This window comes from Budorcas taxicolor, chromosome 22 (assembly GCF_023091745.1).
Source record: "Budorcas taxicolor isolate Tak-1 chromosome 22, Takin1.1, whole genome shotgun sequence".
In the NCBI taxonomy this organism is placed as follows: domain Eukaryota; kingdom Metazoa; phylum Chordata; class Mammalia; order Artiodactyla; family Bovidae; genus Budorcas; species Budorcas taxicolor.
Genome location: NC_068931.1, coordinates 35,313,102 through 35,457,280, shown reverse-complemented (window position 1 = coordinate 35,457,280; position 144,179 = coordinate 35,313,102). Strand labels below are relative to the sequence as shown.

The 144,179-nt window shown below is 41.5% G+C and overlaps 1 protein-coding gene, 1 non-coding gene and 1 pseudogene across 2 annotated transcripts; 1 reads left to right on the top strand and 2 right to left on the bottom strand.

The window, feature by feature from the left end:
* The first annotated feature begins 31,519 nt into the window (after positions 1-31,519).
* Positions 31,520-139,707, top strand: GREB1L (GREB1 like retinoic acid receptor coactivator). Its single transcript, XM_052660403.1, has 32 exons — positions 31,520-31,676; positions 31,887-32,084; positions 43,851-44,027; positions 51,045-51,221; positions 53,287-53,409; positions 72,071-72,199; positions 75,870-75,986; positions 76,580-76,699; positions 77,710-77,847; positions 79,495-79,680; positions 84,007-84,333; positions 85,472-85,600; positions 86,148-86,282; positions 88,921-89,118; positions 103,906-104,086; positions 105,802-105,994; positions 109,716-109,849; positions 114,140-114,479; positions 118,910-119,025; positions 120,068-120,312; positions 123,025-123,596; positions 123,851-123,953; positions 126,452-126,607; positions 127,100-127,239; positions 129,515-129,676; positions 129,793-130,000; positions 133,895-134,060; positions 135,245-135,472; positions 136,378-136,519; positions 137,533-137,733; positions 138,031-138,169; positions 139,342-139,707. The coding sequence occupies exons 1-32, from the start codon at positions 31,520-31,522 to the stop codon at positions 139,503-139,505; spliced, it is 5,901 nt and encodes a 1,966-aa protein (XP_052516363.1). The 3' UTR covers positions 139,506-139,707.
* On the bottom strand, positions 60,282-60,454 carry LOC128067584 (uncharacterized; annotated as a pseudogene).
* On the bottom strand, positions 66,217-66,319 carry LOC128067595 (U6 spliceosomal RNA). The gene has a single exon (XR_008201408.1). It is a non-coding gene; the product is annotated as a U6 spliceosomal RNA (small nuclear RNA).
* Positions 139,708-144,179: the final 4,472 nt, after the last annotated feature.

Below are 144,179 nucleotides of genomic sequence, written 5' to 3'. Positions count from 1 at the left end.
CATTCTCTGGGGTATTCAAGATTCATATTCCTCATTCCATCCCTAGACCCATGACTCGTAAATCTCTGAGGGAGAGGATAAGGAATGCACACAGTAAATGTGTTCTTCGGGTGATTCTGTTGTAGTCCTTAAACTAGACTTTGTGAAAAACCCTGATCTAAGGAGTTCTAAGCTTAAAGGGCGTCTTGGTAGCCACATTGGTATCATCAGGAAAAACCAGTAGTCACTCCAACCAGGCTTTCTGTTTTGTGACATTCAGCTTGAATCTAGCCCTTGCTGCAGCAGTTGCTGAAACAAATGGCAACATCCATTTCTTCTTCCTCACTGTGACTCCTGATTTCTCACTCAGCACTTTCTCCCGCCACCACCATCACCATCTGACCAGCCTCTCTGCCCAGGTCAGCAGGACTGATTCATTTTACCTCACTTGGCTGTTGGTTGCCTTCATCCATCTCTGCGATCGCTTTTCTCCACTTTGTCTTCCTAGGATTCTTCTTGGTCTCTTTACATTATATCAGGAATAAAGAGCACTGTGCCTTCCAACTAGGCCATTGGTCTATATCCCTCAGGTCCATTAGGGAGTTCCATTTATATTACCTCTCAATGCAGATTTTCTCAGGGTAGGTAATAGAAAGAAAAGTTATAAGGGAGAGAGAAGATCATATTCTTGGATGGAAATTTGTCTTTCTGGGTTGTTTTAAATTTAGCTTATTAGAAAATTTGATGTTTAAAAAAATACTAAGTAGAGTCAAATGTAAATGGCGTAGAATCCATCACACCTAATGTAAACAGTGTAGTGTGAAGGACGCCCATTTTCTTTTAGTCTGACTTCTGAAGTAAACTAGGAATAGCTTTTTAAGTTGTTTTAAAATCTAAAGCAATTCCTTATGGATGTCATTCTAACTTCACAATTCTCTAAATAGGGATTTTCACAATTTGTGTAAGTAAACTCACGTTTAACCAGTTAAAATTTGTTAGTTCTCTCTTGAATTTTAATTAACAATTTTGTTAACATTTTGGGCCATTTCACATATTCTCTTCTGTTGCTGTAGAGAGCATAGTGTAACTTAGCTTGAAGAGCACAGCATATAGGGTTTAAAGAATGCAGGTTTGAATCTCAGCACTGCGGATTTTCTCAAACAAATTGCTCAATCTTTTGGAATCTGTACTCTTTTTAAAATTTTTTCTTTAAAAGAATTTTTAAAATTCATTTTAATTTTGGCTGCACTGGCCAAAAATATTCTTCCTTGCTGCAAGCTGGCTTTCTCTAGTTGCGGAGAGTAGGGGCTACTCTCTAGTTGTGATGCACGGGCTTCTTGTTGCGGTGGCTTCTCTTGCTGTAGAGCGTGGACTTTGAGGCACTCAGGCTTCAGGAGTTGTGCCCTGTGGGCTCTAGAGTGTGGGCTCAGGATTGTGAAGCCCGGGCTTAGTTGCCCCACAGCATGTGGAATCTTCCTGGACCAGGGATTGAATCTGTGTCCCTGGCATTGGCAGGTAGATTCTTAACCACTGGATCATCAGAGAAGTTCTGGAGTCTGTATTCTCATGCAATGAATACAACATGTGTCTTAACATGCTACTCTGAGAATTAAATGAAATAAAGTGTATCCAAGTTCCCTGTACAGTTCTGAGGTGTTGTTTAGAAATTTTGGGTTAATTTAGTTGTTGGTTACATCTAATGACAAGTAGGATACCTCTGTCAGCTTGAGACTGAGGCAAGATTTTATAGGTCTATTTCATGAGTTTTCTTTGGCCAACCTAAAATAATCGTGTTCTTATAAAGATCTGGAACCTAGGACATTATAATGGGTCTTACTTTTGTTTTCATTGCCTTTTTATCAATCAAAGATACTTTATTGATAGGGCAGCATATCCCTCTGGAATTACCCTAAGTGGCCTGGCTCTGTTTGATTGTGATTTTTAAATTTCCTTTGCTTGCTTCTAAGATTTCTCCCAAACTCCTTAACCCATCACAAGGGCTGACATAAAGGAATGGAATGTGGCCTCCATCAGCACAGCACCTCATGTAGCAGCACAGTAGGAAAAAATACAGTAGCTCTGGAGTCAGAGATCATGCATTTGAGTACTTGGCTCTTTACGAGTGTGGCGATCATACAAGGATTAACTGAGATAATATACATGCATGAAAGAACTCTGAAGCATTATTCTTCCTGTGGTTACAGATTTATATATGAAGTGTATTAACGTTTGTTGTATGCCTAATAAATACCAAGTACTTCACAGTTATTATTTTCTCTCTTTTAACCCTGTAAAGTAGAAGATACTTTTCCCATTTTGCAGATAACTAGCCTCAGGCCACACAGATGTAGAGTAGAAGAGCATGATTTGAGTCAGATTTCTCCCTCATTGCACTGCTTATCTTTATTTCTTTAGAAGCAACATGGATCAGGCCACTCTTGGTCCTGCCTCTTGACTGTCAAGGAGAGAAGAAAGGAGTAGATGAGAAAATGAAGGAGCCTCTCCAGCAAATAAGGAGCTGTCCAGGAAAATACACTGTCACTGACGTGACCGGGCTTCTTTCTGTCACTGTCTATGCGACAAAACTGAGAAGGCCAGAGAGGCCACAGCAATGATGAGGGTTTCTTCAGTTGAGAGCTTGTAGTTAGGGGTCACCATCCACAAACAACTTGGAACGTGGCTCTGCCACAAGTCCCTCTCAATATATACATCTTTTCTCTCTGAAACGAGAGTGATTGGCTGATTATTTACTTGTATACATATTATAAGAATTTTAAACCTTTTTATAATTTTATTATATGATGATATAGTGTTTAAACCTAGAAGAATGGGGAAGTCAAAAAGCTTTTTGGAATTCAGACTCATTGACTTTTCCAGTGTTTTTTCACTTGAACACAAACGAAGTCAAAAGTTTTCACCTGACCTAAAAGCCTCAGGTCAGTGGTCCCCAGCCTCCAGAATGTAATGCCTGATGATCTGAGGTGGAGCTGATGTAATAATGATAGAAATAAAGTACACAATGAATGTATATGCTTGAATCATCCCCAAACCATCCCCCTGTCCTGTCCATGGAAAAATTGTCTCCCACAAAACTGATCCCTGGTGCCAAAAAGGTTGGGGACCGCTGCCTCAGGTAACATCAGCCCATTAGCTGTAAAGTATTTCCTTCTGTTTTTGTGTAGCCTTGCTCATGACCCTATTAGGGCCTGATGAAACGATGGGCGCACCTTTTTAAGGGAAAGTATGAGCCGGACTGTTTTTGTTCTTGGTGAGGGGTTTTATTAGATTTTAAACCAGTGATGAGAAATTAATTTTTGAAAAGTAAAATTTAGGGGGAAAGGTTATCATAATTACATCTCAATTTTTATCTTAGGATTTTAGGACTTTTTAAATGATCAGAACCACATTTGCCCATCTGCTCATCTGCTAGTGAGAAAGGGAGTCTTTAAATACATTTGTACAGTTTCAGACTTACTGATTGTCTGAACACCTGAAGATGTTGAGTGGAAGGCCATTTTATCTACTCTTACACATATGAGACCATGTCTTTTCACAGGACTTAAAATAAGTGATTGTTTCTATTTTACATCAGTATTATTAGTCTTGACAAAATGGATTCTTTAGTGAGCAAAATGGCAAACAATATTGGAGGTTATTAAATTTATTTAACATAATTTCTTAGTTGTCCCTCTCCCCAATAAAAAACAAATAGCAACAAATCTCAGCCTTCCCCACATGGAAATAAATCTGCCTTCAACATTTTCAAATTTAAATATCTAAATTGTATCTGAGTTTAAACTTTGCAACAAAAGTGAAACAAGCATGTAAAGTGATAGAAAATGTTCAGAAAGCTACACCAGGGCCTAACTTTTCTCTTCTTTTTTGGCCATTCATACCCCAAAAGTGTTGCTTATTTTCTTTGTAAATGAGGTAACAGTGTGGAAGAAAAGTCACTTTACAGTTGGAGAGATTTGAGCTTTTCTGGTTGGTACTTAGAGTAGCACCTTTAAATAGAGTGGTAAAACCGAAATGATGTGTACAACAAATTTTAATGTCATGATAGGCCTTTAAAATGTCAGGAAGACTCAAAGGGAAAAGGCCCGTGTGTCTGGTTCATGAATTTTGGTCATGAACCATTTTTTTGAACCCTGTTCTTCTAGGCCTCAGTGCCTGAAACACAATTTAGGTGGAATTATTTTTTTTAATAATTGCACTTAAGTACCTGGTGATCTAATGAAGACAGTTTCTTAATGTGTCAAAATGAGTTATTTGTAGCTCGCTTGAATCTTTTGTTGCCTTAAACTAATCTGCTTTAGGGCTCTTAAACCCAGGCATTTTACACTGCAGGCTCTAGCAATGGCATTCGTTTGGAATGCTGCCTTTTGTTTACTCGCCTTCCCAGACCCTTACGGCTCCCTTTGGTCATCTGGTGTCTTCACTAATGTGATTGGTACTCCTAGGCTCTGCAGGTAGCCCTGAGCCTTTATATGTGGGATTTACAATGGGACTCACAACCCTGGCTGCTAATGAAGGGAGGTACGGGGATTTTATTTTTTTGTTTTTTTGTTTTTTTCAATCTGTCTTCTGAAAGAGTGAAGGAAAATTGTATTCTGGGTTTGCTAATTCTCCTTGTTTTCCATTTACTTGAATTTTTACAATTGATCTACTAACTGTGGTGCAAAATTACAAATATTTTTGTTTAGGAGTAAGAATGTTTCATCTGGCAGCCCTTCATGTTAATCACTGGAATTGTTTATTCTCGAACCTGCAAAGAACAAAGTGGAGCCTCTGTTTAAACTCAGCCAACTGGCATTTCACCTTCATCTGTTTTTGTCTTTCAGGAATTTTGACCAATTCTTTTTTTTTTTTAGTATATGACAGGGAGCCTTGCATTTTAGTACCAGCCTTGCCATTTACTACTTCTGCAATCTTGAGTCGCTTACACCCTTTCATTTCTCATCTGAAAATTTTAAAAAAATGAAAGTGTTAACCAAAGCACACATGAGATCCAATATGATGTCTCATATTCTTCTAGCTTTTTTCTCTTTTTTACTACTGAAGTGCCCTTTCATTTGGTTTTTGGGTAAACCTACATTGAAAAATGTTTTTACCAGCGATCAAAGCAATAATCAAATATAAAGCATCAGTGTCTTTGAGCTTCCCAGGTGGTGCTAGTGGTAAAGAACCTTCCTGCCAATACAGGAGATGTAAGAGATGCAGGTTGGATCCCTGGGTCTGGAAGATCCCCTGGAGGAGGGCATGGCAATGCAGTCCAGTATTCTTGCCTGGAGAATCCCATGGACAGAAGAGCCTGGCAGGCTACAGTCCAAAGGGTTGCAGAGAGTCAGACGTGACTGAAGTGACTTAGCATGCCCACATGCATCAGGGTCTTAATTTTAAAAGTAATGTGCTTTGTAGATTATAACCCAGTTTTATAGGGAGAGGGTTTCATTCGCCCATTTTCCAGTACTGAAACATGGAGCCCATTTAAAAAATTCTATTATTCTTATTCTTATTTTGGCTGTGCTGAGTCTTTGTTGCTGTGCACGGACTTGGTCTAGTTGCTGCAACCAGAGGCTGCTTCTCACTGCTGTGTGTGGGTTTCTCATTGCTGTGGCTTCTCTTGTTGTAAAGCACAGGCTCCAGTAGTTGCAGCATATGAACTCTGTTGTGGCATTTGGGATTCCCCTGGACCTTGAATCAAACCCCTGTCCTCTGCATTAACCACTGGACCACCATAGAAGCCCTGGAGGTCATGTGTTAATTGCTATTTATAAGGCGGTGGTTCTCAGGTGTGGTTTAAAGGTCTTCCAGGGGGTTATGGGATCTCTGGAGTTTAGAATGAGAAGGGACACCAGCTATCATCAGGTCCAATCACTTGAGTTTCACTCAAGGATTCAGGAAACAGAGAAATGCTTGGTGACTCATCCATGGTCACAGAACCTAAAGAGTGGCCCTCAGGGCCCACCCAAACTCCAAACACAACCTGGCACATACTAGGGTGGAGGTGTCCTAATCACCTCTTGATGAAAAACAGAATAAAAGGTTGAGAGGAGACTGTTTATTCCAAGTCTGGAATCTTAAAAATCACTGCTTGATAGTATTCGATAGTTGGTTAGTTTCTACACTGAGTTTTACAGGTTAAAGTCAATCCAATCTCACAAATATTTAATAAGAACATACTGTGCATGAGGACGCATGATGGTGGGGTCACACACCTAAAGCTGGACATCCTGGAGTGTGAAGTCAAGTGGGCCTTAGGAAACATTATTAGAAACAAAGCTAGTGGAGGTGATGGGATTCCAGCTGAGCTATTTAAAAATCCTAAGGGTGATGCTGTTAAAGTGCTGCACTCAATATGCCAGCGAATTTGGAAAACTCAGCAGTGGCCACAGGATTGGAAAAGATCAGTTTCATTCCGGTCTCAAAGAAGGGCAATGCCCAAGAATGTTCAAACTGCTGTACAATTTTGTTCATTTCACATACTAGCAAGGTTATGCTCAAAAGCCTTTAAGCTAGGCTACAGCAGTATGTGTACCAAGAACTTCCAGATGTACAAGCTGGGTTTAGAAAGGGCAGAATTACCAAAGATCAATTTGCCAACATTCATTGGATCATGGAGAAAGCAAGGGAATATCAGAAAAACATCTGCTTCATTGACTATGCAAAAAGCTTTGACTGTGTGGATCACAAACTGTAGAAAATTCTTAAAGAGATGGGAACACCAGACCACCTTCCCTGTCTCCTGAGAAACCCTGTATACAGGTCAAGAAGCAGCAGTTAGAACCAGACATGGAACAACGGACTGGTTCAAAATTGGAAAAGGAGTACGGCAAGGCTGTATATTATCACACTGTTTATTTAACTTCTACATGTGAAATGCTGGGCTGGATGAAGCACAACCTGGAATCAAGATGGCTGGGAGAAATATATCAACAACCTCAGATATGCAGATGATAATACTCTAATGGCAGAAAGCAAAGAGGAACTAAAGAGTCTCTAATTGAGGGTGAAAGAGGAGAGTGAAAAAATTGACTTGAAACTCAACATTCAAAAAACATTCAAAAAACTAGGATCATGGCATCTGGTCCCATCACTTCATGGCAAATAGAAAGGGAAAAAGTATAAGTAGTGGCAGATTTTATTTTCTTGGATTCTAAAGTCACTGTGGATGGTGACTGCAGCCATGAAATTAAAAGATGCTTGCTCCTTGGAAGCAAAGCTATGACAAACCTAGACAACATATTAAAAAGCAGAGACATCACTTTGCCTACAAAGGTTCATCTACTCAAAGCTATGGTTTTTCCATTAGTCATGTAAGAGTTGGACCAGAAGGCTGAGCGCTGAAGAATTGGTGCTTTAGAATTGTGATACTGGTGAAGATGCTTAAGAGTCTCTTGGACAGCAAGGAGAGCAAACCAGTCAATCCTAAAAGAAATCAATTCTGAATATTCATTGGAAGGACTGATGCTGAAGCTGAAGTGCTAATCAGGTGGCCACCTGATTGAAAGAGCCAAGTCATTGGAAAAGACCCTGATGCTGAGAAACACTGAATGCAAAAGGAGAATGGGGCAGCAGAGGATGAGATGGCTAGACAGTATCGCCAACTTGGAGAAGACTTGGACAGCAAGGACATCAAGCCAGTCGATCGTAAAGGAAATCAATCCTAATATTCATTGGAATGACTGATGCTGAAGCTCTGATACTTTGGCCATCTCATGTGAAGAGCTGACTCATTAGAAAAGACCCTGATGCTGGGAAAGATTGAAGGCAGGAGAAGGGGTTGACAGAAGATGAGATGGTTGGATGACATAACTGACTCAATGGACATGAGTTTGAGCAGGCTCCAGGAAATGGTGAGAGACAGGGAAGCCTGATGTGCTGCAGTCCATGGGGTTGCAAAGAGTTAGACAGGACTTAGTGACTGAACAACAGCAACTGTGAAACAGTTCCTGCCCTTACAGACAGCCTAACCAGAAGATAAAACAAGTATACAAAGTATACAGATATTGCCGTGCGAGTTGCTGGGAATAAAAATGATTTTTTAAAAAGATTTTCAGAGTCTCAACAGACTTTTTGAAGATTTCAGAGTCTGAAGGGGAGATGGATTTAAATAATAGGTCAAGTGCCCAGGTCAATTCAGGCAACTCACATTGGGAGAGAAGAAAGGAACCAGAAAAATAATGAAATATTAGCAAGTTTTCCTACTATTGAGTTAGTGATTTATACAGAAAACCCTCCCACCACTCAGACTGATATCACTATAAATTCATTATCCCTAACCATAAGTACAACTTAGTGAGATCTTTGACTGTCCTTGACTGAGTTGGTCTCCTTCTTCTTAAGTAATTATTTCAAAATACTCCTTTCTTTTCAAGTCTGTACCCACAACCCTTTTCTCAACAGGCTGCTCTTCTCACTCTTGGGAGTCCCCGAAAAGTCTCAGTAATTGCCTTGACTTTAGCTGACCTCTAAGAACAATTGATGCCAAGAGCTTTATCTCCAACCTGCTTCCCCCTAAACTTCAGAAGCATCTTATCAAATTACTGCTTGATATCTCCATTTGGATATTTCATAGCCATCTCAAAATCAGTATATCTAAGACTTGAAAGCATCATCTTCCATCTTCCATTCAAAACCTCATCTTCTTCCAAAGTGCCCTTAATCAGAGAAGACACCACCATCCTCCCCAATTTGCATTTTTAAAAAACTGCTTTGGGCCAGAACATTCCCAAATGCTGAAGGAATGTCTAGTTAAGAGGTTGCAATAATCCAAACCATTGTACTGCCTGTCATACTATTTCATACATTTCATGCCATTGTATGAGAGATAACCTAGCCAAGCAAAAACATGACACTGAAGTAAGATGAATCTATGTCTGATTCCTGATGTGACCAGTTTTCAACTAGCCATGTGAGCTTGAGCAAATTATTAGACTTTCTAAGACTGGGTTGTGTGTGCATATGTGTACTTAGTCGCACAGTCGTGTCTGACCCTTTGTGACCCCATGGACTGTAGCCCATCAGGCTCCTCTGTCCATGGGATTTCCCAGGCAAGAATTACTGGAGTGGGTAGCCATTTCTTTCTTCAGGGGATCTTCCCGACCCAGGGATCGAACCCACATCTCCTCTGTCTCTTGCATGGGCAGGCAGATTCTGTACCACTGAAGCAGCAGGGAAGCCCCCTTGTCTTCTGTATATGCTATGCTGTTTCATGCTTTTGAGGGATGCTTGCTTATTTTTTCAACACTCTCCTTTCCTATGTCAGTTTGGATTACATTGACAGGAAAACTAAATAGCAAGTTAGTAGTTTATTTCTTTCCTGCGTAAAAAGAGTTCAGAAGTCATTGTCTAAGGCTGATAAAGCAGCACTGCTGTTAGCAAGGACACCGGCTCCTGCCTTGTGGTTCTGCCATGTATGGGCTGCTTCCATCCTTTTCCTGTCTCCACTCTTTACACCTTCTAGTACCTGAGTCCACTGGCCATCTCCTCTCTTCTGTACCATCCATCACCTCATCCTTTTCAGGATGAGGGAAGAGTCTCATCCTGCAAGCATCTCCTTCTAGTTACTGTTTTCTTCCCCAGTGGTTCAGTGGTAAAGTATCTGCCTGCAATGCAGGAGACCTGGGTTTGATCTCTGGGTCAGGAAGGTCCCCTGGAGAAGGGAATGGCAACCCACTCCAGTATTCTTGGGCTTCCCTGGTGGCTCAGATGATAAAAAAAAAAATCTGCCTGCAATGCAGGAAACCTGGGTTTGATCCCTAGGTTGGGAAGATCCCCTGGAGGGAGGCATGGCAACCCACTTTAGTATTCTTGCCTGGAGAATCCCCATGAACAGAGGAGCCTGGCAGGCAGCAGTTCGCTATGGATGGAATATTAGATTGCGCTCAGGAGTGGAGGTATTAATGTTTTACTTTATCATGTACACTGTTGTTGTTCGGTCTCTAAGTCGTGTCTGACTTTTTGCAATCCCATGAACTGCAGCATACCAGGCTTCCCTGCCCTTCACTATCTTTAGTTTACCTCTTTTAGTTCCTTTATGTATATAGTAGACTTTAACTCTTTTCATTAGCTGGAAAAGTTTTTCTTTTTGTTTTAGCTGTTAAATATTAATATATGGAAGTTGTATATGTTTATTAGTCAAATTTGTCAGTCTTATCCTTTGTGATTTCCAGGCTTAGAAAGCTAAATTCTCACTATGACACCATAATAAATCTTGGTACACGATAAATATCAGTGTAAAAAATATTTAATTCTGTTTCTACAGTTTTTATATGGTCTGATGTGGGTGGGCATAGAAATCTATTTAGGTATAGATATTTAAATTTAATGTTTTGTCTCTCTGGCATTTATTTTTAGTGTCTAAGTTGTTAGATGTTACTTTTTGTATTGTTGATCCTTACTTCAGTAATTAAATGAACAATTAATTACTTTGAGTAATTAAATGAACAATTGCTCCTTCCCTTTATTGTTTTCAGTTCAGTTTAGATCAGTCTCTCAGTCATGTCTGACTCTTTGCGATCCCATGGACTGCAGCACGCCAGGCCTCCCTGTCTACAACCAACTCCCGGAGTTCACTCAAACTCATGTCCATTGAGTCAGTGATGCCATCCAGCCATCCCACCCTGTCATCCCCTTCTTCTCCTGCTTTCATTCTTTCCCAGCATCCGGGTCTTTTCAAATGAGTCAGCTCTTCACATCAGGTGGCCAAAGTATTGGAGTTTCAGCTTCAGCATCAGTCCTTCCAATGAACATCCAGGACTGATTTCCTTTAGGATAGACTGGTTGGAACTCTTTGCAGTCCAAGGGACTCTCAAGAGTTTTCTCCAGCACCATAGTTCAAAAGCATCAGTTCTTTGGCGCTCAACTTTCTTTATAGTCCAACTCTCACATCCATACATGACTACTGGAAAAACCATAGCTTTGACTAGATGGACCCTTGTTGACAAAGTAATGTCTCTGCTTTTTAATATGCTGTCTAGGTTGATCATAGCTTTTTTTCCAAGGAGTAAGTGTCTTTTAATTTCATTGCTACAGTCACCATCTGCAGTGATTTTGGAGCCCCAAAAATAAAGTCTGACACTGTTTCCACTGTTTCCCCATCTATTTGCCATGAAGTGATGACACCAGATGCCATGATCTTAGTTTTCTGAATGTTGAGCTTTAAGCCAACTTTTTCATTCTCTTTCACTTTCATCAAGAGGCTTTTCAGTTCTTCTTCACTTTCCGCCATAAGGGTGGTGTCATCTCCATATCTGAGGTTATTGATATTTCTCCCGGCAATCTTGATTCCAGCTTGTGCTTCATCCACCTTGGCATTTCACATGATGTACTTCGCATATAAGTTAAATGAGCAGGGTGACAATATACAGCCTTGATGTACTCCTTTCCCAATTTGGAACCAGTGTGTTGTTCCATGTCCAGTTCTAACTGTTGCTTCTTGACCTGCATACAGATTTCTCAAGAGGGAGGTCATGTGGTCTAGTATTCCCATCTCTTTCAGAATTTTCCACAGTTTGTTGTACAGTCAAAGGCTTTGGCATAGTCAATAAATCAGAAGTAGACGTTTTTCTGGAACTCTCTCGGTTTTTCAATGATCCAGTGGGTGTTGTCAATTTGATCTCTGGTTCCTCTGCCTTTTCTAAATCCACCTTTAACATCTGGAAGTTCACAGTTCATGTACTGTTGAAGCCTGGTTTGGAGAATTTTGAGCATCAATTTGCTAGCATGTGAAATGAGTGCAATTGTGTGGTAGTTTGAGCATTCTTTGGCATTGCCTTTCTTTGGGATTGGAATGAAAACTGACCTTTCCCAGTCCTGTGGCCACTGCTGCATTTTCCAAATTTGCTGGCATATTGAGTGAAGCACTTTCAGGGCATCATCTTTCAGGATTTGAAATAGCTCACCGGGAATTCCGTCATCTACTAGCTTGTTTGTAGTGAAGTGTTCCTAAGGCCCACTTCACTTCGCACTTCAGGATATCTGGCTCTAGGTGAGTGATCACACCATCGTGATTATCTGGGTTGTGAACATCTTTTTTGTATGGTTCTTCTGTGTATTCTTGTTAACTCTTCTTAATATCTTCTGCTTCTGTTAGGTCCATACCATTTCTGTCCATATTTATTGTGCCCATCTTTGCATGAAATGTTCCCTTGGTATCTCTAATTTTCTTGAGGAGATCTCTAGTCTTTCCCATTCTGTTGTTTTCCCCTATTTCTTTGCACTGATCACTGAGGAAGGCTTTCTTATCTCTCCTTGCTATTCTTTGGAACTCTGTATTCAAATGGGTATGTCTTTCCTTTTCTCCTTTGCCTTTTGATTTTCTTCTTTTCTCAGTTATTTGTAAGGCCTCCTCAGACAAGCATTTTGCCTGCATTTCTTTTTCTTGGGGATGGTCTTGATCCCTGCCTCCTCTACAATGTCACGAACCTCTGTCCATAGTTCTTTACTCTATCAGATCTAATCCCTTGAATCTATTTCTCACTTCCACTGTATAATCATAAGGGATTTGATTTAGGTCATACCTGAATGGTCTAGTGGTTTTCCCTACTTTCTTCAATTTAAGTCTGAATTTTGCAATAAGGAGTTCATGATCTGAGCCACAGTAAGCTCCTGGTCTTGTTTTTGCTGACTTTATAGAGCTTTTCTATCTTTGGCTGCAAAGAATATAATCAGTGTGATTTTGGTATTGACCATCTGGTGATGTCCATGTGTAAATATATAAAACAATTCATTGTTTTAGAATGCCTCAATTATCATACAATAATGCTTACAGATATTAAAAATTTTTGGACTGTCACCAATGAGCCTCTCATTCTTGTGCCAGTCCTATATTTTAAATTATTAAATTATTCAGGCAGAATTTCTGAGTGCCAGAGGGCACCACAATAGGTGCTGTGATTTTAATAACAGGCAAAACCCAAAAAATATTGCCCGTACTTTCAATGTAGTTTAAAATTTAGGAAGAAAGACAAGCATTAAAACAATTGATCATACAGATTACATAGCTCAAAAGTGAATTAAATGTTGAGAAGGAGATGAAAAAAGTTCTTTGAGAGGTTTCAGCAAAGGGCTAAGGGAATTAGGGAAGCAGTGCTTCAGAGAGGATCTAGAAGGATGAGGGAATTTCACTGGGCAGAAGTGAAAGGATGAGTGGTTTCACAGCAGAGGAACAGAAGTGTCTAAGTTGGTCAGTGTTTCTGGAGCCCAGCGTTTAGGAAGAGAACATTGCAAAATAAGACTGGAGAGGTAGGCAGGGATATTTACAATATTGATTTTTATCCTCAACAGTATAAAACTTCCACGGTCTTTAGCAAAGAGTTGGTGATTGTATTTCACTTGATGCAGAGTAGTGATTGAAGAGTGCCAGAGAGGAGGCAAGGAGAGCAGCTATGGACGTTGATCCTGTCTATTGGCAGAAGGCCTCAGCTCCTACCCATGAGGGCCTCTCTACAGAGCGGCTTGGGTGTCTGTACAACACAGTGGTTGCCCTCTCTTAGAGCAAGGGATCCAAGAGGTCAGGGAAGAAACTGCAGTATCTTTTTTTTTTGTAAACTCCATGTGAAACATGGTAGAGGGAATCAACAATTCCAGAATTCAAATGATTACTTGATTTGGAGTATTTCCCAGTTTTTTTTTTTTAATTTTTATTGGCGTATAATTGATTTACAATGTTGTATTAGTTTCAGGTGTACAGTGAAGTGAATCAGTTACGTATATATGTATATCCACTCTTTTTTTTTTAGTATTCTTTTCCCATATAAGCCATTACAGAGTATTTAATAGAATTCCCTGTGCTATACTGTAGAGTCTTATTAGTTTTCTATTTTATATATAAGAAACTGCAATATCTTTTATGACCTTGGAAATCACACATTGTCACTTGTTCCGTATTTTACTGGTCATGTAAGTCAGCCCTGATTCGACGTGGGAGTGGATTACACAGGAGGTGGGAACTATGGGGCCTGTTGGAGGATGGCTGCCACATACTAGAATCTGCAGAACTACCACATTTCATTGCTGGGTGGAGTATTATGGGAGTGCAAAGAGAACTGAGGAGCTGCATAGGGAAGGAGGAAAACCAGAGAGCTGTGAAATGAAACCCAGCAAAAGGAAAGGACATGTTAGACAAGAACCAAAAAAAAAAATGTTCACTGGATTTAGTGATAATGAACAAAAGCTCTTTCTTCATTTAACATTTATTTTGACTCACCTCCCCTGTAACATTTTTCAAAAAGATGTTTTCCCCATCTTTTCTCTGATAATCTTCCTTATGAATTTATGAATGTTTTCACAATGTTCCACCCAAATTTTACTGTACTTTTGATTGGAATTGTGTTATTCTGTTTGAGAAACAAGTATTTTTACCATTAGCTTTCTCTGTAAGAAACGCAGCATATTTCTCTGTGTGTAAATTTTCACTTATATCATCCAGCTCACCTTTGGCAATTGAAAAAATGATGTTGTTACAGATCTGTCATTAAGATGAGTCCTGTGCGTTCTTCATGTTGTTCCGGTTGTGAATGTTGTTCCCTTCGCCCACTGTAACCGTAGTGTCTTCAATCTGGAAATGGATTACCTTTACCTCTCATTTTATGGATAAGGAAAGAGGCCCAGAAAAGACATGCGACTTGGCTATGGCGGAAGGGTTGGGAACCACAGATCTTAAACATCCAAATTGTATTGTCCTGGGTTACTAGGAAATCAAGTTGCTTACTTAGCTGGTCATACCTTGTTAAAATTACTACTCCCTGAACTATCAGTTTCATTGTATCCGATTTCAAAGTAGCAGCAACCATTTCATAGCACACCTCCAATTTTTAGCATCATTGTTTTGAAATATAGTGTCATTACTTGAGGAACTTCAGCTCATCTCCATTCAATTCTCCCAAGACCTGATTCCTACCAGACAGGAACTATTTCTTCTTTGAGGTCTAAATAGACCTAACAACCTATTGCACTGAATAAATATTTAATGAAGATTGAATATTTCCTCTGTGGTGGATCAATTACTCTTGCTGACTCTCTGAGGAAAGCTTTTTTTTTTTTTAATGTCATGTGGTAGGTTAAGAAATTTGTTTTTCTGAGTATTGTTATTAGTGACAAAGTTTGTTTCAGTGATATAAAAAGCCATGTCCCTTTGGTTTTTTCAGTTATCTGTTCTTCTTGATTTATATGTGCAGGATCTCATACACAAATCTGAGATTCAGTGACCTGGTAGCGTGCAATAAGGTCATCTGCTGTAAGAGTTGGTTTATTTTTTGCTTTTAGAACTTGTGGTATTTGGAGCTCTAAAAATGAAAACTATTTGCTAATGAGGTATAAGGATAGTTAGATATTTTTATTGATAAATAGCTCCAAAAACGTGAATAACTTTTCTTTGAATCAACAAAACTTTGTATTTCTTGTATTTTTAACTTTCAGGGCCATATAATTAATTTTATTCTTTTAAACTTCTCTTAACTGATACTAGGTTTAAATGAAATACATTTATATTTGCCTGTAGAGTCTCTAAATTTATAAAATTAATGAATAACGTGAAAGTTTTCATATTATAAAATCAGGATCATTATAGTGGATTCATTTGGGGCAAGTTGTTAATGTGGCATTCAGACGGAATTTATCAGAATCAATTAGAAGAACAAAGCCCTGTCACTGAAATGAAAATAGAAAGCAATGAGTAGGTAGGGAAAAGAGTGTATATATTTTTCATCTTCTCTGTGTATTAGCAAGCATATGAACATAATTTTGAAATAGGAAATTCACGCCCAGTGACAAAATGTTCTCCATGTTTAAGGAGTGTTTAAGGAGTAACTTCACTGTTTCCCATCTGATAACTTCTGGTACCTTTATTTCAACTTAAATAACTGTTGACATTGTTTGGTATTTATTTTACTAGAGGAAAATTGTATGTGTGTGATGTCAGTTATAGTACAAATTTGATAACAAGTGTAGAATAAATCAGTTGAGTCATAGTGGTCTGCTATCTGTTCTTAAGGTCTTTCTGACCCAGGAGTCTGTGACCTGTGAAATCTCCACATTTTTGGATTTGCTAAGATATTTTACAATGCAAGGATTTAAATTTACATGAACATCACTACAGGAAGTTGGCTGATGTAGCCCAAGATGTTATGGATATCAAGGTATAAATTGGGAGAAGTTTAAGAAGTTCTGACAACAATCAACATGTGTGAGAAGAAAAAGGCTTAAGTTGAAGTTTCTTTCTTCTTCAACTTATTACAGCAAAGAGAACCTGAAATTTAACCTGGTAATTTCAATGCTCTGATTATTACAACAGCATTCCGTTTTGTGAAAGCATTGCCAAGAAAACCCAGGGTTACACACTGTTCTTGCGTCTGATTGGAAAGGGCATATGAGTTGTTTATAATGTACTGAAGATCCAAAGCTGCACAAATGAAGGTTGAGACTTAGGGGGGAGGGTTGAGTCAGGGAAGGGAAGCCTCCTAGACATTACAGCTCTGTCCAGAGGCCAAATGGGAGATAAATCACTGCTGGCCACCTCTCTTATTATTGAAATGGTTCAGCCCTGGGGTTTAACTGAAGGCCTTACAGGGTTTTGAAGTGCAAATGGGATGGTGAAGGGTAAACCCTTTTAGGGTTTCATTTTGATGGATTTTTTTCCTGTGTGGATTTCTGGCACTGACTGTGATCTGGAAGAGGCCCTGAAAAAAGGAAAAGTTTTGTTTTGTTTTTGATCAATCAGGCAATAAGAACTTTCCACGGGGGTGTACTTTTCTTGCGTGCAGTATTGATCCTATTATGTCTTAAAGTAGGTCTTTTAATTGGGTCTTCTTTTTTTACTTTCTGCCATGGAACTGTCATTTCAAGGTCACGTCTCTCTCTTGATATTAATGCCAAAATTTGAGAGTGTTGAATGAGGTGACGTTTTTGGATCAGGGTTCTAGGGGGACAACTTAGGGTCAGTGTGTGTTAAACAAAGCTGTCTAGTTAAAGATCATCCATATTAGAACAAGTCCTTTCATATTGATAAGCAGTCTATAATTACCTAATCTTTTTCCCATTGATCTACCTAATTGTATGTGTTCATTTAATTATTTTATATACATATGTTTTTCCAGTATTAAAACAAGGATCAGAAAATTCTGACATTGTGAAATATTTGTGTTGTTTGTACAGATACACTGAAGTGTTTGAGAAAATAAGAGAGACATAAGATAATGTTAAAGAAAAAGATATGTTGACTTATCAACTTAAAAAGTTTTCTTTTACCCCACAAATACTCTACATGCAAGAGATAAAATAAAATATCTTTTACATTTTATTTTTTCTAGTGAAGTAGGGATGAGTCATTAGTTTCTCCAAAGAGAAAGAAGTGTAACTTAAAAGATTTTTGTGCAAATTTTTTTAAAAAATTAAAATATTTGTATTAAAGAAATGACATTATAAATGCTGACATTTCTTCTTAGAAATAAGGCTGACAGACTTTTCTCGAGCATTTGGCTCTTTATTTTAGATTTAACAAAGGTATTTGTATCATTTACCCTGCTTGAAAATGATAATGCATTTAGCTGCAGCAGAGTTCTGTGTTGCTTGATATCTTTTATAAAAAGGGGTTGTTAATCTTCATAATTGACATTGATCACAATGTTCTTAATTGCTCTCCAAGTCAGTTTTTGTTTTTCTGTTCTAAAATTTCCCTTCATTGTATTTATTTAATATTAGAAATTTAAAATTAAATTTAAATGTTAGAATTTAAATTTGCCTTTTGCTGCATGAAGATTTTAAATGCTTTTAAAAATGAAAAGCAGCCTGCTCGCCCTCCCCAAACCTAGATGGTATCAAGCAGAGTCCCCTGCATCTACAGCATCCATATCATTAGTTCGTTGCTGGGAGATGTTAATATGACCTTTTCTTTGTTGAAAAAGAGAGCTGTAGTCTTTCCCAGAATCCTCTTGTTAATAGTCTCTTTAACCCAAGTTGGAGGTTGTCTGATGAATGAATGGTGAGCTTTCTTTTATGAGCTACACATATTGTTGACATTGTGTCACACTGCTTTTTAATTTCTAATGTGTTTTTAATTTGCAAAGTATGTGTATCTTTTCACAGCAGTAGCACTGAGCCAGCATTTTGGAATCTAGACATTGCTTTATGCAGATGAAGTGGGTCAGGCTTAAGGATGCTGTATCATAAGGCTTAGATGTACTGAAACACACTTGTGAATGAATTTCACTTTGAATATTGTTGAATGAAAGAAGATACTGGGAAAGGCTTTTCCCCTACAAGAACTTCTCTTGCCTCTTGGCAAGTGAATTGCCCCAATATAAAAGCGTTGAGGGGGGGAAAAGTGAGCTGCAGAGTGAAAAGGCAATCCACAAATAATCACTCTTTTCTGCCTTTGATTGTGTCAGATTTTTTTGTGTGTGTGGCAATTGTTTTCTTTCTTGCTTAGAAGAGGTTTATGGTCCAGTGTCTGTCAAGTCAGACCCTGTCTTAAGGTTGCAGTTGTATTTCTCTCTGGAGTTCCTAGAGGTGATGTTATCTTTTGTTCACTCAGCAGTGTGGTCATTCCTGGGAGCATCTGTCACTTTAGGCATTACAAGATGGATGGGTCTCCAGTGAACTGCTGGATGAGGCAAATGGTGAAAATAAGAAAAGACAAGGGGTTTCAGGGTCTGCAGAGAGGACAGACAACAAGGAAATACTGCTAGAAATCAAGAGTAAGCTGAGCAATAGAGGAAGAGAGAGCAAAGATGGATCGTGTGTCCTTTTATAAACATCTTGGAAATCAGAGTCTCGGGGTGGCTGCTGTGATCTGAAGGGGACATCTTCGACATGGTAAACAGTCCTGTGCTTTGGATTTTCAAAATGTGTTTGGATATATATATTTTTAAGTGTGGGGAAAATGTTGGGAAATTACAGTGATATAGAATGTTTTATGTAAGGACTTTGCTGTTTGGATGTGGTAGTAATTTACAAATTCTTTTATTGGTAAAATTTTCTTTGTATGTATTTTTTGTTATGCTCTCCTTCCTCTTTTTTTTTTCTTTCTTGTAAGCATTTGAGCATCTGCAGATAATAAAATGTTTGAAAAGTTTCAGCTATATAACTAACATCCTAACTGTTTCTTGAAGCTTCTTTGACATTTTTGCAGGGGAATTCTGAAAATTCTGTGCTCATGCCTTAGGGAGGCTGAAGCAGATAGTAAGTTATTTTAAGTAAACTTCCACTTTTATCAGCTCTTTGAGGAGAAAAATATAATTGTTATCACTCCGTGAGAGCAAGATGGAGATTTTGTATTATATTTGAAATTCGTTTTGTTGGTGAAAGTCAAAATTTGTGAATGCCGGCTGATCAAGAGTACCTTCTGTGGTAGAGAAGGGACAGGAAGGAGGTTGGCAAAGAGTAAGAAAAGGGAAGGAGGGGAAAGTATGTGGTTGAAAAAAAATGATTTTGTCAAACTTTTTGGCATTCGTCTATGAAAAAACCATAGGTTGAAAGGCAAAGAAATTAAGATGATTAGAAGTTTTAAGCTATACAAATGGTGGAGTATCTTCCTTCTCTATGGGTGTAAATAATAGATGAAAGAGGAAGAGTGACAACAAAGGATCAGGTCGTTTAAGAGAATGTGTGCAGCCTGAATAGGGGTCTGTGGCCCGGGGCCAAAGGTCTTAGCTTTGAGTGTAATTAGAAGAAAATACAAAAATGTCATTACTAGCAGGTGAAGTGTGCAGCACGTGGCCAAAAATTAGCAATTTTAGACTCTGAAGCCACTGGAATTGGATTACTGACCTTTTTTTTTTTTAATCATTAAGGTCCTTGTAGAGTCATATAGTTTCATTGGCAGTAATGCAGTTTGACCTTGCTGACCATATGGGGTAATCTTAGGTTTGGGTGGAGGGAGCAAGACTCTTGACTCACAAAAAGATGTCTACTTGTGGGTGGGTGGACGGGTGGGTGTGAAATGCATGAGATTGAACATCCAGGTCTTGCATTTTTAACTGTGCTTTTGCCTGAAGACATTCTTCTGACTGTAAGGGAGGTAAGATATTTTTATTTCAAAATCTAAAATGGTTCTTTTCTCTCTTTCAAGTTGTCCTAAAAGGAAAATAAAATGAAAGCTTTTTTTAAAGAAAATATACATTGATATTACTTTACATATTTTAGTGCCATAAATATGCATTGAAACCAGTATATTCTTTAAAAAAATCCTCTTTTATTTTCTCTTTAGACATAATAACAAAATAGAAACACTTCTAAGTTATGTATAAAAATCAGTGAATATTAGTTCTTATTTCATTTTCTGGTTCTGACTATATTTTCTTGTATATTTACTATAATCTACTTAGCAGAAGAATATGTTCACTATAATTTTCAACCAGTTATATGTAATTATAATTATTTAGTTTAATTTCTTCTAGGAATACACTAATCAAAAGGATAGGAAACAGTAGTTGCCTTTATTCTTTCAGGCTTTGTTTGTTGGAAATTATTAAACTGTTCATTTCAAAAAGTTGAAAAATAATTTTAATCAACATTGGTTATGTCTTAAATTTTTGATACTTCTTTAAGAAGATAAATTTTGGTGTAGCACCAGAAATTATAAAACTCAAACTCCTTTGAGTAAGGAAATTATCTTTCACCAATTTCTCTCCTAAAAATAAAAATAATCTGTGGGCTTTAAGCATTATGGTAACACCTGTCCAAAATGCAGACTTAACAGATTTATTCCAATTACATTTAGTAGGGGGAAATCTTAAAAAGGAATTATTTCCAGGTATGTAATGAGTGATCATTTGAGGAAAGAGGAATATTGTATTTGCCCTTTATAATATATATGGAATTGTATAAGACTGATAAATTTTCTAGTTGCAATATTTGTAGAATTGTAAATATTTAAGTTACTGTATTGTGGAATATAATGCATTTGGAAATTAGTTCATGTCTTTATGTATATATTATTTTTTGTTTTTGCAGGTACAAAAAAGCTTTATTCAAGTAAAATCTAGGCAACAGGCTCCCTGAAGTGTTGACAGCCCAACTAAATCATGAACATGGTTCAAAAATGTTAATAAATAAACCAAGGTATTGTACAATTATAATATGTCCCCTCATCCAAATCTTTCATGGTCAAATTTGGGAGGGGAACATTTTAGAATCTAAATAAAGCTCTGTCTTTGGCACTTAAACTGATGAAGCAGATATTTCTATGAGCTCCTCTCCTTCTATTTTCTCTCCTCTTTGCTTTCCTTTCCCCTCCCCCATCCTCGCCACCAAAAAAAAAACTCAAAAAAACCCAAAACAAAACACTTTCTCAGCTTTAAGGTTTTTCTTTTTTCTTACAACAGCCTCTGTGTTATATTTCCTGCATACCTAAATTAAGACAACAAGAATTCAGCTCTTGGTTCTTTGTTGATTGTGGTTTTATCTTTCAACTTGTCTAACAAGAGAGACATCAGATTATTGGCCTCCGCAGAGAAGACCAAACAGCCTCTAGTGACTGCATGTATTTACATTTTTTAATCATATACCCTGAGATGTATGTTTTAAAAGTTTTATGAAAGTTTTCCGTTGTTTCTAGTTTTGGCAGCCTTTGAATGCAAGGAAGGGGAGAAAGGTGATCCTGTCCTTTTCCCCTTCTATGTCAAAGAAAATAAAAAATCCTCTTAGAATTAAGAATTAATTTAGGGACACTGCTTAGGTAACTCTTGACTGTCAGGGCATAACCAAGACCGGCTCCCTCCTTTTGGAAGTTACAATGTACTTAAATAGCCTGACATTTCCAAGAGAGGCCAAAGATCTTTTCCTCTTTTATGACCCGTTGTATCCTTTAGAGGCCAAAAAGAACAAGAGGGGTCATTGCCACTTCAGCTCGGTTCCTGTAGTTCCTGCGTGGTGACCACGCAGATCCTGAAACCTAGTATTGGCCTAACATTTGGGCCTGGGACATCTGGAAAGTGGCCCGCGAGGGAGCGGAGGAGATCGCGAGAGGGAGACACGGTTGGGTTTTGTTACACCAGGTGCTAGGAGGAAGCCTCATTCGCCTTTTTGATATGGGAGGCAAATTCTGTGGGCCCTGGAGTTAGGCTTCAACAATTGAAGAGGTCAAAGGACAGCTGAGTGGGGTCAGTGAGACACCATGGGGTGTATTTTGTTACTGAGTAAAAGGAGCAGGCTCCTAAAACCTTCAAGGATTCTCTTGAAAATCTTGTGTTGTGAAAAGGTTTTATGAGTCTCATGGCAAAAACTCCTGATTTATCTAAGGAATGCTTGCTTTTGCCTAATGGAAGGATAATCCTTACCAAATGTTGGCAACGACTATGAGTCAATATAGGTCTGAAAGAACAGTTAGGGTTTGAAGTGTACTTTGCTTTCCAAAATGTTTATCATTTTAATGTTTGTCTCTCAGTGAAGAATTTTACACTGTTGAAATATCACCTTTTCCTTGGAGCAGAAAGTAGCAGGAGTTGGGGGTGGGGAGAGGTGGGTAAGCAATTAGTTTACATTAATTTTAAAATCATTCTAACAAGCTTTTGACTGACCCCAAAGCAGAATAGTATAAACCTTTAAAAACACCAAAAGTTATCTCTGGAAAGTTCTTTGAGTTTATTTAACATAAAAGGAATAAACGGCTCATGAAGTGTCATTTATTTTTGGATTACAGAATTTTTTTTTTTTGAATTTAGTTGTATTTCATAGAAATGGGTATCAGCCAATGAATAACCTTAAGCGTGGGGTTTCTCCCTGACTGTGCTTCTGGTACATTTTGTGGTAATAAGGAGAAAACCACATTTTGTGGTAGTAAGAGTCAAGAGGGGAGAAGAAGAAAAGCGAATAGAAATACAGAATTTTCTCTTTGGAGGGAAATGGAGAAAGAGAAGGCGGGAGTGGAGTGGTGGGGTGGAAATCTGCATGTGGGAAGAACTTTCTTTGCCGTGGCCTCAAGATACCACTTACATGATTGTGGAGACTTTCCGCAGGTGTTGCCACCTGGCAGACAGGTAGTAAAAGAGGAATTTGGCAATATTTTGATGTCCCAGTTTATATACTCTATACATGTACATAGACATAGAGTGTGTGTATTGCCATCTGTATTGTAAAGGGGAAAAGATAAAGTGATGAATAGTACAGAATAGGCTTTGTTAAGCATTTTCTTGCTCATTGATAACTTTACAATCAGTTTGAATTACTTGTGTGTGTGATTTTTTAATGCTTTAAAATAAGTTTTCATTTTAAAGCCACACGCACATAAACGTAAGGCTTAATGAGGCAGCGTGCTCTGTGTCTATTTTCCCAAGGTTAAAGTGCCTTTCAACAACTAATTTAGAAACCTAAGTGTAGTGACTGATAATTGCCTAGAGAAAACCCACAGCTGTTTTAAGTAGCTGAAATTGTGGCAAAACTGACAAATAGAATTAACAATGTTAATAAGATAAGAAGATGGAAAGATAGGGCAAATGACAGTGGAAAGATGAAGGAAGCAAGAGTAATGCGTCTATACAGGAACTGAATGTTGTTCACAGTGGCTTTGCATAGCCAGTGCTTTTTCCTTTATGCTAAGCCCTTCTTTTATTAGTCTCTAAATCACCAGTAGAATGAGTGTTTACAAGTTAAACAATTCAGATACGTGTGTGTTCAGTCCCTCATTCACATCTGATTTTGAAAGAAGACATTGCAGTAGCGGCTAAGAAAATCAATCAGATTTTGCTTTACTAAGGCACAGTTTTATTCGTGGTGCTTTTTAAAAGTGCATTTTAAATGTATTTCTATCATTACATGAATGAGAATTTCTTTACCCCTCTTTGTACCCTTATGATTCTTATCAGTCAACTACATACATTACAAAGGAGACCAAAGCCCTGTTTTTGGATTTAGTGACCCAGTATTACCAAAACAAAACAAAAAACCTACAGAAGTCTTTAAGGTGTTCTTACTAATTATATTTATCTGGTTAACATTCTTTGCCTGCTTTCCAAACAGAATGGGGGCAGGTAAATAAAGAAAAATAAGGTGAATGTTATATGGAAATTATTGAATCATCTGTGTTCTTCCCACTCTACTGGTTAAAGCATCCTATGACCTTTGGAAAATTATTGTAATATCTTGAAATTCAACTCTGCACTTGGGAAATTGGTTTTTGCCTCTGGTGCTTTATGCAGATTTTAATGACTATTATGATAAATCCCCAGAAGTTTGTCCTCAGAAACCACAGAGACTCAGAACTCTCTGAATGTGGCAGCCTTGATGGATGTGCTAAGCCACACTTTGGAAGCATTTCTGGTTATTTAATGTTTTCTGTTCTGGATTATTGACTCTTCTGCCTGTTGAAAAATTGGTCTCTGGCGACATGGTAGAGGTCACACGTTGCCTGTTATTGTTTCGTTTCTTTGATCTGACACAGCAATTGCCTCTGGTAATTATACTAGTTCCAGAGGGTCTTGATGAGATGTGTTTATTTTACAGAAGAATTTCTGGTATTCCGAGGAAGAAAGTAAAAATTTCCAGTAGTAACATGTAACTCCATGTCAGAAAGGAAAAGATAGCATTATCCCTTATCTTTTAATTATGACAGCTTTTATATAATCATTATGAAATTAGTTCACATAGAACAATAAGCATTTCTATGGCAATTCACGACATATTACATATCCCTAAGTATATTGGTTAAAAACAGTTAATCTTAGAATAAAGTAACTAGGGCTAGGTTTTTATTTCAGTACTTAAAATAATTTTGGCTTCAGAAACTGCCCAAGGAGAGTCACCCAGGTTTAAGTGTACAGAACTATTAAAGGAGGCTCAAAATTTTGTCTTTTAATTTGTTTGCATTTTCTAAAGATTTTCAGCAAGGAGAATGACTAAAAATGAAATAGAACACTTTTGTTTTGAATGCATCATAAATTTTGTACCTTTTTTGGAATGTGCTTGACAAGACATAATATCTCTTCAAACCTGTTTACTGTATAATTGAGTAAGACACAAAAAAGCTCAATGTATTCTTTTTTGTTTAAATTCAACTCTGGTTGTAAATACAATGTTTTGCCCCAAGTAGTTGCAGTATAATGGGAAAGTCAGATACTAGAGCAACAAATATCAATTTAAAAGAATACATAAAATGAGAAAAGAGCATAAAATAACTGTAACTATATGCTTGTTTTTTAGTTTTGAATTATAGACTCTTTGAGAACTTGCAAGAACCATGTTTGATTTCTTAGTCCAATAATCACATATTATCTCTCTCATCAGTGAATATGTTTAACAGAGCAAGGGTGTGTTAACAGGCGTTAAACAGTAATGCCTTAAACAAAAATATTTTATATGGAGCCAAAGAATCTGATAGCTGTAAGAGGCAATAATGATGTGTATATATGATTGTAAAGTTTAATAAGTGAATTGTATATATCACCAAATACCGGTTTTTGCAACTTTTACATTGGTGGTCATTTGTTACTAGAACACTGCCTCCAAAATATACAAGGAGATACATCTCAACTTTTCTTAGTATACTCAACGTAGCACCAAGCTTACAAAAAGAAGAAAACACTACACAGTACTTCTAAAATTTTCTGCACATTTATTTTGTGCCAGGCACTATTCTAAAAACATAAAATCTTATGTATTCTCACAGAAGTCTATGATACTGATTGTATTGCCCCATTTTACAGATGAGAGATTAAGTAACTTGCCCAGTATCATACAGGGTAGTGGGTGCAGGATTTGAATTAAGACCATGTTACTCCAGACCCTGTGTGCTAAACTACTTCAATAGTAGGATTTTTATAAATGCTATCTGGCTGTGTGGATGATTGTTAAACTTTGGAAAGTAGGTGACAACATCTATAGAGAACAAGATAAGTACCAACTCATAAGTTATTCGAAGCTATTTAGTACTATGCCTGGCACACAGTCAATGAATTGTGCCTAAAAAAAAAATTCGAATCAAAAACAAGTACACACAAACAGAATGTATCGTTTTCACTCACATTTTTTTCTACTTCAGATAGGTTGGTTTAGCAGGGGAAAAAAACAGGCTTTTGAGTAAACATTTGAATTCTAGTTCCATCACTTACAAACTAGATAACCTTGGCTCCTTTCAGAAACTGGATTGCTGCTCTACTTGTCCCTCTTTCTGAATCTGCTTGTTTCCATGTGGTTTCATTTAACTTAGTCCTTCATCCCATAAATGGAAGTTAGACTTTGACTACATTCCTTACCCGCTTTGGCAGGAATAAGTCCTAGGTGGTTTCTGTATGCTTCATGCTGTTTCCCATGGGGAGGCCCACAGTGTCTCATTGCCTCACTTTTGATGCTAAAAAAAGTGATATTAAACTTGATCATTGGTTCAGAAGGCTGTACTAGTGTTTTTATGTAAGGGACTCAGGCATCCGTGGATACTGGTCTCCACCAGAGTCCTAGAACCAAACCCCTAAAGACACTGAGGGCAATTCTGTTATTCTTTGTGAAGTACTTTACTCTCTGTTCATATCTATCTTTCATCTCACATTTACAGTAAGGTTTGGGTTTTTTCATTGAGAGGAGAAGTGGTGTTTTTATTTTGCTTCAATTTTTTAAATTGTTGCTTGTCTTTGTGACTGTTTGTCTGGTATCCAACATTAAAACTCACATTTCAGCCTTGTTTCGCAGCCCCGGAATATATAGATGCACTATTGTTAAAAAAAAATATATAGATGCACTATTGTTAAAAAAAAAAAATCCACCTGCCAGTGCAGGAGCCATAAGAGACTCAGGTGCGATCCTTGGGTTGGGAAGATTCCCTGAAGAAGGAAATGACACACAACTCCAGTATTGTTGCCAGAAGGATTCCATGGGCAGAGGAGGCTGGTGGGCTATGGTCTGTAAGGTTGCAAAGAGTCGGACATGAATGAGCATCTGAGCAGATGGGTAGACAAGGAAAAATCAGCAAACAAAGCTCTTTTTCCTTGATTTTTATGTATTTATTTTGGCTTGGCTTCACAATTTTGGAGGCATTTACATAATATGCATTTTTCCCAATTGGGTCATTATTGTAGGTGTTTTAACTACAGAATGGCATACGTGATTAGATAACCTAAGACGTCTGCTGCCATAGACAAACTGGTTAGATTCCACTCCTGTCTTGGCCTTTTCCTCATAGTATCACCTTGGGCAAGTTCCTGAACTTCTCTAGACCTTGGTTCTCCTAAAAATGGAGGCAGTAATTGTATTTTCCTGGCGGTTGCTAAGTTCCCCTATGTTACTGTTATTATCGTGGTTTGACAAAGAATGTTTTCTTTCAGATTTCTTGACAATGACAATGATGACAATTACTGCTACTACCATCACCACCAAGACCACCACTATGACCATTCCCTGTGATACTAATAATGACGTGCATGCATGCTTAGTTACTTCAGTCGTGTCCAACTCTTTGCCACCCCATGGACTGTAACCCGCCAGTCTCCTCTGTCCATGGGATTTCCCAGACAAGAATACTGGCCTGGTTGCCATTTCCTTCTCCAGGGGATCTTCCCAACCCAGGGATTGAACCTGTGTCTCCTAATTGGCAGGCAGATTCTTTACCCCTTTTGGACATGGGAAGCCCCTGTCCTTCTGTAGAGAAGGGGTAAAGGAAGAGTAGAAAGACACCAAACTACACTGTCCTGATGGTTTGCGCTTGATCCCACTTGCATTTTCAGCAATTAATTATGGTGCTGAAAGAGCTCATATAGGGTACCATATCCTTTTTAGAGATTACCCCAAGAGTGCCAGTTCGCATCTCAGAGGTCTGTGGTGCTATGCCAAGACAATTAATATAGTTTTCCCTGTGTAATTTCACAACAATAAAAGGAAACATGGGAAAGCAATATAGTGCAGTCTCACAGCCAGTGACAGCCAGAGACATAAAATATGTGCCTTTGTACGGAAGTCACAGTCTGTTCTTCTTGTATTTCATTTAACAACTGATTCTAAAAAGTATTTCTCCATTTTCTGACCTGAAGTTAGATTTATTTACACTGACTTTCAGTGGGAAGTTGGGCTTCCCTGATGTCTCAGTAAAGAATCTGCCTGCAGTGTGGGAGACCCATGTTGGATCCCTGGGTTGGGACGATCCCCTGGAGAAGGGAATGGCTACCCACTCTAGTATTCTTGCCTGGGGAATTCTATGAACAGAGGAGCCTGGTGGGCTACAGTCCATGGGGTCGCAGAGTCAGACATAACTGAAATGACAACAATTTCTTCACTTTCAGTGGGATGTTATGCCTGGGGGCTCTTTTGAGATTCAGAGGAAGAGATTTAGTAGTCTAGGTGGATAAGGCCAGTGATTTCAGTGACCCCAAATATTATGTACAGCATATGATATTAAGAATGCAAATTTGCTCAGTCGTGTCTGAGTCTTTACAACCCCATGAACTCTAGCCCATCAGGCTCCTCTGTCCATGGGATTTTCCAGACAAGAATACTGGAGTGGGTTGCCATTTTTTTCTCCAAGATATTAAGAATACATTGCATTAAAAATTCTTCTTTTGACCTCTGTCCTTCTTTGGGTAGAACTGAACTGTCAATGAAGAACTTGACACTCAGCACCAAAGAAGTTTGGGGTCAGTTTTGTCATTCTTCACCTTATAAATTATCATTTTTAAAACTGCCTGGTTATGTTTTCATCTGGAATAGTCAGCCCCTTCTTTTTGCTCTCCCAAGGCTGTTCCATGAGAACTTACTGTTGTCTTCATCTGAGCATTTTCCAGGGTTATGCTCCTATATTCTGTGTATCTTCTATGATGGTGAAACTGGATCACCCCTGTTTATATTGATTTAATAGTTTAACCAGCACAATATTTATTTGCCATATCTATCATATTACTCCTTAAACTATGTATAAATTGAAGGGATTAAGATTATGTTATCTTCCATGTATAGTTGAGTACTTCTTTATTCAACTAAAAAGGTCCCTTGGAGAATGTAGGTTTTCAGTGATGAAAGGAAGGTAACTTGTTGAGCCAGTAACAGATTAAGAAGAGGCAAGATTTTCAGGCATTTGGTGCTCTGGAGAAAGGCTAAAGGTCCACCTTTGAAGTTATTCTATTGTTTTCCGCGGTAAGAAATCCCATGAGTAACCATGCTAGTTCCTCATATTTTTCTCCCTTCAGGGAGGAAGAAAGGTCAGATGGCCATTGGATTTTGACTTAGACGCATATATTAGTGACATGGTATATTTCTCTACCAACCTCCGCTCTGTTTTGATTATGTGTGGTTCTGGTGAAAAAATAAATTGCTGTAGAAAAATTGAATGTTTATACTTGTTCCAGTAGGGTTTTACAAATTTGAACAAAACCTTGGTTTTTGATTACCTGATTCATATATTTTAGTACTTTCTGTTTGAATCCTATCTTCAAATTGTTGCAGAAGATAGAAAACATGAAATTAAAATTAAAATTTCATGTTTTAATTCTAAAATCTGTAAACTTAATTCTTTAAGAATATCATAATACTACTCCTGAAACCTTAAAAAAACCCTTGGTATTTCAGGAAAATTTCACTTGAGAGGCTTTGTTGATTTTCTTCAACTTACAACTTTGAGTATTATATGTATACTTTGGCACATGTACTTATCATAAGAAAAGCCTAGTAATTTATTTTTTCCAGTTTTACTGAGATATAGTTGATATATAACATTGCATTAGTTTTAGGTATACAGTATAATTATTTGATATATATGTGTGTGCTTAATTGCTCAGTCATGTCCAACTCTTTGCTATCCCATGAACTCTAGCCCCACCAAGCTCCTCTGTCCATGGGATTTCCCAGGCAAGAATACTGGAGTGCATTGCGCTTTCCTCCTCTAGTGAAGCTTCCCAACCCAGGGATCAAATGCACATATCTTGCGTCTCCTGCACTTGCGGATGGATTCTTTACCACAAGCATCACCTGGGAAGCCTTCAGAATCAGTTCAGTTCAGTTCAGTTCAGTTGCTCAGTCATGTCCGACTCTTTGTGACCCCATGAATCGCAGCACGCCAGGCCTCCCTGTCCATCACCAACTCCCGGAGTTCACTCAGACTCGCGTCCATCGAGTCAGTGATGCCATCCAGCCATCTCATCCTCTGTCATCCCCTTCTCCTCCTGTCCCCAATCCCTCCCAGCATCTGAGTCTTTTCCAATGAGTCAACTCTTCGCTTGAGGTGGCCAAAGTACTGGCGTTTCAGCTTCAGCATCATTCCCTCCAAAGAAATCCCAGGGCTGATCTCCTTCAGAATGGACTGGTTGGATCTCCTTGCAGTCCAAGGGACTCTCAAGAGTCTTCTCCAACACCACAGTTCAAAAGCATCAATTCTTCAACGGTCAGCTTTCTTCACAGTCCAACTCTCACATTCATACATGACCACTGGAATACTGAGGATTAAATAAAATAATTTTTAGGAAGTACCTGGTATATTCTCTAGCCCAACATTTTGCAGACTTTTCATCTCATTACCTCTTTACACTCTTAAAAACAATTGAATTTTGTTTACGTGTATTATATTTATTAGAAATTAAAACTAAGAAAATTTCAAAATACTTAATAATTTTAAAAGTTAACAATAAACCCATTATACATGGAAAATAAATGTATTTCCCCCAAAAAAAGTTAGTAGAAAGAGTAGTCTGTCATCTTCTGCCTTCAATCTGTTGTGGTGTCACTCATGAAATAGCCTCTAGAAAGTTCCACTGTAAATGTTTGAGAGAATGAGAATGAAAAAGGCACATAATATCCTAATAATAGTTTAAAAAGACTTTTGACATCATGGAACCCAGAAAAGGTCTTGGGGTCCTTGACCAATCATTAGCATTAGCACCCAATAAATTTAGTTATTATTAAGATATATGGAAATTTTTGTAACTATTGATGAGAAGTAAAGGCGATTGCATCAAAACTTCTTATTCCATGCTTTTCTGAGGTCCCAAATAAGACTGTGATTCAAACTAAGCAAAAGAAACAGCATTGTTTTTCAAATAAATACTAATAATACATGAATGAGTTCTTTGAATTTTAAAAGGCTCAAATCTTGCTTTTAGGAATTCACCAATTAAATATATTATCACAAAGCTTTCATTTTTTTTTTTTTCTTTTTCAGAGAAGAATCCTCCTAGGGTAATAAAATCTTAGTAGAGAGAGAAGTAATTTGATATTTCCTCTGAAACCACTGATAGTGTTCCTCTGGGTTATGGCAGTCTACCACTCACCAGTTTAAGGAGAAGGTGTGGCCCCCTTGTCACTGTGCTGGGCTTCATGATTGACAGGTCAATCTTGATTTACTAGTTGGAGAAACTTCGCTTAAAGCACTTATTGTGGTTTGATCCTTAGACACATGATCCCTTAAAGGGACTTTTTGAAAGCCCCTTTGGACTCTGAAGACAAGAAGCAAAAGTGATAGAATAGATAAATTGATAAGTTATCTCAAGAAATGTGTAGTTCATATAGTTTCTATTGTAACAGGATATGTGGGTATAGTTTATATCAGCTCTATGTGTACTTTGCATACATATAACCCTCTACTAATGTCAACTTTCTCCTTTTTCTTTTTCTTTCGGGGGGGGTGGTATAGACCATGGGGAATTCATATGCTGGGCAACTGAAATCTGCTCGATTTGAAGAAGCTCTCCACAACTCCATTGAAGCCTCTCTGAGATGTAGTAGTGTGGTACCACGACCAATTTTTTCCCAGCTGTACCTGGATCCTGACCAGCATCCTTTCTCCTCTGCAGGTAAGTTTCTCAATCCCACACATTTCTACATGCCTTTTAAAAGAAGTGGGAATTCTAGATCTGGGGATCTCTGAAATATGTGGGTTAAATGTTAGCCAATGCCTGTCTTCCTGTCCTCAGATATCTTTTCAGAACTATGAATTTTTCTTTTGGCTATCTCCCCATATGCATCTTTTTATTAAATTAGCTATGATTTATTTGCTTTCCCAGAGGTAAAACCCAAGGTGGAGGATCTGGATAAAGACTTGGTACGCCGATACACCCAAAATGGAAGCCTGGATTTTTCTAACAACCTCACAGTAAATGAAATGGAAGATGATGAAGATGATGAAGATATGTCAGATTCAAATAGCCCACCAATTCCCTATTCACAGAAACCTGCCCCTGAAGGGTCTTGCACTACAGATGGTGGGTTTCCTTTTTTATTTTTCAGTTCCTCTAATATTGTCTGGCTAGTTTCTAATCATTAATTGGCTGCTTAAGGCTGGAAACCAGTAATTATAGAAAGGAATGAGGAGTAATCATGCTTTCACTCACATTGTTGCCTGTGACTTCAGGAGTGAGTGAAGTCGCACAGTCGTGTCCGACTCTTTGTGATCCCATGGACTGTAGCCCACCAAGCTTCTCTGTCCATGGGATTCTCCAGGCAAGAATACTGGAGTGGGTTGCTGTTTCCTGTGACTTCATAGCAGGTGTCTATTAAGAAAGATAAGCACTATCACCCCATCTTACAGATCAAGAGAACGAGAGACAGAGCCATTGAATGACTTCTCTGACATGGTATGTGGCAAAGACAAGCCTAGACCCAGCTCAGGACTTTTTCAGTGCCTCACGAACTTCCTGCAAGAATGCTGCTCGAAAGTGATGTCTCTACTTCTTTCTGTTCCACTCTTAAAACAACAACAGAGATATCATGTGTTTTAATATATACCTTTTCCATGTATTCTGAACATTCATCCAGTATATTGTTATCAATAGAAGATTAAAATGAACATGTTTTTATCATCCCATTTTATTTATCTTGTCAGCCTCCTCTTCTACAAAGGCTTTTAACCACACTTTAAAAAAAGAAAATCCTACTTAAACATTTTCAGTATTTCATGTTTTTGATCACATAACAAATTATACTCTCTTCCCTCCATTAATGGTATATGGTCCTGCTTCCTGGCTATTCCAGCCTGATTTCTAATTAGTTCATAATCTGGTCATGGTAAAGAATCCACCTGCCAATGCAGGAGACGCAAGAGACGTGGGTTTGACCCCTGGGTGGGGAAGACCCCCTTGAGAAGGAAATGGCAACCAGTCAATATTCTTGACTGGAAAATTCCCTGGACAGAGTACCTGGTGGGCTACAGTCCATGGGGCTGTAGAGTTCGGACATGGCTGAGCACACACTCTTGATAGTTTATAGTTGGTCCACAGCTCTTTCAGTGTGGTTCATTCTAAGGCAGTTCTAAGAGTCCTCTCACTCAAAGGCAGAACAGCCCTGACATTTTCCTAATGAAATTGACAGTGGAATAGGGCAATATAGTACCTGGGTTTGTGTCAGCAGACCAGCTTCCCTTCATGGGAAATCTTCTATTTACCTAAGACTCACAGGAAGGTAAAGCTATTTTTAGAGGCAATTTAGATAAGCAGATACTTAACACCTGATGGGCTTCTGGGGTTTGCCATTCAGATGTAAATTTTGGCTGCTAATTTCTTATGTAAATTATTGGTAGGTTTCTACCCCACTGGGAAGCAGTTGATTGTCTAAAGGGGTAAAGGGCCACCAAATTTTAAGCCTCCAAATACGGCTTTGATTACTTGAGTTTGTGTTTACAGCTGTTTCAGTAAACTTTCCCCTCCCCCACTTAGATTACTCTGTAACCTTCAAGTTGGAGGTAATTGGAGAATGCAAATCCTGGTTCTGTGAAGTGAAAACCTTGGCTGTTTTCTTAAGGAAAATGCAGATGAGGTTTGCAAAGAAGTGCTCTGTACTAGGACTCCTTTAAAATTAAAATCATTTGCTGCAAGAGTCTTGGTTTTAAGGCAGCATGTCAGTATTACTTTTAGAAAATGAAATTATTTAGGGGCAGGTGTGTCCAAGAAATTGTTTTGTTTGTGCCCCATTCCGAATCTTTCTTTCCTTGTGTACAGTAATCAGGCTTACACCATCCTTAAAGTATTTCCCCCCAGATCATCTAGTGGCTTCTAAAAGAAAAATCCTATCTTTTTTTCAAGATTAGTCCAGATGAAATTTAAAATTACCCTAGAGGGGAGTATTAAGGTTTCTCCATTTTATTTGACGTTTTAATTGAGATTTAATGAGGACGAGATGGTTGGATGGCATCACCGACTCAGTGGATATGAATTTGAGCAAACTCTGGGAGATGGCAAAGGACAGGGAAGCCTGGGGTGCTGCAGTTCATGGGGTCACAAAGAGTTGAACACGACTGAGTGACTGAACAGTAATATTTATTATATTAATATTCTGACATATTTCAAATAGTGAAGAAATAGAGCTATCTGCTATTCCAGATATTTAGATCCTATAAGTCTTAAATAGAATCAGATTTCGTAGATTCTTTAGCTACTTCTGTACAGATGCACAGAGCTTATTTTCAATCTCTTTTTAAAAAAGCTAAATTAAATATTTCCCTTTGCATAGTATATATTTTTCTTAATTGGGGGTCCCTGATGATATATTTTGTATATAATTAGCTGATCTGAGTCCCAAGAATGAAGATTTGTAGGAAACAGTCCAGACTCTTGTGAGCGTCTTCTCAAAGTAACTATGAAGTAAACTGAGGAACTTTTCTTTGATTTTGAAATCTTTTCTGGCTTTGGATTGATTTCTTTCTTCCTGACTCTCTCCCTGGACTCACCCTTGCCTTCATTTCCTCACCTATTTCCTTTTAATTAAATTGCCTATAGTCTTGTGTTGGTGATTAACTGAAAGGCAAAAAGACAAAGTAGGACATTTAAAAAATGAACTTAAAAAAAATTTAGTTCATTTACAATGTTGTGTTACTTTCTGTTGTATAGCAAAGTGATTCAGTTATACATATAAACACATTCTTTTTTGTATTCTTTTCCATTATGATGTATCATAGGATATTGAATATAGTTTCCTGTGCTATACAGTAGGATGTTGTTTATCCATTCTCTACATGCTAGTTTGCACCTGCTAACTCCAACTCCCAACGTTACTCCTCTGCTCCTTGGCAACCACAGATCTGTTCCTTATTAGACTTAATTTTTTTTAAGGACAGTTTTAGATTTACAGGAAAATTGAGAAAACAGTACAGTTTCTGTATGTCCCCATAGTTTGCCCTATTGTGAACATGTTACATTATTAGTAATTTTAGTGCTGACTGAAGTCCATAGTTTATTTGGATTCTTTAGTTTCTACCTGTTGTCCTCTTTTTATTCCAGAACCCATCTGAAAGTGTTCGCTCAGTCATGTCTGACTCTTTGCAACCCTCTGGACCGTAGCTTGCAAGGCTCCTCTGTCCATGGGACTCTTCAGGCAAAAAGACTAGGGAGCCATTTCTTTCTCCAGGGGCTCTTCCCAACCCAGGGATCGAACGCTGGTCTCCTGTATTACAGCTGCTAAGTCACTTCAGTCGTGTCTGACTCTGTGCGACCCCATAGACAGCAGCCCACCAGGCTCCCCCGTCCCTGGGATTCTCTAGGCAAGAACACTGGAGTGGGTTGCCATTTCCTTCTCCAGTGCATGAAAGTGAAAAGGGAAAGTGAAGTTGCTCAGTCGTGTCCGACTCCCAGCGACCCCATGGACTGCAGCCCACCAGGCTTCTCCGTCCATGGGATTTTCCAGGCAAGAGTACTGGAGTGGGTTGCCATTGCCTTCTCCTGTATTACATGCAGGCTCTTTATTGTTTGACCCGCCAGGGAATATCCAGAACTGGTCTTCAGTTTAGTTCAGTTGCTCAGTTGTGTCCCACTCTTTTCGACCCCTTGGACTGCAGCACACCAGGCCTCCCTGTCCATCACCAACTCCTGGAATTTACTCAAACTCATGTCCATCGAGTCAGTGATGCCATTCAACCATCTTATCCTCTGTTGTCTCCTTTTCCTCCCTCTTGCCGTCAGTCTTTCCCAGCATCAGGGTCTTTTCACATAAGTCAGTTCTTCACATCAGGTGGCCAAAGTATTGGAGTTTCAGCTTCAGCATCAGTCCTTCTAATGAACATTCAGGACTGATTTCCTGTAGGATGGACTGGTTGGATCTCTTTGCAGTCCAAGGGACTCTCAAGAATCTTCTCCAACACCACAGTTCTAAACCATCAATTCTTTGGCACTCAGCTTTCTTTATGGCCAACTCTCACATCCATACATGACTACTGGAAAAACCATAGCTTTGACTAAACGGACCTTTGTTGGCAAAGTAACGTCTCTGCTTTTTAATTTGCTGTCTAGATTGATCAATAGAACCGGTCTGAGGTACTATTAATACATTAGATGTAGCTGTTGTGTCTCCTTAGGCTCCTCTTGGCTGTGACAGTTCCTCAGACTTCCTTTGTTTTTGATGATCCTGATAGTTTCAGAGATTATAGATCAGGTGTATTCTAGACCTTCTGTTGGAATTTGATGTTTTTCTCCTGATGAGACTGGGGTTATATATGGGTTTAGTGAAGAACGATCACAGAGATAAAGTGTCATTTTCATCTTACTGTATCAAGGGTACATACTTTCAGATGATTTATGTGTGGTGATGTTGACCTTAATCACCTGGCTGAGATAGTGTTATCTCCATTCCCCATGAGTATCCCATCCCTGCTGCACTCCCCCTTCATACTGTCAAAGAAAGTCCCTACACTCAGCCTACGCTTTTTAAGGAATGGGGAGTGAGGCTGCACATCCTTGAGGGCAGAGTAGCTACATAAATTATCTGGAATTCTACTGCGTGGAAGTTTGTCTCTTTTCCCTTGTTTATTAATTTACACAGTCATTTGTTTATATTCATTCATGAATATTTATTTTATTTGGGGGTTATAATCCAATACTATTTTATTATCTTGTTTAACTTTTTCCAGTTTTAGCCCTTGGTAGCAATTTCAGTTGGTTCTTGTGCCCCTTTTATATGCTGCCATCATGATGAGTTTTTTTTTTTAACACAAAAGAGGAAAATTTCTCTTCTCACTGTAACAAGCAGTTTTTTAAAATTTTTATTCATTATTTTAAAGTTTTGGCTGTGCTGAGTCCTTGTTGCTTCATGTGGACTTTATTGTGGTGTGCAGGGCTACTCTCTAGTTGTGGTGCATGGGGTTCTCATTGCTGTGACTTCTCACTGCTGTGACTTCTCTTGTTGTGGATCACGGACTCTAGGGGGCGAGGGCTCAGCGATTGTGGCTCACAGGCTTAGTTGCCCCTTGGCATGTGGGATCTTCCCTGACTAGGGATCAAACTGGTGTCCCCTGCAATGCAAAGTAGATTCTTAACCACTGGACCACCAAGGAAACCCACAGGCACTTTTTGAGAAAAAAAAAAGAAAAAACTAAAGGAAGAGGTTTGCTTCCTCCTATGAGAAAAATTTTTCTCCTAGAATCCAGTCATTGTTTAATGATTATAAGTTTTCACCTCTAGGTGTCCTCATATCATAAATGGGAAAACCTTTAAAGGCTAAAGTGCTGAGAGCTGTTAGTGCTTCTTACTTTGAGTGGACTGTGTAGTTTTCCTTATATCACAGACATCACGTTGAAATCATCTTTCTTCCTGAGCAAATCCTGCTTTCTTCAGATATTTTCCACACAAACTGTGTCTTCTCTACTCTATTCCTGTTTGCTGCTGCTGCTGCTAAGTCGCTTCAGTCGTGTCTGACTCTGTGCAACTCCATAGACAGCAGCCCATCAGGCTCCACCATCCCTGGGATTCTCCAGGCAAGAACGCTAGAGTGGGTTGCCATTTCCTTCTCCAATGCATGAAAGTGAAAAGTGGAAGTGAAGTTGCTCAGTCGTGTCCGACTCTTAGCGACCCCATGGACTGCAGCCTACCAGGCTCCTCCGCCCATGGGATTTTCCAGGCAATAGTACTAGAGTGGGGTGCCATTGCCTTCTCCGCTATTCCTGTTTAGCCCCAAACTAAAATTATACTTTCCTCCCTTAATCTCCCTTTGGCTGCAATGTATTGCTTTGAGAAAGCTCATTAGAAAGGGGCACCTTTGTGACTTGCAAAACTTTTGAGGATTCACTGCGGCTTCCCTGGTGGCTCAGACAGTAAAGAATCTGCCTGCAATGCGGGAGACCCCTGGATTGATCCCTGAGTGGGGAAGATTCCCTGGAAAGGGGAATGGCTACCCACTCCAGTATTCTTACCTGGAGAATTCCCATGGAGAGAAGAGGCTAGTGGGCTACAGTCCATGGTGTCCCAAAGAGTTGGACACGACTGAGCTACACATTCACTTTCAGTAGGTGTGAGATAGGTGGCTGCTGACAGAGCCCATGGCTGGCAGGGACTGCTCTGACAAGTGCCCCCAAGGATTCAGCCTAGAAAGCTAGGTGATGAGACTCAGCAAAGATAGGCAATGGAGAAGCCATAGGAGAGTGTCCTACGTCAGACCAGGGACGCTCTTGTGGTCAGAGTAACCTTTAGTCTGTGGTCACAGTGACATTAACTCTCTAACCTGGAGTCAAGAGACCTGGGTCCCAACTTCTTGGGTTGCTGGGAATTTGACCTTGGATTGTTTTCTTAACCTTTATGGGTCCCAGTTTCCTTGTCTACAAACTAGAGATAGGGATAGATTAGTGTTACCCAATCTTTGACTCACAAATCTCCTATAATAGTACATAATTTTTGGACCCCTTAGGAATTTAAAAACTAATTCTGTCACTGCATGGCATGTGATAAAGAATCAATTTTAAGTAGAATATACTCATTTTAGATCAATATACTAATTACTCTTTGATATTATTCACACATGAGAAAAAATTGTCTACATTTTATCCTTTAGTTGCTGTTTAGGGCTTTCCTGATGGGTCAGCAGGTAAAGAATCCACCTGCAGTGCATAAGACACAGGAGATGTGTGTTTGATTCCTGGGTTGGAAAGATCTCCCTGGAGGAGGAAATGGCATCGTGCTCCACTATCCTTGCCTGGAAAATTCTATGAACAGAGGAGCCTGGTGGGCTATAGTCCATGGGTTTATAAATAGTTGGATGTGACTGAGCATGTAGCAATTACTGTTTAATTTACTTTAAACTGGTTGTGTAAGGAAAAGCATATTTTGTAGACAAATTCAAGAATAAAATGTTAACCCTTTTTCCCCCAGGTAGGAGGAGTGGCAGAGGATGGGAGCCAAGTGTATTTATATGTTTCCCAGCATCAAAAAAAGGCCAGATCCACTTGTATTCCCCAAACTTTGGAACTTTTACATTTTAGGGTAAAAGTGAAATTCGCTCAGTCATGTCCAACTCTTTGGGACCGCATAGACTGTAGCCTGCCAGGCTCATCTGTCCATGGGATTCTCCAGGCCAGAATACTGGAGTGGGTAGCCATTCCCTTCTTCAGGGGATCTTCCCAACTCAGGGATTGAACCCAGGTCTCCCTCATTGTGGGCAGATTCTTTACCATCTGAGCCACCAGGGAAGCCCAAGCATAGTGGAGTGGGCTGTCTATCCCTTCTCCAGAGGATCTTCCTGACCCAGGAATCGAACCAGGGTCTCCTGCATTGCAGGCGGATTCTTTACCAGTTAAGCCAGCAGGGTGTTCTAATTTATTCTTATAATTTTTGCTCCACGTGAGGAAAGAGTTTCAGACTGCTCTTTGCAGAATTTGTCTGCAAATAATATGCTGCTGAAAGAAGTAGGCTTTTCCTTCTTACACAAAAAGCCAAACTGGATTGTTGTCGTTGTTTAGTTACCAAGTGTCTGACTCTTTGCAACCCCAGGGACTGTAGCCTGCCGGGCTCCTCTGTCCATGGGATTTCCCAGGCAAGAGTACTGAAGTGGGTTGCCATTTCCTTCTCCAGGGGATCTTCTCGACCGAGGGATTGAACCCGTATCTCCTGCATTGGCAGAGGGATTCTTTACCACTGAGCTACTGGGGAAGCCCCGAATTGTATTATAATCACTAAAATTTTACCTTAACATTGCTTTTTTTTGGTGCCCTAGAAGTGTATTTTATGTAATTTGATAAGCGAGGATGAGGTTGACTCTAACTTTCATATCTAGCAAAGAGTAACTTAGGCACATTTGTAAAATGACTGTGTCCATCAAACACAATCTATGTTCCCTAAGCTTCCCATTATTAACCACTAGCTTATTATGGGTATATATTAAGCAACATATCAATACACGTGACTGATAATAAAAATCAATCTTAAAATGTGGGATAATCAAAACCACACATTGATATGGGCTTCAATCAAGTGAGTACTGAGTTCGCTCATCTGTTTTCCACTATCCCTACATGTATAGTATAGAATATCCTTAGAACATTTTACTTTAAAGGTAGACTATTAGAATAATTATTAGGTTTTAGAAATTGGTAATGTTATCTATTTTAGTTTCATGTATAGTTCTGCAGTATCATGGAGAATCTTTATGAATCCCTAGGACTTTGATAACTCCCCTTTGGAAAATCCTGTATCAGATGACCTTGAGATTCCAGATAGCTCTGATGTTCTAAAAGTTGTCTTCTTGTTCAGTCGCTAAGTCATGTCCGACTCTGACTGCAGCACTCCAGGCTTCCCTGTCCTCCACTATCTCCTGGAATTTGCTCAAATTCATGTTCATTGAGTCAGTGATGCTATCTAATCATCTCGTCCTCTGACACCCCCTTCTCCTTTTGCCTTCAATCTTTCCCAGCATCAGGGTCTTTTCCAATGAGTTGGCTCTTTGCATCAGGTGGACAAAGTATTGGAGCTTTAGGTTCAGCATCAGTTTTTCCAATGAATATTCGGGATTGATTTCCTTTAGGATTGGCTGGTTTGATCTCCTTGCTGTCCAAGTGACTCTCAAAAGTCTTTTCCAGCACCACAATTTGAAAGTATTGATTCTTTGGCATTCAGCCTTCTTTATAATCCAATTCTTACATCCATACATGACTATTGGAAAACCATAGCTTTGAGTATACAGACCTTTGTCAGCAAAGTGATGTCTCTGCTTTTTAATAATATGCAGATTGGTACTGACTTATGTATTTTTTCTAATATGGAGTGACTGTAAGTTCAGAGAGTTTGTAGTACTACTCCTTAGTGACAGAGAAATCTCCTCAAGCAGAAATCTCCTGTTTCCATCAATCAGTAATCGTAAACCTCTCATCACAGAATTATCTACATCCTTTGCAAAGGTGTTTATGTTTTGCCCTTTGGAGAAAGTTGTAATAATGGTGCTACCTACTAGGGATAGATTTCCTGTCTATATATGAATTAAAAATTCCTTTGATTAAGAAATTTACTGCTCCTTTTAGGAGTTTTTTTTTTGGCTGCATAGCATGTGGGATCCTAGTTCCCCCACCAGGGACTGAACCAGTGCCTTCAGCAACAGTGTTCTAATTTAACCTGACCTCCAGGGAGTCTCTATTTTAGCCTCCTAGGGTTAGGATTTTAGAATTTGGTAAAGACATTTGTGTTAACCCCTCATGGTTTTGGCTCTGGAGTATAACTATTCTTAGTGCCTTTTTTTTTTTTTTTTCCCAAGTTGACTAATACATTTTATGCCTGTTTTTACATAGCAAACTTTCCATGTCTCACATCACTGGACATTATGGGACTCATTATGTAAGCTTGGACAAACACTCTCACCTCTCTGAGCCTCAGTTTCTCCATGTATGAAAGGGATACAGTCATACCTAGCTAGAATTATTGTAAATAAGAAAGTCTCTGAAGTGCTTAACACTCCACCTGGCTTATGTTAAGTGCTCCATAAATTTTAACTGCCTTTCATATCATATCATCAACTCCCAACTTTCAAACCTGAGAGTTTTGTCCCTTAATGGAGGTGGAGACAGCTGATTCTTTAAAGGGTTCAATGCATCTATAGGCAAAAAAAAAAAAAAAAAAAAGTTTGTAATCTGAATAAATAATATGACCCCATATATAAATGATTATTCAAATAAATACAAATGATATTGTGAATAATAAAATACAAATTCATTCAAATTGTTAAAGAAGTCGCAATAACATTTGATAATATTTTTCTCAAATTGTGAACACTGGAAGTTACATTTGAGTTTTTAGTTTTAAAAGAGGATCTACAAGCTTGGAATAGTTGAACCCCACTGTCTTTATCATTCTAGCCTTTGATTTCCTGGCTTTTTTCTAATTTTATCCTGTCTGCTTTTGCGGTTTAATGATCCAAACCATACAGTAGATTCCTATGCAGCATAGCTTCATACCATATTTGGTTGTTTTTTTTTTTTAATTTATTTCTCAAATACTCACCGATGGCATTCTATTTTTGTTGGCATTTGGTTAACATCATAATATGCATTGATTCTGGGAGAGCCTGGCATGGTTCTGGCCCACTGTGCTTTGGGCGATGATGGCGCTCTCCCCAGGGTTGTGTCTGGGAATTAGCCATCCGTCCTCTGTTGTCCAGTTTTCTGTCAGGTGCCCAACTATGGCTAGAAAGGTGGGATGTTCCAGTGGCCCAGCTTGGATTAGGTGCCAGCACCAGCTAAGGCTGGAATATCACAGCTGTCCAGGGGAATCCCGTAACTAGAGCGTTGGGAGGATCATTTCCCAGAAGACATGGAGATTGGTGCTTTGTAGCAGAGCATAGCTGTCCTCTGTTATATTGTCTTGTAATTGCCAGTTCCTTATACATCCTTGCAGTTGACTACAAGTGAGTTATTAGAGGATGACACATTCTGTTCAGCTCTATCCCCAGGCCAAAGACAGCACTTGATGAAAATCATTTTATTTTGATTTTATTTCTTTATTTTTGTCTGTGCTGGGTCTTTGTTGCTGTGTGCAGGCTTTCTCTAGGTGCGGCGAGAGGGGGCTGGCTCTTCCTTATATTGGGCAGGCTTCTTATTGCAATGGCATCTCTCGTCGTGGAGAGCAGAATTTAGATGTGTGGGCTTCAGTAGTTGTAGCTCATGGCCTCAGTAGTTGTGATGCGTGGGCTTAGTTGTCCTGTGGCATGTGGAATCTTGCCAGACCAGGGATTGAAACCACATCCCCTGCATTGGCAGGCAGATTCCTAACCACTGGACCACCAGGGAAATCTGCAAATCATTTTTAGTAAATGATGAACTAATGAATTAAGGTAATAATTCATGGTTACAAAGCAGTTATGTAAGGTTTTGCTGTTTCTTATGATGTCTCATCTAGTGAAAATAACCTAAACAGTTTGGAGTTCTGGTTCTGATCCATTCATTTATGATTCACTAAACTCTGAGCTTCAGTCTCTTCCTCTGTGAAACAGAAAACATTTGTTCTATGATCAATCTGACTTAGAGAAGTGAATTTGCATTGAAACTAAGAATACTGTATTATAGTCACATAAAATTATATATGTTTGTCAGTTTCTTATATATTTATCATTTCCTAATCTGTGGATCAGAAAATATAAAGTCATCAGTGTTGGCTAAAACAGTTGGAAATATCTCCTTTTAGTAAGTTTTTGGGCTTCCCTGATGGCTCAGTGAGTAAAGAATCTGCCTGCAATGTAGGAGACATGGGTTAGATCCCTGGATTGGAAAGATCCCCTGGAGGAGGGAATGGCAACCCACTCCAGTAATCTTTCCTGGGAACCCCATGAACAGAGGAACCTGGTGGGCTACAGACCATGGGGTTGAAAAGATTTGGACCCTGAAGCAACTGAGCATGAGCATCTTTTTAGCTCTGCTCAGAAGAGCACATGTGGGAGATGTGTGTTTGAGACTTCCCTGGTGGCTCAGACAGTAAAGCGGCTTCCTACAATGCGGGAGACCGGGGTTCAATCCCTGGGTTCAATCCTGGGGAAGGAAATGGCAACCCATTCCAGTATCCTTGCCTGGAAAATTCCATGGATGCAGGAGCCTGGTAGGCTAGTCCATAGGGTCGCAAAGAGTCGAACACGACTGAGAGACTTCATTTTCTTTCACTTTGCATATGAACTTTAAATTTAGTCCTTCATAGTGATTCCCACAGGCAAATCTACTCTCCAGATGGGTGATGCGGAGTTATAACCTCTCTAAACATTCCACTGTGTCCTTTTTCTTTTTCTTTTTTTTTATTGGCTTCTAGGTTTTTGTCAAGCAGGAAAAGATTTGCGTTTGGTATCTCTGTGTATGGAACAGATTGACATCCCAGCAGGATTCCTCCTGGTGGGGGCCAAGTCTCCCAACCTTCCTGAACACATCCTAGTGTGTGCTGTAGACAAGCGATTCCTGCCAGATGATCATGGGAAAAATGCACTTTTAGGTGAGTATTTCATACCTGCAAAGTTCCTTCTGAGACAAAGGAATTAAATAAAATACAAGTTTATTTTAAATTATCACAGAATTTTAAAAAATCACAGAATTAGCTGCGGATTATATAGTTTAGTTTAAGTAAGAAACATTTTTTCATTTAGTTGTTGTTGAGTCACTCAGTCGTGTCCAACTCTTTGCAACCTCATGGACTACAGTGTGCCAAGTTTCCCTGTCCTTGACCATCTCCTGGAGTTTGCTCAAACTCATGTCCATTAAATCAGTGATGCCATCCAACCATCTCATCCTCTTCTCCTTCCTTCAATCTTTCCCAGCATCAGGGTCTTTTCTAATAAGTTGGCTCTTTGCATCAGATGGCCAAAGTATGAGAGCTTCAGCTTGAGCATCAGTCTTTCCAATGAATATTCAGGGTAGATTTCCATTCGGATCAACTGGTTTGATCTACTTGCAGTCCAAGGGACTCTCAAGAGTGTTCTCCAGCACCACAGTTCAAAAGCATCAATTCTTTGGTGATCAGCCTTCTTTATGGTCCAAATTTCACATCTGTACATGACTACTGGAAAAACCACAGCTTTGACTGTATGGACCTTTGTTGGCAAAGTAATGTCTCTACTTTTTAATATGCTGTCGTTTAGTAACTTCTCACAAGTTAACTTTCACTTTTTTATTAACTCTCAAAATATTCATCTTAACGAAGAGATTTTTTAAAACCAGGCATTAAAGAATGCCATGCAATTTATCAAAAATAATTATTTTGTGAAATAAAATAGGATTTACTCTCTCTAGAGTCATTGATCTGGACCTGATATAAAATCAACTCTCAATTATTCAACTGTGGATTATCCACTTTGTAAGTTATTGATACCTATTCTGTACCATCCATTATTTCTAATTATACTTTATTGATGTGGTTCTCATTTAAATTTAGCATTAATTCAACCAAGATGTATAGGAATATATCTATGATACAAGATGTGTAACTTTTTTTTTTGATGTGTAACTTTTATCTCAGAGTTTTTCTTACTTTCTAGTATTACTTTAAATCTGGCTCTTTTTTCACAATATAGCTTCTCTACATCATGGAAAATAACAAAAGTGGATTTACTTTTTAATTATTATTTTTAAAAATTGAAAGTATAGTATAGAAAAATTGAAGTATAGTTCATTTTCAATATTATATTAGTTTCAAATGAATGGCATGAAGTATCATTGATTCAAGTGATTCAGTATTTTTACAGATTGTACTCCATTAAAAATTATTACAGGATAATGGGTATAATTCCCTGTGCTGAAATATATATCCATGTTGCTTACCTATTTTATATTAGCAGTTTGTATCTGTTAATCCCTTATACCTATCACGCCCGCTCCTTCCCTTTATCCACTGATAAGCGCTAGTTTTCTATACCTGTGAGTCTTTTTGTTTTGCTGTATCATTCATTTGTATTATTTTTGGATTCACAGATAAGTGACATCATACAGTTTTTTTCTTCTATCTGACCTATTTCACTAAGCATAATACCCTCTAAGGTCATCGATGTTTTTATAGATGGCAGAATTTCATTCTTTTTTATGACTGAGTAATCTTCCATTGTGTGTGCATGTGTCTGTGTGTATACATGTGTGTATGTATACATATATATTAAGGCCACTACGTACAAACCTTCAAGTTGCAGGCTTTCAAAGATGTGAATGTATATGTGCATGTCCAGTCATGTAAGGTGTGAGTGAAATGGCAGCTTGCCCTCCATCTCCTATTGCTGACAGCCCTTCAGCTCTGCCATCTCCCACCCCTTCTCCCTCCTCTAGTCAGTAACTCTTCTTGCCTGTTCACTGATGCCAGCCCCTGTATGCCAGCAATACATACAGTATTATATATAATACAGTGCAATAGTACAGTATCAATACAGTACTATTGCACTTTTTCAAGATACTGTACTGTAGGACTGAAAATGTTTAATTTTTTGTGTTTGTCTTTCATGTATTATTTGTGTGAAAAGTATTATAAACCTATTACAGTATAGTACCATATAGCCAACTGTGTTAGTTGGGTACCTAGGTTAACTCTGTTGGGCTTTTGAATAAGTTGGACTTATGAATACACTCTTGGAATGGAACTCGTTTGTATGTTATATATATATCACATATATATATATCTCCTCAGGATATATATATGATGTATTATGTATACATATATATATACATACCACATATTCTTTATCCATTTGTCTGTTGATGGATGCTTATGTTGCTTCCATATCTTGGCTATTGTAAACAACATTGCTATGAACTTCGAGGTGCGTGTATCTTTCAATTTAGTGTTTTCATTCTTTGGCTTTATACCCAGCACTGAAGTCACTGAATTATATAGCAGTTCTGGTTTAAGTTTTTAAAGGAACCTCTGTTACTCTTTTCCATAATGACTGCGCCAGTTTACTTTTCTACCAAAAGTGTACAAGGGTTTTCTTCTCTTCACATGCTTTCCAGCATTTGTTGTTTGTAGACTTTCTGATGATAGCCATTCTAACAGGTGCGAAATGATATCATTGTTGTCTTGATTTGCATTTCTCTAATAACCATCAGTGTTGAGCATCTCTTCCTGTGCCTATTAGCCATCTGTATGTGTTCTTTGCAAAAACATTTATTCATGTTTTCTGCCCACTTTTTGATTGAGTGGTTTGTTTTTTCAATACTGAGTTGTAGAGCTGTTTGTGTATTTTGTATACTAACCCGTTTGTGGTGATATCATTTGCAAATATTTTCTCCCATTCCATAGGCTGTCTTTTCATTTTGTGTATGGTTTCCTTTGCTGTGCGAAGTCTAGGAGTACACAGATCAGTATCTTGAGTCAGAAAATGATCCTGCACATGCTTTGTAAAGTTTCCTTAAACTACAGTTCAAAGCCTGCTCTTGATTCATAGAAAAAGAAGTGATAATTTTCATTTTCATGGGCTTTAATTTTTTTAAATATCCATTTTTTTCTTTTAGTGAAATTGAGCAGATGGTTTAATATAGACACCTAATGGTAAAGTTTGTTCAGTTCAGTTCAGTCGCTCAGTCGTGTCCGACTCTTTGCGACCCTATGAACCGCAGCACGCCGGCCTCCCTGTCCATCACCAACTCCTGGAGTTCACCCAAACTCATGTCCATCGAGTCAGTGATGCCATCCAACCATCTCATCCTCTGTCGTCCCCTGCTCCTCCTGCCCTCAATCTTTCTCAGCATCAGGGTCTTTTCAAATGAGTCAGCTCTTCGCATCAGGTGGCCAAAGTATTGGAGTTTCAGCTTCAACATCAGTCTTTCCAGTGAACACCCAGGACTGATCTTTAGGATGGACTGGTTGGATCTCCTGTAAAGTTTGTACATTGGACTAAATTAGCAAAGAAGATCCAAGTATTCTTTTGTTCATTTATTCATTCAACAGTGTTTTTTCCAAAAAATTACATCAGGCTATGATATGTGAGCACAAGAATGATAAGACACGGTCTTTTCCATCACGGAGCTAAGAACCTAGTTGGTTCTGGAAGAACAACTTTTTGTTGTTGGAAACCTTTTTAGCACTTTAAAAGCATCAAAGTTTTATCAAATGGGACAGTGCATATGTGGTTCTGATTACAAACATAGAAAAATCTCTTATAATGCCTTTTTACTCAGTGCCTTTTCTTCATGACTAGAGGGATCCTCTCAGAATGTCATGGAAAAGACACAGAAAAGACCATCAGAATAATAGATTTTATAATCCTTTGTAATCAGGAATATGAAACCAAAGGCTTTGGAATTAAAATTGGGTTTAAATCCCAGATTTGCTACTTAGCAGTTTAAGAACTTGAGCAAGCTACTTATTTTCTTGAATACTCAGATTCCCCATTTATTGATATGTAAAGAAACCGATATTGCCTACCCTGCAGGGTTATAATGATCAAAGGGGTGATGTTTATAAGGTACCCAATAGCACAGTGCCTGGCACGTACTTGCTCTTTAAATGGTAATTATTCTGCCATTCTATCATATTTATTAAATAACCTTATAGACATGGGACTTTGTTTAATAATTTTTTATTAACCGCTACTCCAAGTGAAAGTGTAGTGACACAAAATGGTAAAAGTTCTCGTAGACAGGCACTGTGAGATTTTGATATGTTCATTACTCTATTGTGGAAAAGTTAATATTCCTCTAACATTTCTTACTTAAGATGAATGATTTTAGTATACATTACAATATAGTGGGCGGAATTCCCTGGCAGTCCAGTGGTTAGGGCTCTACACACTCACTGCTGAGGGCCCACGTTCAATCCCTGGTCAGAGAATTAGTACCCACAAGCCATGTGGCACAGCAAAAAAAAATATATATATATATATATATAAATTTTAAAAGATTTAGTGGGAAATTTTTTAAAACTTAAAATATTCTATAATCCTAGTAGACTCCAATATCAATTTGTCTAAATTTTTATATAGAGTATGTAGGTTCCAAAGACTATGGGGAAATTGATTTTAAAATAAATTGATCCACTTGGCGGTGCATATGCCCCACATCTGCCATGCAATTGAAAGATCTGATTGCTAGAAAAACTAGAAAGGTAATTTGGCTGAAAGAGACATTATTTTTTTGTGATAGTAACAGCATGCACTTTGAGCAGATAAAATCTGTCTTGAATCAAAGTTAATACGGAAACCATACAGAGTTTTAAAAATGGACTATCGCATTCTTACTCGTTTATATTGCTAATTCTCATCATTAGTAGGAAGTTTCTCTTCTTTGAAGATTATCCAGATCCATTGCTTTTCTTCCTCCTTACACTCTTTTGGTTTTCACCTCAGGAAACAGGTAGAGGAAAAGAGGTAAACTCTAATCCCAATAATTTTTTAATTCCAATTCTGGCACTAATCTTTTATGAACTGCTTGGCTTGGACCTTTGAGATAAGCCTCATTTTTGACACCGTTTTTATTTCAGCTGAAGATTCTTATATTTATTGTGTTTTGAGTGTGTTGCGTCTGCCTCATAGGTCAGCCAATTTTCCATCAAGGCATAATGATCACATCAGAAAGCAGGGTCCATGGAGGCCGTGGTTTTGTCTTCCTTGTTCAGTGCTAAAACCTGGTACCCAAAATAGTGCCAGCACATAGCAGCGTACAGATATTTGTTGGATGGATGGATGGACAGGTAGATGCATGGATTAGTGGATGGATACGTGGCTACGTGGATGGATGAATGGTTAGATGGATGGTTGACTTTAGGAATTTGGTGAATGAGGCAACCATTGACATCTTTATTCTTTCGGTCTACAACTGCAAGGTATTAGACAAATAGCTAAATGCCCTCGAATGCAATCCATCTCTGAATAAGTTTTAAATAATTTACGAAATTATGTTAATATTTATATCTCTATAAGTGATGGTAATAAACTAATTATGTAGAATTACTAATATTATGTAACTGACTGGAGGTTGTGACTATCTTTCATTCACCGCTGGTTTTCCAGTGTTTAGCACAATGCCTGGCATACAGGTAGGTGCTCAAATAATCATTGAATAAATAATAATAAGTTGGACTGCCCATTTCTAAGTATTCTGAATTGATTGTCAGCATTCTGAGATTGGGACATTATAAGACAGTCTGTCTTGAATCCCGTGGTCCTTCTCTTCTCTTCTCATATCAGTCAGTTCAGTCACTCAGTTGTGTCCGACTCTTTGTGACCCCATGGACTGCAGCACACCAGGCTTCCTTGTCCATCAGCAACTCCCGGAGTTTATTCAAACTTATGTCCATTAAGTCAGTGATGCCATCCAACTGTCTCATCCTCTGTTATCCCCTGCTCCCACCTTCAACCTTTCCCAGCATCAGGATCTTTTCAAATGAGTCAGTTCTTCGCATCAGGTAGTCAAAGTATTGGAGTTTCAGTTTCAATATCAGTCCTTCCAATGAACACCCAGAACTGATCTCCTTTAGGATGGACTGGTTGGATCTCCTTGAATAGAGAGGAAATGGGAATTTCAGGCAACTTGTGCCAAAAAGTACAACTGGATCTCATAGAAACTAGAACGTGAACAATGCCCTGAGTTTATACATCTCTGTTCATACTCTCCTATCTGGAGACCAGCTCCTCTTCATGATTCCAGTTTGCTCTCTCCCACACCCTAGCTGGCATAGCCCTGACTTGGGTTCAAATTTTTACATATCCAGGGTCTGGTATCATCTGACCGATTCTTTTTGTATTTATTTCAAAATTCCAGGAGAGAGACTGACTGTCCAAGATGGGGTCAGATAATGGTCCACAGTCTAATCAGCTGTGGCTGTGGAGTCAAGTCCACATGGTGGGTAGGATGGAGAACCAGGGCCAGTAGGTTAAGAAGGAAATATGGGGCTTCCCTGGTGTCTCAGTGGTAAAGAATCCACCTGCTAGTGCAGGAGACACGGGTTCCATCCCTGAGCTGGGAAGATCCCACATGCTGTGGAGCGGCTAAGCCTGTGTGCTATCCTATCGAGCCTGTGCTCCAGAGCCCAGGAGCCGCAACTACTGAAGCCTGTGCGCCCAGAGCCCTTGCTCCATGACAAGAGAGACCACTGCAGTGAGGAGCCTGTGCACCACAGCTAGAGAGTAGCCCCTGCTCGCCGCAAGTGGAGAAAACCCTGTGCAGCAACAGAGACCCAGCGCAGCCAAAAACCAATACAATTTTAAAAAAAGAAGGGAATTTGTAAGGAGGAAATAATAGGTATCTCTAGGTCCAATATTTTCATATTTTTGTGTCAGCTATATAAATTCTATCCTATGATATTATCCATTATATTCCCTTTATCATTATCCCTTTAGAGCATTTTAAAGTTATTTCATCTTTCACTGTTATAATTGCTAAATTTTTTGCACCTATTTTTTTTTCCTTTGAATTATTTCCTTGAAGGTAGGAAGTTAACAGGCCCAAGAGTGAGTATTTCTATCCTTTTTGAATATAAAATTTAAGTATTATAACAACATGCAAGGCCACCAGTAACTGTTTTTCGTCATTTCAGGGTTTTCTGGAAACTGTATCGGCTGTGGAGAAAGAGGATTTCGGTATTTCACGGAATTTTCCAACCACATAAACTTGAAGCTCACCACCCAGCCAAAGAAGCAGAAGCACTTAAAGTACTACCTAGTCAGAAGCTCCCAGGGTGTACTGTCGAAGGGACCTCTTATCTGCTGGAAAGGTAGCGTCAGCTTCCGGGGGTGGGAAGAGAATGTGAGTGTTAGGATATTGACAAGTGACCTGTGACCCACACGGGGTTCAGAATCCAGGTGTGGAATAGATAAATACCTCCAGTTCAGAAGACTATGCCAAAATATAAAACCCCTGACAGGTTATGTGACTTGCTTCAGTTTTTTGTTTTTTGGTTTTTTTTTTTTTGGCCGCTTCACGTAGCCTGTGGGATCTTAGTTCCCTAATCAGGGAAGTAACCCGCTCTCTCTGCAGTGGAGGCAGACCTTTACTGAACCGCCAGGGAAGTCCCTTGACTTGCTGCTTTTCATTTTTAATAGAAACTATTTAAATTTCTCATTGTATTTATCTCTTGGGGGGTGGAATACATCTCTCTCGGGGGGAAGGAATGGACTCTTCCTAGCTCTTCTGGCATTTAGTGTGCGTGCCTGCTCAGTCGCTCCAGTCGTGTCCGACTCATTGCAACCCCATGGACTGCAGCACGGCAGGCTTTCCTGTCCTCCACTATCTCCCAGAGTTTGCTCAAATTTATGTCTGTTGAGTCGGTGATGCTATTTAACCATCTCATCTTCTGGCGCCCCATTTTCCTTTTGCCTTCAATCTTTCCCAGCATCAGGGTCTTTTCCAGTGAGTCAGCTCTTTGCATCAGGTGGCCAAAGTATTGAAGCTTCAGCTTCAGCATCAGTCCTTCCAATGAATATTCAGGGATGATTTCTTTTATAATGGATGGGCTTAATCTCCTTACTGTCCAAGGGACTCTCAAGAGTCTTCTCCAACACCACAGTTCAACAGCATCAGTTCTTTGGCGCTCAGCTTTCTTTATAGTCCAACTCTCACATCCATACAGGACTAAAACCATAACTTTGACTATACAGACCTTTGTCGGCAAAGTGACAACACTTTGTGTTGATACAGAGTGATGACTATTTTATGGTTGCATAGAGTATCTTTAAGTTCTTATTTAGTGCTCAGTGACAATTCATCTTTCTGGTAAAGAATTACCTTTTTAAAATAGTTTGTGACACAATGATCCTGGGTGACTTCTGGAACCTCACACTTAGAGCCATTGCTATTTTGGAATTGTATTTATGTATATAATGTCAAATACATATTTGTTTACAATATACCTAACATGGAGATATCCTTTTCGGCCAAAATATAGTAGCTCTTCAAGGAAGGTCACAGCATAGAAGATTGCAGAAAACTGCACCTACTTTTTGCATGTCTCCAATAAACTTGGAAGCTCTCTAAAGGACCCACTATAATTAACTTTGTCATTTACAACCATTTATATTCCTTTTTCACCTGCTACCTTTAAATACTAAATGGTGCAACATACAGTATAAATTGTTTGGAAGTTATAGCCACACAGGTAGTCACAATATTTGCTATCTACCTGAATCAGTGCAAAGTATTACTAAAATACTACACCAAAGCCCAATTAATATTGGCTCACTTAAAATGAAGTTTAGTGTTGCCCAATCGGTAATTACTTTGAATAATATCTACCAGTTTCCTTTAATAAGAACTGAGAATAGTAAGAATTTGAAAATTTCTCATTTTTCTCCTGTGCTTACAAATTTTTCTTTGCTTCTGTTTCTGAACATAAATTAAGGTTGAAGGGAGTCTAGGAGGCTCCAAATCTAGGTTACTATTCTGCACTGAAATCAGTCCCAGACAAGAGATTAACTGGTGCTTAAAAGCTTACCAAGTTTTTATAAATTATTGATAATTTAACCTCAGTCTTACCCATAAAACTAGCATGACTATATTGGTTATGAGTAATTTTTCTCCTGGGAACTAGTCTGTGCCTAACAAAAGTCAAACTGTTCTAGGGAACAAAATCATCTCTTTCGTTTCCAAACATGGCCCTAGAAAGACAAATTATGTTCACCAGCTTGGACGTTCTGTTGGAGTCAGGACTGGGGAAGGGGGATCTCTTAAAGAAAGTGGCTGCCCCTTGAGGAGCAGGAGTTTATTTCAGAGATTTTGTGGATTGTGGCTCCATCACTTGTTTTAACAGAATATTGTTCTCTATGGTTCTTATTCCTTCCTAGAATGTAGAAGCCGACAATCCTCTACCACGTGCCACTCCATTAAACCAAACTCTTCAGTGTCATCAACTGCAACCCCAGAAAATGGCACAACAAATGGATACAAATCAGGATTCATTCAGACAGGTAACGGGTTATTTTCTTTCGCAGTTTCAAGCAGCAGATGTATATTTATTGAGGCATTTTAAACTTACAGTTGGCTGATTTGAACAGAGGTTTTTTTTAAAAATAGAGGCATTACTTGAGTTACTATTCAAATTAGAACTCAGCATTGAGATGGGTCAGTCTGTAGGTGACCAGGACCCCAAATCCCAAAGAGCACCGCCAATGCCAGGCAAGGCAAGGAGACAGGAACTGACAGTTGGTAGAGAATTTAGCTCAAGCTTAGGACCTGTGTCTAGAGGAGTCTGACAGGAGGTAGTGAGTAGAAATACAGCCATGAGAGAAGTTTGCGTCATAGCTATGAGGTGGCATTTATTGAGGACCTTCTCATGAAGACTGGGGTGCTAGGGTAGGGCTCTAACTAGGCTTGCTGAACATTATATTGAGTATTACAAACCAACCTGGATACAAACTAAAATCCCAAAGCGGGACTGGAGATCACAGTGGAAGAATCTAGGATCTAGTTTCAGGTAATACAAGATTGCAGCTTGGTTACAAATAACCAGATAAAATCTTAGGACCTGAAGCCACGTTACAGTATCAGAGCAGGGTCAACAGAATGGCTGATCTGATAACTGAGCAGATAAGCCACTAGTCTAAAACTTCTGAGAATTCCTCTAGTGTGAAGGCCTGCACTCAGGTCAGGATAATACTCCAGGGGGACTTAATGTTTCTAGGTGGCTGAAGGGCTGGAGGGCTGTAACTGAAGAGATCCCTGAAGACAGTATTTGAGAAAAATTTTCAGAACCAGCCTAGGTTGTATCTTAGGCAAGAAGAGAAGTATTTCAAAAGTATGAGTGAATTTTTTTTCAGTTCACTTGTATTTTGAAAAGTATTTTACCCACAAACCTCATAGCATATGTGTTCTGCCAGAGTTCACTCAACCACAACGAACTGGAAAAAAGGCTGTCTTTCTTCATTGGACTACTTGGCATTTCTCTTCCAAATGTATATGAAATTTTGATGAGCTGGTAAATGGTTTCCACTTATTTTCAAGGTGGAAGTGATTATTAGAATATATTAGTAACAGTTGCAGTGATAATGAAGATGACTTTATTTGGGGACATTTTTTGCTATGTATCTGGACTCAGCAAAAACCATTTCATCCTGGATTTTAAGTCTAGCCTTTAAACTGTCCAAGAGATTTATATAAAGGCTGTCATTTAAGAGAGAAGAGAATATTCTAAATTCTCATTTATTCTAAATGAGAGAACATCATGTCATTAGGTATTCAAGTAAGAAAAAAGTTGGCATTTGGCTCTTGGCACGGAAATATTAGCTTTTGTTACAGTGATGTCTCCTACAATTTTAGTAATTTGATTCTGCAGTATATTTTCTGCCATTAGAGCTTGGGTCTAAGGAAATGCAATTTTAAAACTACAGCATTAGTAGTGAATACTTACTTCATTCCAACAGAAACTTACCATGTGTTCATTATATTCCCAGACCCTTGTCAGATGCTATAAGGCAGGGTTCCAGTACTTGATTGTTGGTTCCAATGATTTAAAAATCACTCAAATAAGGGATAAAAGCAATAAAACATGTTACCTTTCATAAGGGAGAGGTGGATTTGTATAAATAACTAGTCATACCTGAAAATAATGAAAAGATACTGAAATGTTAATAATAAATAGTGAAATTTTAATTATGCAGAAATATATTTTGAAAATGAAAATTTCTCCAAATAGAGGAATTCAAGATTCAGGCTTTATTTAGCAAAGGCTCCTTCAGTTTTCACAATTGACTTACAGTGAACACAAGTGACCAAGTGCCATGTCAATATTCTTGTGTATCCCTTGTTGAGGTGAGAATGGTAATTTGACCATGAAATTAGCTATTAATTTTAGGTACAATCCAGAGAATTTAATAGAAGATGGTGCCTTTAAGAGTAAAACTTTGTGTCTAAAACTTTCTTCTTGACAAATAATATTTATGGAGTTTTCAACAATAATTTTTTTCAGTGTATTTTGAAAGTAATAGACTGTAAGAATTTTATACCAGCCTATATTTTCATTTCAAACATTAAGCATATGCAGCATCTCCTTAGCTGATAGAGATTTACCCTGCTGTAGGAGATTGCCTTCTTAATCTGCAGTCAATGACTGCCTGTAATCAGCATTTCTTAGCCAGAAATGTAAGCATACATTTTAGCAAAATATTTGCTAAAGCACACAAATAAGGAAAATATTTGAAGATGGGATTAATTTACTATTTACACAGCTTTGTCTTTCATTCTAACTGCCAAGCTCTGGACATTCTGTTCTGGCTGGCTTGCTGCTTTATCTTTTGGATATTTTCTTTCAACATATTTGTGTCATTGATAATTCAAATTTTAGCCAACAATCCTGGTAAAATATTTTATGGTTTTGACCGAAGGTGGCTACATAGTTACTACCTATATTGTACACACTTACTGTGCACACACACACATGTATGTGTTTTGTGCTTAATAAGGACAGGAATTCAAGAATAAGATCCTGGAAGCTGTGTGGTACAGCCAGAAATAAAGAGGGAGAGGAAAAAAGAACAGATAAAAAAAATCTTTGCCTAACACAAAATTTTCCATATTTTTTCCTAAAAGTTTTATTGTTTTATCTCTTGCATTAGTCATTTTGAGTTAATTTTTGTGTGTCATGTGAGTTGAGCATCTAAGTTCACCTGTTCACATGTGGATATCCAATTGCTGCAGCATCACCAGTTAAACAGATTGTCTTTTTGTCAGTGAATTTCACTTATCAATAATCAATTGATTATAAATAAAAGGATTTATTTCTGGGCAAATTGATAAAATGGACCTCCTCAAAATTCAAAGCTTTTACACTTCAAAAGACAGTATTAAGGAAATAAAAAGATAAGTGATAAACTAGAAAAAGATACTTGCAAAACACATATTTAATAAAGGATTTGTATCCAGAATTTATGAAGAACTCTTACAACTCAGTAACAAGATTATAGTCCAATCAAAACATGGGGAAAAGATTTGGAACAGACATTTCTTCAGAGAACATATATAAATAGCTAATAATCACATGGAAAGATGCTCAGCATCATTAGTCATAAGGGAAATACAAATCAAAACTGTAATGAGATAGTAATATTAATATTACCCCCATCTACCCAGGAGAAATAAGGACATGTTCTTGCAAAAACTTGCACACAGATGTTCATATAGCAGCATTGTTCATTCAGTCGAAAACTGGAGACAAGCTAAATGTCAATCAACTCATGAACAAATAGACAACATTGTGTATCCATAAAATAGAATATCATTCAGCAATAATAAAGAGCAAGCTACTGATACCTGCTATTGTATGTCATGAATGAACTTCAAAAACACTGTGCTAAGTGAAAGAAACTAGTCAAAAGAGACCATGTATTATATGGTTTCATTTATATGAAATGTTCAGAAAAGGCAAATTGCTAGAGATAGGAAATAGATTAGTGGATGCCTGGGGCAAGGAGGGAATGAGAATTAACTGAAAGTGGGCATGAGGTTTCCTGTTGGGGGATGGAAATGTTCTAAAACTGGTTTATGGTGATGGTGGCACCACTTGGTCAAGTTACTAGAAATCACTGAACTATCCACTTGAATTGAGTAAGCTTTATGATAGTTAAGATATCCCTCAGTAAAGCTGGGGAGGGGAGATTAAAAAGCTGCTCTAAAGACAAAGGTGAAATCATTTGGAGTGGCAACATTTCTCCCTTGGTTGAATCCAGTCTAATTTACTGAGTGTTTTCTAAAGAATGAGCAGTGTTTCTGACCAAACAGTAAACTGTACAGGGCTTGGAGCCCGAGTCCTGGTGTTCAAATACTGTCCCCAATGTTTATTGGTTTAGGCTTGGGAGATGCCACTCAGTTGTTGTGTCTGGATTTTCTCATTTGTAAAACTGAAAATAACAATACCTATTTTGCAACTAAGGATTAACTCAGCCTTACTATTGTACTTGTGAGCCAAAACCACAATAACCACGATGGTGTGATCACTCAACTAGAGCCAGACATCCTGGAATGTGAAGTCAAGTGGGCCTTGGGAAGCATCACTACAAACAAAGCTAGTAGAGGTGACGGAATTCCAGGTGAGCTATTTCAAATCCTAAAAGATGATGCTGTGAAAGTGCTGCACTCAATGTCAGCAAATCTGGAAAACTCAGCAGTGGCCACAGGACTGGAAAAGGTCAGTTTTCCTTCCAATCCCAAAGAAAGGCAATGCCAAAGAATGTTCAAACTACTGCACAATTGGACTCATCTCACACACTAGCAAAGTAATGCCCAAAATTCTCCAAGCCAGGCTTCCACAGTACATGAACCATGAATTTCCAGATGTTCAAGCTGGATTTAGAAAAAGCAGAGGAATCAGAGATCAAATTGCCAACATCTGCTGGATCCTTGAAAAAAACAAGAGAATTCCAGAAAAACATCTACTTTCGCTTTATTGACTATGCTAAAGCTTTTGACTGTGTGGATCACAACAAACTGTGGAAGATTCTGAAAGAGATGGGAATACCAGACCACCTGACCTGCCTCCTGAAAAATCTGTATGCAGGTCAGGAAGCAACAGTTAGAACTGGACATGAAACTACAGACTGGTTTCAAATCGGGAAAGGAGTACGTCAAGGCTGTATATTGTCACCCTGCTTATTTAACTTATATGAGAAGTACATCATGTGAAATACCAGGCTGGATGAAGCACAAGCTGGAATCAAGATTGCCAGGAGAAATATAATAACCTCAGATATGCAGATGACACCACCCTTATGGCAGAAAGCGAAGAACTAGAGTCTCTTGAAGAAAGGAAAGTGGAAAAGTTGGCTTAAAACTCAACATTCAGAAAACTAAGATCATGGCATCTGGTGTCATCACTTCATGGCAAATAGATGGGGAAACAATGGAAACAGTGAGAGGTTTTATTTTGGGGCTCCCAAATCACTGCAGATGGTGACTGCAGCCATGAAATTAAAAGACGCTTGCTCCTTGTAGGAAAAGCTATGAGCAACCTAGACAGCATATTAAAAAGCAGAGACATTATTTTGCCAACAAAGGTCCATCTAGTCAAAGCTATAGGGCTTCCCTGGTGGCTCAGATGGTAAAGCATTTGCCTGCAATGCGGGAGACCCGGGTTTGATCCCTGGGTCGGGAAGATCCCCTGGAGAAGGAAATGGCAACCCACTCCAGTATTCTTGCCTGGAAAATCCCATGGATGAAGCCTGGTAGGCTACAGTCCATGGAGTCGCAAAGAATCGGACATGACTAAGCGACTTCACTTCACTTCACTTCTGTCAAAGCTGTGGTTTTTCCAATAGTCATGTATGGATGTGAGAGTTGGACTATAAAGAAAGCTGAGTGCTGAAGAATTGATGCTTTTGAACTGTGGTGTTGGAGAAGACTTTTGAGAGTCCCTTGGACTGCAAGGAGTTCCAACCAGTCAATCCTACAGGAAATCAGTCCTGAATATTCATTGGAAGGACTGATGGTGAAGCTGAAACCCCAATACTTTGGCCACCTGTTGCAAAGAACTGACTCATTGGAAAAGACCCTGATACTAGGAAAGATTGAAGGTGGGAGGAGAAGGGGATGACAGAGGATGAGATGGCTGGATGGCATCATTGATGTGATGGACATGAGTTTGAGTAGACTCTGGGAGTTGGTGATGGACAGGGAAGCCTGGCGTGTCACAGTCCATGGGGTCACAGAGTTGGAACTACTGAGGGACTAAACTGAACTGAACTGTGTGCCATTCTCCCAATTGTGATTTATTAACCATCTATATTCTTTTTAAAATAATCTTTATTTCTGTATTTTTGGCTTATGCTGGGTCTTTGTTACTGCAAGAGGGCTTTCTCTGGTTGTGGTGAGTGGGGGCTGCTCTCTAGCTGTGGCGTGTGGCCTTCTCATCGCAATGGCTTCTCTTGTTGCGGAGCACAGGAGTAGTGGTGCATGGGCTTGGTTGCTCTGCGGCATGTGGAGTCTTCCTGGACCAGAGATGGAACCCATGTCCTCTGCATTGGAAGGTGGATCTTAACCACTGGACCACCAGAGAAGCCCTCATCTGTATTTTTTTATATGCTAGAAACTGTAGGCTCATTTTATTTATCCCTCTACACCCTAGTACCTGGCAGATGCCTGGAAATAAATATTTTTAAATTCCATTTTTATTTAAATTAGCATTTGTGGGATTGTTAATTTGCTCATGCATACTCTTTTTCCAACTGAAGATGGTATGCTCTTCTACCATGAGAAGGAAAAATTAGCTTGTAAGCTGGGATAGAGATGGGCCACCTAAGCTCTGCCCCTGGGACTGATAGTGTCATTTTTCGAAGATGCTATTAGGCAGGACCTGGTATGAATCTATGACTGTCTTAGGCCCTGGCTACATTTGCCTAAAGTATTTAAAGTTCTATTTTATGGCTGCGTTGGTATTAATATAAAGATGACTATGCATGAGTGACATGTGTGTGTCAAGTCACTTCAGGTGTATCCGACTCTTTGCAACCCTGTGGACTGTAGCCTGCCAGGCTCCTCTGTCCATGGAATTCTTCAGGCAAGAATTCTTCAGGCAAGAATTCTGCAGTGGGTTGCCATGTCGTCCTCCAGGGGAATCTTCCCGACCCAGGGATCGAATTGCAACTCTTATGTCTCCTGCATTGGCAGGTGGGTTCTTTACCACTAGTGCCACCTGGGAAGCCCCAGAGATGAATATATTAACATTAAATGTTAAGACACTTTCTTTGACCAAAAGTTCATCTTTTTCTTCTAATTTTAAAAGAAATTAAAACATTCTCATGAACACCTAAAAGTGTTAATGGACCTGAGGCACTGTGCCTTCTCTGCCTAGTGGAGAAGGTAGCCCTGTTATTGGAGACGGATGCACAGTCCATGAAACGGGGTTTTCCTGTAGATAAACAACTGATGGCTCAAAGTAATGTAAACCCCTTACTGTCTTATGCTTGTGTATTAAACTGATAAGGACAGATACTACACTGAATCTTAGCCAAAAGGCTGAGAAGTGATTATGCTTCTGTATTAAAGAAGTCAGAACAATAACAAATGAAAGGACTGGCCCTATCATATATCAACCTCATGAAGCTTTCCTAATAAAGACAGCATGGAGCTGGTGCAGGGATAGACAAAGAGCAGCAAAACAGATTAGAAAGTCCCCAAACAGATTCCTAGGACATGTGGGTGTTTTCTACTTAACAGAGTGACTTGCAGATCAGCAGAACCTTTCCATTCAACAAATGATGCTCAGAAGTTGGGTATCCCATGTGGAAAAAAATTGAAACTGGACCCCTATTGTCCTCTGTCCACAAAAATCAATTCCGGGTCACTGAAGAATCTAAATGCAGCCAGCAGAAGTGTCAAGCTTTAAGGAGATATTGTAGATATCTTAAATGTAGCGACCAAAAGTGCTGTATCATTTAAGCATACCTTTCCTCTTTCGATTTGTCCGTTAGCCGCTAAACTTCCTTAAGGTCAGACTAAGCAAAGTTCCTCTCACAGGTTTTTCTAAGCTTAGTTCCTCATGAATATTCAAATTATCCCTTTACCAAAACACAGTCTCCTTTTTTCCACATGTGGTGGAACCCTTGGGCTGGCAGATCTGCCCACTCCTAACTAGATACCGGGAACACATGGGCTTTTCCCTGGGCAGGGATTGTATCTTTGCCTTCTTCCCCTATTCTATCCCCAGAGCCTGGCATCATATCTGCCCTCCTGAAGCAGCTCAATAAATATCCGAAGAGGGAATGCTTCTCAGTAAACATCCAAAGAGTGAATGGGAGGGAGAGTGAAGAAAGTCAACGACCAAACTCCTCTGAGACAGGGCTGTAGTGCTTTTGAGACTCCTGCTCACAAAAGAGAAAATGAAACTCTTTAGCAAGTATAAGGAGGAATGGTGCCCTTTGTAGAAATAAAGAAACTGCAAATCATGACAATGAAAAGTCATTCATCAGTTCTTTTAACCACAATATCCCATCTCAAGTGATAATATACAGTGCTGGCAAGCATATAAGACTGACAATCTCAGGCTGATGGAGGCAGACAGAAATATGACTTCTTTTTTTATGTATAATTTTTTGTGTGGCTGTGCTCCATCTTCGTTGCTGAGAGGGCTTTTCTCTTGTTTTGGAGAATGGGGATAACTGTCTAGCTGTGGTGCACAGGCTTCTCATTTCAGTGGCTTCTCTTATTTCGGAGCACAGGCTCTGGGGCTCACAGGCTTTCAGCAGTTGCAGCTGCCAGGCTCGAGAGCACAGGCTCAGTAGCTGTGTCTCATGGACTTAGCTCTGAGGCAAGTGTGATCTTCCCGACCCAGGGATCAAACTCGTGTCTCTTCCATTGGCGGGTGGATTTTTTACTACTGAGCCACCAGGGAAGCCTCAATATGACCTTTTAAGAAAGCAATTTGGCAATATATAACAAGACCATTAAAAATATTTATATCCTCTACTCTAGTAATCTTACTTCAGAGGCCTTAGCCAAGAAAATAACCTAAAAGGACACTCAAGATATTCACTGCAGTTATCCTTTAGATGAACAGAAAAGAAGCACCCTTTTAATATAGAAACAAAGAAATCATAGCATATTCACAGGACAAAGATGTCAAAAAAAAATTAGGACACTGTCCAACCACATACGAAATAATCCTATTAAGGTTAAAAAAACAAAAAAACATATTAGGGCTTCCATGGTGGCTGTGTTAAAAAATCCACCTGCCAATGTAGGAGACATGGTTTTGATCTCTGGTCTAGGAAGATCCCACATGCCATGGACCAACTAATCCCAGGCACTACAACTATCGAGACTGTGCTCTAGAGCCTGGAGCCGCAACTTCTGAGCCCACGTGCCGCAGCCGCTGAAGCCCGTGTGCCCGAGAGCCTGTGCTCTGCAGCAAGAGAAGCCACTGCAATGAGAAGCCCGCCCACCACAACTAGAGAGTAGCCCCTGCTCACCGCAACTAGAGAAAGCCCCGTGCAGCAACAAAAACCCAGCACAGGCAAACATCAATAAAGAAATAAAATTATTTTTTTAAAAATATTAACCTCTATAGGTATTTTTGTTACAGCATGGAAAAAATACTGGAGTATAGCCAATTAATTGACACACAATGTTATGATAGTTTTAGATGCACAGCGAAAGGACTCAGCCACACATATACATTTATCTATTCTCTCCTAAACCCTGCTCCCATCCAGATGGCACATAACATTGAATAGAGTTCCATGTGCTATACAATAGGTCCTTGTCTATTATCCATTTAAAATATAGCAGTGTATATGACCTTCCCAAACTCCCTAACTATCCCTTCCCTTTGGTAACCATAAGTTCGTTTCCTAAGTCTGTGAGTCTCTTTCTGTTTTGTAAGTTCATTTGTATCATTTCCTTTTAGATTCCACATATAAGGGATGGCATATGGTATTTCAAGAAGTGATATTTTAACATGTTTGTTTCTATTTCTGAGTTTTCCTTTATGTTATATTTTTCATAATTAAGCACTAGAAATTCTCAGGATGAAGTCGAATGTACAGGTCAGTAGAAAGATCTGGTTTTCACTGATCTTTCTTCAGCATTCTGTGTAGGAATAAAGACCAGAACCTAACATATATGCATCTAAGTTACAGTTAGTTAGAAGGTAACAAAACCAGAATTTGAACTTTCTCTGCTCACTATTGACAATTTTATTAGGCAGTTGCTGGGTTATACAAAGATGATATTACCTCGAATTCTTTATAATGGTCATAAATTACCTCAAATTTCAAGAACAGAGTAAAAGGCAAGAGGAATGGGAAGATGAGAGGGGAGGACTAAGGTTGAAAAATCCATGAAGAAAAGAAACAAAATTGTGTAATTTGTAGTGATGTGGATGAACCATGTGGATGAATCATGCCCAGGAAGTAAGTCAGAAAGAGAAAAGCAAATATCATATACTAATGCATATATATGGAATCTGGGAAAATGGTATTAATGAACCTATTTGCAGGGCAGGAATAGAGACGCAGGTGTAGAGAACACTTGTGGACACAGACAGGGAAGGAGAGGCTGGGATGAACTGAGAGAGTAGCATTGACATATATACACCACCGTGTGTAACATAGACAGCCAATAGAAAGCTGCCGTATAGCACAGGGGGCGCAGCTTGGTGCTCTGTGACGACCTAGAGGGGTGGGGTGAGGAGGGGCGAGGGAGGCTCAAGAAGGAGGGGATATGTGTATATTATAGCTAATTCACTTTGTCATACTGCAGGATCTACACATTGTAAAGTGATTATACTCCAATTTAAAAAAGCATCCCCCCCAAAAAAAATCTGTAAAGATCAATTCTATATCCACTTTTGGCCAAAATGCATTAAAAGGGACTAAGTTTATCATACCACCTGAAACAACCAGGAAAAAAGAGACAAAACTACATGAAAAACAGTTGTTAGGACACTGTCCTTCAGGCAACAAACGACATTGATTCTGAGCAATAGGAAGCAAATAATGTGAGTCTTAGCATTGCCCCAGCTTACCTGCCAGTTTCCAGTCCATGATCCAGAGAGGGGGAACTGTGGTGGAGCCCAATGGTCCCCTAAATTGAGTGGAAGGAACCAAAGCAGGTAAAGTTCACTGGACCAAGTACCAGAAGGCACAGCCGCACAGAGAGATCCCCAGCACCGTGCGAAAACTTCCCTGAAATGTTCAGTATAGGATCAGTTGATGCATGCATATTTGGAAACTACTCAAGGCTGTATAGTCAAAGCTGTGGTTTCTCCAGTAGTCATGTGTGACTCTAAGAGTTGGACCATAAAGCGAAGAATTGATACTTTTGAACTGTGGCGCTGGAGAAGACTCTTGAGAGTCCCTTGGACTGCAAGGAGATCAAACCAGTCAATCCTAAAGGAAATCAGTCCTAATATTCACTGGACAGACTCATGCTCAAGCTGAATCTCCAATACTTTGGCTACCTGATGCAAAGAGCCGACTCATTGGAAAAGACTCTGATGCTCGGAAAAATTGAAAGCAGGAGAAGGGGATGACAGAGGATGAGATGGTTGCATGGCATCACCAACTCAGTGAACATGAGCTTGAACAAACTCCGGGAAATGGTGAAGGACAGGGACGTCTGGTGTGCTGCAGTCCGTGAGGTAGCAAAGAGTTGGACATGACTGGGTGACTGAACAACAACATGAGATCTATCCAGTTCTTTGAAAAATGGGTTAAAAAATTTAAAGCAAATTCTTCTTTTATCCCCACTCATTTATTTAAATATTTTGGTGCTACAAATGTACCCTTTGGAATTCGCCCATTTGGGTTTAAGTTCCACGTGTATCTATTGCTGTGTGGCAGACACTGAGAACACTTACTCTTTCCAAGTCTAGTTCCTCATCTGCCGAACAGAAGTGTGAACTGCAGCCACTCCACAGTGTTGTTAGGATTACTTTAGAAAATCCTCAGTTGAGTGGTTGGCATGTAGTGAGTGTACATGACTGCAGACACTCATGGGCATTGTGTAAGTTCAGACGTGACTGAGTGACTGAACAACATCAAGGCTGGTAAAAAGTTCCATCCAGAAGAGTGGGAGGGAACATTCACACAGGGCCAGGAATAAGGACTGTTCCAACCAGCTAGGTGGGAAAACCTCACAATTTATCAGGCATTGGATGGAGTACTTGGGAAAGTCTTGTCTCAGTCATGAAGAATACTTAATTCTAGATTGAGCACTACTTCAAAATAGCCTAAAAATATCGCAAAACAAAATCCAAAAGGATCAAATTGTTTCTAAGCAATTTAACTGTCTGGAGGAGGGCATGGCAGCCCACTCCAGTATTCTTTTAGTTTTTTTTAATTAAAAAAAAAAAGAAAAATAGAGTTTATTAGAGTGGGAGTCACGCCAAGAACAGTGGGCTGCCTTCCTGATAGTCATGGAGAGCCGATGACAAGCATAGGTCATTTGCCGTTTTTATAGATGGGGAACAAAGTAGGAATATGTATCTTACCCAATCACTCTAGTATTCTTGCCTGGAGAATCCCATGGACAAAAGGAGTCTGGTGGGCTACAGTCCATAGTGTTGCAGAGCTGGACATGACTGAAGTGACTTAGCATGCACACATGCAATTCAACTGTATTCCAGAATAAAGCTCAAGAATATTTATAGACAAACTTCCAATTATAAGATAAATAAGTACTAGGGATATAACATACAATATGATAAAGGTAATTAATAGTGCTGTATAATGTATGTGAAAGTTGTCAAGACAATAAATCCTAAGAGTTCTCATCGCAAGGAAGAATTTTTTCTTTTTCTTTTATTTTGTATCTATATGAGATGATGACTGTTCATTAAACTTCTTGTGATAATCATTTCATGATGTATGTAAGTCAAATGCTGTACACCTTGAACTTACACAATTCCCATGAGTGTGTGCAGGCTCAGACGTGTCCAACTTTTTGTGAGCCTGTGGACTGTAACCCGCCAGGTTCCTCTGTCCATGGGATTCTTCAGGCAAGAATACTGCAGTGGGCTACCATTTTCTCCTCCAGAGGATCTTCCCAACCTAGGGATGAAACCAGAACCTCCTGCATTGGCAGGTGAAATTCTTTACCTCTGAACCACCTGGGAAGCCCATTGAAAGAGGCAGAGAAACACGATTAATACTGAGACTCATTAATCCATCAAAACCAACCTGAAACTGTCAGAGGTGTCAGAATTAGCAGAAAAGGACATCAAAACAGTTATTAAACATATCTCGTATGTTCAAGAAGCTAAGTAGACACTGAAGATATTAAAAAGCCCCAAAATGGAATGCGTCGCAAATTTGTGTGTCATCCTTGAGAGGGGCCATTCTAACCTTCTCTGTATCGTTCCAGCTTTAGTATACGTGCTGCTGACATGAGCAAAGGATTGTGTTTTAATTAAGTGCTAGTCTCATTAAGTCAGAAGTAAAATATGACTGACATGAATGACAGCCTCAGCGTGCATTAGTGAAAATATTGTGTCTTATTAGAAGAATATTACTGTAATTGCCAGTGTGAATGTGAAAATAGGTTCAGAGTACTATCCCCAGGAAAGAAGCAAATTATGTAGTCTATGTTTAAATATTTATTTGGTTGCAACAAGTCTTAGTTGCAGTGACATGCGGGATCTAGTTCCCTGATCAAGGATCGAACCTGGGCCCCCTGCATTGGGACTTCAGAGTCATAGCCACTGGACCACCAGGGAAATCTACACAGTCTAAGTTTAATACAGGTACCAAGAGCAAAAAGAGGGCTTGTAAAGGTTTAAAGTCTCAAGCATCTGGAAGCCCCTTAATAAGATTGAGCAAGACAAGTATTTCTTGAATATCTGCTGTGTTCTAGGTACTTGCTAAACATGTTAATTGCTACAGTGAGGCAGGTTTTAGGATCATTTTGCCAATCACAAAACAGAATCTCAGAAAAGGTTAATTATTTGGCAAACAAAAAAAAAAAAAGTAATTGACAAAATCAGAATCCAAAGTCTTTCTACTTGCTACTTCAATGACTCCCTTTAAAAAAAAAATTTTTCCCCCAGTGATCTTGGGCTACAGATTGAGCTATTGCATAGAGGATAAGGAAGTTGTTGCGGCTTTTTTTTCACTCTGTTTCTTTAGCCATGATGTGGCAGACCTTGTGCCAGAAGCTGGGAATGCCATCAAGGAGCTCATGACCTGAAGAGCGAAACAGGATCTTACAAAATCCTACAACACAGAGAGCAGAGCTGTGACTTGCTCGAGGATTTTTCCAAGTTTTCAAATGCTCCCATGTTTACAAGTTCACGGGTAAAGATAATCGGGTCTTGGTGACAATCAGGCCAGGTGATCAGCTGTTTACTCAGTGTCTAAGCACCAGTTTCTGCACAACAGCCTACAGTTCAGCTTCACCTCTGAGTAAGATCACAAAGGCTATTGAATTTTGGACATTGTGTGCTGCTCCCAGTTGATCAAAACCACTGTTAAACACTGAATACGCCAATACCTGATAAGTTCAAGAATACAAGCATGGGCAAGAAGGTAAAGAGTAGGGAATAATATAAAATGATTCATGTTCACTCTGACCTTATCTAATGCCTAACTGCTTTCTGACTATATGCCTACACACGTGTCCTTTTGTGACTGGCCTCCTTCACTTGACATCATGTTTTCAAGATGCATCCATGTTGTAGTGTATATCAGTATTTTATTCCTTTTTGCTGCTGAATAACATCCCCATTTTATGGATATACCGCATTTTATTTATGAATTTATGAGTTGATGGATATTTAGGTTTTCCTACTTTGTTCAGTTCAGTTCAGTTCAGTTGCTCAGTCATGTCTGACTCTCTGCGACCCCATGAAGTGCAGCATGCCAGGCCTCCCTGTCCATCACCAACTCCCAGAGTCTACTCAAACTCACGTCCATCAAGTCAGTGATGCCATCCAGCCATCTCATCCTCGGTCATCCCCTTCTCCTCCTGCCCCCAATCCCTCCAAGCATCAGGGTCTTTTTCAATGAGTCAACTCTTTGCATGAGGTGGCCAAAGTACTGGAGTTTCAGCTTTAGCATCATTCCTTCCAAAGAACACCCAGGGCTGATCTCCTTCAGAATGGACTGGTTGGATCTCCTTGCAGTCCAAGGGACTCTCAAGAGTCTTCTCCAACACCACAGTTCAAAAGCATCAATTCTTCAGTGCTCAGCTTTCTTCACAGTCCAACTCTCACATCCATACATGACTATTGGAAAAACCATAGCCTTGACTAGACGGACATTTGTTGGCAAAGTAATGTCTCTGCTTTTCAATATGCTATCTGGGTTGGTCATAACTTTTCTTCCAAGGAGTAAGCGTCTTTTAATTTCATGGCTACAGTCACCATCTGCAGTGATTTTGGAGCCCCCCAAAATAAAGTCTGCCACTGTTTCCACTGTTTCCCCATCTATTTGCCATGAAGTGATGGGACTGGATGCCATGATCTTCATTTTCTGAATGTTGAGCTTTAAGCCAACTTTTTCACTCTCCTCTTTCACTCTCATCAAGAGGCTTTTTAGTTCCTCTTCACTTTCTGCCATAAGGGTGGTGTCATCTGCACATCTGAGGTTATTGATATTTCTCCTGGCAATCTTGATTCCAGCTTGTGTTTCTTTCAGTCCAGCATTTCTCAGGATGTACTCTGCATATAAGTTAAATAAGCAGGGTGACAATATACAGCCTTGACATACTCCTTTTCCAATTTGGAACCAGTCTGTTGTTCCATGTCCAATTCTAACTGTTGCTTCCTGACCTGCATATAGGTTTCTCAAGAGGCAGGTCAGGTGGTCTGGTATTCCCATCTCTTTCAGAATTTTCCACAGTTTATTGTGATTCACACAGTCTATTGTGATTCACACAGTCAAAGGCTTTGGCATAGTCAGTAAAGCAGAAATAGATGTTTTTCTGGAACTCTCTTGCTTTTTCCATGATCCAGCGGATGTTGGCAATTTGATCTCTGGTTCCTCTGCCTTTTCTAAAACCAGCTTGAACATCTGGAAGTTCACGGTTCATGTATTTCTGAAGCCTGGCTTGGAGAATTTTGAGCATTACTTTACTAGCGTGTGAGATGAGTGCAATTGTGTGGTAGTCTGAGCATTCTTTGGCATTGCCTTTCTTTGGGATTGGAATGAAAACTGACCTTTTCCAATCCTGTGGCCACTGCTGCGTTTTCCAAATTTGCTGGCATATTGAGTGCAGCACTTTCACAGCATCATCTTTCAGGATTTGAAATAGCTCAACTGGAATTCCATCACCTCCACTAGCTTTGTTCATAGTGATGCTTTCTAAGGCCCACTTGACTTTCTACTTTGGGGCTGTTGTAAATAATGCTACTATGAACATTTGTGTACAGATTTTTACATGGGCATATGTTTTTACTTCACTCTCATTTTATACCTAGGAGTGGAATTGCTGGGTCATAGCTCTATGTATACCCATTTGAGGAACTGTTTTCTTTTTTTTAATGTATATATTTTTATTTTTATTTATTTGTCTGCATCAGGTCTTAGCTGTGGCGTGCAGGATCTTTAGTTGCAGCATGTGAACTCTTAGTTGCAGCATGTGGGATCTAACTCCCTGACCAGGGATCGAACACAGGTCCCCTGCCCTTGGGAGCATGGAGGCTTAGCCACTGGACCACCAGGGAAGTCCCTGAGAAATTTTTTCCAAAGTGGCTGCACCATACTACATTCCTACCAGCAACGTGTGAAGGTCCCAGTTTCTCCATATCCTTGTCAGTACTTAATATTATTTTGCTGTGTTGTGTTTCACTTTGTTTTAGCCATCCTAGTGTATGTTGATAGTATGGTTTTGACTTGTGTTTTTCCAATGACTAATCATATTGAGTATATTTTCATGTGCTAATTGGCTACCTGTATATCTTCTTTTGGAGAAATGTCTATTCCAAACAACTTGCCCATTTTTTAGTTGGGTTATTTGTCTCTATTATTGAATAGTAAGAGTTCTTTATACATTCTAGATACAAGTCCTTTACCATATATGAGTTGCAAATATTTCGCCTGAGTTGTCTCTTTGTTCTCTTGGTGGTGTCTCTCAATGGTCTCTCCATGGTGTCTCTTGAAGCACAACATTGTTGTATCTTGATGGAGTCCAGTTCATCTATTTTTTCTTTTGTTGCTTGCACTTTTGCTGTCACATTCAAAAATGACTGCCTCAGCCAAGACCATGAAGATTTACTCCTGTGTTTTCTTCTAAGAGTGTTACAGTTTTAGCTCTTATCTTACATTTAGATCTATAATCCATTTCTGGTTAATTTCTATATATGGTGATAGGAAGAGCTTTTATTAGTCAGTTTCTTTTTTCTTGTGCATATTTCTGTACATTCATTTTGTACCTGATGGTCTGTGCTTATCTGAATTCACTGACTTGAAAAAATTACCACCACTTAAAATTTATTAACCAGATTTCACCTGTATGCTTATCTGGACTGTTAGAAATATGCTAAAATTCTAAGCGTAAACTAGGAAACAACGAATCTTGCACCAAACAATATATTTGTGGCCTGAAACATAATGACCAACCTGTATAGAGACATGGCATAGTTACCTGGGACTCCTGTGGTTACGGTTCTCTGTTAGTACCTGAAAAACATGGGCTGTCTTCAGTTTCCTGAGACTTTATAATGTTGTGTGTGCAGTTGCTGGCTTCTATTCTTCCTGTAGGCATTAAAATCACTCCGTGGTGTAAGTTTGACCTGCAGAGAGGAATATGAACTCTCCTGAGCCAGCAGGGGACCATTTCAGTCTTTTGAGTTCTTATGAGTTCTTATGCACTGGTTAGATGTATCGGGAATCACACTGTGGTATGAGCATTAATTTTTTATATAATTTCTAATGTAGTATCGTCAGAATCCTGCTGTTCAGAACACTTTGTTTTTTAAACTCTCAGAGTTTTAGTAGTTCCTTTGACCCATTCCTATGTTACCTGATTACACTGTTCTGCTGGTGTAGTCAGGGACTTCACACTCCCACTTAGTTGCTCAGTTGTGTCCAGCTCTTTGCGACCCTGTGGACTATAGTCCACCAGGCTCCTCTGTCCATGGGATTTTCCAGGCAAGAATACTGGAGTGGGTTGACATTTCCTCCTCTAGGAGATCTTCCCAACCCAGGGATCAAACCCATGCCTCCTGTGTCTACTGAAATGCAGGTCCCTCGTGGCTCAGATGGTAGAGAATCTACCTGCCAAGCAAAAGACTTGGGTGTCATCCTCTGGATCAGGAAGATCTCTTGGAGAAGGGAATGGCAACCCATTCCAGTATTCTTGCCTGGAGAATTCCATAGACAGAGGAGCCTGGCTGGCTACAGTGCATGGGGTCACAAAGAGTCGGACATGACTGAGCGAATACACAACTGAGCGAATAACACTTTCACTTTTTTTTCTTTACCCACTGAGCTACTGGGGAAGCCCATAGAGTCAGGGACTTGGGGTCTGTTATATTCATTTCAGAAAATTCTAGTTGGCTGGAGTCTTTATCTCTCACATAGCCTGCCTCTGAAATGGCATTTGATTTTTCCATGTTGAATTATTTTGTGAATCCAAATTGGGATATATTTTTGGATGTCCCTGGTATTACATAGGTAGAAATTCTAGTTTATTTCCAAATATTAACACAAGTTTTCTTCAAAGGCAAGTTGTTTTTCCAACATTACAATGACTTAGCTTGCATAATACTTTTCAAATGATAAACTTATCTGGATAGAGATAAATATATCTCATAAAAATATGACTTTGAAGGAAACTGTAGAGACAGTTTTAGTATGACACATGATCATATCTTCGATGCCACGTCATGTGACTTTGACCAAGTTAAATGGCTACCACTATCTAAGTAATAGTAACAGCCTCATTGAGCTCATATAGGAATTAGGTGAATTGATATATTTAAAGTGCTTAGACTATCACCCAGCACATTGTACCTGTTAGGGAGTGTTTGTTAAATACATAAAAAGAAAATAAAACTGGTGTACAGCAAAATGGACTTTCTTAAAATAGATCAAGGGATAACTGTAATTCTACAGTCTACTCTCTCTCGGCTCACTCTTGTTGAATTAACTTCCTTCCCGTGTATATAATTAGTTTCTAATTTGAACAACCTCTTTCATTTTAAAGATTCACCGGTTCTCAGTCCAGCTAATTCTGCAATCAATTTAAGTGGAGCTCAGGACCTGACCCGGAATAAGAATGTTGTGAAGCCACTGGCTTTGTCTTTGCAGGCTGTAGGGAAGACTTTTGCTGCAGGTGATGTTTTCCTCACTTATATTTCTTTGGTGAATACATAGTCTACAAAAGACTTGTGAGAAGTTTAATTAGCAATTTGGTAGAAGAAAACAGAAACTCCTTCTTTGCCAGCTGAAGGCAAAAGTGGGGCTGTCTACAATAGCACATTATATACAAAGCTTTGCATTTTCTCTGTTAGATCCGAAAGAGTCAATGGACATTTGGCGCACAGGGGAGACAAAACAGATTGATTCTGTTCAATATACATTTCTGTGATGAGGAACTGGGGATACTAAGATAAATAATGCTCAATCCCTGACTTCTAATGTGCTCGTAACCTTGTAGAGGAGATTGACCTGTGAGATGTTTTCAGTATACTGCAGTAAATAGAGGGCGGGATTCCTGGGTGGTGCTTTGGTAAAGAACCCACTTGTAATGTAGGAGACATGAGACATGGATTTGACCCCTGGTTGGAAGATCCCCTGAAGAAGAGCCTGGCAACCCACTCCAGCATTCTTGCCTGGAAAATCCCATGGCCAGAGGAGCCTGGTGGGCTACAGTCCATAGGGTTACAATAAATACATAATATCCTAAGGGGAGCACCTCCTAGAGGAGGGGCATCTAGCACAGCCCTTTAGGGGGAAATTAAGAATGAGTTCTTAGAGGAGTACAGTCTTGAGCTATGAGGAGATGTTCACTGTATAGCGGAACAGGGGAAAGACATTCCATGTTCAGGGGAAAGCGGGAGCAAAGCTTGAAAGGAAAAGGAGAGAAGCAGTATAACATGACATGTGCAGGAACTTCTGGCAGGTTGGACTTGTTAGAAACATACAATATAGAACTCAAGGACAAGCAGGAAGTAAGCACGATGCAGACAAAGGAAGTTTCCCTTGTGGCCCAGACGGTAGAGTCTGCCTGCAATGTGGGATACCTGGGTTCAGTCCCTGGGTTGGGAAGATCCCCTGGAGAAGGAAATGGCAACTCACTCCCATATTCTTGCCTGGAAAATCCCATGGATGGAGGAGCCTGGCAAGCTATAGTCCACAGGGTCACAAAGAGTTGGACGTGACTGAGCAGCTACACTTTCAGACAAGGGAAAGGTCATAGGAGTTCAGACTCAGAAGCATGAATTTTACTCTATAACTTACTGCACAGGGGAGTGACATAGTCTTCTTTTAACTTGACTAGATCATTTGGGCAGCAAAAAAGAGATGACAATACAAGTTGCAGGTCTTTCAGTAGTCTGGGTGAGAAATAATGAGGTCTTTGACCAGGGTGAAAATCGGTAGGGGAGGAGGAGATAGATTGGAGAACTCAGGATATGAAATGAGCAGACTCGACTGATAAATGGGAGCGTGAAGTGGAAGAAGGGGTCTCGGTTGATCTCCATCTTTCTGGGCTAGTGGTTGGTTCTGTTACTTGACACTGGGAATACAGCAGGGGTAGCAGTCTCCCCGGGAGATGACGAGTTCAATTTAGGACATATTGAGTTTGGAATAACGATGAGGCATCCAAATGGAGCCACTCAACAGTCATTTAATTTGTCATAGAGAGAAAGCAGGACTAATGGTGTAAAGCTGACCTACCAGCATGCCACAGTAAATGATATCAATCAAGGAGAAATGTAGAGTAAGGCAAGCTGTGAGCTAAAGGTAGAACCCTAGAAAATGGCAGTGTTTAACAAAAAGAAATGGTCAGAGAGGTAGAAGAAAAATGAGAAAGAGAACCTATTATTGTTGGCAACTTTCCAACGGTTAGGCATCATAATTTATCCAGACCACTTTTGTTCTTACTTTGGTCCAACAATTCTTACAGAATCTGTCTTCTGGTTAGATTATAGACTGGAACAAACTAAATCCCAAGTTTTTACAGCTAAAGGAAAAATTAATGAAATTATGAATCTTGGTGGTAATCATCATGGTTGCTAAAACTATAGTATGAAAGGCTGATACAACTTGAGGATTAGGCTAACAACTCTTAAACCCACTGATGAATCTTAGCATCACAAGAAGCGAACAAACTAGCTATTATGTGCCTCTCTTAATGGAAGTGTACAACAAGACTTAGGAGGTATTCTTGTCAGAAAAAAAAGAAAAATCAAATGAATCTGAGCAAGTATCTATATCTGATGATTAGTTTAGGAATTAGAGGAGATATCAAATTATACCGTGGATATGCAGTCAGCAAAATACAGAAAATGAGAAATTCTGCTATATTTTCAGCAAACTAATTGCAAGAAAGAAAAAACAAGGGAGTGGGAGGAATTTGGAGATTGGGACTAACATATATGCACTATTGATACTGTGTGTAAAACAGATAACTAATGAGAACCTACTGTATAGCATACGGAGCTCCTCTCGATGCTCTGTGTTGACCTAAAAGGGAAGGCAATCCAAAACAGAGAGGATATATGTATACATATGGCCGATTCACTTTGATGAACAGTAGAAACTAGCACAACATTCATTGTAAAGTAATTATACTCTAATTAACGTAAAAAGCCTTGAAGGAAAAGCTAAAAATTAAAAAGAAAACAAAAAGGAGAATCTTACAGATTAAAAGAGGTTTAAGGGACAGAGCAACTAAATTCCAAAGAAGGCAATGGCAACCCACTGCAGTACTTTTCCCTGGAAAATCCCATGTACAGAGGAGCCTGGTAGGCTGCAGTCCATGGGGTCTCTAAGAGTCGGACATGACTGAGCGACTTCACTTTCACTTTTCACTTTCATGCATTGGAAAAGGAAATGGCAGCCCACTCCACTGTTCTTGCCTGGAGAATCCCAGGGACGAGGGAGCCTGGTGGGCTACCATCTACGGGGTCGCACAGAGTCGGACATGACTGAAGCGACTTAGCAGCAGCAGCAACTAAATTCAATGTGTGGATATTTTTAGAACCCCAGTTTGAATAAGAAATGTAAAAAGCCATTTCTGAGATGACTGGGGGAAATTCAAATACTGATGGGATATTTACTATTAAGAAATTATTGATTATTGTTAATTTTAAGTATAAAGCAATATCACAGTTATGTTTTTAAGAGTCCTTTTAGAAACACATACAAAAGTATTTATGGATGAAGTGATATGATAAATGGGTTTGCTTCAGAATAATCTAGAGCCCATATGTGCATATGTGGGGTGGGGGAGAAGAGATAGGGAGTATAAATAAAACAGGATTGGGTATACCTTGATAAATGTTGAAGCTGGGTGGGGGGAACATAGCTCATATACTTCATATACTATTCTCTCTATATATATTTGAAAATTTCCATGATAAAGGTCTTTTTTAAAGTTTTCTTTCCACCCACCATCTCCAAAGATGTTGCTGAAAATGATTCTAAAAGATCTCTTGGGGGAACTTCTCTGGCGGTTCAATGGTTAAGACTCTGCGCTTCTACTGCAGAGGCATGGGTTCCATCCCTGGTTGTGGAACTAAGATCCCACATGCCTCACAGCCAAAAAACTAACTAAATAAAAAAGATCGTTTAGGGTCCTAGAAAATTATTTGGGGTGACAGTTCATGTTACTGAAGGTACTACTCTGATGGTTGTAGTTGGCTTTGCGCAGCTGAGCTGTCCCATCAGTGGGATGTCTTTGAATCCTAGGGTGCGTGGTTTGTCTTACGGTTGCAGCATCACAGAAAGCAGTGTCCCGCCCAGACTCTGTTCTGAGTGGCTCCTCTTTTGTACCACAGATGCTGCTAATGGAAACAGTAGCCACGGAGGAAAGAGCAGTGCGTCTAGCTCCACGCCCGCCCGCCCAGGGAATTATTCGTTGTCACCAAGACCTAGCTTTGCCTCGGGAGACCAAGGTACGATACCCATCTTAGAGTTTTGAAATAATGCAACTCAGTTATGGAAGAAGTACTCCAAAGAGTTTGGAATGATGAACTGTCTGGCAGGGCACTCCCAGTTTTTCCTTAGCTTCTCGTGCAATATTTTGAAAGTTTATGATTGGTATGAACAATTACAGTTGTGTGTCTACTGCCCATTCTACAAGGATGGGCCTACCAAGGAAATAACATTGAAGCAAATATATAAGATATATCTTTAAATGATGACCAAATTACAGGGTTCAAAGTTCATCTCTGCTATGTGACCCTGAGTAGATGTGAGCCTTTCGTTCACTCTCTATGAAATGGATATAACAGTGTAGTTGTCCTGCAACTTCATGGAGTTGTTGATAGAATCAGATGAAATAATTTAGGTAAAACTGTACATCATAAAACAGCCTGCAGTTGTTAGATGGTATTGTAAACATGTGACTTTTTCTAATTTTATCCTTACCTCTAGAAAAGTGACTTCGACTTTCTGGGTATAATCATAGTAAAGGTCCTGTGTTACTTTGACTTCTTTCCTTACTTCCATCACTAAGGAGAAGCCTCATCTTTCTTTTTGCATTCAGCTACCATGTTCATTTCTGGGCCACCAAAGAAGCGACACCGAGGATGGTATCCTGGGTCACTCATACCCCAACCTGGTTTAGTTGTACCTATTCCTACAGTTCGCCCTCTTTCAAGAACTGGTAAGATTTCAACAGAAGGTGGGCTTTAAGTTTCTTTAAATTAGCAGAGGTATCTCCTAATCTTGTTCTTTCCATGAACCCTTGAAGATAAATTTCCTTTACCAACAATTGTGTCCAGCATTCTAGCAGCTGATGTTTTGTCCCCATCGTATCTGCCATCCGAACAAGCACATGTGCCATCATGAAAGATCTTGAGTCACCATCTGGCTTTGTTGTATCCCATAGTATCCATAAACCATTCTTTACAGAGGGCTTAATGCTACCAGCCCACCATCACAGATCATGACTGAACTTGCACTGTGAGTAGTGGTGTTAGATGTCTTCTGCTATGATCTGGGTCCTTACATGACCTGTACTTACTATTTCTGAATTGAGTGGTTCAGTCTGTGACTAGAATCCTGAAATCCAACTGAGTCTCCTCTTATAATACCCAACTGTGGCCATTTGATGCCTACAGTTAAAATGTTCAAATGCCCATCTACCTTGCTGTATAAAACACAGACAAATGTAAACATACCAATTCTAGGATATAAGGTTATTTAAAATTTTGTTTGATTAAAAAGTAATTCTAAAGACTGTGTAGAAATGATACATACAAAAAGAACTGTGCCAACATGGTACTGTGATTGCCTGTAGGTATACTGACTAATTATGAATTTATCCCTATTCTCATTTTTCTATACTTTTCACATTTTCTGTAATGACTAGATATGCCTTGATAATTTAGTGCAGGAAGAGATAAAATACAAAACAGAATCCAAAAGACTGTATATGGGAAAACAACTAAAAGGAAAAACTGCCAAAATGTTAAATAGTCGCTATCTCCAGATGATTTGATATATTTGTTCCACTCACTTCTTATTTTATACAGTAAGCATGAATATCTTTAATAAAACAGCTATTAGACCTATAAAACTTGCATATTAAAGGTAGTCACACTGTGTTGATTTCAACTGTATTTCATTTAGCCTTCCTATCTAATCCTTCTTGTCAAAAACTTTTTTTTGCAGAGTCCCTTTTATCTACCCCACTTCCACAGACCCCATTAACTGGAATTTTACAACCTCGACCCATTCCTGCAGGGGAAACTGTAATTGTTCCTGAAAATCTGCTGAGTAACTCAGGAGTTAGACCAGTTATCCTGATAGGTAAGGAAAGGAATTCCAAGTTGCCTGTGTCCCCTGGAATCTAGAAGCACTCCTCCATTTTGATGTGTCTTTATTCATGTGTTCGTGAATGTAATCGTTGATGCCTCTATTAATTCTTTCAGCTTTTATTGGTCAGTTCCTCCAAGCTGTACTAAACAAGGGACTAGACGTTAGGAAGAAGGCAGTCTTTCTGCCCACAAAGAGCATTGTTTAGTGGGGGGGAGTCTAGAGTTCACAGCCAAGAACTCCAAGAGCTCAGAGGAGAGGGAGCTTAACTCTGTTTGGAGGGGTCTGAGAAGACTTCTCAGAAGTCAGCTTTCAGCTGGGGACGTGAAGGGTGGGTGAAAGCGGACAAAGCTGGAGAGGGAGCTTAACTCTGTTTGGAGGGGTCTGAGAAGACTTCTCAGAAGTCAGCTTTCAGCTGGGGACGTGAAGGGTGGGTGAAAGCGGACAAAGAGATCTCTTTCAGTCAAAGAGATCGAGGCTGCAGAGAAAAGGAACAACCTGAGCTGGCGAAGAGGCCCCTCTCAGGAGGACCAAGAGGCCCCAGAGCTGCAGATTTCAACCATGGGAAGCTGTAGGAGTGAGAGCCTTTCTAAGCTCTCGATAAGTGGTGGTACCTTTCATACCCACATCAAGAGTCCCCTCGTTGCCGGGGGTGGTGGTGAGGGGGAGGTGCGGCTAGCTGAGGCCAGAAGAAGACTGCTGACTTTACCCCCAGGACTAAACAGATAGGGTGTTTAAACCCAGTGGGTCTTTATGGTATGTCTATGTGAGGTGTTATCTGTTTCTTGCAGTTGGCTTGAGCCTACTGACATGGATGGTTTTGCTTTGAGCCCTGTTCTTTATCAGGCTGCCCCCTGGACCTACAGGCACTGGGGGAAATCCAGTTGTTTAAATTCCATATAGTCAGGAAGTGCTTACTGAGCATTTGAGTTACATGCACGATGCAGCTAAGCCTTGGAAGGATAAGTAAAACTAGGACCCTTTGGTGTCTGTCTTTTAGAAAGACTCATGGAGGGACTGTTCTCTCCATCAGACCATCAACACAGTGTGTATTTTCAACACATTTTGTCCTATCTACTTCTAAGATGATTTGAGACTTTTATTGACATTCAGGAAGAGAACATAACAAAAATAGCTAAGATAGCAAAAAGAGTAAGACCCTCCAAGTTTTAATACCTGTGACTGGCAGAATATTGCTGTTGATCTATGAGTTTAGCTTAAACTTTTTAAAAGAAAACATCAAGAAGTGAAGTAAGCATGTTATGGTAGTCTATCTATTCTCTGACTTCTTATCTGATCAGGAATTTTATCTGAAAATATTTTATTCCTGCAGGTTTACAAAGGATACAGAGATGTTTTTGCAAACTTTCATCAATCCTCTATGGCAGAGATATTAATTAGCATGTCCCTAGATAATATAATTTGAGTATTTTGTTTCTTGTTCATCTAATTTAATAAAAGGGTAGAATTTAGAGCATTTGAGTGAATTCTCTAGGATTGATATATTTGAGTAATTTGTTTGGTAGCCATTCAGAGGTCAGGGAACTTTGGTAGGCATCGTTGATCCTAGCTGAACAAATATACCTGGTTGGACCTCAGGGGGAAATGTTGAACTTTATTGACCTGCTTCTGTTGGGGCAGGCTATGGCACTTTACCCTATTTCTATGGAAATGTTGGTGACATTGTTGTCAGTCCTCTGCTGGTGAACTGCTACAAGATTCCACAGTTGGAAAACAAGGATTTGGAACAATTAGGGTTGACTGGCAGCCAACTCCTGAGCGTGGAAAACATGATTCTTCTGACAATACAGTATCTCGTACGGCTGGGTAAGCTATTTTCAATAATCATTTGATGGTGACCATTTTTATTCTGTTTTGTAATATACTTTTTTCCTTTCTCACCCACTTTCTCACCTTTATCCACTTCTTCCTTCTCCTTTTTCGCTTCTAACATTCTTTTTCTTCAACCCTACTCACTATGACTTTTCCTCATCCTTTCCTCCATTTCTTTCCTATTCATTTCCTTCTCTTTCCTACATTTTTTCTCCTCTTTTCTCAGACCTAGCCTCCCTTGCTCCTTGCTTTACTTCTTCAGGTTCTAGAAGAGATAAATTGCTCCACCTAGTGTCCAGTGCCATGTTGATCTAAGGTCTCCAAAGCAATTGATGGCAGACTGACTGAGAGCTGTGCCATGGGTACCTCCCTTGGGGACTCAGGCCAAGCCACCTTTCTGAAAGTGCAGCTCCCATCTGGAATGCAAATGTAGTCATTGCCTTAGACAGTTATTTTCCGATTTTCCACTTGGCCTTTTTATCTTATTTATCCGCTGTCTCTACACGCTTTTTTTTCTTCTCTAGCTTCATCCCTTTGATGTGGTCCCAGACCACTTCCCTTCCTTGAGGTAGTATCTTGGAACTCCCTGGAAGGTCTTCTGGGCTTTAGGGTAAAGGGATACGTAGGTCATGAACCCTTCACTTCCTTCCTCTATTTGATATCTCCTCCTGAGCCCCATAGTGGGTGTATGCATGTGCCCCAACAATACTGCAGTGGCTCCACAGCATTTACATTGCAATGTCCTTTATTTTGCAAACTGCAGTGGGCCATCTAATATGCAGCCTAATTATACACTCTTTCCATGACTTCAAACCACTGATTTACTTAGGAAAAATGTTTGAGGTGTAAAATTACACATTAAAAATTTTATCTGTGCTCTTGTGAATTTTTTTCAATGTTTTAAAGTACTTTGGTGTTAAATGATAAAAAGACATGGGGCTAAACAATGTTACACACTCACACACACACACACAAACTTCACCTTCAGCCTTTGGATCATCAGCTCGCAGCCTTGGCTGTGCCTCTTAGTACCTGGAGAGCCCAAAGGCATGCCTTGACATAGGATCTGCCTTGACGTGGGCTTTTGAAATTCGGTGAGGCTTCAGGTATCTCATGAGCCACTTTCATGATAAATCTGGGACTTGCTAATCATTTTTATTAGCAGGTGGTAAAATTATAAAAAATCTCCTGGGTCTGACATTAGACATCATAATTTTAATTGATACATATTGACTTTCAATCATGTTTCAGGATGAAAAAACAGCTTCAAGATACATTCAGGATCAGTAAGACAAGACCACATGAAGTAATGCTATTATAGCAAACCAAACATATCAGTATAGCATTTTTTTCAATCTCAGTAACAATTTAAGCAGTCAAAGTCCAAGTTAATTAAATGAACCACATGGTCTAAACAAAACATCTTCTCTTAAATTACTAAAAGCTCTTTTATTAAAAAATAGAACACTCTTTATTAGACAAAACTCTTCTCTGCCCTTCAGGATCAATTCAATCCAGAATTTTACTGGCAACCAATTAATTATGTTTCTAGATGTCCAAAATAAATAGCTGTTTCTTTTTCTTAATGTAAATTTTAAACATTGAGACGTCAGTTCTCCTCAACTAACTCTTCTGGAGTCCTTTTTTTTTTTTTTTGCCTTCAGAAATTTCAAAGAAGGCAGCAAGAATAGTTTCACATATTGTATAGATTATAAATAGACATCCAAAAAAAAAAATCCAGACTCCTAAGAGGACAGGGCTAATACTCAGATGGTTCAGTTACCTGAATGTAACAGAGAAGAAGAAAAGCAAGATTTTTCAGAAAGAATGGATCCTTCCACTACAGTCACTTAAAAAAAAATAAGTCTCAGTTATTTCACAATCTGAAAGTCTTTTGAAGTAGATGATGAAATCAGCAAATCCAGAGTCTTTTAGGACCTTGAGTCGGTTGGACCCTTGTTCTTTCCTATTATGGCAGCTCTAGCTGAAAAGCCTTCAGCCCTGCTGTCTGGGCTGAGTAACTGGAGATCAGTACTTGAAGGGGGAAAAATGACCATAATCAAATGGAGAAAAGGCTCCTGCAATTTAGCTGTAAAGGCTAAGGATGAAGAAATGATGGGAGATGATTGGAAACTAGGCAATTTACTCTAAAAAAAGTCTCTTACTTCATTTAAACTTTAACACTTTTTCCTCCATTTCTCATTCCTAACAGTAATTCGATCAAAACTCTAGAAGTGAATTTTAAGGTAATCAAGAATGCCATGAACGTGTTTGAGATTTTATTTTCCCAGAATGCCTTTGTGTTTGGGATTAATGATGCTGCCTAATAGAACATGTTAATTCCATCGTGGTTTGGTGTGGGTCCTATGACATACCTGTTCACCAGCTTCTTCAGATGGCCTATGAGAAGCTGGAGGCAGGCAGAGCCACATGCTTTTTGAGCTGTGGTTTGTTCTGATGGGAGAAATCTTTAAACAGACGACCACCTTCCCTTCTCCTCATACAGTCAATACAATTCTATGCACTTTGAGCTCACTACTAAGTGTGTACTTAATGGCTGTGAACCATGGGGCTAGTTTGGTAAAGTTAAATGAAGACCAGAAACTTTGGTGGCTCCCAGGTGATAAGAAAGGTCTCCCCTAGTAAAGGATTGGGGAAGGCATGGAACCATAAAGCCAGTGTTAACATTGCCAATTCTTTGCCCTCTTTCTATATACAGAAGAGAAAAGTCTATGAGGACTTCACTCTTTTACTTCCCCCTGGCTCCAGCCAATCCTGGAAAAAACTGTTTTTTTTTTTTTCCCAAATTAAAATTGTTTTTTTTGTTAACTTTTTATTTTGTATTGGGGTATAGCCAGTTAACAATGTTGTGATAGTTTCGCAGCACAATCACATGATGGACAGCAAAGGGACTCGGCCATACATATGCATGCATCCAAACTCCCCTCCCATCCAGGCAGTCACATAACATTGAGCAGAGTTCCCTGTGCTAGACAATAGGTGTACTTGTGGTTATCCAAAATTGTTTATTTTTAAAACATATTTAAAAAGAAGAAACCTATAACATTTTATTTAATTTTGATTGTCCTAAACATTACTAAACTTTCACTTTCTTCCTTTCCCAGAGATGATGGGCAGGGTCAGGGAGACCACTTAAATCCCTGTTAAAGGAAGGAGAGATTTCTGATTCATTCAAGTGCCTCCTTCCCATACAGAAGTCAGGTCCCTCATCCCTATATTTTTCTGCAAGGGGCTTTTGACTCTGGATTCCAAGGCAATTGCTTGATCTCAGATCACAGACACCGAGGGGTTCTAGATCTGTTTTAGAAGCCTGAGTTTCAAAGCTCAGTTCTGCACAGCCAAAGAAGGGGTTTTGGGTAGCAGTAGTGAACATAGTCCTTCCAGTTTCAACTTAAACTTAAGTGTAAGAATTCATTTATGTCACTTGGATGCCAGACATTGACTTGCTTATTTTGTCCTAAAGCCTGGTTGAGTTTCTAAAGAGAAATAAAATCCCCCTAATTCCAGGGTGGACGGATCAACCGTGAAAGCTTAGCCATAACCACAGCCAGAGAGGAGGGCCAAAGGCCATCTTTACCCCAGAACTCTGGGAAATAACTCACTGATGAGAGCATTCTTTATCTGGGGAAAGCATGAAACTGCCTAAATATAAATTGGGAGTGAAAAATAACTTAACTTTCTTTGTGGACAGTATTCTCAAAATTTGGTACAGAGGCTATACATGCAAATGTTTTTCTAAAGTATTTATGAATAAAATGAGAACTGCGTGAAGCCTGAAGCTGATTATACACACTAGTGGGTTAGCGTCTTGCATTATTAGTCATTAACTATTTCCATAATGCCAAGTTTCATGTGTCAACAAAAACACTGCCTTCAGCATGCTGCAATCTATGGGTTTGCAAAGAGTCGAACACAACATAGCGACCGAACAACAACAACAGCAATATTATATAATAATATTTCTGATATTATTTTTTAAATTACCACCCTCAGTGACCATCTCCCAAGGCATACAGTGGAATTGATACTCTCTGAGCACATCTTTTTTTAAAGGTAACAGGAACAGAAGTCTGCATTGTAAAAATATATACTGAGGCAGACAGAGAAGAGAGAAGGCAGTTTCACAATCAAAAATGATTAGTAGATGCACCATACCTAAGGCCACTACAGGAAGAAAAGCTTACTTGCCAGCCAGAATAGACAGCATACTGGTGTATTTGTGTGTGTATGTACGTGTCTCTCTTTTCTAGCTGTGATCTAAAAAAAAAAAAATTCTAGCTATAATTCTCTTCAATTTAGGTCCTGATCAGATACCTCTCAGGGAAGAATTTGAACAAATTATGCTGAAAGCTATGCAGGAATTTACTCTGAGAGAGAAAGCCCTGCAGATGGGTGCGCAGTGCACACCAGTGTCACCAGGACAACTCCCCTGGCTGGCTAGATTAATTGCCAGCGTGTCTCAAGACTTGGTTCATGTGATTGTGACCCAGAACTCTTTGGCAGAGGGCATTTCAGAAACTTTGAGGACTCTCAGTGAAATGAGGTACTATCAAAAACTACCGGATTATGTGGTAACCATTTGTGCTTCGAAAATCAGAGGAAATGAGTTTTGCGTGGTCGTATTAGGTGAGTAATTTTTAAAATCTATTCATTCAATCATCTGTCCATTTGAAAACTACTTGCTGAGTGTCTCAGGAATCCATGCAATTAATCTCTGATCAAGGGCCTCAGCTTGGGCTCTTCCTCCTAATTTTAACTTTTCCTTTGCTCCTCAGATCAGAGTTTTTACAGCGTGTAGTTTGGCTGGCGTCCCTGTCAGCTGGTGGTGGGAGCATTATTTCAAAGCACATCCTGGTAACAGATACCCTTGTCTCATGTCGCTTCTGTCCTTAAAAGGTTTTGGAAATGTTACCACTCTAGTATGTGAGAAAGCCACTGCCACAGGTGGCCTAAGCCTGTTCATCGTTATCTGCCAGGAGCTTAACTCACATATTCACCTCTTCACCAGAGAGGGTATTTAATGCTGTAACATTGACCGTAAAGAAAAGCTTCAGAAAGTTGGTACATTACAAAATGTGTTTTTGTTTCTGGTGCTGATTTTCTATCAGATGCCATCCTGAGTTGCCATTTGGACTAAATTTTGCTTTTCTCCTCTCCATGAATGGCTCTCACATCTTTCTAACAAAGGGGCCCAGCCTCCTTGCTTTGATGAAACCCACCTGCCTATCTCTCTGTGATGTATGTATCTTTCAACAAGTTTCATCAGAAAGTATAACCCATTCATTTTTTCTAATTTTCATTTGTTAAAAAAACAACATAAGTTAACATTTTTTAAGACTGATATTCATAATAGCCATGCAGACAATTTTTTAAAGGTTTTTAACATCCCTCTGTTAGTTTTTAAATACATCCATGGCATGTTTTCCCAGTTACAAACATGCGTGCCTGTGTGCCAGGCTCCTCTGTCCACAGGATTCTCCAGGCAAGAATACTGGAGTGGGTTGCCATGCACATAAGGGACGTTGTTTTTTTCCCTTAATCACCTAACTTTGTATCTGAAACTTCATTTCAGATGGAGTTTTGGAATCATCCTTTCAAATGCTGGGGAGTCACCAGCATTACCTTTGGATGCACCAGACTTTCCTTATCCAAGTCCCTCTAGGCACAGACTCTGGTTGCATTTTCAGTTCTGGATGTTTTATTATAAATCATGTCCTGGTGAGCATTTGTCCACTGGCACGTCATCTCTCCTTCTGTTCTGCAGGTCAGCACCAGTCCAGGGCTCTGGCAGAGAGCATGCTCACCACAAGTGAGTTTTTGAAAGAAATTAGTTATGAACTCATCACAGGAAAGGTCAGTTTCCTGGCATCGCATTTCAAAACCACATCATTAGGTGAGTGGCTGTCAGATTCAGCAACGCTGCTGGGTCCCCAGCTGCATGATTTTCTGGATCTAAATCTTAGCCTGTCCATGAGCTGAGAGTGGAGCTTAAGCTCGACGACTTACGTTCTCTCATTTGGAATGGTTTCTGCTAAGCATTTTGCTCCTAACACAGCAGAGGGGTCCAGGCGCTATGATGGGAGGCCTCAGCTCAGCCACTGCTGTGTTGTGTGACCTTGGGCAACACCGGGCCTTCCCAGACCTAGTTTTCTAATATGTCAAATGGAGACGCAATGATCCCATCCTGCCTGCTCTGGGATATGACAGGGGCCGAGAGAGAATTATCAATAGTGTGTGAGAGCCTGCAACCTGTAAGCATGATACAAACAAGGATAGCTGTGGCTATGGGGATTCTGTTACAGGGGTGACTGAGTGTGAATTCTGATGTGAGAAGTGGGATGGCTGGCAGATCTCAACAGAAACCCAGCCTAGCTGCCCGATGTCTGGTACAAACATGTCCTTCCTGGTGACTTCCTCATCTCTGCTTCATTTTGTAACAGGTGATGACCTAGACAAGCTGCTAGACAAAATGCAACAGAGACGAGGAGATAGTGTGGTGACCCCTTTCAACGGAGACCTTAACGAATACGTGTCGCCTCAGGAGGCTGCTGCTATGATCCCCACGCAGAACCTGGGTAATGTCACCTCAGGCCAAAAGGAGGGAACCCCATCTTCGAGACGGACGTAGAAGCTGACTCGTTCTGAGGGTTCTGAGGTCTTGTCTTTCAGTCATGGACTGTGACAGGCCTTTCCTCATTATATCCTCGAGAGGTCTGGCTCAGGTTAAAAACGCCTTACCCTGTGCGTGCATGCCTGCTCAGTCATGTCCGACTCTTTGTGACCCATGGACTGTAGCCCACCATGCTCCTCTGTCCGTGGGATTTCCCAGGCAAGAATAGTGGAGTGGGTTGCCATTTCCTTCTCCCTTACCCTGTGGCCTGGGTCTGATGCCTTTGTTCTTAGTAAATGTCACCTAGAATTAGGTCAAAGATTTTATTTTAAACAGTACTCCTCTCTCTCTTTTTCTCCCTCACAAGATTCTGGGGTCCTTGGTGTACCTTCCTTAGCTCCACAACTGGGCCCACCAGCTCTAGGCATTCACACAGGGCTTTAGAGAACTGCCTGAAAGAATCTGGACAAAGTCTGGCCTGGGCCCCTGGCTCTCCACTCCCTGTACTTACCTTCCAATATGTAAAACACACATAATCTCAGAGGTTCCCTGATGGTGCTAGTGGTAAAGAACTTGCCTGCCAATGCAGGAGACATAAGAGGTGCAGGTTTGATCCCTGGGTTGGGAAGATTTCCTGGAGGAGGACACAGCAACCCATTCCAGTTATTCTTCCCTGGAGAATCCATGGACAAAGGAGCCTGGTGGGCTACGGTCCATAGGGTCAACAAAGAGTTGGACTTGACTGAAGTGACTTAGCAAGCACAGTCTCAGGGTTAGTGAGGCCTTCCTGGAAGCTGGAGCAGAAACACTGGCACATCATGTGCCCTACAGTGGACTTGCAGGATGCCAAGGGGGACGGTGGGACCAGGGTGAGGAGTTGGATCTCTAGGTTGGATTCCGTTAGGTTCAGATTCCTACCTCAAGTTCCTGTTTGATAGGGACAGTGTCAAAAAGGACAGAACCAAGAACAGAGGAATGGATATGAAACAGATCTGTATGAGCAGCTGCTGACAGCTTTTTGGCTTCTATTAATACTTGGTGGGAATGCATCCTTCAGGCATCAGGACGACCGCAATAGGAAAAGGAGCGTGGCTTGGCATCACCCCAGGCATAAAAATGAATTTGAAGGCAATAAAGATTTTTGACTCCTGGACGTTATATGGCAGTAAAGTAATCATCTGCATGATCTAAAATGTGTTATGTGAACCAAGTTAGAATTTTAAAATTCTCAGAAGACTTACAGCTTCCCACATTCACACCCTCGATTCCCTGTTTAAGAAACATTGCCTAAAATACATAATAAATAAATAAGAGATTTTAATGATGAAAAAGAAAAGAAACACTGCTTAAACACATTTTTAGCTTTCATCCAACGTCAAAATTTGCTAAGTTCAATTCTACAAAGTTATGCCTCCTCTTTTAGTCCCCAGCTGTCTAACCTGTGAAGTGAAGGATATAACAGTCTAACTATCCAAAGATGGATTTTTTATTTTGATTGATTATCTCTGTGGGTCAAAAACTATGTGGGCTGTTCTTGAAAGTTGCAGTTTGGGGCTTTTCTAGTGGGTTCTCTCAGCCAGTAGGGAGACCCACTCACTGTCAGGGTTCCATGGTGGCTGGTGGTCATGTGACCACTGTCTTTGCCTGGGCTGTGTTACAGCTTGGTTTTAGAAAACATTTATTAGCACAGGTTAATTGGGCCCTTGTGTGTGCCGCTCAGACTTCCACATGTGTTCCTGATAAAAAGCAGTCCTTTCAAGAAGCATTAAATGTTTCCTGCTCAGGTGTTTAGCTGACTAACCCTATCTCTCGTGTGTGTTTGAATGCATGCACATATAAGAGATTGATTGCTTGGTTGTAACTTGTAATAAAAAGCTACTGGCATGTTTAAAGTATCTGGGCAATGTTTTTCTGATATGTCACCTGTTGAGCAGCCAGCTGGATGTGTCATGAATCAGGTCTCTTCAGATAGTACAGGCGTCAGCACCACTGTTGACCAGACCTGCCAAGTCACACGCACTGGCAAAGTGGAGTTAAGTGGAAAGAAAGATGAAGTTAGTGTCATGGGGAGGAGAATTTCAAACCATGTTGCAACTGACTTGCTGGAGAGACAGTGTTTACTGCAGTGCCATCCAGAAAAGCTCAAAGGAACTCAGCAAGATTATGGTTATGGCATTGCCTCTGGTCGGGGTCTGGGCTTGGGCACCTGACCTGTGCTGACAGTCCTAAAGAAACCAGGAAGCTTGTTCCCTTTCCAGAGATGAGTCCTGGCTCCAGCTGCAAAGATGTGGTCTGTTGGCCTTGTTTCTGGGCAAGGGAGGGGTGCTGAGCTCATACTTTGTGAGACGATCGATTTTACAATAATACATTTGTGAAATTGCCACATTCACTCTTGAGCACATCCTTTCAGCTGAGTTGTCAGGAAACAATCTGTTAATTCTGGACGATCTGTTAAAAGTTAATAGAAAGAGAGGGTAGGAAGTGAAGGTTCTTGGTGACAGAGCATCACTTTACACTGGGTGTATTACTTGTCCCTGTATAGATTCATAGAGGCCATCACAGAAGTGAATTAATCGTGTTCTTATGACTTTTTCACATTTTAGATTTAGGGAATGAGACCTTCCAGATTTATCAGCCGCAGCTCACAGTTGCCAGAAAACTCTTGTCCCAGGTGTGTGCTATTGCGGACAGCGGCAGCCAGAGCCTGGACCTTGGCCACTTCAGCAAAGTGGACTTCATCATCATTGTCCCAAGGTCAGAAGTCCTGGTGCAACAAACTCTTCAACGGATTCGACAATCAGGTAAGATGGAGCTTTCAAGGAGGGCCCTACCTAGATCCAGTCTTAGATTCACTCTGCTTTTTCCTTTGGCTTAATCCAAGCATGTTTAGAGCACTTCTGTCCTTCTGTTTACAGTGCTAAATATCACAGGAGTACTTTAAATATTACTTCAAATTCATGTGTAAGTATGTCCTCAAAGTACTCTGACCTTGTTCCTCCTAGGTCAAGGGTAAACTGATGTGCATGTTTGCCCGATTCTGTTAAATCTGTGATATCATCAGTGGCCTGGAAGCTGGTCACTCATTTATGAAGAGAAATTCCCTCAGGGCAGAGATAACCCTGCTTGGGATGGTGGGGTCTGAGCTACCTGAGCTCTTTCTATGGCTCAGTGAGTCACATTCTCACAGGAGGACTTTTATTATACATTTAGCACACTGCTGCTGCTGCTGCTAAGCACACTACCAGCACGTTTTCAACCTAGAAACCAGAATACCACTCCCCGTGTTAGCAATGAGAAACCTCATTTTAAAAATTCAAAGTTAGAATTTCTCCTGATGACCTTAGGAGAAGGTCATCTCCTAAGAGAATAACCCGAGAAGGAAAAAAAACTTTTTTTCCAGAAAATGTAAAAAGGTAAGGAGCAAATATTTTACTACTCTGTGGTAAATAACATCCCTCTCAAACATCACATTTGGTTAGAATTACAAGAAGCAATAAGGAATTTAGAAAATTGAGACTGCTGGAAAATGCCTGCTTTTGTTAACTTTAGGTTTGAAAAGGAAATTATAAATGTCAAGTTGCTTCTGAGTACCTTAGCTGATGGCAAACACATACAAACATACTCACAGAGATTTTTAAGTGGAGGATAAATCTTTTTGCCACAGTAAAGAAATTTATTTTCTATATATTTGAAAACAGGTGGGAAGCAGGAAAATTCAGAAGAGCTTGAAATACTCTGCACCTGTCGTTTACTACACCTTAAACTGTACTGTACATGCAGAGCACCTGGGGACCTTGTTATTAATAAAACACACATTCCTGGGACTTCCCTGGTGGTCCAGTGATTAGGAATTTGGCTTCCAATGAAAGGGGTGTGGGTTCGATCCCTGGTCTGACAGGAGCTAAGATCCTATATGCCTTGTGGCCAAAAACCCAAAACATAAAACAGAAGCAATATTATAACAAATTCAATGAAGACTTTAAAAAATGGTGCTCATAAAAAAAAATCATTAAAAAAGAAAAGCACATTCCTTTCAGCAGGACTGGGTTGGCTTCCACCAAGCTCCCAGGGGAGACCAGACGGCTCGTCAGAGGAGTACCCTTTGATGAGTACAGCTCTCTGTGAAATCTTTCGTTGCTAGTTCCATGGGCTAGATGAGCCAGCTAACCATAGGCTTTCCCCTCTTTAACACCTCGTAGTGGCTATGCCTGAGACATGAAAGGTTTGTCCATTCCTTCTGGAGACCCAAGCACCTGATTAACAGTGCAATCTTCGCTTTAACCTCTAAAATTTTGATTGACAAGTTACACCACAGTCAGTTGGAAATACTGACTTGTAAGTGTATTAGCCAGAGATGGTCAGACGCCTTCTCTCTCAGCTCTTCCAGAAGCAGAAGTGAGTTCTAGGCATCTTCCACTACTGGCCGTTCTGCATTTTTCTCTCTGCCCACTTCCATTGAGGGAAGCAGAGGGGCTTTCGTCGCACCAGGCATTAACCAGATTTTGGTTACTTCTTGTGGATTTTCCACTTCCTTGCTGTGGAGGGAGCACCTTCTCTTATAGGTGTTTTCCTTGTACCAAGTGGCATTTGTGGCCTTGCCGAGTTTGTTATCCAATAGCTCAGTCATACGCCGGCCAGGGTATCTGAGCACCTGTTTCAAGAGGTGAAGTCATCTCTGGTCAGCGGTCGGACTCCCTCACCCCGAGCCTTTTCCTCAAATAACCTCTTGATGACCTGCACTTTCACCTTTCTTAATCAGTGAGTGAAAGTCGCTCAGTTATGTCCGACTCTTTGTGACCCCATGCAATATACAGTCCATGGAATTCTCCAGGCCAGATTACTGAAGTGAGTAGCCTTTCTTTTCTCCAGGGGATCTGCCCAACCCAGGGATCAAACCCAGGTCTCCCGCATTGCAGGAGGATTCTTTACCAGCTGAGCCACCAGGGAAGCCCTAGAATACTGGAGTGGGTAGCCTATCCCTTCTCCAGTGGATCTTCCTGACCCAGGAATCGAACCGGCGTCTCCTGCCTTGCAGGCGGATTCTTTACCGACTGAGCTTATCAGTGCAAGACCCTAAATAAAACCCTGCACATTTGACAGCTAGAGAAATTTCACTGGCCCTTCCTTTCCCCTTCTCAATGCCCTTGGATTCTTCCAAAGTGAGTATTTTGAGATTATCGTTCCTCTGAAAGGTACTGGAATTTGACTAGTTACAGTAGCTTAAAATTAAAGAAAATCAGTGCTATAGACAGATTCAGAAAATTCAAGGCAAAGCACATTTTTAAAAGTATTCACATCTGGCCTTGGCATGTATACTGAAATATTTGCTACAGAAACAATCACTTCTAGATATTTTTAAATAACTGTACTCATTTTTATTATAGGAAAAAAGTTATTTTTTTAACTTTGAAAAACAAAAGTAGGAAGTTTTAAGCACTTATTATCCTGCCACTTGAGGATAATCACTTTCAGTGACTTAATACCTAATAGTCTAGGCTCTCTTCTCTGCCTGTGTCAGGTGTTATGGTTGGCCTATTTTTCCATCTCATTAAGCTTTTGTAAGCATCATTCTTATTTTTTGTTTTTTAAAATATTTATATATTTTGGCTATGTTAAGTCTTAGTTGCAGCACTGGGGATCTTTCCTGGCAGAGCACAGACTCTTACCTGAGGATAGCATGAGGGCTCCTGGGATCCTAGTTTCCTGATCAGGTATCGAACCTGCATACCCCACATTGCAAGGTAGATTCTTAACCATTGGGCCACTGGGGAAGTCCCTTGTAAACATCATTTTTAATGAATGTATATGATATTCTATATCATAACAACACCACAATTTATTCACTTTTTTATTTGAATACCTTCATATTCTTGAAACACGTAATAGCTGATAGAATGTGAAGGACCTGGAACATGTTAGGGTGTAAAGAGATTTTCCAGAGCAGAGATTCTCCACTAAAACAATTCTTGAAAGTCATTGCTATGAAAACAGAAAGGATTCTCAAGAAGTCATTTGACTCAGTTTCCTTGTATTTTGGTCTGTGAATCAAGGAGAGCTTCATTTGTGTAAGGTCCAGTGGGCAGTGCTTTGGGGACAAGGACTGTTTTCTCATCTCTGTGTGTCTGGTGCCTCCTTTCTGCCTCTCCTGGGCCTGGCACCAGTAGGGGCTCAGCTACTGTTTGACGGGCAGGGTGGTGCTGGAGGGAGGAAGGGGAGAGATGGGCAGAGGGAGCGCCAGTGTCTAAGTGCTTCGCTCTCTGGTTCCATTTGCCTTTCCCTAAAAGAAGCGTTTCTGGGGCCCACCTGCCAGGAAAAGCACCAGGCAGGGAGAAGCAGCCAGGACTTGCAGAAAGGCCACTTCCTTGGCAGCCCTTGAGTGGCTGAAAGAAAAAGGTGGAAATAGAAACCGTCAAGCTGCTGCCGACTCAGCACCGAGGTGACCCACTGATACAAGTCCCTTTCTAATTAAGGAAGAGAGGCAGGGAGGGAAAGAAAACATTAAGAAAAGAATTGGAAGGTGAAAAAAAGATGAAATGGGTTAATCGTTTTTGTGTGTGCTGTGCTAAGTTGCTTTAGTCGTGTCCCACTCTTTGTGACCCTATGGGCTGTAGCCCACCAGGCTCCTCTGTCCATGGGAATCCTCCAGGCAAGAATGCTGGAATGGGTTGCCTTGTCCTCCTCAGGGGGATTAAGTTTGCCCTAAAAGGACTTGTGAGTGGTGCAGCAGTCCATGGGAGTTCTAGACTATAGGAGGCACTTCTGTTTTAGTGTCGTTTTTTACATAGGCTGATATTGTAGTGTGATTCTTCTAATTCAAAAAGTTCCAAATTCTATGAATTAGAATTAGGTGATCAAACTGTAAGCCACTTTCAACTCAACATGGATAGGATGAAAACAGGAAGGGTTGGTGACTGTCCGTATTTTCCTCCTCCCTGCTTTTTTTTAAAATAGTCCTCGGGATATTTATTTAGTTTGGCTGCACTGGGTCTTTGCTGCCTTGAACTCAGGCTTTCTCTAGTTGCAAAGAGTGGGGCGCTACTCTCTTGTTGCAGAGCCCAGGCTTCAATAGTTGCAGCACGAGGGCTCAGTAGTTGTGGCCCATGGGCTTCATGTGGCATCTTTGGCATGTGGAATCTTCTCGGACTAGGGGATGAACCTGTGTCCCTTGCCTTAGCAGGTGGAGTCTTATCCACGGTGCCACCAGGGAAGTGTTCCTCCCTGCTTTGAGAATGGTATTAGTGGGAGCCCCCAGCAACCGAGAGCAGGTCTGGCAGCATCCAGTCAGGGAAATTTCATCATGTGCAGGGGAATGACATAAATTTGACAGCTCAGTGCATGCCTGATCAGAAAATAACCAGAGAGACAGTGTCATCTGCTGATACGTAGCTAGGTCATTCCAACCAAAAGAACTTAAGGAAGCGTTAAGGCAGTGGTAGAGATTAGGAGGGAGGCAGAGAGAGAGAGAAGGCATTTTCACTTTCTGAAAGGTACTTCCTTGATATCATCAACTTTAGATCTCCTTGTCATCACCTGAAACGTAAGCCAGAAAAACAGGCAGTGACAAAGGCAGCATGGAATAAGATCCAGGGAAAAAAAATACAAGAAAACCACTCTGTCCTGAGATGAAGTGGAGAAATACCAAGACTCCTTCATTTAAGTATAACTGAACAGGTATCCAAAGTCAGCATCTGTGCAGTCAGTTTCCAACTAAACAGTAGCTGCACAGTGCCCACCTCTAGTATACAGCCGATGCTGGCACCTGGCTCACAGTCTCTGTCTCACCAGCTCCTAGTTTCTCTTCTCACGCTTTCTTCCGAAACACCATCACCTTTACTCCTGCTTGGTCACCTGCTCCTAGTCACATTGCAGACCCTACGGATCCTGGAACTGTAAATCCCAAGGTCTCCAACAACAGACCACAGCCTCCTTTGCAACACACAGTGTAGGGGGAGAAATCAGCCCGATTGATGTCTCATAAATTCTTTCTGGTTTCTTGGTTGGCTCTTTCTCCCACCCTCCGCAGTGACTGGCTGCTGCAGACTCAGTTTCATTCACACTTCTGACCTCCTCCTTCTCTTAACAAATGACCATGCTGCTTGCTTCTCCCCTCCCTCTCCACTTTAGATTATAAACTTCCTTCTAAATCTGGAAACCTAACTGCATACACACTGGTCTTTCCCCTCCCTTCCCAATCAGTGAAGAGCTGCCCTCCTCTGTTGAAGTCTGATGCTCCCAACCTGGCTCTGGATGCTGCCTTCTCCTCACTATTGATTTTCTCTTATTGCTACCTTCCATTTCCTTCCCTCCTGGAACTCATCCCATCAGTTTTAAGCTGCCCCACTATCTCAGAGACAAAACAAGCCTCTGTTAACCCTGTCTAAACCTCCAGTTCTGGCTATCCAGGTGGCGCTAGTGGTAAAGAACCCGCTTGCCAATGCAGGAGACATAAAAGATGTGGGTTCAATCCCTGGGTCAGGAAGATCCACTGGAGGAGGGCATGACAGCCCATTCCAGTGTTCCTGCCTGGAGAATCTCAGGAACAGAAGAGCCTGGTGAGCTACAGTCCATAGGATCGCATAGAGTCCGTGCAATCAAACTTTGCATCTCCCGTTATGGGACAGATTGACCTTATGAACAAAGGGAAGTACATGACATCACCCATGAGGTATAATTGCCAAACGTGTTTAACTGAATCTAATCATCTAAGAACACTCTCAGGAAAATCCAGAGTGTGTGAGACTCTACGAAACACCTAACCTGCATTTTTTAAAAGACCAAAAAGAAAAAACAAAACAAAACAGGGGGCTGTTTTAATTATACAGAATAAATAGTCTGGACAACCAAGTACAATGCTTAATTCTTGATTGGATCTTAGACCTAAAAATAAAAAACACAGCTCTGGGACAATTAATGAAACTCATATACACTACTATATCCAAAATAGATAACTAATAAGAACCTACTGTTAGCACAGGGAACTCTATTCAATAATACTCTGTGATGACCTATATGGAAATAGAATCTAAAAAAGAGTGGATATGTGTATATGTGTAACTGATTCACTCTGCTATACGCCTAAACTAGCACAACATTGTAAATCAGTTCAGTTCAGTTCAGTTCAGTCACTCAGTCGTGTCTGACTCTTTGTGACCCCATAGATGGCAGCACACCAGGCCTCCCTGTCCATCACCAACTCCCGGAGTTCACTCAGACTCAACACCATTGAGTCGGTGATGCCATCCAACCATCTCATCCTCTGTCATCTCCTTCTCCTCCCACCTTCAATCTTTCCCAGCATCAGGGTCTTTTCAAAGAGTCAGCTCTTTGCATCAGGTGGCCAAAGTATTGGAGATTCAGCTTCAACATCAGTCCTTCCAATGAATATTCAGGACTGGTTTCCTTTATGATGGACTGGTTGGATCTCCTTTCAGTCCCAGAGACTCTCAAGAGTCTTCTCCAACACCACAGTTCAGAAGCATCAGTTCTTCAGCGCTCAGCTTTCTTTATAGTCCAACTGAAAAACCATAGCCTTGACTAGACAGACCTTTGTTGGCAAAGTAATGTCTCTGCTTTTTAATATGCTGTCTAAGTTGGTCATAACTTTCTTTCCAAGGAGTAAGCATCTTTTAATTTCATGGCTGCAGTCACCATTTGCAGTGATTTTGGAGCCCAGAAAAATAAAGTCTACCACTGTTTCCCCATCTATTTGCCATAAAGTGATGGGACTGGATACCATGACTATACTACAATTAAAATTCATTTAAAAAGTACAAATCTAAGCTGTGTACTAGAGAGCATTATATCAATGTTAGTTCAGTTCTTTGGACATGATAAGGATATTTTAGTTATTTAGGAGAATTCCATTGCTCTTAAGAAGTACACATTGAGGTATATAGGGTTGAATATTACATGTGACTTAACTTCCAAATTTTTCAGCAAGAATAACAACAGTGGATAAAAATGAAGAGAAAGAGCAAATATAGCAAAATACTAACAATTGGTGAAACTCACTGAAGGGTATATAGGTATTCCTTCACTAGTCTTTCAACTTTTCTATAGTAGTCAAAGTAGAAAGTGATGGGAAAATAGTTACTGTATTTTGATGATATATCCATCAAATAGATTTTGTATGCCTATTAATGTCTTTTTAAAATTTCTAAAAGAGGGGTATATATTTATGTTCCCCCTTTTAAGAAATTTTAAATATTTAACAGATCAAATTTATAAATTTTGTAAGAGATATTAAAAATCACAATATAGGGAACACACCATGTTCCCATTAAAATATGTTACTCTTGTTCCCCTCTCCATGCTAACATTCATCTTCTTTGAAAGGTAACCATTTTGCTGAGTTTTGTGTTTATTATTACCTTGTTTCATTTATAGTTTTGCCACTGTACAAAACTCCTAAATAGTATATTGTTTAATTTTGTATACTTTAAATACTTTCTCTAAGTACATTTGCCTGTAATTTCCTTTTTATACTCAACATATGTTCCTGAGATTAATCCTGTTGTTGTGTGTAGCTGTAATTTACTAATTTTACTGCTTTTTAGTATTCCATTATATGAATATAACACACATTTTAAGAAATTCATTTCTGCTACTGATGGACATTTAAGTTGTTTCTATTTTATTTCAACCAGTGCTGGTACACAGGTAAACAGTTTCTCGGAGTAGAATTGTTGGGGCATAGATTGTGTACGCTTATCAACCTTACTAAAATAATGCTACATTTTTTTCCCAAGGTGGTTGGTTATATTTTACATTCCCACCAGCAGTGTGTCTCAGTTGCAAATATTTTATATGGTTGTGCTTCTTTTTAAGTTTTTTTTTTAAATTTTAAAATACTACAAAAAAGTCACAGAAACATTGCAAGAAATCCAAAACTGACATTTAAAAAGAATTCCATTTATTATAGCATCAAAAAGAATAAAACACTTAGGAGTATATTTGATGAAACAAGTGTGAAACTTATACTCTTAAAAACAGAAAATATTCTTGAAAGAAAATTTAAAAGACCTAAATAAGTGGGAAGACATTGTATGTTCATGAATTGGAGGACATTAATATTTTTTTTATTGTTTATTTATTTTTGGTTGCACGGGGTCTTTGTTGCCATCTGGGCTTTCTCTAGTTTTGGTGAGCAAGGGCTAGTCTGCCTGTGATACATGCACCTCTCATTGCAGTGGCTTCTCTTGTTTCACAGCACAGGCTCTGGGCCTGCTGGCTCAGTAGTTGTGGCACATGGGTTTTAGTTGCTCTGCAGCATGTGAAATCCTTCCAGACCCCCAGGTATTGAACCCGTATCCCCTGCACTGACAGATGATTCCTATCTACTCTACCACCAGGGAAGTCCCATTAATATTTTTAAGAATGACATTATTTCCCAAATTGATCTACGGATTCAATGCATTCCATATCAAAATGCCAGCTGAGTTTTTTGCATAAATTAACCAGCTGATTCTAAATTTCATGTGGAAATTCAAGGGACCCAGAATACCCAAAACAATATTTAAAAAGAAGAACAAAGTTGGAAGACTGACTGCCCCATGTTAAAACTTAATCCAAAGCTATAGTGTTTAGACATTGTGGTACTGGCATAAAGATAGGCATATAAGTCAATGGGTAGAATGGAGAGAGTCCAGAAAGAAATCTTCCTATTTATGGTCAACTGAATTTTTGCCAGGTGGCCAAGATCATTCAATGGGGAAAGTAATCTTTTTGACAAATAGTGCTGGGGCAGCTGAATATCCACATGCAAAAAGAATGAAGTTGGACCTTTACCTCACAAACCAAAAGCAATAAAATGGATCAAAGACCCAAATGTAAGACCTAAAACAATAAAATTCTTAGAAGAAAACATGGGTGTAAATCTTCATCACTTTGGATCAAACAATGATTTCTCAGATAAGACTCCAAGAGCACCATCGCCACTGCCGCTACCAGCAACAACAAACAGACTGGACACGGTTAGATTACTGGGTTGCGAAGATCCCTTGGAGAAGGGAATGGCTACCCATTCCAGTATTCTGGCCTGGAGAATTCCATGGACTGTGTAGTCCATGGACTTGCAAAGAGTCGGACACGACTGAGCAACTTTCACTTTCACCATCAAAATTAAAAACATTTGGGGACCTCTCTGGTGGTCCAGTGGCTAAGACTGCATTCCCAATGCAGGGGCCTGGGTTCAATCCCTGGTGAGGGAACTAGATCCTTCAAGCCACAATTAAGTTCTCATGTTGCAACTAAAGATCCCACAGGGTGCAACAACTACAACAAAAGAAAAGATCCCGTATGCAGCAACCAAGATAGAAAATCCCGAGTACTGCAACCAAGACCTGATGCAGCTTAAATAAGTACGTAATTTAAAAAAATTTAACAGTATTTGTGCTTCAAAGGATGCCATCAAGAAAATGAAGAGAACCCACAAAATGGGAGAAATTATTTGCAAATCATATTTGTGATAGGGACTTAAACTATTTAAAGATCTGTTATAACTCAATAATGAAAAGACTAATAGCCTAATCAAGATATGGGTAAAGGCTCTGAATGGGCAAATATCCAAAGAAGATATCCATATAACCAATGAGCACATGGAAAGATACTCAACACCATTAGGCAGTTGGAGAAATGAAAATCAAAACCACAATGAATACTACTTTACGAAACCCGCTAAGAGTGCTATAAGCAAAAACAGAGAGGATAACAAGTAATATGAAGAGAAACTGGAACTGTATTTATTGTTACTGGTGTGTAATTGCTCAACACACAGAGGTAGAAAATATATGTATGTATATTAACCTAGGCATATATATGGCCCCCAGGCTCCTCTGTCTGTGGGATTTTCTAGGCAAGAATACTGGAGTGGGGTGCCATTTCCTTCTCCAGGGGATCTTCCCCACCGAGACTGAACCCTCGCCTGTTGGGTCTTTTGCATTGACAGGCAGGTTCTTTACCACTAGCACCACATGGGAAGCCCTGAATATAGACTCAGATACCTCTTTATTTCTATATCTGTATACTGATCTTGCCAGTTCCATATGAACACTGCAAGATGCTTTTTATATTTTTATTGGAGTATAATTGCTTTACAATGTTGTATTAGTTTCAGCCATACAAAGAAGTGAATCAGCTATATATATATATACATATATATATCCTCTCCCTCTTGGACCTCCCTCCCATATACAATGGAATATTACACAGTCATAAAGAGGCACAAAGTTGGGTCATTTGTAGAGATGTGGATGGACCTGGGGTCTGTCATACAGAGTGAAGCAAGGTTCCTTTTAGTCCTTCTTGTGTCTTTATTTGTGACTTCTTTCTCTGACAAGGGAACCTAGTTCTTGCTATCTACAATGTACTTTTTCACTTCTTTGATTTTTTTCCTAGAAGTTGTGCAATTCCCAACCCACACTGATTTGTTTAAACTTAGACTTGCTGTTGTCATTCTCACCTTTTCAGGATGGTGATGTTCGATTTCATTTGTTACCATTTGGATTCCGTGTTGCCTGCCTTTTCTCCCTTCTGACTCCACTCTCCCATCCCGCATTCTATTCTTGATTAACTTTTTTCTGTGGTTCTAAGAGCCTAAGGTGGTACGAAGCGTCCCTTCCCTCCTCATACTTACCCATTCTCATTCTCACTTCTTTACACCGCTTTCCCATCCACTCTCCTACTGGTAACCAATCTCTTTAGTTTCTGGTTTATCCTTGAATTTGCTTTGCAGAAATGCTAACATACGTAAGTCTGTCTTTCATCTACTTCTTCCTCACAATTATCTTGTTTTTTTTTTTAATTTTATTAATATGATATGCTTCCATTTTATATGCTTTTTATTTGTATTTCCCTTTTTATTAATGTGATTGAACATCTTTTCAGATGTTTATTGGCCATTTGGGTTTCTTCTAGGAAATGCCTGCTCCAGTTTTTTTGCCCTTCTTGGATTTATAGGAGGAATTTCTCTATTCTGAATACTAATCCTTTTTAGTAATACTAGTTATAGATTTGGAAGGCTCGTATTTTTGTTTATAACATCTTTGATGAATAAACTTAAATGAATCTTAAAGTTTATCTATCCTTTGGCCTTTTGTGTTTAAGAAATCCTCTGTGAGGTCACACAGTTATTCTCCTTCATTGTCTCATAAAAGTTTTAGAGTTTTTTCTTTCACATTTAATCCACCTGAATTTCTTTTTTTTTTTTTACTATCAGGTAAGGTAAGAGCCAATATTCATTTTTCTTCAGTACTGGTTATTAAAGAGTCCATTCTTTACCACTGATGTACATTGCAAGCTTTATCATAAATCAGGTTTTTACACATGTGGGGGTCTGTTTTCAGGGTTTGCCCCATGCCAAAACATGGGGCAAATACATAATGATTTTGTATATAAAATAATACAGCTGATAATTCTTGGTTTCTGGGTAGATAGATCTCTCCCACCTTTTCTACTTCAGAGCTGTCTTGACTATTCTTGGTTTTTTGCTCTGCCATATACATTTAAAAAATAATTTTAACTATATTTTATGATATAGTTCTATTTAAGTTTTCTTTAATGTCATTAATAGTTTCATTTTCTCCACAAAGGTCTTACATATCTTTTATAAGATTCATTCCTAAGCAGTATTTTTTGACATCATTGAAAATGGTTTTTTAAAAACACATTTCCTGTTTGCTTTTGGTATATAGAAATCCAACTAATTTTTATAAATTGATTTTGAATCCATCAACTTAACTAAATTCTTATTAATTAATTTTTCCGTGGATGATTTTGTGTTTGCTACCAAAATATATTAGTAGTAAAGAATGATAGTTTTGTTTCTTTCTCTTTTACTTTTGCAGTAATTGATTGTTCCACTTATTTCTAAATATAGTAGCTGCACAAGAAACTTTTACTGAGTTGAAATAAAATGCTTGTAATAGTGCCATTAACACCTCTTGAAAGAGATGCTCTGAAGGAAGAGACCATACTCATTTTTGTTTTACATTCACTAAGGAGAAGCTGTGAAGGGAGAAAGGAATTAGACTGGAATATTAAATTATATTCTGTTTACATTTTAATATACATGGTGTAAGACCACCAGGTTCTATGAAAGGATAAATACTATATCATTAGACTGGTTGTGGATAGTTTTATTTCTCACTTTGCAGTTATAGGTGAAAAAGATCAGGATATACAATTGCAAAATATGAGCTAGGTAGAAGAATATCCATTAAAAAAAAAAACAGGAAGAAATGGACAAAAATGTTTGCAGTACTTATTTCGAGTTAAAGAATCATGGATGATTTTTTTCTTCTTTTTTAATATATCTCTATACTTTCCAGTTTTCCCAAGATGAGTATCTATCACTTTCATAACCAGGAAAGAAACAAAACTTAAAACTAAAAGCAAGTCTAAAACAAAATTTAAAGGTAAGGATGATCTACTAAAAATGTCCAGTTAGAGCTTAAACAATCAAGTACATCTGATGTGCCTCCTTCCACCCAGACACACCACTGCAGAGCCAGCTGGCTACATAGACTAACACACCGTGTTATATCTAAGAGAACGACCTCGGAGATGCGTGGAACTTCACCTTTCCGTTAAGGGCGTGTATGGACCTGATGTGAAAAAGTCATACACAATTGGTCTTCATTTCATTTGTTTTGAAATGTGATCAACTCAATTATCCACAAGATATATTTTTCCTTTTTGTGAATTATTTATCATGTTTTCATATTTAGAGATTTTTAACTTGCACTGCTTGTTTCCTAAGGATAAACTTAGGAAATACAGGCTAATTTTCGACTGGCTCTACTCTCTCCATTTTTACAAAAAGGAAACAGAAGCCCCCAAGATTAAGTAGGTCCTTTCTCTGTGCCTCTGCTTAGCTGCTCCCTTCAAAGGGCTTTGTCTCTCATCAGATACTTGTCAAAAATATCCGTCTTCTCCATCATAAGATCCATGAGATTAAGATCTTTGTCCTGCCCTCCTGTGTATCCCCAAGCCTAGCACAGTACCTGACATAGTACCTGATACATAATAGATGTTGAAGAAACCTCTACTGAATGTTAAATACACTTTATAAGCAGTTCGCTTTCCAAGAAATCAGGTTACCTGCCAAATTAAATATCTGATTGATGGCTTTTGGAAATAGTCACAATAGCATTTGACTGCATTTGGGTGGAAATTGAAAACAATCTCTGAGTAAAGAGAAAAGTTAGAAAAAAGTTTCAAAATCTTTGACTAATGAAAAAAGTTTGAAAGCAAAATTACTGTTCTGTTCACCTTTTCCAGTATAGTGAATGTTTCATATTGTAAAACATTTTTCTTACTTTCCTTTATACCATTTAGAGCTGTTAATATTATGGCATCTAGATGCTAAGTGCATGTCGTTGTTAATTGAGCTGGTTTTATATGAAAAAATTGATTAATGAAACTAAGTCAACATAATTTGTAAAAGTCTCTTCATTTCACTTATCTTTCTTAATTTAAAACTTTTTCCCACACAGTTGGGACTGATAGATGTGGCTGATATTGGATGTTAAATGAATATGTTTGGAAGATCATATCTAACCCCAGATCAGTCTTCTGCTTCCTCCCCAGAGGGTCATAGGCTTGAGTCACAAGGTCCTCCTCTCAGAGGGCTGAGTGTCTCGGGATGGGCGACGGAGTGCTGTGCACTCTTGTTTGGGGGCAGTATTTTTCCCAGCTGTATTGAGCCATAATGAACATATTGTGTAAGTTTGAGGTATACATTGTGATGTTTTAATGCATGTATATATTGTGAAACGTTCACCATGGTAAGGTTAGTAAATACGTCCTTCACCTCACATAATTACCACTTTGTCTGTTCATCTTAAAGGAGGATTTGGTGTTTTAATTATAACAGCTTCTTGCACCTAGACCTATTTTAGATGTTTGTATATAGAAGTAATTTTACTATAGACAGAGATAATGATACAGTATTAAAGTTGTACAGTTTCTAACATTTTGAAAAGATAGTTTTCATGAGTAATTCAGTTCATTCTTTTGATTTGGCACATAATCCCACTTTCATTGAGGTCTTCCCATACTTTGTATACTGTGCAACACTGGCACTGTATAAAATCAGTAAAATACCACCTTAAAAAAGCTCATGATCTGCCTGTGGTATCTTTGGACATTACATTTTATTTTCCTTTTTTCTTATATGTGTTATGTTGCTAAATTTGGGGTGAGGAAAACTTGCATTGTTATATTAATTTGGCCAAGAGCTGTAGCCCAAAGCTTCATTTTTTCCCCCGCAGGCCTATAGCAGAGCACTTCACATAGAAATAGAATTTGATTGGACAGAGGTCTCATTATTCAAGCTTCTACTTAATGTATCAGATTGGTCCCTGGTGTCATTTGTATGTGGTATGGCAGGTCAAGTGTGGTATTCTGAAGAAAAGGAAAGCTGCTATTTCCTCCTCAAATAGTGGTGGGCAATACGGAAAAGGAAAGCTATCCACTCTGTAAATCTCTCCATATATGGTTAGTACTCAGTAAATCAGTTGACACTAAACTTAAGTTTATCTCATAGATATGTACGTAAAAAAAGATAATCTCTGTTTTCTTCTTGGCAGGTGTCCTTGTAGACTTGGGTCTGGAGGAAAACGGGACAGCCTATCAGAGAGCAGAGAAATATGTTGTTCGTCTAGACAACGAGATACAAACCAAGTTTGAAGTGTTTATGAGAAGGGTGAAACAGAACCCGTGCACGCTGTTTGTGCTAGTTCATGACAACTCCCATGTGGAGCTAACGAGGTGATTGCTTCAGAGTGAGCAAATACAAGATTTCTTCTCCAACAGTAATGGTTATGTAACAAATGATTTAAAAGGTGGTAATTTGAAAGCGCATCTTCTCATGGGTAACTCATTCCCGCCCTTTCCTTGCTCTCCCAGTGTTTCTTACTGCTTTAATATTGATGTTAACTATACTGTGGGCGAATTTTCAAATTCAGAGTTTCAAGTTCCTGTTAAAATTCCCTCTTAAGAGCATCTTGGGACTCGGCTGCTCCAGGGAAAGGGTGACAGCAAGGAGGAGCTGGTTGAGCGGCCTCCCAGAAGGTCCACGTGCTTCCCTGTTGCAGCCTTTCTTCCTCCTTGGTTCTTCTCCTACCCTCCCTTTCCGGGCCCTCTTTTCCTTCCTCTCCTGCTATTTCTCCTCCTCCTTACCTTTCTCTCTTCCCTCTTCCCTTTAACAGCAGTAGGGATGCCACTTCCATGATCTGAGAGCATTTCCAGAATCTTCCACAATTTACCAGTTTAAACAAGAGAACATTCTCTTTATGGGCTTTTTAATGATAGGGTAGTATGTGTGGTATGATGGAGTCAGATCAAATCACAGTACTTATCTGGTAGGGGGTATCTTTGTTGCTATGGATTGGAAAAAGCAAAAAGATTTTTTTTAAGGAAAAATAGTTGTCACATATTACATATCATAGTTTGTCCGAAAATTTTAGCATCCTCAAGCACTCACAGACTTTCTTTCCTTGGGACACACTGAGGTTAGGCATCTGGATTTTGTTTTTTGATCTGCGATAGAGATGTTAGAATTATAAAAGCACTTGTTCAGAAGTTAGAATGTGCTTGGTACTCCATAATCTGGTCTAGAGCCCCATGCAGGTGTAAGTAAGATCTTGCATAACTTGTTAAATTTGCAGAGAAGGACAGAGGGGTGAGAAGGGGGTAGGAAAGGAAAAGAAATTTTGCCCCATCCTGTTCAGTTACTGCTTGTGTTCTATGAGCAGAAATAGCTCACTGACCTTATATACCTCATCTTTGAAACTTCTGAGGGTTTCACACTGAATCTCTCTGTTTAATTCTCATGGGCATTGAGATTACTTCTTTGACTATATATATATATACACACACACACACACACACACACACACACACACACACACACACACACGCATGTGTTTTTGAGGCTGCATGGAAACCTGGTACATCCACATTGAACGGAACAAAGATATAAAAGTGTTGGTCATGGGGAGAGGGCAGGAAGAGCCCTCTCCATGGTCTAGCAGCCTCAAGGGAGGAAGCAAAGTGTATTAACACAGCAAGGATTACTTGTCGTTTGGGGAATCTCTGTAGGGGCACAGATCATTGCTCAGTTATAAGCATCATTTTTTGATCGAGAGCTCTCTTACACTGGTGAGGCTTTCAAACTAAAATAATCCACCTCAAGCTACAGACTTGGATATCCTTGGCTTGGATAATGGAGTTTAGACTTCAAGGTGTATCACGGACAAACTGAAAAAGGAAAAAAAAAATGTCCCTGAAAGCTGTCTGAAAGGGGTAAGAAAGAGGGTTGTTTCTGCTCTTCTACATCAAATGCTGATTGTTTCCACTGCTGGTCTCAGTTAATAAGAACTGAAAAAAATAGGAGCTAAGACGTGACCTCTATTTTGCTCTCTGATTGTGCATCTAGTCATGTAAATGAGGAGGTGTTAATGTGACTTTCAATGCCTCTACAGTGTCATGTCGGGCTCTTTGTCACATGGTGAGCCGGGCCATGGATTGGCTGACAGGGTCATAAACGGCAGAGAGGTTCTGGAAGCTTTCAACCTCCTGGTGCTCCAGGTCACCTCCTGTCCATACGCTCTGCAGACCCAACAGTCCCGAATCAGCACCAGCAACGAGGTGCACTGGATGCAGCTGGACAGCACAGTGAGTCTCTCCCCTACCTTCATGTTCTCGGTTCCCTCGGGAGCAGAATAGCATCATAAAACATGATCAAAAGCCTCACGGATGCTTTAGCTTCTAAAAGTTCCATATACTTACAATTAGTATTCACTAAAGGCTAAAGAATGGGCTTCCCAGGTGACTCAGTGGTAAAGAATCCACCTGCCAATGCAGGAGACTCGGTTTTAATCCCTGGGTTGGAAAAATCCCCTGGAGAAGGAAATGGCAACCCACTCCAGTATTGTTGCCTGGAGAATCCCATGGATAGAGGAGCCTGGTGGGCTACAGTCCATGAGGTCGTAAAGAGTCAGACACAACTTACTGACTAAATAATAACAACAACAAAAGCTAGTGAATAGTGTTCTCTATGAATTTGATTCGGTGGGCTCTACTTTAGGTTATCGTGCAGATACAAAACTATCCACCTGTGGAGTTTGTCCCCCTAAAATGTAACATGATCTGACATAATCATCAATATCCTGGATTAGTTCTGTGCTTTTGAATGATTCATTCTGAGACTTCCCTGGTGGTTCAGTTGTTAAGACTGTTTTCCAATGCAGGGCATGTGTGTTCCATCCCTGGTCAGATAGCTAATGCCTCCTGGCCAAAAAACCAAAACATAAAACAGAAGCAATACTGTAACAAATTCAATAAAGATGTTAAAAAAGTCCACATTAAAAAAAAAGAGAGAGAGAGAGACATAGAGAAAACAGATTGGTGGTTGCCAATTGGTGGGGGCTGGAGGGCAGACAAAATGGGTGAAGGTGGTCAAAAGGTACCAAAATCCAGTTATAAAATGAATAATGTACAGCAAGATAACAATAGTTCATAACACTGTACAGCCCGTTTGAAAATTGCTTAGAGAGTAGATCTTAAAAGTTCTCACCACAAGAAAAAAAGAATTACAACCATATGTGGTGATGGGTGGATGTTAACTAAACTTGTGGTGATAATTTCACAACATATGCAAATAGCAGATTATTATGTTGTACACCTGAAACTAATGTAATGTTCATGTCAATTATATTTCAGTAGTTTTAAAAAAGAAAAAAATCAAGTTATACACCCTGTGTGTTAGTCACTCAGTCGTGTCTGACTCTTTCGCAACCCCATGGACTGTATGTAGCCCATTAGGCTCCTCTGTCCATGGGATTCTCCAGACAAGAATACTGGAGTGGGTTGCCATTTCCTTCTCCAATATATACATCTTAAATAAATACAATTTTTATTTGTAAAAACAAAATGACAAACATAAAAAAGAAAAGAAAAACAAAGTAGAAGAAGACAATTGCAAAAAGCCAAAGTGCTCTGTGGGTTGAAGGAGGGAAAGTGCCACCCATTTGAGAGCATCAGGAATGGTGACAAGGAGGACAGTGCACACAGGGTGGTCTCTGGAGGAGAGGAAGGACAGAGCAGACACTGCCGACAGCAGACAGCAGGGCAGGGCCAGAGAGGAGGAAGCACCAGGCATTGTTCAGAAAATACTTAGTGGGATTGAATGAAACCTGCAAACATACATATGGAATCTTTGAGACAAGGCTGGGAAAGCTTACGCTTGTTACATGTCGGTGAATGATTTTTTTAGCAAAGGCACAGTATTATTAGAAATAGCAGAACCTACTCTTTTTTCTTTTTTGGCTGTGCATGCAGTTTGCAGGATCTTAGTTTCCTGATCAAGGATTGAATCCAGGCCATTGCAGTGAAAGTGCTGACTCCTAACCGCTGGACCGCCAGGGAACTCCCAGAATATGCATAATTCTTATATTTTTTAGTTTCACAAATATTCAATGTTAATATACAGCTCTGTGAATTTTCACGAACTGAACATACCCGTGGAACCAGCACCCAGATGAAAAACTAGAACATGAGCTTCACTCCAGAGGCCAGGCACTCTGTCGCCAGAAGGAGGCACTCTTCTGGCTTGGTTTGCCTCATTTTGAATGCTATATAAATGGAACTGTGCAATAGGCATGGGCTTTCCAGGTGGCGCTAGTGGTAAGGAACCCGCCTGCCGATGCAGGAGACGGAAGAGATTCAGAATTGATCCCTAGGTTGGGAAGATCCCCTGGAAGAGGAAATGGCAACCCACTCCAGCATTCTACCTGGAGAATCCCATGGACAGAGAAGCCTAGCAGGCTGCAGTCCATGGGGTCGCCAAGAATCGGACACGACTGAGGTGATGGGCAGGGAGGCCTGGTGTGCTGCCATTCATGGGGTTGCAAAGAGTCGGACACGACTGAGCGACTGAACTGAACTAAAGTGATGCAGACATGCAGCAGGCGCTCTGTGATATATAACTTCTTTTGCTCAACATTGTAAGATTCTTTTATATTTTAATGAGTCGTGAAACAGTCGTTCTTTTGGTTGTATACAGGTTACGCTGGGTGACTCACCACAGTTGATTTATTCACCCTGTTCACTGATTTCAGTTGCTGCTTTGAGCATTCTAGCTCATGCCTTTTAGTAGACATCTGTATACACTTTTGTTGGGTATGTATCTGGGAGTGAAATTGCTGAGTGCAGAGTTCAGCTTTAGTGGATACTAAGAGGCTGCATTTTAAGGCAATTTATTGACTATAAGAGGTCAAGTCAAAGTGATTAGAAAGGTGGGGGTGAGTCATCTGGCTTCTCTGATAATTCAGGTTCGAATGAACGAGTACCTCAATCAGAATAGAGGTGCTGGCAATAAAGAGGATGGAAGAAATGGTAACTTTTGTAGGATTTGTTTTTTGAGGAAGAGGGAAAAGGCAGAGATATTTTTAAGGTGGTGCCTTTAGTGGGAAAAGAGAAGACAGTAGAGCAGTAGAGCTGCGTGCGGAGGGCACACAGGACAGATGTGAACGGAGCGGAGGCCAGGCAAGTGCGCCGTGGCAGACACAGAGCTGGGGTAGGAGCTGGGACTCTGTGCTGAGGATTTGGAATATTTTTTCAGGAACGTTGCTCAGTGACCGAAGCAGCTGGTAAAGATAAAATCATGGGAGAAAGTAATGAAGAGAATGGCTGAGAGAGCAGCGAGGCCAAGGACTGAGGGTTTGGCCTCAGGAGTCCTTGGTGACCTTCCAGGGAACAGTGTCCACGGAGCAGAGGGTTGGGCTGGAGGGAAAGCAGAGATGGCCGCGCAAAGACAGGGACTGCTAAGCTCAGGGTCACTGACAGGGCAGGACTCTGGGAGCAGAGATTTTTTTTATTTTAAGCAGAGGAACATTTTCCCCAAAGATACAAGAATTCAGTAAATCATGTCACTTTTGATTTGTGATACTGGGGGAGCCCAGTAGCTCTAGTTCTTCAAACCCTGCTAGCTCCAGGTGATTCTAAGCCATCTGTGTAACAAGCTGCCCCTATCATTTTGCTAAGAAAAAAGAAAGAGAAGGAAAAAAAAAATGAAAGCATTTTGTTCAGATCTTCTCACTTTTTAACTGGATTGGGGGATTGCTGTTGAGCTATACGAGCTCTTTATGGATACTGGATATTAACCCCTCATCAGGTAAATGGTTTGCAAGTATTTTCTCCTATCCAGTAGGTTGCCTTTTCACTTTGTTTCCTTTGCTGTGCAGAAGCTTTTTAGTCTGATATAGTTCCACTTGCTTATTCAAAATTTTTTCTAATTTTCAGGCAATAACATGTTACAGGTCCCTCCTCCCCAACCCTGAAAGTCAGACACCTTGTGCCTTGCCCTCACTGGCTTTTGCTCTGTGTTTTGAACCAGGAGGACATGAGCTGTGAGGAGAAGCTGTACTTCGGCCTGAACGAGTACAGTAAATCTCTGCAGTGGGGAATCACGAGCCCCCTTCTCAGATGTGATGAGACGTTTGAAAAAATGGTGAACACGCTCTTGGAAAGGTAAGTAAGGACCTTCAACCTTGTCTTTAGCTGCTCTTGTTTGTCTGAACACGCCAAACGTCTTTTTTGTCAGAGTCACAGGGAGTTTTGGTGGAGCCCAGGCTATGCAAATGACACTCAAGAGCAGAATAAAAATAGCCTGTCCTGAGATGACCTTTCACTCAGCTGGGTTTTCTATCATCATCCAGGACCAGCAAAGGAATCCAGTGACCCCGAGTGGGAAGGAGGACCACCTTCCGTGCTCTGAATCATCTCCCAGGCAGGTTCACAGCTGCACCCAGAGATGATTCGGGCAGAGAGGGATTGGCTTATTAGAAGCCATTCCTCTGGGGTCTGGCTTCCCCCTCCCCATCATGCACCCCACACTTTTCTCCTCTGTCTACCACAGGCAAGCACCCTCAGTAAAGAAATGAAACTTTACTATGAGAGACTTGAAGTGTAAACTGCTGCTGCTGCTGCTGCTGCTGCTAAGTCACTTCAGTCATGTCCGACTCTGTGTGACCCCATAGACAGCAGTCCACCAGGCTCCCCCATCCCTGGGATTCTCCAGGCAAGAACACTGGAGTGGGTTGCCATTTCCTTCTCCAATGCATGAAAGTGAAAAGTGAAAGTGAAGTCGCTCAGTTGTGTCCGACCCTCAGCGACCCCAGGGACTGCAGCCTTCCAGGCTCCTCCATCCATGGGATTTTCCAGGCAGGAATACTGGAGTGGGGTGCCATTGCCTTCTCTGGAAGTGTAAACTGGAGATCACTAGAGAATAATCAGATTGTTTGAGCTCAGTTTCAAGTGGCCCTCCTCCAGTCCCTGACTTTGGGGTAAAGGCTTATGACTCTGTCTCCTTTTTCTTCCTCAATTTCAAGTCAAATGCTGGAAGAGCAAAGGGATTTTCTGTTTTGTTTGTTCATTTTATTTCCCCTCTCTGATCTTGAACTATAGACTCAAAAAAAGAGGCATAAGAATTTAATCTAATAGGGAATTCCACAGCAGTCCAGTGGTTAGGACCATGACTGAATCTGTGGTCAGGGAACTGAGATCCCTCAAGCTGGGCATGGCCAAAAAAAAGAAAAGAATTTAACCTAGCAGAGGTTCCTCCCTGTCCACTACAATATTCTGTCTGATCATCCAGTGATGGGGCAGTCAGGCACTATGTGATAAGATACATTTTTAGTAGCTCTAGTTCTTAACACTGTCTCTCATTGATCACAAACCATCTATTTAAGAGCTGCCCTATAAGGTTGCTAAGCAAAAGAAATAAAGATGATCAGGGAGAAACGTCCTACCCAGCAAGTTATTGGGTGGTGTCAGGAAAAGGAACAGGCTTGCAGTGGGATTTTGTACTTTCGCAGCTGTTGGGTTTGAGAAGACTTAACAGACACTGAGATATTAATCCCCTCATGGCACCTGTGATCTGAGATTTCTAAAACCACCTCATGAGTGTCCCCTCTAAGTGTTCCCCAGCCTCCTGTTCTATCTACCAGCTTGGAACCTATCTTTTCTTTCAGTAACATCTTGCAGTTTTATAACTTGTATTTTAATGGACAGTCCCATCAGCTCCTATACAACTTTTGTAATCCTTACAAAAACTATGATTACAATTGAATACAAACAAAAACAAAATTGGGAAAACTATTCACTTCTAAATTCATAGCTCTTTCAGTGTAAAATTTAAAAGCCTGTGTCAGATGGTAAAGAATCTGCCTGCATTGTGGAAAACCTGAGTTCATTCTCTGGGTTGGGAAAATCCCCCGGAAAAGGGATTGGCAACCCACTCCAGTATTCCTGCTTGGAGAATTCCATGGACAGAGGAGCCTGGTGGGCTACAGTCCATGGGGTCACAAAGAGTCAGACTCAACTGAGCAACTAACACTTTCACTTTTCATATCAAAGTTACCCTTTGATCTAACTTTGGTTTTCTTACATGCCGCAGCAAAAAAAAAAAACCAACAGTAAGCCTTAAACTTGCATCATCTGTGCTCACTTCCTCCAGCCCAGGTCCCCCAGGCTCATAATAGCTATGATTTATTGAACACTTGAATGGATTGGTTCAGGAGGACCGATGGAACTAAAGGAGTTCTTTACTTTTCCCCAGTCAACTAAATCTTTACCATTTGAGAAGACATTGTCAAAGAACTGAATAAAATCCACACTCTTGTCTCTGACTGACTGGATGATCTTAGGCAAGTAGCTGAATTTCCCCCAGTCCTTAAATCAGCATCTTTCCATGAGAAAGTGAATCAGAACCCAGGGAATCAATCCATGGTCTTTTCCAGCTCTAAGTATTTCAAAACCATAGTAGTCATTTGCTGACCTGAACTGGTATTTGACCCTGGGCTTTCCTGTGCAAGGCTGGTGATGACTGTTTCACTTTAAATAGAATTATAAAGTGGAGCAAAGGTGAAATTCCCCTCTGGTCTACCCAGCTGCTAGGAAGCTGCCTGTGCTACAAGCCAGCATCCAGGAAGAAAGTTCATAGACCCGCCATCCTTCCGCAGGAAGGCTCCACGGGAGGCCCAGCCAAGCTCCGGTCCAGGCCTTGCTTTCCCCAGGCCTACTTTCTTGACCAGCACCTCTTCAGGTCTACGAGTGTGTCCTCTTTACCCATGTGTATGCCTTCTGTCTTCTGGCCGGGTCTTATGAGGAATAGCACGTAATGAGAGGTTTATTTTCTGCCTGCTCTGTAATTGTAAAAAAAAACACAAAAAACAGCCGAGTTGGTCTAGAGGAAGGTGGTGAGCGGGGAATGTTGGGGTGAGTCAAGGACACCCCTGCTATTTATTTCCCGGGGCTCCTTCCGCCCAGGTGGATGGGAGACCACACCACTAGGGGATGCTGTTTCTCCAGCTGGCTCCAAGCTTCCTCCATGTTTATGAGAAGATACTGTTATTGCCCTGACTCAATGGACATGAGTTTGAGCAAATTCTAGGAGATGGTGAAGGACAGGAAAGCCTGATGTGCTGCACTCCCTGGGGTCGGAAAGACTCGGACAGGACCTAGCGACTGAACAACAATTGTTATTGCTACAAGGGAGCTGACCTCAAATTAGCCGTAATAATTACTCTCTTTACTCCTTATACTTCACAGACATTACATTAGTGTATCAGTTTCCTCAACTGTAATTTTAAGTATCAGAGAAATAAGCTACCAAGCATTCAAACCCCAGGACAGCAGCAAAAGCTTAGAATTTAGGGATGATCGTTTACAACTCTGTGGATAGTCTGAGCGGACCAGTGCTTCTCAAGATACAGTGTGGTACAGATCACCCAGGGACCTTGTCCAGGCTGTTTCTGATTCCGTGCACATCGGGTAGGAGGGTTTGGCACATCTAACAAGCTCCCCGGTGGGGATGCTGCTGGTTCAGAGACCACTCTGGGAGATGCTCGGATCCCTAGACTGTCCCTAAGCCTCTTGAACTCGAGGTACCTGTGCCAGCAGGTGTTGTGAGCTCAGCTTTTCCTTCTAGTGATGTGGGCTCCAAGGTCATTCTTCTTTTTAAACTTTTTAATTTTGTGTTGGGGTATAGCCGATTAACAATGTTGTGATAATTTCAGGTGAACAAGGAAGGGACTGATCCATACCTAGGCACGTATCCACTCTCCCCCCAACTCCCCTCCCATCCAGGCTGCCACATAACATTGAGCAGAGTTCCCTGTGCTCTACAGGAGGTCTCCAAGTTCATTGTTTTTTAACAAATTTATTTATTTTTAATTGAGAGATAGTTGCTTTACAATATTGCTTTGGTTTCTGCCATACATCATCATGAATCAGCCATAGGTATATACATATGTCCCCTCCCTCTTGAATCTCCCTCCTACCTGCCATCCCATCCCACCCCTCTGGGTTGTTACCGAACCTCAGTTTGAGTTCCCTGAGTCATGCAGCAAATTTCCTTTGGCTATTTTACAAACGGTAGTGTATATGCTTCCATGCTTCTCTCTCCATTCGTCCCGCCTTCTCTTTCCTCCCCCCCGACCCACGTCCATAGTCTGTTCTCTCTGTCTGCATTTCCACTGCTGCCCTGCGAATAGGTTCATCAGTACCATCTTTCTAGGTTCCATATATATGTGTCAATATCCGATATTTGTTTTCCTCTTTCTGACTTCACTCTGTTTAATAGGCTCTAGGTTCATCCACCTTATAAGAACAGACTCAAATCCAGGTCATTCTTGAGCTCAAGCCCATCACCCACCACTATCCCCTGCCCACCCTGCTGGGTCTCCGTTCCTACTGCACAGCCCTCGCGATCCCAGGGCCCCACAGCCCCCATGCTAGTGCCCCTGTGTTCTGTTGAAGGTACCCCAGGCTGCACAGCATGGTGGTTCGCTGCTACCTCCTCATCCAGCAGTACTCGGAGGCTCTGATGGCTCTGACCACCGTGGCGTCCCTACGTGACCACAGCACACCAGAGACCCTCAACATCATGGATGACCTCCTCAGCTGCCCGGGGAAGAACCGCAGCGGGCGTGGACACATGCTCATCCTCAGGGTGCCCTCCGTGCAGCTGGCAATGCTGGCCAAGGAGCGGCTGCAGGAGGTGCGCGACAAGCTGGGGCTCCAGTACCGCTTCGAGGTGGTCCTGGGGAACCCCGCCTCTGAACTCAGCGTGGCAGCCCACTTTGTGGCACGACTAAAGGTTAGCAATGGACAGACCTTCGCTCCATTTTCTAGGACCCCCACCCCCCACCCCGTGCAGGTGGCTCAGAGGCCTGCAGTTTGCTAGAGTTTTGCACAAGTGTCACGCAATCTTCATGACAACGTTAAGGCTAAGCTAAGGGATGTGTCCGCCTTCCTAGTTTATTAAACATTCAGTCTGGGTCCCCCATGTTAGTGCATGCGTGCAGTTGGTCTTCCATGCTCTCCGACTGCAGGTGCAAAAAAAAATGCGATGACCCAATTTCACCCCCTGTTTATTGACCTTGTTCAAGATTCATCTAGCCCTCGGCCATCTGTTTTCTCAGAAAAAAAAAAAAAAAGGTAAGTTGTTCTCTCGGACCTCTGTGGGGGCACGCCTTTCAATATCATCCATTCACTGAATCTTTTCTGTCCACCCAGAGTCGGTAAAGTATCCTGTTTTCTCTTCAGGGCTCACAGAGGACGATTGCCCACCCTCTTGCATGTGGATTCCCCAACAGTTTGCTGTTTCTTTGTACTTGCTTTGGCCCCAAGTGTGGGCTGGACTGAGACTCTTCCAAGCCTGTGCATGGCTAAGTCCCCCACCCCTCTGCACGGGGAAGGCATTGCTTTTTCTGAACCCCTCCTGTCAGGTGTGGTGGGGGCGGGGGAGACTTCTTTGATCAACTAACCTAAGTCCCTACCTCATGGCCCGCTCAGATTTTTCTGGGGACTCTTCTAATCCAATGTGTCCCAGCCCTTTGACAGCACTTAATGAAATTCTGCACACAGATAGGTGCGGTACTGAGCAAGGTGCTCTATGTCTGGGTTAGATCAACATGGTTTCTGAACTTTGCAGAAACTAAATGCTGAGCTAACCTGGATGAAGAAAAGCCTAGTTTGGCACAAATTGTATAAAAAGAAAGCATGCAGTCTTAAAGGAGTTACATTCCCATCTGGGCTGCAGTTTACCAGCTGCAAAATGAGCATTAGACTGCCTGGTCTCTAAGGGCTGTAATTGGAGCATTATTATTTCATATTCATAGAGCGTTTTACAAATGTAAACCTTTGTATTGTGTATAACTACCTAACTCAAATAATCCAAAATGCAAACAAAATGTCTTGTATTAGCTTGATACACAGTTGGAACAAATAAATCTGTCTAAACATAGAAGCTCCTATATTTAGTGGAAGTTGTAACATTTACATTTCACATATGGATAAATAGATATAATGTTCACAGTTTTGAATTAAAGTCATAAACCACAATATAGCAGTATTCCTTGGATAAGTAAAAAATGAGAATCCTGAAACTCTTCTTACAATACAACTTGTTAGTTATGAGACAATTTGAATGATGCTAATGATGAGGAATCTGGACAGGCAGGTAATCAGCACTGCTCTGTGAGGTCTCGCACACCTTCTGCAGGGAGATGTTCTAAAAGGCTATGAGGCTGCAAGGTCTTCTCTGGGTCTCCGTTGGCACTGACCGGGTGTAGCTGCTTAGAGCGTCTTAGGTCGTTTGTTCAGATACTTACTAAGTCAGTGTAAATCAGCAGTCTTCAATAATTTGCCCCTGTGGGCCATAGTTTGAAAACCAGTCAATAATTGAGGTTCCTACCTGGCTGCAACGGAGAAGGCAATGGCACCCCACTCCAGTACTCTTGCCTGGAAAATCCCATGGACAGAGGGGCCTGGTGGACTGCAGTCCATGGGGTCACTGACAGTCTGACACAACTGAGCGACTTCACTTTCACTTTTCACTTTCACTTTTCACTTTCATGCGTTGGAGAAGGAAATGGCAACCCATTCCAGTGTTCTTGCCTGGAGAATCCCAGGGACAGGGGAGCCTGGTGGGCTGCCGTCTATGGGGTCACACAGAGTCGGACACGACTGAAGCGACTTAGCAGCAGCAGCAGCAACCTGGCTGCAAGCACATCAGAATCACCTGCAGGGCTTCCAGGGGCTGCTAGGGGTGTGCCAGAAGAGATCTCAAGTGATTACTTCTCAAGCAGTTACACCTCAATTCGCATGAGTAGTGGCCAAGCACCAGCTACACAGAAGAGATTTCCAGGGACTTCCTTGGCGGTCCAGTGGTTAAGACTCTGACCTATAATGCAGGAGTGCAGGTTTGATCCTCTTGGAACTAAGATCCCACATGTGTGGGGGATGGCTTAAAAAAAAGAGAGTTTCCATATGTTCAAAATCCCTCAATCACATCGATCCATCCTTTTTATATTCCACCTTTTTATTTTTAAAAATATTTATTTTTATTAATTTATTTGTCTGTTCCGGGGTCTTTGTTTCCACACACAGGATCTTTAGTTGGCAGCATGTGGAATCTAGTTCCCTGACCAGGGATCAAAGCCAGGCCCCCTGCATTGCAAGGTAGAATCTTAACCACTGGACCAGCATGGAAGTCCCTATTTTCCACTAGTGTGGAAGTGAAAATTTGAAACATTCACATCCCTAGTAAGACTGCCATTTGGCAGGTGGTCTCTGTTTCACCTGCTGATTTCTAAATTATTAATACCAACCTTTACCACTGATGAAACAGCACCAGGATCCCTTTTGTCTCTGCTGCTGCTGCTGCTAAGTCTCTTCAGTCGTGTCTGACTCTGTGCAACCCCATAGACGGCAGCCCACCAGGCTCCCCTGTCCATGGGATTTTCCATGCCTTTTGTCTCTAGCCTTGGGTAATATCCAGTGCCTCTTTTTCCATTAGGGGGTCTTATTTTTGTGCTTATCCTTTCGGTATTGTGGTTAACTTTTAAGTGATAATACGTACTTTGGAAGGATATAAGTTTATATCTAAGTTAGTCTGTCCAGAAGGCCTGTGAAGCTTTCATTAGATTTCCTTGACCTCAAACCCCATAGGAGCCCCTAAGTCAATGCTCTCTCAGTCTTTCGTGTTGTCTTAACTGCTTCTGTAGGAAAAGCTCCCTGAGGGCATGATAGACAAGTAGAAGAACGGCAGCCATCCATCATCATAAGTAACAATGGGACAGGAAAACATTATATAGTGGGTTTGTCTCGCTCTGATTGCTCAAGAGTAAAAGTGGAATCTGTTTAATCATTTTTTGAAAATAATTCTCCTTATAAAACATGACATCTATTCTTCCATCATTATAACCCAACCTCATTCTTGCTAGAACCATGAAGTATATTTGGGGAGACCTAAGTATATTCAGGGATCTCATAAGTCCAACAAGAAGGTTTATGAGTAAAATGATTCTTATTTGCGGAAGTATTTGCTTTGACTTAGGTAATGTTCTAGTTCCCTTTGACATGAAGATATATGGAAAACTGAATTGGGGGTGGGGAGAAACTTTCTGCTAATGTCTTAATGTTTTTGACAGATTGATTTTCTAAGACATAGAAGGTCTCTCAAACTTATAAATAGTTATGTAGATCCACTGAGTTCTCCTTGGCATAAAAATATATGACAAAAGATTGAGGTTTGGGGGCTCTTCCGGTTTTACAAACTGTATGCATTTTACTTGAAATAATTGTGGGTATATTTATTTCCAAGACTGGTTTTTATAGACATCAACAACCCGTAACCAAACTCTGTTATATTATATCATATCATATCTTGCCTGATATATTTCTTTTTATCCCATGTTGGTTTTAGCAAAGGAAATTCCAGTCTGTTTTAAAATAACATTATATGCATCTCTTAATACTTCACTTCATAGTTCTTGTTCCCCAAAACATCAGAAATGTCAGTTCATTTCTTATAATAATTCCTGCTAGAAAGCTGATATAAAGCCCAGTTAGATGCTACACACTTCATAAAAAGTAGTAGAAATCACCTTATCCACTTAAGAGATGGTTTATTTTCTTTCTGCTCTAAAATAGAAAAAAAATCTGTAAGATCTTTTCACTTTCAAGCATCCTTCAAGTTGAGATTTTCTTCCTCTTGATAAATTCCTGTATTTGAGATTGTTCCATTCATTAAAGATACACATATGTGTGTATATGTACATTTCAGTTAATATATAGAGGTGATTATATATAAGTTTTGCTGTGATTATTTTATTAGTCATTTACAACCGAAATGGTCTTTTTCAATCAATCAATCCCAAGAGTCTTTCCATTATACAAAGAAAGTCTTGTACTTAAGAGCACTGAGTCAGGTAGTTTAAGTAGGGTTTCTGTAAGGTTTGTGCCATTGGTGGGATATTTCACATTGTATATTTCTTTGATGTGCATGGCTAATAGATGATATATTCATTAAGATTTCCTGTTTTACCTTATTGAGATAACATGAAAGCCCACGAGTACTTGGTGTATTCTTTTCAGTAGCAATTAAAATATATGTACACACACACACACACTTATTGGAAGTCATTTGGAAGCACAGATGTGTGTAAAATCTGACTGTAGAAACAAAAAAGGTAGAAACTCAATGAGGGGTTTTAATTTTATTGTATGGGTCCCCTTCTACAGACCTGGAGAGGAAATGAAGCGGAAGAATGGGTCCCTCGGACGTACCAGGACCTAGAAGGTCTGCCTTGTATTGTGATATTAACTGGCAAAGATCCTCTTGGAGAAACCTTTCCCAGGTACGATGCGAATCACTAATTCTCATTTTCCATTGGTTGCTTGGCTGAGCTGACGGTTAAAACTTAGCTGATGCTCACCTACTTCCTTCACTTGGCAAGTGAGAAGGCAGTTGTTTTACTCGGGGATATAAGAAATTTAGCCTTCTTGAATTCTTTCAACTTTCCAGAGATTGCCTAGCAATTTGGGGAATGAGAGAGAAGCCCCGGAGGAGAAGTGTTTATGCATGAAAGCTGGGCAGCCAGAGCTTTTTGGATGAAGTGTCTCTGTTAGGCTGCTGTTCCCTCAAGGATCTGGGGCCTATGGGTTGGAAGGCAATAGCAAGAATAGTCATTGTTGTTGTTTAGTTGCTCAGTTGGGTCCAGCTCTTTGGGGCCCTGATGGACTGTAGCCCGCCAGGCTCCTCTGTCCATGGGATTCTCCAGGCAAGAATACAGGAGTGGGTTGCCATTTCCTTCTCCAGGGGAATTTTCCAACCCAGGGATTAAACCCAAGTCTCCTCCATTGGCAGGCGGATTCTTTGCTACTGAGCCACCTGGGAAGCCCAAGAATAGTCACAGCATTCACTGAATGCTTGCTGTGAGTTAAGTGAACGTTGCTCAGTCATATCTAACTCTTTGCGACCCCGTGGACTGTAACCCACCAGGTTCCTCTCTCCATGGGATTTTCCAGGCAAGAATACTGGCGTGGGTAACCATTCCCTTCTCCAGGGAGTCTTTCCAACCCAGGGATCAAACCCAGGTCTCCTGTATTGTGGGCAGGTTCTTTACCGTCTGAGCCACCAGGGCAGCCCACTGGGTATTGCTCTAAACACATTGCCTGTGCCGTGTCAGTCATTCCTTGCAATAACTGTCAGCTGGGCACTGTTACTCTATTCCATGTGTGGAGAAAGTGAAGTGACTGTCCCGAGGCCCTAACAGCTAGGAGGTGGCAGCACTGAGGTTTACATCGAGGATTACCTGGCACCGAAGCTCACCATTTTGACCGCTGTCAGCCACACGTAAACGCTTCGCGCTTCACCAAAGACACCATTAATTTGTGCAGGTCTCTAAAGTACTGTGACCTCCGGTTAATTGATTCAAGCTACTTAACCCGTACGGCCTTGGAGCAGGAGATGGGGCTGGCCTGCTGCTACGTGTCCAAAGCGGTGATCCGGGGGCCCACTGCTGCCCTGGACCTCAGCGGCAAGGAGCAAGAGCGAACTGCGGCCAGTGAGAATGACACCGAGGAGCTGCTGATCGACCTGGAGAGACCCCAGAGCAACAGCAGCGCCGTCACAGGAACTTCAGGTCAGTACCTTCTCTCTCCAGGGGTTGGGGCAGGAGAGAGGAAGAGGTAGAATTAGGGAAGGCAGAGGCACCTGCTGACTCCCATCCAGCTTGCAGAGCAGCAGTGGCTGACCTGGGCATCCCCTCCAGACCTCAGTCCTGGGGAGACATAGTTGACAAACGTGAGTCATGAGCAGCCACAAGACATTTGCCTGGGAAGCACTTAATGAAGAGCTTGCTAATAGGCTAAATGCATGCGTGCACGCTGCATGCTAAGTCACTTCAGTCATGTGCAACTCTTTGTGACCCTATGGACTGTAGCCTGCCAGGTTCCTCTGTCCAAGGGATCCTCCAGGCAAGAATACTGGAGTGGGTGGCCATTTCCTGCTCCAGGAGATCTTCCTGACCAATAGGCTAAATACAATAAGTAAATTTCATGAATCCTCACTAACACCACGTCTCCTAGTCTCTGTACCCTAATCATCTCATCGATATTATGCATCTGATATTTGCACAAAGGCCTTCTTTTCCTTCCAGACCCTGAAGTGGTTTGTGCTAATTGGCCTAGTACCTGGCACTGAGTATGTTTGTTTGAATGAGTAAATGAGTGACTTTTCCCCCAAGTACCTAAATGGCAAGTGTTTACATACGGAAGGCTACTCTTGGACCACTGGTTGATTGGGATGATCCAGTCTACAGCCTACCAACTGCCCTCTTATTATGTTTTTGTGTGGCTGATGGCAGTGCCTGGCAGCATTATTTCCAGGGCTTCCCAGGTAGCGCTAGTGGTAAAGAACCCGCCTGCCAGTGCAGGAGACATACAAGACGTCAGTTCAATCCCTGGGTAGGGAAGATCCCCTAGAGGAGGGCATGACAACCCACTCCAGTATTCTTGCCTGGAGAATCTCATGGACAGAGGAGGCTTGTGGGGTCCATGGGGTCCCAAAGAGTTGGACACAACTGAAGCAACTTACCCCCCCCCACACACAGCATTATTTCCTTTTTTTTTTCTGATTGTGAAAGTTATAATCGAGTGTAATATAGAGAACTTGGAGAATGTAATGAAGTATAGAGAAGAGATGAAAAACGAAAATCCCACAACAGAGGGAACCAGCATTCATGTTCCTTCTGCCCCGTGTTTCCCTTCTCTTACCTCATGACACTGACACACACACACGCAAACAAACACACACACACACCCCTTCCGAATGGAAGAGGCAGGTGTCTGTGCCTGGAAGAGCATGAGAACTGTTTTACCGAGGTCTGCTTCAGTCATGGGTCAGGGCTGTACCCCCAGCCTCTAACGACAGGCTCCCCGGTTCTGCCTGGTAGACCAGTTCAGAATAAAGGAGGGAGTTTGGGAAGATGGTAAAGGGTAACAGAAGGAAGGGGAAGAACACACCTAGAAGCTTTTCCACACCAACCAGCATCAGTGAGGGAGACGAGGAAGGTGGAGTGGGGTGGGGTGATTAGAGTCCACTTCCTCCCTGGGCTCCTTAATCAGCCCCCTCCCTCCCCTCCACGTGAAGAGCTGCCCCCCAGACTCTGGATTCTGGCCTTGCTCTCATGAACTCTGATGTCTGGAGTTCCCCCTCCCCAATCTTGGAGTACCCAGGTGCTGCCCTCCTACACATACCACCCTACCCACCACCCCACCAGCCTCCAGCTGACTTTCAGGGCCCTCAGGGGGTGCTCATTGCCCAAGGCATGCAGGCCAGAAGACTCAAGGGCCTTGAAGGCAGAAGAAAACCATCACACAGAAGTCAGCTGAGCAGCAGTGATGAGGTCACGAGCCTCTGGTTACTGGCCCTTCACCTAGGAGCTCCCAAGGTTGGGATTTGCCCGCATGCCTGGGAGGCACCAGTCTGAGCAGAAAGAGTCTTGCAATTCGATTCTGGTTTGTCTTCAAACCACTTCGTTGCTCAGTGGTGTCTGACTCTGTGACCCCATGGACTGTAGCCCTCCAGGCTCCTCTGTCCATGGGATTCTCCAGGCAAGAATACTGGAGTGGGTTGCCACGCCCTTCTCCAGGGGATCTTCTCAACCCAGGGATGGAACCCAGGTCTCCTGCACTGCAGACGGATTCTTTACCGTCTGAGCCACCAGGGAAGGGTTGGGGTGGGGGACATTTGCGGTGAGTTGGCTGCAGGGGAGCAGATCTCCGGCCCTGGCGGGTAGGGAGGGAGGAGGTTACGCCCTGCTTTCCCACGCCGGTCTGGGCATCTGTGGAAGGGGCTGCACCCTGGGGAGCTTGTCCACAGCCAGGAGGGTGGGGCCTTGGACCCCAGAAGGAGGCGAGTGCCGCTGGACAGGACTTGGGTGTGGAGCGTGTATTGGTCAGGGTTCTGGAGTGATTCGGATGGCTTATCCAAACGACGTAACCAGAGGAGAGTTTAATAACCCGCGGTGTACAAAGACGAGAGGGCAGATGGAAAGAAGCAGCAGGAGGCGGCGGGGCGGTTGGCCCCAGGGCACCGGGACTACCAGCAGCCCGAAGACGTGGGGAAGATAGGACGTGGGTCCAGGTTTCTACTGGCCGGCCGGAGGAAACCGGGAATAAGTGGCCATTTCCGAGCCCACCCAGCCGCCAGGGAAGGGGAGAGGGGGCGCGAGGGGGGCGGCAGGGCGCCAGGGGCAGAGGGGCGGCCCGAAGCCCGAGCGCCGCCTGGACCCCCGGGCCTTTCCCCGGGGCAGGGGCGGCGGTGACAGCGCGGCGTGTGGGTCCGCTTTCAGGCTCCATCATGGAGAATGGGGTCAGCTCGTCCAGCACCGCCGACAAGTCCCAGAAGCCGCCCCCGACGCCCAGCTTCCGGAGCCCGGTCCCCAGCGCGGGGCTGGACGAGGGGCTCTCGGCAGGCCCGGCGGGACCCGGGGAGCCCCTAAAGCAGGAGTGCGACTCGCTGGGGCCCCCGCTGGCCAGCAGCACCACCGCCAAGCCGTCGCCGTCGTCATCGGGGCCCGGGGCGCTGCCGTGGCCCGGGCCGCCGGGCCGGGCCGGCCGGCCCCCCCAGGCCGCGCTGCCCCCGGTGGTCATCCTGTCCAAGGCGGCCTACAGCCTTCTGGGCGCGCGGCGGGGCGGCAAGCTGCCGGCGGCCGCGGCCCTGCTGCCGCACCCCGACGTGGCCTGGGCCAGCCCGCTGCGCCCGCCGCCGCCGGCGCACGCCGGCCCCGAGGAGCAGTCGCTCTACTACCGCCGCTGGACGGCCGCGCGGCCGCACCACGCCGACCACGGCAACCCGCCCGACCCCGCCTCTGGCGCGCGGGCCTGCCACCCGCGCCGGCTCCTGCTGAGCGGGCCCCCCCAGGTAAGGGCAGGGAGGGCTGGGGTTGGGGGAGTCGGGGGTAGGGCTCGGGGGCAAGGGGGCTCCGGGGTTGCGGGGTCGGGGTAGGGCGCGGGGGCAGGGGTTCTGGGCTTGGGGGGTCGGAGGCAGGGCGTGGGGGCACGGGGTCTGGGGGTGTCCCGGGTCGGGGGGCGTCGAGGCCCCACTCAGAGCCCAGGTGTGACCTCTCTTTTCTCTTTTCCTCCCCCTCCCCGCCTACAATTCGATACCCGCCCCAGGTGGGGAAGACGGGCTCCTACCTGCAGTTCCTGAGGCTCCTCTTCCGCATGCTCATCCGGCTCTTGGAAGTGGACGTGTACGACGAGGCCGAGATCAACACCGGTGAGCGCTGGGCGTGGCGGTGCGCGCTATTACCACCACATCCCGGGGCTGTCGGCGGCCTCCGGAGAGTTAGTGCAGGGTGATTGAGAAGTTAGAGGCCAGGAGCCAGCAAAGAGCTGTAAGATGCAGTGGCCATTTAGGTCGGGGTGTGACTTCCCTCCTTTGAACCCTGATCCCCACTGTGTCCCCCGAGTCGCTGGGCACAGAGGCATCTTATAAAGCCTGTCAGGTGGGTTCACGGCTCAGATGGTGACACTGCTCAGATTTAAAATTAGTAGACTGCGATGTTCTATGGCTTAAGGGTCCAGGGCACGATTTATACTCCATCAGGGTAACCTTATGTTTTGCCTGCTGGCTACAAGTGAAGGTATATGGATTACTACCCAAAGGAAAACTTCCTTGAGCAGGACAGAACCCTGGCGCCATCAACAGCCCCTTGGGGATTGGCAGAAGGGTGGAGGGGCTGGTGCTTGACAGGCCATCCCCAGCCTGCACCTCCTGCCCCACTTCTTGGCCCTGCCACCCTGCTGTCACTTGTGAGGGAGGCGGTTCCCCTCAGCCTGTCCAGCAGGGCCGGAGCGTGGGCCTGAGCAGGGGTCAGCCAGCATTAGCCCTGCAGCCAGGGGAGGGTGGCTTCGCATCTCAGAGGGACTATGGCGCTGGAGGAAATGGGGGGTGGGGTGGGGGCAGGAGTAGTCATGAGTAGACGGTCTTCCCAAGCCCTGAAAGATGAAGCCAGAGAAGAAAAAGGCCTTGCATCATCCATCACATTAGCCCTTGGAGACCTCCACTCGCTTTTCCTAAACAGTTGGACCTGTCCTGTGACCAGCCCAAGGGATAGATTAGTTCAGAGCCAGACTAGGTAAAATCAGCCATGTTTAATCATCTTCCTGTGGCTTTTGATTCAAGTTCCATCCTCTGCAGTTTACATGCATGATTCCAGACAAACGCACACAGTCCTGACTTCCCGTCCACATCTCCTTGTCTGTGTGCCCGGCTGAGCTGTAGCAGACCCCAGGCCAGCCCAGAGGGGACTGAAAGACCCCGGGGGCTGCCCAAAGCAGGCAGGGCTACAGTGCAAAGGCAGAGCCAAGCTGACCAGGAGTGAGGGGCCGTCATCCCATTGACCCCCACCTCCTAGGCTCCTGGGAAGAACGATGCCTTTAATTTTCATCTCACATTTCCACTACAGGGCCTGCAGCTGTGAGAGTCAAACCTGGCCTTTGTGATGAGCGGCACTGTTAGGCTTTATTCCTTCACCCTCATTTTGGTGCCGGTGAATGCAGCAGGTGCACTGGAGAGGCATGGGGATATGTTTTTATTAAACGAGAATAAGCTCTAACTTTTAAATACAATGCATATTTTTAAATGAAACTTAAACTTTAAAAAGGTCCAGGATGTAAAAATAAGCAGTGTTGTGCTTAAAAGGTAATAGCTGTGCTCCTAGCTTGTAGGCTTTTGGCAGAGGGGAGTTTTTTCTCTGTTTCTCCTTTTGAGGGATTCCCCAGTGGCTCAGATGGTGAAGAATCTGCCATAATGAGGTTTAAAAAATCTGGACATAATGAGACATGGGTTTGATCCCTGGGTTGGGAAGATCCCCTGGCAAAGGGAATGGCAACTCACTCCCGTATTCTTGCCTGGAGAATTCCATGGACAGAGGAGCTTGGCAGGCTACAGTCCATGGGGTTGCAAAGAGTTGAACACAACTGAGCAACTAACACACACACACACACACCCTCTACACTGTCCTAAGCTGATCTTATAGTTTTTATTGTTAATAACAAATATCACCTATTGGACACACACCATGTGCCGGCCACATGGTGTTAGCACTTTCAATATGCCATCTGGACTTCTTAAAACAATCAGGGAACCCTAAGAAATAAAGGTGCCTGCAGGTGTGAAGTCACAAGATCAGCGGGGGCAATGGCCTGGACTCAAACCCAAGGCCCCAGGCTCTCAACCTCTTTCGCATGCTGGAAGCACTTGAAGGAGCTTTAAATACAACAAGTGCCTAAGGAAGGAAGGTGGTTCTAGGCCATGTGGCCTGAGCACAGGGGTTTTACAAGCTCCAGTGGATTCTAACAAGTGACAGACACTGTGAATCTTGCTTAATGAGCCCCTGAAATCCTTTCAGCTGTCAGCATCTTAAAACCCCATGACTAAAACTCTTGTGATAGGATTCAGATCATCCAAAGTTAAACAAGATTTTAAGGACATCTGGAGGTCGGGTGTGGGAGCCTATTGGATCTCTTAGGTTTGGGAGTTTCTGGGCTGGGTGTGTAGAAGCTAATGGGAACCAGTGAGGGCCAGCATCCCTCCCAGCAGGTCTGAAGCATACTCTGCACCCTTCTCCCCCGGACTCGGGAGCTCATTTCTCAGAAAGGCCTTTGTCCACCTACCTGGGCTGTATGTTTCCCTGACACTTGGGTGAGAGGGAGGGAGGGCAGCCAGTCGGTCTGATTGGGCTGCTCTGTGCACTTTCCTTCTTGGCCTAGATCACAGCGAAAGCAGTGAAGTGAGCCAGTCAGAGGGCGAACCCTGGCCTGACATCGAGAGCTTCAGTAAAATGCCCTTTGACGTCAGTGTGCATGACCCCAAGTACAGTTCGATGAGCCTGGTATATACTGAAAAGCTGGCAGGGGTCAAACAAGGTCAGTGTACGTGGAGCCTGAAGGTCGAGGGTTCACCTAAATGAGGGCAGGAAACCTGGGGCTGTTTACTCGTTGAGAGCAGTTTGTCATACTGCTTTGCATGTCTCGTTTTATTCACATGAATGTCACCTTTTGGGCTTCCTGGGTGGCTCAGTGGTTAAGAATCCACCTGCCAATGTAGAAGACGTGGGTTCGATCCCTGGGTCAGCAAAGATCCCCCTGGAGGAGGGCATAGCAACCCACTCCAGTATTCCTGCCTGGAGAATCCCATGGACAGAGGAGCCTGGTGGGCTACAGTCCATGGGTTTGCAAAAATTGGACGTGATTTAGCGACTAAACAACAGCAAGGTCACCTTGTAATTTTCAGAGCTGCCTCTCAGGGCATAAACTGCAGAATCCTAGAAAAAGCCCTTCTGGGGGTGGGGGACTTTTTGCCGAGGCATAGGGGCTTCACACACAGCATGGGAAGGTATTTTTTGTCTCTTTACACAGAAGTGATAAAGGAACCCAAAGCTGAGGAGCCCCGGAAACGAGAAACTATGTCCATGATGCTGACCAAGTATGCGGCCTACAACACCTTCCACCACTGTGAGCAGTGCCACCAGTACATGGACTTCACCTCTGCCTCCCAGGTGCAGCCCCTGTGCTCCTGCCTGTTACCCAGCCTGCATTCTGTGTGCAAGAGAGGGAAAGGCCCAGTTTCAAGCCCTAGACAAAGGATGGCTTCTTTGGTTTTTAAAAAATATTTATTTAGTTGTGTCGGCTAAAGATGCTCTCTTTTCATTAGGCCAAATATTGTCTGCATTGTAAAGACCTGTCTTAGTTGCCACATGCAGGATCTTTTCATTGCTGCGAACAGACTCTGAAGTTGCAGTGCATGGGCTCCAGAGAGCGCAGGCTTCAGTAGTTGCAGCCCATGGGCTTTATAGCTGCCCCGAGGGACGTGGGATCTTAGTTCCCCAACCAGGAATCGAACCCACGTCCCCTGCATGGCAAGGCGGAGTCTTAAGGCGGGTCATCAGGGAACTACCAAGGATAGCTTATTCATGAGATGGAGCCACTCATTTGTGAGCAGAATGCATGAAGCAGTTGATAAAATGACTTTGGGCTTATTGGGATTATAGGCAGGGGAGAGAAAGAAACTGATTTGTGTCTTAAGTCACTTCATCAAATGGTTACATGTGTTTAGAAAGTAACTGGTATGTCTGTGATTCTGAAAAAGCTGGATATTACAGTATGTTTGGCAAAAGGGTCTCTTTCCCTCCTTCGGGTTGTTGATGAAGATGGTGTTACTACCTGCAAGTCCATAGGGTGTGCCCTGTGAGCTGTGATCTGCACAGACCCAGTCTCCCTCTTACTCCAGCGTGGGGTGGTTTTGCCCACTAGGCACACAGAGGAGTCAGAGTGTGCTCTTTTATCTGGAGAGCACTGAGAGGTAGAACACGGAAGCTGAGCAAGTATCCCGCACCACTGCACTCCTCCTTGGCCAGAGCATCTTTAGGCATAGAGGATGGGAAAGCAGCCAGTGATGGTTGTATCCAGCGCCTGTGTGGGGGCTGAGCTCCACATTGCTTCCCCACTCTATCTTCTTGACCTTTAGTGCTTGGCCCTGAACGTCTAGAACAACTCTTCCTGTCTATAGCATGTGCTGGGTGGGCACCCCGCTTCCTCCCCAGACTTGCTGCTACGCTTGAGGATCTGATCTCCATTTTCCCCAGGGAACCCAGAAGGATGTACTGGCCTTTCTGCTCTTCTGATAGAAGTTACCTTTCATACCCCAAATGGTTTCCTGTGTCACTGAAAACTTTCAGTGGACTGTTGGAAATCAGCTCGCAATGCTTTATGGAATATAGATGATACAAGCCTCTGATCTATAAATCATTAGAAAATTCATTTTTTAGACAATATATTACAAACCTTCTATTTAGTTTTTGTGTGATTACAGTACTGCCTGATACTTGTGAAGCAGAATGAAGGAGATCTTAAGGGGAGTATTACAATATTATTTTTCTATGAAATATAATATTTAGGTTGAACCTCTTGGGAAGGCTACCTGGATTCTTCTCGTGCCTGCTGACTAGTGATGCTCTCTTTTCATTAGGCCAAATATTGTCTGCATTGTAAAGACCTGTATATAATTATTCTCTGAGGTGGGTTATGAGAGAGTGTGTGAACTTTCCAGCAACTTAAAAAAGAGGTTAGATTTGTATGTGGTTTGGATGAGTCAAAAGTCTTCTGGAAGCCAGAGTTCTAGGGTAAGTGACCATTCAGACATCTTCAGCTTCCAGTGTAGCCGGGAAAGATGGGCCCACAGGGCTGTTTTAATGATGCCAATCTTAATAGTTTATTTAGGAAAAATATCATTTGACCTGACCCCCTCAGAAGAGGATCCCTCGGTCAGGAAGATCCCCTGGAGGAGGGCATGGCGACTCACTCCAGTATTCTTGCCTGGAGAATCCCATGGACTGAGGAGCCTGGTGGGCTACAGTCCAAAGGGTAGCAGAGCTGGAGATGACTGAAGCAACTTAGCACACACGCATGCGCAGAGGAGCGTTTTCCCCCATAACTGGGCAACTTTGGGAGTGTTTGGATAGCAAGACCTCCCAGAGGTATACTGGACCTCTGCAGGGCTGAGCACTAGTGATTCTAAGGTGAGAAATTGTAGTTTTCAGCAGCAGTCACTGCGCCACCCTCAGAAAGGGTGTTTGGGGTGAGAAGCTTGGATCTCGTGTCAGCCACTAAATGATGAAGTGTTTGCCTTTTCTGACACTGCACGCACAGCCAGGTCTGGCGAGAGGTAGAAGTCCAGGATAGCTGGCCTCTATCAGTAACCATCTTGAGAGGAGCAGCCTGGAAGCTTACCAACTGTGAGCTTACACGCCCTCCCTTTGCTCTTGGCAAACGCAGATGTCCGACTCCACTCTCCACGCCTTCACGTTCTCGTCCTCCATGCTGGGAGAAGAGGTGCAGCTCTACTTCATCATTCCCAAATCCAAAGAGAGTCACTTTGTCTTCAGCAAGCAGGGCAAGCACCTGGAGAGCATGCGGCTGCCACTGGTCTCAGACAAGGTAGGTGATAGAGCGTCTGGGTGCACGGCCGGCCAGCCTCAGGTGCTAGAAGCATCTAGTATCTAAGGGCTCTAATTTTTCTTTCTGGCCTCTGGCCCTTTTTTTTTCTCTTTCAGCAGAATCTGAACGTGGTCAAGAGCCCTATTTTCACCCCCTCCAGCGGTCGCCACGAGCACGGACTTCTAAACCTCTTTCATGCCATGGAGGGCATCAGCCACTTGCACCTCCTGGTGGTCAAAGAGTATGAGATGCCGCTATACCGCAAATACTGGCCCAACCACATCATGCTGGTGCTTCCCGGCATGTTCAATAATGCAGGCGTGGGTAAGGGGGCACGCGGGACGCTGGGCAGGGCTAGGAAGAGAAATACCAAGCTCCATTCCTCAGGCTTCCAGAGGGCCCCATGACCCTGGAAAGTGTCTTGTTCTGTGGACCAAAGGACTTTTGACTCTTCAAAAAAAAATTATATTTGGCTGGGCTGGCCCTTTGTTGCTGCAGACTTTTCTCTAGCTGTGGTGAGCCGTGGCTACTCTCTCATTGCGGAGCATGGGCTCCAGGGCGTGTAGACGTCAGTCGTTGCAGCACGTGGGCTCAGTTGTGGCTCCCTGCCTCTAGAGCACAGGCTTAGCAGCTGTGGCACACGGGCTTAGTCCCTCCTCCGCATGTGGGATCTTCCCCAGTCAGCAATCAAACCCGCGTCTGTGTCGGCAGGTAGACTCTGCACCGCTGAGCCACTAGGGAAGCCCTTGACTCCTCTTTACGTGAGTTTTCATTTCTCTTCATCTGCAGTCTTGCAGAATGTTTTAACTTCTGAGGACTAGCATCCAAAGAAGTCACTGATACACTGAGCACCCTGGGAGGGCTTGGGACTCTGGCCAGCACAGGCTGCAGGTGTTGCTCGCTACCAGCTGGCAGCAGGGACCTCACGGAGAGGAGGACGGCCAGAGGAGGAAGGGGTGGTTAGCAATCCAGACCCAGGTCTGGAGGGATCACTGGGGGTCATCCCTGATCTTAAAGGCACACAGCAAGTTCTCGGGGGTGCTGTACAGCTGGAGACTGGAAGCACCATCACTGCCGATGGCCGTCATCTTAAAAGTGCCTGGAAGTCTTTCCTGCTTTTCCTCTCGGGGTTTAAGGTCAGTGGGCTGATTTCTCAAGGGGACACCTGGCTGTCGAGTGTACTGACAGAGCGGGAGGAGGCACTAGAGAGAGAGGTCCAGAGCTCCTTCGTTTACCCCTGAAGGCAGGAGACCTCCAACTGGACCCAGTGTCCTAGAGCCCTGCCCTCTGCCCACTCCCTGCATCTCACTCACTTCCCGTTGGCTTCAGTGGGAACTTCAAGGCAGAGCTTCAGGAGGGCTGAGGATCAAGAAGAGCTTTAGAGCCCATTTCTGGAGTGAAGGCAGAAAAGACCCGAGTAGTGCCCTGGATCCACGTGGCCCTTCTCTCCAGGTCTCTCTCCCCTTTCCTTCTTAAGACTCTTTCTTTCTTGTTCTCCATTTCATTCCTTTTCATTTCCTTAAGTTTTAGCCTTAATATTGATTAAAATATTTTCCAAACAGGTTTATATTTTTAATGTAATTTTATTTCCCATCACTTAACATCAAATGAGGTAAGAATTTCACATATTTTTGGTCCTTCATCCTTTCCCAAAAACACATATCCCCAAACTTAACTAAAATCTTTCTCTATATTTACATGACCCTCACACCTTTCTGTGCCTAACTGACCTTTAGGAGAAAATACTTGCTCATCCCAGATTTGAGTGAATTTGTTTAGTGCCAGTTTTGCCATTTTTGTAATCATCTGGGGAGAGAAACCAACATATATGCAAATGAAGCAGCTTTTTTTTTTTTCTAATTGATAAAACAGCACAAAATTTAGCCAGTGTTAAGTGTACGGTTCAGCATTCATTAGTACATTCACGTTGTTATGCAACCAGTCTCCAGAACTCTTGTCCATCTTGCAAAACCGACTCAGTAACATCAATGGTTAACTCCCCATTTTTATTACCATTCACTCACTAATGGACCCTTGGTCTGCTCCTCACCTTCCGACTATTGTGAATGCTGCTGCTGTGGACATGAACACAAATCTCAAAACCCTGCTTTCCGTTCTTATGGGTATATACCCCAAAGTAGAACTGCTAAATCACACAGTAATTCCACTTTTAACTTTTTTTTAGGAATTGACATATACTGTTTTTCATAATGGCTTGTACATTCTTACCAACAATGTAAAATGGTTCCAGTTTTAACACATCTTCACTAACACTTGTGTTTTTTGGGAATTTTTGCTGTTGTTGTTAGTAGCCAACCTAATGGGTATGTGACGGTATCTTGTGATTCACATTTTCCTAATGGTTAGTGATGTTGACCATACTTTCATTTGCTTACTGGCCATTTGTGTATCTTCTTTGGAGAATCTATTTTTTAGTAAGGTTTGTGTTGTTGACTTGTAGTTCTTTGTATATTCTAGATTTTCACCCCTTATCAGATAAGGTTTATAAATGTTTTCCCCTATTCCATAGAAGAATGTGTTCTTTGCACAGTTTAAAATTTTTATGTGGTCCAATTTATTTTTCCTCTTGTTGCCTATGCTTTCAGTGTCATAGCCAACAAATCAACAAACTATTGCCAAAACCAGTATCATTAAGCTTTCCCCCATGTTTTCTTCTAAGAGTTTTATAAAAGCTCTTCGGTCTATTTTGACTTCTTTATACAGCATTAAGGTGAGGGTCCAGCGTCATTGTTTTGCATTTGAATGGTTTTAGCAGCTCTATCAAAAATCATTTGATCATATACGCAAGGGTGTTTCTGGGCTCTGTTTTCTGATTCCATTGGTCTGTGTCTGTCTCTATGCCACTGCTACACTGGTTTGATTACTCTAGTTTTGTAATCAGTCAAGTGTGAGACCTCCAGCTTTGCTGTTCTTTTTCGAAGATTGTTTTGGTGATTCAGAGTCCTTTGAAGTTTCATGTGAATTTAAAAATGAACTTTTCTAACAAAAGAAAAACTGATATTTTGATAGGGATTGTATTACATTTGTGGATTGCTTGTGGGATTTGTCAATAGTATTGCACCTTCCAGTCCCTGAATGTGTCTTTCCACTTATTTGGAAACACTTTCAGCGGTATTTTGTACTTTTTAGTATAGTGGTCTTTAGCCTCCTTGGTTAAACACGTATTCCAAGTATTCTTTTTGATGAAAATGAAGCACTTCTTGATTTCCCTTTTAGATTGTTCATTGTTATCATATAGAAACACAGCTAATTTGTGTTGTTTTTTGTCTGCAACTCTGCTGAATTTATTCTAACATGTGCATGTGTATAATAGTTAAGGTTTTCCTCACATAAGTCATGTCTACAGATAATTTTACTTCTTGCCAACTCGGGTGACGCGTGTGTGTGTGTGTGCGTGTGCATGCGTGTGTGTGTGTGTAATTTCTCTGGCCCTTATAATGCAAAGTATTACACGCAATTCTCTTAACAAACTATTTTCCTGGTTCCTCCATGGACTTAACTGGGGTTTTTTGAGCTTCTTTATTTCTGTGTTTTGTTTCATTTTAGGGTCTGTGTTAGTCGCTCAGTCGTGTCTGACTCTTTGTGGGACTGTAGCCCAACAGGCTACTCTGTCCATGGGATTCTCCAAGAATACTGGAGTGGAAGAAAAAAAATACTGGAGTGGGTTGCCATTCTCTTCTCCAGGGGATCTTCCCGACCCTGGAACTGAATCCGCGTCTCCTGCATTGCAGGGAACTATTTTACCATCTGAGCCATTAGGGAAGCCTCATTTTAGGGTGGCCCATTCATAAAACCTGGCTAATTCCTGATGGTCATCATCTTAATTGCTAACACTGAGTCCTCACTCACCATGTGCAGCACTGTCCTGAGCACCATACAACAGTCTATGAAGTAGACATTATCATCACCTTCTTACAGGTGGGGAAGCCTAGGCACAGGGATTCTAGCAGCACTCCTCAAAGTGCAGTTCACCAATCATCAGTGAAAAGGTCTCTGGCCCCTCATCAGACACCACTAGTGTGAGCCTTTGGTGGTGGGCTCCCGGAATCTGCATTTTAAACGATTTCCTGGATGTCCGGTCAACCCCGATGTGTACAGTCACCAGGCAAACACGCATGCGTATGGAGAGAATGTGACATGTCTGTGGGGCCTTTGCCAAGCCTGAGGGGAACATCCCAGCCTTGTGTTGCCTTCCAGGTACTGCCAGGTTCCTCATTAAGGAGCTGTCGTATCACAACCTGGAGCTGGAGAGAAACCGCCTGGAAGAGCTGGGAGTTAAACGCCAGTGTGTCTGGCCTTTCATCGTCGTGATGGATGACTCGTGTGTCCTGTGGAACATTCACAGTGTTCAGGAGCAGACCAGGTAGGGCCGGTTCTGTGCAGTTCTAGGAATGTGACATGCCACCGAGCAGGTCCTCTCCTCGGCCATCATGGCACAGGAAAGTAAACGAGGGGCACAGCTTCCCAGAGCAGAGCCACCATCTGAGACCACTTACTCTCACCAGCACTTTCTGCAGTGACTTAGGGATTTTTTCATCTAGACATTTGGTATGCCATTAAACTCCTGGACTGTTTGTGTTACCGCAGCTTTGGTCTGCTGTAAGAGTCTGTTGAAAGACACTGTGGTTTATGTAGAAAGACCACTGGCTTCTGAATTGGAATGGTTTTTAGCCCTAGCTCTTCTTCCTAACTGTCTGGATGAAAAGGAAAGTTATTCCATCTGTCTCAATTCCATCCCCTATAAAATTACGGCTGGGCCAAAACACATGGTTCTCCTCCTGGCGCAGCGGTGAGGGGATCCGTGAGGACCATGAAATGCTAAACCTGGAGATGTCCTATGCAGTAAATGAGCCCAGATGTCCTCAGCCCCAGTGAAACACTGTGCCATATGGTCTCAAGGCCCTTCCAGCTCAGACGTGTGACCCTGTGCCCTCATTTCCCTGGTGGATTTGAAGCCAGGGACATTAAGAAGTATTCCTTTATTATACCGTAATTACCAGGACTGACTGGGAAGAGTACCTGTGTGCTCCTAACCTCTGGCTGCCTCTCTTTGGTAACTCCCTGTTCATTACTCACCTTGAAAATGGGCCGGATTTCTTTCTCTGCCTTTGAGGGGTCAGCCTCACCCCAGGGGACTGCCCTAGTGGCTTCGTGGTAAAGAGCCTGCCTGCCAGTGCAGGAGGTGCAGGTTTGATCCCTGGGTCGTGAAGATCCCCTGGAGGAGGAAATGGCAACCCACTCCAGTATTCTCGCCTGGAAAATTACAGGACAGAGGAGCCTGGCAGGCTCCAGTCCATGGGGTAGCAAAGAGTCGGACACACACAAGGACGCTCACCCCTGGAAGGCAGCTTCTCTAGATCAGCAGTGACAGGCAGCATGGAAACCAGGCTTGACATCCTTGTCCACTCCAGACTAAGAGAAAGTCATCCAGCTAGTTGTGTCCTTTACAGATAGTAATACCATACAGTAGTGTCAGCTCTTCCCAAGTGACCATGTCTTCAGTGATACTGAGTGATCTCTTATGTAAACGAACTCTGCATTTCATAGCCAGCCCATGGAAACAGGAGTTTCCAGTAAGAATGTGTCCTTGAAGAGTGTCTTGCAGCACATGGAGGCGACACCGAAAATCGTGCACTACGCGATCCTGGGCATCCAGAAGTGGAGCAGCAGGCTGACTTCTCGGAGCCTCAAGGTCCCGTTCTCTAGGTGCCACGTGCACGACTTCATCCTCCTCAACGTAGACCTGACTCAGAACGTGCAGTACAACTTCAACAGGTAAGCTGGGCTCCTGGATGCACATCATCCTGCCGGTTACTGTTTCTGCCGAGCTCCAGCCTCTGTAATGTGTTTGTTCGTCTCTGAGAAACTAAGATTCTGTTTATATGGACAGAGAATGGGGCATTGCAAGCCCCCAAGTGCCCCGTCATCACTGTTCAAACTGACCCAGACTCAGTCACAAGTGCTGCAATGTGAAATGCTTAGGAAACATATTTCAGCCATCTTAATATTCCACAAGAACTGAAACAGGGACCAAATTGTTTCATCAGTGGAAAATCAGTGTGTGGACCCATAAACCTGTTCATGGTTAACCTTTCACTCGGAACTCGTAAGGTAGTCACTTCCTGAGATGTTAGCAAGACCCTGAGATCTGGATCCTGTGGGGAAAAGCCAGCTAGCCCTGGCCTTGCCTCCCGAATGAACTATGCACTTGTCCCAGAAAATCCGAAATGGCCAAGGAAGAATGTCAGAGGCCGCAAGTCCCTCTTAAGTCAACCCCCGAGCTGCAGCTCTTATAATATTCTGTAGCGATTTCACTTGTTTTAAATTTGGCAGACGCTTCATCCTGTTTGCAGCCAGGATGTTAACACTGGGAGCAGCTCTGCACTCCTGTCCCACAAAGAGTATACAGAGTACATGGTCCTGTTTCAGTTCAGGGGTGCCTAAGTAAGGGGCTGTGCCAGGTCTGGGACCAGTCACCTCAGTGCTCCTTCCTTAATGACTGTAGTGCCCCCATCAGGGCATTACAACACAAGCCGGTGCTCACGGAGCCAGCCCCACGGGGGGGAAAGGCCGGCTCTCTCTGAGGCGGTCACCTAACATCTGCCACAGGTGTTGTCTCTGTAAGTAGCACAGCTGAGAGGTGACAGTCCACGGACCCTGCCATTGTGGTTCTAATTTAGGTATTTCTGTGAAGACGTTGACTTTAACCTGAGAACCAACAGCAGTGGACTGCTCATCTGCCGCTTCAACAACTTCAGTCTCATGAAGAAACATGTGCAAGTTGGCGGGCAGAGGGACTTTATCATTAAACCAAAGATCATGGTAAGTTGGCAGGCTTGAGTCTCCTGCTGAAAATAAGATGATCCCTTAATATCTGTTTCCTGGTACCGGCATTAAGTACGTGCCACTTGACTGGAAAGTGAGGTGACACAAGGGAGGCCCCTCTTAATGTCAAATCTGGAGCCTTGTTTCCCTGAGGACTCATCTAGAACCAAACCTATGTTTTGAAATTTCAACAAATTACCTTTCTTTAGATTTAAGGCTTAACTCCATCAAAGTTTTAGTTTCAAATGTGTTCTATAAACTGGCAAAGTTAACATTTTTTACATTATTTATGTAACAGGTGAGAGAAAGGTAAATCAAATTGCTTGCTTGCATGGTCCTTTGCCAGTTTTATTTTTAAAGTAAGGCAGATCAAAACGTGTTAAGGGTTAATTCTATGGGCCTACCCTTTTCCGTTTATAAGATTTGCTGGTAGCTAGTCATTTATAGGGCTTCCCAGGAGGCACAACAGCAAAGAATCTGTCTGCAATGCAGGAGACACGGGTTTGATCCCTGGGTTGGGAAGATCCCTTGGAGAAGGAAATGGCAACCCACTCCAGTATTCTTGCCTGGGAAATCCCATGGACAGAGAAGCCTGGCAGGCTACCGTCCACGGAGTTGGAAAAGATGGACTCGACTGGCCATGCACAGTCATTTATAGCATGTGGACTATCCAGTGGAGCTTAAAGACCTCCTTGCTTTTTTTCCTGGTGCTGACAGGATGGGATTTAACCCATCCACATCCAGCAGTGCTGTAAAAAGGTTTCTGTTGGTCCTTACAATGTACATGCTAAGTGCTCAAACTTTCAAAGAAGCCTCCTTTAACATTTGCTCGGGCCCTTGCTGCGTATAAATTACGTTAAATCCAACAGGGAGAATTTCAGAACCCCAGGATGACAAGACGGTGCTGCTGCCTTTCCTGCGGGCTGTCAGGATGCAGGCGTGCTCTCCTGGCGGGGGTCACACAGTGCCCACACAAACATTTCCCATCGCTCCCTTGGCTCTGATTCCAGGTGTCAGAGAGCATGGCGCCTATCCTGCCCCTACAGTATGTCTGTGCTCCCGACAGTGAGCACACCCTTCTGGCAGCCCCTGCACAGTTCCTCCTGGAGAAGTTCCTGCAGCACGCCTCCTACAAACTCTTCCCCAGAGCTATCCGAAACTTTCGGAGCCCCGTGCTGGCCATCGACTGCTACCTTAACATTGGACCAGAGGTAAAGGGGGAGGGGCCGGGGCGCTCAGGTAGAGGGGCTTGTTCTGCATCTGGCAGTTTCTCTCATAACTACCCTTTATTACGAGAAATAAGAGAAGCTTTAGGTAGGTTAAAACATGACACACAGAGGGAGTACAAAGCTCAGATAAGCAGCCCCCTTAAGTTCCAATAAAACATGTCTCCGTTACCTGACCCTGAGAGGGACAGCTAGAAAGGCAGGCACGGATCATTCAACTGACAATGCAGAGGTTTTCCTGGCTTCTGAAATGCTAGTGTGCTCTGTGCTTGATGGTTACAGGTGGCCGTGTGCTACATCAGCTCCAGACCCCACTCCAGCAACGTCAACTGTGAAGGGGTGTGCTTCGGTGGACTCCTCTTGTACCTCTGTGACTCTTTTGTAGGTGCTGATCTTCTTAAGAAATTTAAGTTTCTCAAAGGTAAATCAAATTCAGCATCTTGCTTGTGAGTGCTGTTAGTTCCCACTGGACAAAATGCAGAGGTGAAAACCATAAAAGAGCACTCTAACACTTTTTGCCAGTAAGCTGATATACCTTTCTTTGAAAATGGGGCACTGACTTTTTTCAAATAAGGGAGTTAGGCTAAATGTGGATAAATCTAGCCAGGTTTAAAGATGTTGTCGCTGCTATTAATTTTACATAGGAATGATGCAATGCAAAGGCTTCTCATATAAACCTAATTTCAATAAAAATTAGTGAGTTACGATTCTGGAATAGAAGCCAAAGTTCCTTCAACAGGTACGCAGCATACAGAGGTTTGCTTGAGAACAAACTGCAGATTAAGCATCACAAATAACCTTGATAAGGCGACTCCTGAGGTTGGTGAAAAAAGGTTCAGTATGTTGTGTACAGCGTGCCATTTTTATGAGAACAGTGTGTGTATAAAACACATCTGGAGGTGTGTGTGTCGGGGTGGGGGGACAGGAGGAAGCATCTTGGGGGCATTTGGCAATATCTGGAGACATTTCATGTTGTCACAGGGCGGGGTGCTGCTAGCACAGAGTGGGAAGAAGCCAAGGACACTGCTAAACATACCACAAGAACAAAATAGCCCCACAATAGTCTTGTGGCCCCAGTGCCAAGGTTGAGAACCCTTGATCTAGCGGGACTCACAGAACCTTACAACGTGGGTTTTAATGCTGGTTTCCACAGCAGAAAGTCTTCCCTAGTGGCTCAGCGGTAAAGAATCCACCTGGAATGCAGGAGACCTGGGCTCAATCCCTAGATCGGGAATATCCCCTGGAGAAGTGAATGGCAGTCCACACCAATATTCTTGCCTGGAGAATTCCATGGACAGAGGAGCCTGCTGGACTGAGCAACACACACACAGACACACAGACACACAGACACACACACACGAAGGGGTGGGGTGTGGTTGGGAGGGCCTTCACTTTACACTCTTTCAAACTTTGGCATTTATATCAGTTTCTTTATTCAAAGTAAATAATCAAATGAACAGTCCTGACAGGTTACTTTTATACGTTGGTTCTCAAAAGTGTTCGCTTAGGGGATATAATCAGAGGGAGGTAAGAAAGGTTCTCTAAGTCCTTTCAACCCCTGAGCCTAAGACACATCCCTGCTCTCTCCTGAAGGTGCTACCCTGTGTGTCATCTGCCAAGACAGAAGCTCCTTGCGCCAAACAATTGTCCGCTTGGAGCTGGAGGACGAGTGGCAGTTCCGCCTCCGGGACGAGTTCCAGACCGCCAACAGCAGCGACGACAAGCCGCTCTACTTTCTCACCGGACGTCACGTATGACCTTTTGAAGAGACCAAAACTAGCAGAGGAATGCCTAGATGGGGTGGGGCAGAAATAATTATTGGGGATTTAATTTTTTCCTTTAAAGTACAATCACTGTGGAGCAAAGTGCAACATGTATTTGTCTGTTCTCCAAAGAAACCCCCCACCCCCAAATCTGACCCAGATCTCTGGGGGGCATCACTTTCCTTCACTTCCAGTTTCAGGACCTTAAATTCAGGTTAACTCCACCCTAGGTAGTTATGCAATTAACTCAAGATGTGGTCTGCCCACGGGAGCCTGAGGAGGAAATACTGTGGAGAAACCGCATGGACGCTGCGTTGTTTTTTTCTACTATGCTCTGTCAGGGGGAAAACTGACTCTTGGCGTTAGCGAGCCTGAATGTGTTATGTGAGACTCACGCCATTGGTGTGGAATTAATTGAAGATTAACATTTGAGGCCTGAGCCCTCAGTTTCTCTTCAGATCTGTACTTTGGTACAGTATTACTCAGGGGTCTGAAATGATAGAATGTAGAAGATATTTGTATTTAAAAAAAAAGTAGCCTTGTCTTTCTCTGTGCAGTGTTAGTTTATGATTTATAATCTTGTATGTATTGAAACTTTTGGCAAAATTTCCACAGGAGTTGAAAGTTTACTATTTAAACTGAACAAACACGTCAGTAAATGGAGAGCAGGCGTTGTGTGTATTTATGCAGGTTCTCCTGGCTTACGTTCTTTTGCTTTATCCATTCTTTAAAAATGTTTCCAGTCTCTTAAGCACATCATGCCTGTGAGAATATGAACAGTGATTAATCTTGTACAAGGAAAACCTGATTCAAAGGTTGAGCCAATTAAGAAGGTTTCAGCAGTCACCCCGCACCCACTCCATTGGGTTGGAATTAAGCATTTGGCACCAGCAAAGCTAAATGTCAGGCAGGCTAAGCTTCTATGTGGAGTGGAACTAGTTTGTTTCAAAGACTAAAGCGGAGTTTCCTTTCAAAGATACACTGAATTAGCTGCCTTATACTGACAATACCACAGAAACTGCTGAAATGGGAAACAGAGCCATAGAGAGATGCTGTTTTACTTAATTCTGCCAGTGAGTGAGTGAGTGAGAGTGTGTGTGCAGTAAAGAAGAATTCCACTTAAGTCTTTTTGACTCAAAAATCAGCAGGGGATCTTGGTTCAGCATCAGCAGTAGGAGGCGTAAGTTTATACAGACGTTCACCACATATTTTAATCAAAAACAGATTTCTAGACAATGTTCTAGAACATACTAAGTTTGTTGGAAGTTGATTCTTCCAGATTACTTCAATTTTCATTGATGGCTTGACATTTTTCTTATTAGCCCATATATCACTTTCACTTTATCTCCACTTTACACAGCCATTTTTACTTGAATAGATGTCTTGTTTAAGGCCTGAAACTACTGAGGGGGGCCTGCTAAGCCTGCATTCACTCAGAACAAATCGTGTTACCTGACCAGCTTTACTAGTTTGTGATACGGAGTTTACAGAGAGTGAGAAGATAGAATGTACCAATCTGAAAATGATTTCATATCTCTTGGTTTTAATAGCTATTTTTGTTGTATATGTATCTTAAAATGAACAATTCCTTTTAAAAATTCCATTTTTAATTGATCTTTAAAGAGGACCTGCCTTATATATGCTTTAAAAATACTTGTTTTTAGTACAGCAGAACTTTTGGCAAAGAGGTACGTTCTGAAGCAGGCTGATTTAGATATGAATGTATTCCACTTGTTTTGTTCAAAGGGCCTACTGCAGATGATATCAAGAAACCCACTGTCTGTGCAATATTCCAATATTTACTATATAGGGCAAATAAAATACTTGAAATAATCCTAAAACAGCTGTTCCTAGGGCAGATGGCCTCTCAGGGTTTCTTCTGGCTTTATAGCTTCAGTTTAAGGAAAAAAATTTTAAGTACTTATTTGAGCTGTGGAGACTCCATATTTATTAGGGCTACACTCTGAAAAAATCAGATGATTATCATCCCTTAAATTCTGTTAAACTCTTTGGAAGAGAAATGCCAGAATAAAGCCAAAAGACCATCACCCTGATGATGGAGAATTTAAACTGACCTGCCTATTCTTTCCAGTGTCTGTCTTACTAAGGCTTGGATCTTTTAAAATCACCATATCAGTATAATTCTTTAGAGAATGTTAGGTCATTCTCCTTTAAGGATAAAATTGCACAAGCACAGACCACCATGATTTGGTTAATACAACCCCTGGTGTGTTCCACTTCGAGCCTTGCCAGCCCTTAGAATATCATGGTGTGAATGTGTTCACTTGGCCTGCAGAATAACTGACCTATAGACCTGTTAAACCCTGCCATATGTGCGGGTTCACACAGGTTAATACTGAATGTAAACTTACAATGAGAATTGCTGTATTCAATTTTTTGGGCTGTAATTTATGCAATTGCTTCTTGTGATTGTTAGAAAAAGAGGCACCTGTGTTACTTTATTATTGTAAAGTTTCTTAACCAAAATTTGGTGAATTTCACTAGCCAGTCTACCTCACATGTTGTTTATGATTCTAAATTGTCTTAAGTTGTGTTGACAGTACATTCTTGTCCTTTCATTTAATTTGGTGAATGTATTAAATTCTCCCTCACCCTCTAAAAAGAAAGTGTGTTTTCTTTACATTTTCTGATATGTTCAAAAATGGAATGAGCTGGTTCTGCCAGTGTCTGAGAAAGGCCACAGGTCCACCTGTCGTAAGTTGGATAACTCTAAGATTCTACTATTCTGGCTTAACAGTGCAAGAAAGTGCTGAGTAAGTATTTGTGGACTGAAAATCTATAGCTTATCCAAAGAAGATACACACATATAAAGTATCTATACACCATGCCCACTTGCAGAGTGCCACATAATCATGAATAACAGGTCTAGAAATGATTAAAGAGGTGTTAGAAATATCCATGGTACATCCCCGATCTTTTATAGATGGCAACTATATTCATTTCCATGTCCCAAGAGGCAGACTTTGGGACGGTAGAACTGTGTAGTATAACCTGAGGTTACTCTCCATTTTATTTCTAAACTCTAATTTCACCAGCTTTGGAGAATTAACTTATTATTCTGGTGGGGTGGGAGGGGGAATGCCTTTCAGTTCTATTATATTGACAGTGCTAAAATAACCTTTGATATAGAACTGTAAAAACATTCTTTAGGGTCAGAGGTCCCTGGCTGTTGCCTCAGGAGGGCCAGTAACTATTTTAAGTATGCTGACAGATTCAGGAGCAAGGAGGAAACTGCCCAGTGTCCCACTACAAACTCCAATGAGCTGCCTTGGAAAGACTACCAGCTATGAAACTGACTGCTGTACCGTTGTATTCAACTACGTAGAGCTGAACAATATCCAGAGAACACACATTGCTCAGGCTTGTCTTCAGTCATGGCAAGAAGCTCATAGCTCCCTCTGGGTCTAAGAGAATATCGATAAAACAATGAAACCCTGGCTTCCCTGAAAAAAGAAAAAAAAATCATAACTGAAGATGCAGGAAGGACCTCTGGGACCAAGGAAACACTGTAAATTCCTATGTCTTAGCTGTCAAGTATTAAGCTGAGGAAAGAATCTATAGTTGACCCTTCAACAATACAGGTTTGAACTTCACAGGTGTACTTATACACAATTTTTTTCAAAAAAAAAAATGTACTACAGTACTACACAATCCCTGGTTGGTTGAATCTAAAGTGCTAATATAAAGAGTCGACTGTAAAGTTACACCTGATTCACGACTACGCGTGGGGTTAGCACCCCAACCCCCACGTTGTTCCAGGGTCAGCTGCACTTCAGTGATTATGACGGCGAATGGGATAGGAATAGCTAGGAAAAGCAACAAGTTTTCTTACTAGTTCTTTGCTGTTCTGAGACAGAATCTTCCCTTGATCTGCTAGAAAGCCCAAGAGCCATGAGAACAGGTAGAAGGCCTATGTGTGTCTGCAGTCGCTACCCCAGAAATCAATTTAGCCACCTTCACCGCCAGTGAACTACAGCCAGGAAGGAATGTGGCTGTGTTCCTACCAAGATCCCCTAGCTGAGCAGCCATGCAAAGTAAGCGACAATTAAAATATCAGTATATGTCTACTGTATTTACTGTTCTTATGATAGTCATGATTTTAGTAGATATATCAAGTTCACTCTTGCACATTATAAACTGATAAAATACTGATTTTTATAATGCTGACAAACTGAAATAAAACCATTGTACGTCCACGTAAACAAGAGCATAACATATAAGCTCGCAGGGTGTCTGTCTATACTGGTGGGTCCTATAATGTCAATATACCAGACATTCAGCCCAACTATTCAAGGGTAGCTGAGAAAACATTCACAGGCACCTTTGTATAATTAGCAATTACAGAATCAATCTGCTGATGTTTGTGACCACTAGCATTTACTCACTGTAGCGCTGGTGCCTCCACAACTCCACAGAGACCACAATGCTGCTTCTGTCGTCACTCTTCCGTCTTCAGTGGTGTGACAGTGTAGACGGTTCCTGAGTCTTGGTTTCTGCCACTTTCTCCTGGTTCTCCCCTTGCATGTGCATCCTCACAAGTTCTTCAACAGTCTCTTCTACCCTCTAATTTTATAAACCCCAGGGTGGAGATCTCCTCTAAATCTTCAAATAACTAAATAAATTGGCTTAGTTCAAACTTTCCCCAAA

What these genes read in the sequence shown, in the direction of transcription:
- GREB1L (XM_052660403.1), top strand. Translation starts at nt 31,520, where the DNA reads ATGGGGAATTCATATGCTGGGCAACTGAAATCTGCTCGATTTGAAGAA. An exon ending in AGGGTCTTGCACTACAGATG is followed by an intron (nt 32,085 to 43,850) that starts GTGGGTTTCCTT and finishes ATTGGCTTCTAG; the next exon opens with GTTTTTGTCAAGCAGGAAAA. An exon ending in ACTTCACCTCTGCCTCCCAG is followed by an intron (nt 127,240 to 129,514) that starts GTGCAGCCCCTG and finishes TGGCAAACGCAG; the next exon opens with ATGTCCGACTCCACTCTCCA.